General features: G+C 40.6%; 6 protein-coding genes across 14 annotated transcripts; 2 read left to right on the top strand and 4 right to left on the bottom strand.

The window, feature by feature from the left end:
- Positions 1–3,294: 3,294 nt before the first annotated feature.
- On the top strand, positions 3,295–40,556 carry myh11a (myosin, heavy chain 11a, smooth muscle). 3 transcript variants are annotated; one of them, XM_030726263.1, is made up of 42 exons: positions 3,295–3,450; positions 6,351–6,715; positions 6,998–7,154; positions 16,849–16,876; positions 20,740–20,839; positions 20,957–20,983; positions 23,544–23,636; positions 23,742–23,805; positions 24,038–24,136; positions 24,601–24,744; positions 26,128–26,223; positions 26,398–26,516; positions 26,647–26,799; positions 26,877–27,050; positions 27,199–27,372; positions 27,492–27,606; positions 29,367–29,560; positions 30,627–30,748; positions 30,840–30,909; positions 31,024–31,184; positions 31,442–31,550; positions 31,699–31,830; positions 31,958–32,164; positions 32,294–32,431; positions 32,527–32,650; positions 32,770–32,941; positions 33,110–33,322; positions 33,475–33,619; positions 33,722–33,928; positions 34,063–34,167; positions 34,291–34,443; positions 34,638–34,886; positions 35,065–35,277; positions 35,408–35,620; positions 35,729–35,890; positions 36,327–36,455; positions 36,536–36,624; positions 36,718–36,841; positions 36,915–37,123; positions 37,250–37,358; positions 37,490–37,662; positions 39,602–40,556. In XM_030726263.1, the coding sequence occupies exons 2-42, from the start codon at positions 6,374–6,376 to the stop codon at positions 39,729–39,731; spliced, it is 5,937 nt and encodes a 1,978-aa protein (XP_030582123.1). In that variant the 5' UTR covers positions 3,295–3,450; positions 6,351–6,373; the 3' UTR covers positions 39,732–40,556. The 3 variants fall into 3 exon arrangements, with proteins under 3 accessions (XP_030582123.1, XP_030582052.1, XP_030581972.1); XM_030726192.1 differs by lacking the exon at positions 20,957–20,983 and adding an exon at positions 39,096–39,128 and having other exon boundaries at positions 39,602–39,738; XM_030726112.1 differs by lacking the exon at positions 20,957–20,983.
- Positions 40,557–43,306: 2,750 nt separating this feature from the next.
- Positions 43,307–48,578, bottom strand: LOC115789708 (nuclear distribution protein nudE homolog 1-B). Its single transcript, XM_030743230.1, has 9 exons — positions 48,417–48,578; positions 47,963–48,053; positions 47,683–47,836; positions 47,106–47,254; positions 46,871–47,007; positions 45,588–45,755; positions 45,408–45,493; positions 45,151–45,305; positions 43,307–44,211 (listed from the first exon to the last, which is right to left on the bottom strand). The coding sequence occupies exons 2-9, from the start codon at positions 48,046–48,048 to the stop codon at positions 44,118–44,120; spliced, it is 1,029 nt and encodes a 342-aa protein (XP_030599090.1). The 5' UTR covers positions 48,049–48,053; positions 48,417–48,578; the 3' UTR covers positions 43,307–44,117.
- A 3,530-nt stretch (positions 48,579–52,108) lies between these two features.
- Positions 52,109–58,033, bottom strand: LOC115785581 (pannexin-1). The gene is made up of 6 exons (XM_030737325.1): positions 57,628–58,033; positions 55,216–55,337; positions 54,278–54,477; positions 52,915–53,416; positions 52,661–52,820; positions 52,109–52,577 (listed from the first exon to the last, which is right to left on the bottom strand). The coding sequence occupies exons 1-5, from the start codon at positions 57,806–57,808 to the stop codon at positions 52,671–52,673; spliced, it is 1,155 nt and encodes a 384-aa protein (XP_030593185.1). The 5' UTR covers positions 57,809–58,033; the 3' UTR covers positions 52,109–52,577; positions 52,661–52,670.
- Positions 58,034–61,341: 3,308 nt separating this feature from the next.
- Positions 61,342–78,327, top strand: marf1 (meiosis regulator and mRNA stability factor 1). Of its 5 annotated transcripts, none has more exons than XM_030727839.1 (27): positions 61,342–61,444; positions 62,003–62,208; positions 63,879–64,760; positions 64,929–65,091; positions 65,225–65,439; positions 66,960–67,077; positions 67,201–67,373; positions 67,748–68,266; positions 69,641–69,795; positions 70,055–70,216; positions 70,311–70,497; positions 70,664–70,842; positions 70,958–71,038; positions 71,184–71,423; positions 71,523–71,642; positions 71,755–71,933; positions 72,152–72,372; positions 72,461–72,603; positions 72,744–72,877; positions 73,373–73,575; positions 75,111–75,338; positions 75,697–75,936; positions 76,015–76,254; positions 77,021–77,081; positions 77,256–77,357; positions 77,525–77,692; positions 77,842–78,327. In XM_030727839.1, exons 2-27 carry the CDS (start codon positions 62,053–62,055, stop codon positions 78,045–78,047), a joined length of 5,475 nt encoding a protein of 1,824 aa, XP_030583699.1. In that variant the 5' UTR covers positions 61,342–61,444; positions 62,003–62,052; the 3' UTR covers positions 78,048–78,327. The 5 variants fall into 5 exon arrangements, with proteins under 5 accessions (XP_030583699.1, XP_030583716.1, XP_030583725.1 ...); XM_030727856.1 differs by having other exon boundaries at positions 70,058–70,216; XM_030727848.1 differs by having other exon boundaries at positions 61,441–61,545.
- Positions 78,328–82,264: 3,937 nt separating this feature from the next.
- bmerb1 (bMERB domain containing 1) lies at positions 82,265–95,284 on the bottom strand. Of its 2 annotated transcripts, none has more exons than XM_030737259.1 (6): positions 95,031–95,284; positions 91,068–91,188; positions 89,363–89,436; positions 87,060–87,174; positions 82,889–82,999; positions 82,265–82,791 (listed from the first exon to the last, which is right to left on the bottom strand). In XM_030737259.1, the coding sequence occupies exons 1-6, from the start codon at positions 95,116–95,118 to the stop codon at positions 82,710–82,712; spliced, it is 591 nt and encodes a 196-aa protein (XP_030593119.1). In that variant the 5' UTR covers positions 95,119–95,284; the 3' UTR covers positions 82,265–82,709. The 2 variants fall into 2 exon arrangements, with proteins under 2 accessions (XP_030593119.1, XP_030593111.1); XM_030737251.1 differs by having other exon boundaries at positions 82,889–82,971; positions 95,031–95,279.
- Positions 95,285–97,991: 2,707 nt separating this feature from the next.
- On the bottom strand, positions 97,992–105,218 carry LOC115785525 (mpv17-like protein). 2 transcript variants are annotated; one of them, XR_004020368.1, is made up of 5 exons: positions 104,672–105,218; positions 102,402–102,472; positions 102,151–102,180; positions 98,687–101,165; positions 97,992–98,064 (listed from the first exon to the last, which is right to left on the bottom strand). XR_004020368.1 is itself a non-coding variant. In XM_030737234.1 (4 exons), exons 1-4 carry the CDS (start codon positions 104,973–104,975, stop codon positions 100,923–100,925), a joined length of 648 nt encoding a protein of 215 aa, XP_030593094.1. In that variant the 5' UTR covers positions 104,976–105,218; the 3' UTR covers positions 98,201–100,922. The 2 variants fall into 2 exon arrangements, 1 of the variants encoding a protein (XP_030593094.1); XM_030737234.1 differs by lacking the exon at positions 97,992–98,064 and having other exon boundaries at positions 98,201–101,165.
- Positions 105,219–107,950: the final 2,732 nt, after the last annotated feature.

Consider the following 107,950-nt stretch of genomic DNA (forward strand, 5'->3'; position numbering starts at 1 on the left):
AACAACAACAAAACTTCAGTTAATCTGTGTATGCCACCATACTGTTTGTAGCCCAGATCCCACGCTGCATATGTACTGCATCAAACCCACGCTTTTTGCATCTCACATCCACTCTCACCATTTAAGGGAACTTGATGTTTTTATCTCAGACAACATGAAGCCCTAAGTTACTGCAAGTGTTTATCTGCAGAGGCAGCCTTTTATTTCTCATCCTGATTACCGATGCTGGGCGCTGAGCTCCACTGTTGAAACCATTTCTAACCCGCTCCAGGTCTAAATTATTTTTAAGTTATGGAAGATTGTTTATGCTGATCACAGTCACTCAGATGAATCCACTCAAAGAGTGAAGTCATAAAATTTAACAGATGGTGTATTTTCTTGAATTTGCCCACAAACTGATCGACGTCCCTTCTGTGCAGCTTGTACAAGAGCTTAATGTTATACGGTGTCCTAATTTATTGTTTCTCAGCCTCATATAAAACTAGTGCTACATCTTTATTCATCTGAGAGTGTCTGAATTTATATTATTTTGTAGTGCAAACCTGACTTGTCCTTAAAGGCTGTTTCTCTGAGGCGCCCAATTCGCTGGCATCAGATGTAACTGTTTATTTTAAAATGGCTTTATAAGCTGCTCGAGTTGAACAATGACACATGACTGTTCAGTTGGCAGTTTGCCCAATAAGAGGTAGCATTTCTTCTTCACTGTATGAATTAGCTGTGTGTAAAACAGACAGCTGTATAAATAGGATTAAATGCACTGGTCCTTTGACTGCTGCAGACTGAACTGATGTTTGCCTCTGTGCTTAAATTAGAATGCAATTACATTCCTTGAGGGTCAAACATATCCATAAACATATTTTCTCTGCAATAGATGTCCATGTATGGACATGCGGATGAAGAAAAAAAAACATAAAACATGCTGTATGTACAAGATCTTATTTTGACAGCTCATGTTTTTAATTGCGTTGCGGGAATCCTCCACATGTACGTGGTCAACTGCTTGAGCCATCGCAGCTGGCTTAGTTTGAACGGTGCACTGCTTAAATATGTATTTGAGTCACTTGCTGCATATATAACTCATTTGCATTCTATAAATAAAATACAGAATATTAACCTCTAATTTAAATGTAAAAATCCTGCCTGTTGAATTCATTTGGAGTGGGATGTAACCGTCATTCGCTCAGAGTTTTTAATCCATGTTCACTCCCACTGAGAGTTTTTACAGCTTCATTCTTGGGAACAAGTCAGATGTTATTCTCCACTTCAGGTGATTGGCAGTGGGTGAATGTCAGGGCAAAGTTTAGGTCAAACTCTTTTTTTTTTTTTCAGCAGGTGTGCTGCTCTTCTTCCATTTAAAGTTTTTTTTCAATTTGTCTCATTCTTCTACTTGCACGGATTATCATGGATAATCCCTGCAAGTAGAAGAATGATCCTCTTATATACTGATTAGAGGAAATCCAGAGCCTTTATTTACTTATTTCAAAGGCATTAAACTCAAGCTGCAAATTGCTTATTTCATGCATTCTCTCTCTACCAGTAACAAGAAATACACTGCCCTGCAAGTATTTCTCTTATGTACCCTAGACAGATAAGGATAAACCATTTGTCTGTCACAGCTAACTGCATTTAAATGAAGTTAGAATTAGAAACCATAGGAGTAACTTTGTTTGAACAATGCTATTGCTGTTGGACCATATTTAGTCACTGGGGCCTGGAATGGCTGCCTGTGTTAGACTTTGAAAGTAACACAGAAAGCTGCAGAGATTCCATACAGACGCCACTCTCCTTATATGGCACACACTGCAACCTCTCTGTTCAGTGTATCTCTTGCTTTCTTTCCCTCCTCCTCCTCCTCCTCACTCTTCATCCCTCCCACTGCTGCGTCTCTCATTCTGTCAGTCCTCGTTTTCTCAACCCATGGTCCTTCTCCATTGGTGCCACCCCACCTTCTTGATGTTGGCCAGAAGGAGCCTGGAGGACCCTAATGTTGGTCTTTGGTCTGTCATCAGTTTTACACAACAGACACACACACCAACACTGTGCTATGTCTCTGGCGTAGTATCAACCAGCAGCTTGATTTACTGGAGCAAATAGAACAGTGTCCTTATAAAGGAAGTTCCATTGGAAAGAAGATGCAAACAGGAGGGATGCTGCAGGATGGGGGGGTTGGCTGTTTGCTGTGTGTGCGTAGCAACAGAAGGATGAGATGTACATGCACACAAAAAAAACTCACATTCATGTAATTTATGCGTTATGTACTAGAGGGAAACTCTCCGGAGAGGTTACAGTAAAAGGGGTTTCCTGTTAAGTGGACAGCTGGTTTGCCTTATGAGGAGTGGGAACACATTGCGTAATATATGCAGACATAGGGAAAACATATAAACTTCACACAGTAAGTCCCCAGCCAGCCGGGAGGTTCAAATCAGGAACCTTCTGTAAGACTGAAGCAGCGCTCATCATGGCACCACCCTGCCAGCCTATCTTGAAATGCCTCAGGAGAAAAAATAACAGTGGTTGAACCACAAGATCAAAAAATATCCAGATTAGATTAAGATTGTCACTAACTAGAATACTCACCGTGTAATTTGTGTTAATATGACTATAATTCAAGATGCACTGTAAAGACATCAATTTAATTAATGTTGAATTACTATATATTTTTATTGCTAGCCCAACTTTTCATAACCAAATTAGTTGAGACAGCAGGTAATAGCACATTCTTAAAATGTTTGAAGCCGCATAATCGATTGACATAAATTCAAGTTGATCCAACTGCCTACTGTGTTTACTGCTCACCCAACTTTTTATCCTTTGGTTTGCTGAAACAACAAGTTATATCATGTTCTTAAAATCTCATCTCTTAAAAGCTCATTTTATTCATTTGGCCTCAGTGGAGTATAAGGTATTATAAAACATACAATGAAGTACTTCAAACTTGTGTTTCACACCACCTTAATATACAAGCATAATCTGACATCAAAGCCTAAATGTGCACTAGTCTTACACATAAACGTGATGTCTTTCTGCTGGAACGGTAAGCACAGAGATTAAGCAGTTGTGGTGTTTTCCATATTGTCGAGTGTATGACCTTCTAATCATCTTTCTCTCACAGCCGCACCTTCTCCATTCAGCGCCTCTTCATTCATTTCATACCTCCCTGTGACTCAAACCTACTGGGGTCCGCAGTGCGCATGTCAGCTGCTTCCTGCCCCGCTAATAACGGATGCTGCCTGCAGCTGGACGATGATGCAGCTGGAAGAGGAGGAGGAGGAGGGTTCCCTCGTTCAGCTCCACCCTCTCGCTATAGGGCGCAGTTTAAATGATAAGGCTTTGAAATTGACGAGGGTCATTTGGACTGTTCGCTTTTGGAGTACCTCGTCAACGCCGGCTTCTCCAAACTCCAACTTTCCAAATCCAAAGCTCCCCCGAACACGCATTTCTTCACATTATGTAAGTATAACCTTTACTGAAGCGTGCAGCGGCGATAATGAAGTGCACCTGTGCACCCGCATCCCTCATAACTTTAACTGTAGTTTATTTATCTGTAACGCTAATTTTACCCTCTCTGTTACACTTTATTTAATGCACAAATAAATGTTTGCGTACATGAGCTGTATTCATACACTAATTACATAATGAACCGATCCCCGGAGACGTAAACTACGTCATTGTTTCTTAATTATCAGAGGAAGTGATGAATAAAGACGGCCTAAACTGATAAGCCCACATGTAAATAATGTTTTGTTGTAGCTTCTAAGTTAATATTAAAGTTTTGCTAGCGCTATAGTTCATGTTTGTTATCTAAAGACACGCAGTTGTTGCTGTGGAATAGTATTTGGCTAATTATAAGGAATAAAGGAAAGGTCTGACTATCTAAGAACGACATGCCACTGACCACTGAGTTCCTGTTTTCCAAATATGGTTGTGTTAAGCTGCATGTCTATCAAGTATGTTACTGAAGATGCAGAGAGCACTGACGGTTTTCACAGGCAACTAAGCTTATCGGATGGTTTTGGAGTACTTAGTCTTCCTCCTGTTTTATTTCAAGGGCTTATATTTGTACAACTTGTTCCATATTTAAATAGTTATTTGGCCTACTTAGTCTATTTAGTAATTGTGTGCTACTTCAAAGAATCACTAACATTACACTTAATTTTACAGTTTTTCTCTTTCAAGCTGATCGCCTTTGACCTGTCAGTTTTAACATTTCTAAAAGAGAATAAAATTATGTGCTGTAGAGCTTATTAGGCCCCTACTTTGCATTTAAATGAACAGTTGTGCAGGCGCTGGGATATTCCTAGTCAAAGAATAAGAGGAAACACTTCCTGGAGCAAGGCCAGTGTATATTTTAGTAAATACAGTGTAATTATTTTTATGTTGCAATAGCAAACATTAAGCAAAGGCCTGGAAGTCCTGATGCATCGGGGTTTATTAATAAAAGGATAGCAGGAAGAATGTTTGTGAACCATTCAAGGGAGGAAAGTTGTAAAGTTATCAGCTAGCCATGTAGGTCATCATCTTTCAGCCACAAATAGAAAGGTCACTTAGTCTCCTGAGTGATATTTCCACTCATTTATGCTGAAGTACAGTACCAGTCAAAAGTTTGGACACACCCACATTCTTATGAATTGGTTAGTGTGTCCACATTTTTGACTGGTACTGTATGTAGTTTTTAGTCTCATGACAGGTAGAGATCCCTATGGTTACAAAGCCTCGTCATGGCTGAAAGCCAGTCCGTATCAAACATTTTCCCCTCTCAACCACATTTCAGTTTCTGTCTTCAAGATCCACTTACTGAGTGCCAGACTGTGTTGACATAACACAAAGTGAGAGTGGAAGCCAGAAGTATTAATTCAAGTTGGTGAGAAAAGTTAAAGAGAGTGAGGAGGAGCAGCTTGATTGGCTGTACATACTTAAGCATATGGGGAGTGTCAGGAAGAGCGTGTTTACATTTATCTGCAGAAAATCACCAAAGCATCAGAGGGACCTTCCTTGTTTTCCCAGAAGTGCGTTTGATTTACTGGATTTATCCACTGACTTTTAAATTTTTGACATATAGAAAGTGTTTGTTGCTGTCTCAAACTAATATTTATGCAGTGTACTTTACAGTTTCTCTGTGATTTGGTTTGTCTAAGACCGGGCTTTCATTTATTAGCTTTCTTAGGATAGTGTTTTGTTTTTTTAGTTTAGTTTTTATTTTAAAAAATTAGTTACCTCTCAAATTATGTGATCTCTTTATGTATCACACTGTGGTTTTATAGTTATATTACAGTCACTAGACAAATAGCAATGGGTTCAGATTATTTTTTTTACTAACACTTTTCACAGAATTAGGTTCATGTATGTATCCTCCCACCTATTTGTGTTTGCATTTCACATAAGCTCAGAAATGCTCCCTTTCAGACATGGCTGAGTCCCAGGCACTTATTCACGATTTAGCCAGTGCATTTAAAAATGAATGCCACTAGGGCCCGGTGTGAAGCATCGTTGTTAAAGCCCCGGGCCCCCCTCAGGCTCTCTGCCTCACTGTTATCATTTTGGAGTAAACGACAAGGTCGGCAAGAGACATACTATTCCCTATATGGGCTTTGTTTGGGAGTTCACTTGCCTTGCAGTTTAGGTCTGCAGAAATGAGCCCTGCTCCAGAGAAGGGGTCCATATATGGTCATGACAGCACGAGACTGAAGCCTCCTAGCAGGAGACAGAGAGAGAGAGAGAGAGAGAGATGCAGAGCGAAAGACCGGAAAAAATGGATGTTGACAATTAAGCACTGACTTGATTGAGTATGAGTAAATGCCAGCAAGTATTGTTTATAGCAAGTGGTTTGGAGTTATTTCAGTAGAATTGTTGACAAAATGTAGTGGTCTTTGTTTCTGAGTTAATTAAAATCAATTTCCCAGCCTCAATCTTTGTATCTACAGTAGGTAGGGGAATTGTTTGCGCTCTTCCCTTGTGGTGTGTGTGTGCGTGTGTGAGAGAGAGAGTTCAGGGTCGAGAGGGGCTGGAGGTCTGTGAGAATGGCTGCACTCTGGAACTCCCCGATGGATGAAACATATTAACTCTTTGAGTTACAATCACAAGCAGGAGGCACTTTTAATAATGTCTCCCACCATCACTTACTCATTACTCAAGTGTTTAGTTAACTGTGGGTGCAAACTGTTGACTTTTTGCCCCATCACTAAGAAAACAAAACCTCCATTACCTGCAAGTGATCCTTGTCACTTACTGACTTCTGCTACTGACTTGCTCTTGCCTCTTTCCTCCCTTCCTTACCTTCTGACTGTCGTCATCTGTGTTTCATTTACTGCTCACCCTTTCCTAACATTCAGTTCATCTTTTCTAATCAACAGCTGTCCCTCCACCTTAAGCCAAGATGTCTAAGAAGGCCCCAAGCGAGGATGAGAAGTTCCTCTTTGTTGATAAAGACTTCCTCAACAGCCCAATGGCTCAGGCTGACTGGGCGGCCAAGAAGTTGGTATGGGTCCCATCCGAGAAGCATGGCTTTGAGGCAGCTAGTGTCAAGGAGGAGCATGGCGACGAGGTGCTGGTGGAGCTGGCGGATAATGCCAAGAAGATAACAGTCAATAAGGATGACATCCAGAAGATGAACCCACCCAAGTTCAGCAAAGTGGAGGACATGGCTGAGCTCACCTGTCTGAATGAGGCCTCTGTGTTGCACAATCTCCGCGAGAGGTACTTCTCTGGGCTCATTTATGTAAGTATTCACCAAAAACAACCAAATGCTCACAAAACAGTTTAACACCAAAAAACATTAAAAATATAAATGTTCATTCTTATGACAACTTATGTATCCCCTAAACCGAATCACTCATGGTTTGGATACAAGTCCTGAGCCTAAATAAACTATTTTAAGATGATGAATCACCTCAGATTAATGTACTTTTACACTACTAACATGTTCATCATTCATGTCTCAAACGTGTACAAACTATGCAAGTTGTCTTTGTGTGATTTTTCTTGTATTCCCTGCTCGCAGACATACTCTGGGCTATTCTGTGTGGTGGTGAATCCCTACAAAATGCTGCCCATCTACTCAGAGAAGATCATCGAAATGTACAAAGGGAAGAAACGACATGAACTGCCCCCTCATATCTATTCAATCACTGATAACGCCTATAGAAACATGATGCAAGGTAGGATTTTGTGATCTTTTAATTTTTAATTTTCTGATCTTAATTTTGTGATCTTCCTGATTCACTCACTTTCTTTGAGTTTGAGTTACTCTTAAACTGCTACGTATGTTAGCTCTGTGATGGGGCTATTTTTTTTATTTTATCTGTCCAAAGTATACAGTACTATGTAAAAGTCTTGAGCCACCCCTCCTGTCTTTATATTTGGCTTCTAAGAAGCCAGACTCTCTTGTATTTTTTACATGGTCAGCAATAGCTCTCCAGGCTTTCTGCAGGTCTTTCAAAGTTTTTTTTTTTTTCACTCATTTTCAGTCCCAGTTGGAACTGTGATCTTGTACCTGACCATTTTCAGAGAAATTTGGGGCTTTTTGTTTGTTAAGCCACTGATCTATGAATCACTCAAGCATGAAAAAGGCAGCTAACTCAAGGGATAAACCAGTGTTGCATTTACTACTTGCTAGCAAAAACACACAATTTGTTCCCATTTCTTTAGCTGGCAAAAATCTAAAGATAACACAGTCTGACAAGCATAAACTAGTATTTTTGCACCACCAATGTGATTTCCAAAGAGCAATTAGTTGAAAACCTGGCATCTCTGCATGCTGTGCAGTGTGTCCTTAAAAAAAACTGCATAACTGGACAAGTGGAGGACAAAAGACGTGGCAGGCCTGAAGAACTGTCTACAGTAGATTAACAGTATCTGAAAGTTATGTCCTTAAGACATGGGGAAAAAAAATCCAGCAAAGACCTGATGCAGGATCTGCAGATCTGGCCCTTCAGTCGATCCGTCTGCTGTTCACTGAAGCTTCATCAGAAATGTTGTCAATAGAAGGAAAACAAGGAGAAAGGGTTGAGGTATACCAAATTATATAAGAACTCCACTGAAAATTATGTGGAATGATTTATCTAAATTTTTTTTTTTTTTTTGGTTCAAATTGTCATCAATATGTACAGAGGATTGGCAGCAGCATCATTTTTCAGCTTGACAATGAACCCAAACACACTGCCAGTGTAGTAAAAGCATACCTGGATAGACCATTAGTCATGGATTGGCCTTGCCAGAGCTCAGACCTCAACATTATTGAAGCAGTGTGAGATCATCTTGACAGAAAACAGAATAAAAGTCAGCCAACATCCAAAGAGGTGCTTTGAATGTCCACGAAGCCTGGTGAACTTTTCCTGAAGACTATTTTAAAAAGCTGCCTAAGAGAGTTCAAGCTGTGTTGAGTAATAAAGGTGGTCATACCAGATCTATACAAACTCTGTTTTTGCCTTATATACTGTATTTTTATGTATGTCTGCATATGTTTCAATAAATCGTTAAACCTATTTTTCCATTTTCCTAGCAGCATATAAAAAAAGGAGGTGCTGCTCAAAACTTTTGCACAGTCTACTCAGCATGCTGAGATATGCTAGATCCCTCATAAACCAAATTGATCAGATCCAATTAATAAACAACAACAAATTGAGACAAGAAAACAGTAAGCATAAGTAACTTCAACAGGTCTCACACATAACTGAGCAAAATGTGCAGCTGCTAGCTGCTGGTGCGTTCTAGTGAGCTGTCTCAAATTGAACTGTTTGCTTGCAGCTTGTTGTGGGACAGCTGTGGTGTCAGCTGTCAAAAGTATCACTTTCCTCTTGGTGATGACTGCTGGCAGCTTTTTTCACTCTGTCATGCTGACAAAGTGGTTAACAAAACCGCTAACTAATGCATGAGGTGTAAAATGCAGAGCCGTGTTTATAATGTAGTCAGACCAAAAATAATACCAGGGCTCCATGTGTCTGCTGGAAACTCATTAAAATACAAGATGGTTTTAAGATATGAAAAACATTAGCAGCTCTAGAAGAGTATTTTGAGGCCCATTTGAGACTCAGTGTCTCGTAGAGGTGACGATAGTGGCCTTGGCAGAGTCGTGCTTACAGTAAATGGCCCTGCAGTAATTCGCTTTCAGAGTGGCTGGTTTCCCATAGAATCAGTGTTCAGTGTTTCCAGGGGGTATTGCCCACTGGTTTTCATGTTGATGTGAGGATGTCTTCTCTCAGAGGACTTGACATCTGGATTGAGAGATGGTTAAGAGATGGGTGGAGGGCAGTAAAACATTTCCTGTTTCAGAAATCCCTCTTCCTTATTCAAATGGCTAAATTTATTTCTTTTTTCTTTTGGTCAGTGTAAATGCCAAAGATTTTTTTGGGAGAGTTTAATGGTCCTATTAAATGAGCCTGAGATTGTACTTTCGTCCTTTAGTTTGAGGAGTTTCCTTGTTAGCAGGATGTTTGGATAGGACTTAGTGTAATTTAGATAGTCATTGTTTAGAAAGCTCCAAAAAAAGTTATAATATGATGTCTTCCACTACTCTACAGGTCTTACACATACATACGCAGCTGTCAATTCTGATAAGGTAATTGTTACACTGATAAAGTACACACATGAATGAACTATAATTCCCAAATGCTAAAAAGCTTGAAGAGATGCAAACAAATAATAAAGTGCGTTGAAAGTATTTATCTGTATTTATTGTGTAAAAAAAAATACTCTAATATAGAAGAATATGTTATACAAAGCAAAAGAATTGTTCCAGGATGTAAGAGCAAAACTTGAAACTACATTTTTTGACCCTTGATACTTTTGTTTGAGAAAATGTCAGGAGCATTAAGAGCAATAACCTCTGACACCCCCTTAACTTGTTCCAGGCAGCTTCAGGCTTTCCCACATTTATCACTTAATCTGCCTCTGTTGACAATTTCACATCAAGTGTTTCAGCAGATCTGATTGTCCATACAGCCATTTCCTTAATAAGGATGATCTGAACAGAGAAAAATTAATCTCATATCAGCTTTGTGATATATGCTACTCACATAAATGTGCATTACCAGTTATAGGGACTTTTAAAGAAACTTGCATTACTCTATCCACAGTGATTATTGATCTAATATTTATGTTTTATCACTGCCTGCTCATGATGACCAATAAGCAACTTCCAGGGCTGAAAAATGAAGCAAACCTGAAACTGCCAGAACTGCAGTTCCTGTAAGGACTCAGTCACACAGGCCCGAGAGACTGCTGGGCAACCCCCTGGCAGCCTCCAGTAGCTAGTTGAAAAATGTGTCCGGGCTGACCAGTTGGCAAGTTATTGGTGGAAATTGCTGGTTGTCGCTGGGTGAAATTGGTCGTAAAGAGGCTGCTGCATCAAAACCCTTGTTGTGATTCCTTTGGTCATTAGCAGATTAAGAATGTTTGCCTTCGGAGTAAAAGTGAGCGTGTTCAATACAAACTACTCGTGACCACAGCAACCTGCTAGCAATCAAAGTAGTTACAAGGGGGCAGCACTGCGCACCTCAGTGCAACCATTTTCAACTAGCGACAGCAAGCAACCACTTATACATTTTTCCTAGCAACCAGTGGTTACCAGGGGTTGCTGAGCTGTCTCTAGGCCTGTGTGACTGGGGCTTTAGCAGCTGATTTGATGATGATGATGATGATGATACTTTATTGATCCCACAATGGGGAAATTACAGCACAGAAACTGTCAGCAACTACTCACAACCAGAGTTTTTTCTTGCAACCTGATTGCCAGGGAGTCACCAACCAGTCTCTAGGCATGTGTGACTGGGACCTAATGGACACTTGAGGTTGGCTGCAGAAGTGAGCTAATCCCCACAGACTGCAATTTTAAAATGTTCCACTTTACAGCAGAAAAAAAAATCACATTTACCGGATGGTAGAAAAAAAATTTATATTTCATCTCTCCATATATAATTTCCCCTTTATAACAGCTGTGCAGACTGTGAATATTTTTATTTGTCACCCATTATATTGAGGTTTAAAGTTTGCATCATTGGGGGTGTGGCCAGTTAGCTGGATTACAACGAAGTTGACTGCAGTGTGATGTATCCGTGCAATCTATAGATGAATCAAAGTGGAAGTTCAAAATGCAAGTCCACAAACCATCAGGGCGGCAACAGGTGTCTTTTATATATAGTGTAAGATGTTGACATGGCATAAATGTTGCATTAGGCTGTTCAAGGACACAAATTTTTAAGGTCCATACTTTAATTTTCTGGTAGTTACTTGATACATTGATTTTCCTGAAATAAGATTTGAATATTCTGCTGAGCCTAGCGATGATTCATCAAATGCCACTGAAAGAATATGCACCACAAATCTGGGAATAAATATCCTGAACCGTCAGTTTGTGTTCAATTTGCTGTATTTGTTTGGTATTGACAATATAAATAACTTCTTTGGTCCTTCATAAACCAGCTTAATGCTTTCCAAAAATGCAATCTTCCAATGTAACAGTCTGTACATTGGAGGATTTAAAGTTACAGCAAACCAGTATACAGGAAATTACCTCAAAAGCTATAGTTTGTAAACACAGTGTCAAGAGTAAACAAGAAGGAGGGTGGATTGATTGGTGTTTGTGTGGGTGTTTGGATTATGCATCTTTAGCTCATCCCTGCAAAAGAACCCTGGAACCTAGGAGAGCCTATTTAGTTTGCGGGACTCTATGTGAACAAGAAAAATGTGTTTTGATTTGCTGAATTTATTTCAGACTAAACATTTTTCAGACTCATAATATGTAACATGACAGCTGATATTTAAGCTTGGACCACCCATTTAGCTGTCACATTTTAACAAGCAGGACCTCAAGTGCTTGATTAAGGAAATCAAGATAAGTCAGCAGCAAAAGATGAGAACAGCAGAAAATAGGGGAAAAAAACAGCATGAGGATAAATATAAAGAAGGACAAGAGAAAACTATAAAACGGACAACAATTAATAAATAATATCATAAATATTAAAAAAATATATATATTATTTTAAAATGATAAGATGACACTTTTAGACTGTTTAGACTTGTTTCAAATCCGAAAACTCAGTCTTCATACTGCTCTGAACGCTGTTTCAGGCCATTTTTCCTACTCTTAGACCAATATGATGTCAGTGAGAGTGGATATCCCTAATATGATCATCTTAGTCACACAGCACTGCCTGTGAGGACACACCTGATGTGGTGTAAATGGAGGGGATGGCAGCTAAAACAGCTTGTTTTGAAATGTGAATCATATAAAGCTGCTCTAGTAAGGCCCAGGAATAAGGAATATGGAGCCTGAAATAAGTATAATAGGTTCGTTTAATATTTAAAGTTGTAATAAACAATTCCCTTTTTGTGATGGGCAGCCATTCAGAAGAAAGCTGGCTTAAAGGCGACTTTAAGGATGGACTGAGGGACTTGGTTTAGATAAATAAGGATTATTTTGAACTGTGAATTACATAAAGCTACTGTAGTGGAGTCTGAGAATGAATAAAATAGAATTGCAAATTGAGAATAATTGGCCCACATTAGTTTTATACCCCCAAGATATAATTGTTCAACACTTAATCTATATGTTAATTTAAAACATCAATCCAGGGGTCTCAATATACCAAAAGAATCTTAGAAAATCTCTGACTCCTAGAGAGATGTTATTGTTGATATATTGGTGGGATTTCCCATGAAGTTGTAACTAATGAAGCAGGATGTTCTACCCTGAGTCCTGTAGCATGAACAATTCACATGTTAAACTGGAAGTGGTGCGTAACTGAAGCAAATCCAGATAAGTCTTCTAAGCTTTGAAACATTCCTTCTTCAGTCTTGGCTGAGATCCCATTCCTCCAAAATTGTGCTTCAGTCTTTGATGCCCAGGAGATAAAAATGTAAGATTCCCTTGGGCAGTTTTCTGGACCCAGTAGCAGATGATTGACATGCTGTTCTTCTGCACTCCCAGTATATTTACAGGTGCAGAGACTCATCTAAAAGTTTTAATTCTCATGACTTAATTAGGTTCACAGACTCTTTAAGTCTCATTCACTGCTGTGAGTGTATGTTGTTTTTGGATTTGTTACAAGAACTCACAAATCTGGCCACCTTACTCTCTCTCGCCCTCTCTCTCTCTTGCTCTCTTGCACTCTGCCTTAATTAGGAAGTGCAGAGAGGGAACAGGGTGCATTTTGTGTGTATGTTAGGAATGAAACCAGTGGAACAGCAGCCAAACTTTAGTCCACGCAGAGAAAAACCATCCATCCCAGTTTAGAGTTCAACAGAGGCTGCAAACTGTAACGCTGTGTGTGTACTTGTATTTGTGTATCTAGGGGACCACTTTAGGTTTTACACCTTGGGAGTGAGGACAGTTTGGGAAAGTGAGAACTCAACACTTTCAAAGATTTTTATTGGGGTTAAGGTTTTGGGTTAGGGACCATATTAAGACCAGTTTAATCTCAAGTGGGCCAGACAAGTAAATCTGTTATACTAACCTATAAAAATACCACCAAAATGTTACCTTTCATTTAGTACAAAGAAGCACAATAAAGATTAAACATTTGACAATCCAGTTACAAACCAGATGCTAAACATCCTGAGATATCTTAAGAAAAAAATGAATGCAGCTTCAGTGTCTCAGTTTTCCCATATTCTGTCAGTCTGCTGTCGCTAAAAAGAAATGTGATGTCTAAAATATCTTACTTCACTATTGTAAAACAGACTATGGGGGCTGTAAAACTGATAACAGTTAATAGTTTGGACTTTTCTGATGTTATCCATTCTGTCAGTGCAATGCATCCTGGTGCAAAATATGAAAGAAAGCTCACAAATTTTTCACTCCTGTTCTCCAATATTAATTTTCTATCCAGTGGGTCAGATTGGACTGCAGACTGGATATAAAATAAGGACATAGCTTCCAAAGCAGAAGTGCCTTAAACCTGTATTCAGTATTCTGATGGTCAGCAGGGGGCAACTCCTCGGGTTGGAAAAAGAAGTCTACTGTAGTTCTATCGATGTCTATGAGAAAAATGCTTACCCTATGATCTCAGTAAAGACTTTACTGATGACTTTATGACTTATCCATCCATCCATCCATTCTCTCCCGCTTATCCGGGGCCGGGTCGCAGGGGCAGGAGCCTAAGCAAAGAAGCCCAGACTTCCCTCTCCCCAGCCACCTCCTCCAGCTCATCCGGAGGGACCCCAAGGCGTTCCCAGGCCAGCCGAGAGATATAATCCCTCCAGCGTGTCCTGGGTCTACCACGGGGCCTCCTCCCGGTGGGACATGCCCGGAACACCTCACCCAAGAGGCGGCCAGGAGGCATCCTAATCAGATGCCCGAGCCACCTCAACTGGCTCCTTTCGATGTGGAGGAGCAGCAGCTCTACTCTGAGCCCCTCCCGGATGGCCGCACTCCTCACCTTATCTATGGGAGAGGCCAGCCACCCTTCGAAGGAAACTCATTTCTGCCGCTTGTATTCGCGATCTTATTCTTTCGGTCACTACCCAAAGCTCGTGACCATAGGTGAGGGTAGGAACGTAGATCGACCAGTAAATCGAGAGCTCTGCTTTTACACTAAGCTCTCTCTTCACCACGACAGACCGGTGCAGCGTCCGCATCACTGCAGAAGCAGCCCCGATCCGTCTGTTGATCTCCCGCTCCCATCACTCGTGAACAAGACCCCGAGATACTTGAACTCCTCCACCTGGGGCAAGAACTCGTTCCTGAGCCGGAGAGGGCACTCCACCTTTTTCCGGCTGAGGACCATGGCCTCAGACTTAGAGGTGCTGATTCTCATGCCGGCCGCTTCACACTCGGCTGCGAACTGTTCCACTGCGAGCTGGAGGCCACCCCCTGATGAAGCCAACAGAACCGCATCATCCGCAAAAAGCAGAGATGAGACTCTGAGGCCACCAAGGAAGAAGCCTTCCACCACCTGGCTACGCCTAGAAATTCTGTCCATAAAAATTAAGAACAGGATCGGTGACAACGGGCAGCCCTGACGGAGTCCAACACCCACAGGAAACGAATCCGACTTATTACCGGCTATGCGGACCATGACTTATTTTTAATTTCAAGTCTTATGGAGTATATTTTCAATTCAGTTTTATTTATATAGCGCTAAATCACAGCAAACAGTCAGCTCAAGGTAAAGACCCTACAATAATCAGAGAAACCCCAAAAGTCAAAACGACCCACTTTGAGCAAGAACTTGACAGTGGGAAGAAAAAACTCTCTTTTAACAGGAAGAAACCTCCAGCAGAACCAGGCTCAGGGAGGGGCAGCCATCTGTTGCGACTCGTTGGGGCTGAGGGGAGGGAGACAAGACAAAAGACATGCTGTGCAAGAGAGCCAGAGATTAATAATAACTAATAATTAAATGTATAGTGGTGTATACACAATGAAAAGAGGTGAATGAAAAATAAATAGTGCATCATGGGAACCCCCCAGCAGGCTTATTGCAGTATAACTAAGGGATGGTTCAGGGTCACCTGATCCAGCCCTAACTATAAGCTTGATCAAAAAGCAAGATTAGCTTGATTAAGCCTAATCTTAAAAATAGAGAGGGTGTCTGTCTCCCAAATCCAAATTGGGAGCTGGTTTCACAGAAGAGGGGCCTGAAAGCTGAAGACTCTACCTCCCATTCTACTTTTAAGTATCCTAGGAACCACAAGTAAGCCAGCAGACTGAGTGCAAAGTGCTCTATTGGGGTGATACGGTACTATGAGGCCTTTGAGATAAGATGGGGCCTGATTATTCAAGACCTTGTATGTGAGGAAAAGGATTTTAAATTCAATTCTAGATTTAACAGGGAGCCAATGAAGAGAAGGGAGAAATATGTTCTCTCTTTATAGTACCTTACAACATGAGATTCGTCGTCTCCAGCAGTATCCAGAAGGACATTAAAGCTGTGCATTTTTTAGGGTGGACCTACATTGTGACTGACAATTTTCTACCATATAAGTATGTGGAGTCCCTTAGTTTCTCAGTAAGAACCACCCTGCAGTCATGCCATCTGGTTTCAGAAAGTTAAGATGGTGACTGTATTTGGCTCAAGGCTTCAAAAATGGGACCTCAGAAACCAGTGGGTGACGTCATGGTTTCATCAAACATCAGTGTTTTATGTACAGTCTGTGGGTCAGACTCTTTGGGAAACATTTTTACACCCCTGAGTCAGACGTACAATAATTTATGTCTTGTACAAGTGGACGATAAATCAAAATCTGAACATTTCAGTGAATTACATTCTTCACTGTGAGGATGAGGAATTGTCTTGTGTCTTTCACCCTAGCCTGGGTCATTTTCTTAGCACTGCTCTAAGGTGTTATGTATAGAGGTTTCAGAGGCTGCCTAGCATGACATTTGTTCTGTTCCAATCACAAATGCCCAGAAAAGTTATCTCTCCTTCAAAAATGTGCGCCATACTCCCCCAGAGGTAGTTTGTACTGAAGGATATAGTTACAATTTAGCCTTACATGGTCTTGATGTAATCTCCCTGGAGTATTTTTGGACACAGTCTAATGACTCATTGTTTTAGACGTCCAGAGTTGGTTTTCATGGGTAAAAATCAAAGCATTTGTAGGAGTTACATGTTTTCTTAGGCACGAGGGAGCAAAGCACAAAGCCCAGCTGATGTTTTAAGCTCTACAACAGATTGATCTTTATGGAGAAAGACATGTGGTTTCACAGTATTGCATTTAACTACTTTGCTGAACATAAGTAGAAAAAAAAAAAGAAAATAAAAGTCCCTCATGCTTGTCATACATAAAAAAAATCACACATTTATTTTACTGTGACTGAACATTTCTTTGGTTTACCATGAATTTTATGTTTAAAATGATCCAACATAAGTTGTCATAAAAGTTATCTAACACTAAAACTCTTTGATTCTACAGATCGTGAAGACCAGTCCATTCTCTGCACGTAAGTGAAAATCTCGCTCCTCCACACTCACCTGTTTCATCTTTTCTTAATGTTTTTTTAATCTTAAACATCAGATAAAAGCAATAATGAATGCTGCATCTGTATGTGTGGACGAACAGTTACATAATGCTTGTGTAAACATAGAGCCCATGAAATACCTCGTTGGTCTCTTAGCGCCCCGTTTCAACCACCAGTGCCAGTGGGAAATGATTTTGTTTGTCAGATTGTGTTGCTGTGGAGTTGTCTTGTATTCAAAGAGAGCCAAACTGGATGTGTTTTAATGCTTTTGCAGTGCTCCCAGAGGCCTGTGGCCTCTCTCTCCTCTCAGACCCTTGGTCAGGAAGTATGCCCTGGAACCTGATGGGAGAACCAGATTAGCTCTCCAAATGTTTTGGCTCTATTTTGTTTGTTTATTTGCTCTAGACTAATTATTGAGAACTTTGCCTGGGCAATCGGACATCCAGGGACAAACGGCCTCATTTTGTCTCCCAGTGATAGCTCGATCTTTGGACTGGCTTGAGCTGCACTTTTAATTTATAGAAAAGAAAGTGAAATAATTAGTTTTCCTTTGTGTGTTGGAGTGACTATCTAGACTTCATGATTCAAGGATTCCTGTATTTTGTTAGGTATCATTGTCACTTATTTATCAACTAGTTTTTCACTCACTCATCTGTCATGTATAAATGTCATTTTAACACAAGCACAAGGATAAAGAGAACAAGAAAGGGGTCATTTGCACTCTAAACCAAACTACATCACTTAAATTGTTCTTCTGCTATTCAGTCCACTAATCATTTAAATTGTCTACGACTGCATATGGATTACAAAACTTCTTTAATCTTTGAATTAATTATAGCACCTTTGCTGCTCAGTGTGCAGTTGCCTCAGTAAAGGAGGTAAGAGTGACAGGTCTTCATTTTTATACACAAAATTGGCTAAATCCAGGATGCAGCAAATTCTTTGATCACATCAGACCATTTCCTCAGCTGTTACTCTTCTTTATTAGAGGGAAACTGGAAATGTTTGGTTGTATTTACAGTGCCAGTATAAAAGTGGTTTTTAGCATGAAGTCAAGTGCCAATGTGGCAAATTTACATGAGGCCCTATTAAAAACCATTTAAAGTTATAGGCAGAGCTGAAACTGCATCATTTTGGAATATCAAGTCCTTGCATTGGTTAAAATTTTTGAGCCTCAGCAGGCCTCTGGACCCATAAAAGGCAAAAATGTTTCAGCAGTGATACATGGAATCTCATTTATGACATCTCCCCTTGTGGGTGGCTGTACGTGCATTTAATTACTTAGTTTGTTCTTCAGTATTGTTTTTACAACACTCTATTATTGGAGACTTGCATGTTGATGATCTTTAGTGGAAGTGCTTATTAATGCTATGACTGGAGATGTGTGTTTTTAAGCTGTCTGAAATCTGGTGAAAGCAAAAGAGAATTCAAAAGCAAGATTTAGAAGCAAAAATCAAGGTTGAAATCTTTACTTAGCAAGGGTCTATACACAGATGATTGCTCCGTATAACAGTAAGGATTTGCCATGGGAAATAGTCGGGACTTATTATTATTATTGACATTTCTAATTTACAAGGTCACCAGTTAACTTTGTCTGCTAATCAGTGCATATTTATTAAAAAATAGCCTGATGGAATGACCATATTGGCTATAAAGTGGCAAAATATTTCTAACCCCCCCTTAGGACTTAAAGTCACTGCATCTATTCATGAAGAATGCCAGTTATTTAGCCCTCATGACTGTTCTTGTAATTTTGATATGTAACCCTTTAAAACAGGGGTGGGCAATTCATTTTTCCAAGGGGCCACATGAGAAACTGGGACTGCTGTGGAGGGCCGAAGTCTGCTCAATATTAATTTTATCTCATTATAAGCCTATTGGTGTGGCCTTCCATAATAGTCCCAGTCTCTCATGGTGCCCCTTGGGAAAATTGATTACCCACTCCTGCTTTAAAACAAAATATTGCTTCCCTGACATTCAATGACACATGCACACTTCACACACTAGCAGTACAGTTAACCATTATGTAATCATTTATACTCTTTCAAATAATCTTAAAAGTGTAAGTGAAATCTGTACTGCTTACTAACAGAAAGCAGGATTAGACAGTTTGATAAAGTCTCTGGAAGAAAGAATCCCAGCACTGCGCTAACAGCTGCCTGGATGTCGTATGTCCTTAGCAGACCTGAGCAGGACTGAGTAATTAGATTCCTTTTTTCACTGCCAGGCCCTAACACAGAGAGCATCCCATGCCTTTTATGGACCCATGACTGAGAATTTCTGTGCATGCTGGCCAATAGCTGATGACTCTAGGATCATTCAACTCTGTTTGAAGTAGCCAAGTTCATTTTCTGGAAAGAAATAATGTTCTCATGCTTACATTTGAGTAATTAGTTGCCTTTAAAACATACAGCAGCACAAGTTTCCCTCTGGAATCAATAAAGTATTCTGATTCTGATTCTGAAGTTTTTGATTTCTGCCTAGTCTGACAATCGCTATCAGATAAGTTTCATCGAGTTACTGCGTGTATAAACTAATTCTGTCATTTGAAGAACGGAAATGGCTAGCTTAGCTCTAGCCAAATGGTTAGACACTTTTGTTGCATGAAATACGCCCTTCTGTCTCTTCTGTGTCCTGTCTCTCTTAACTATGTCTGAGTTAGTTTGCTTTTTCCCAAAATAACATTTATTCTTAAATTTGTATACCTGAATCTTTTGTTTCTCCACCATCTTCTTTGTGAGAAGAGAGCTGATGTGTTGCTACAGTTCAAAATCTTTGCATTATTTGCCACTGGTTATGTTTCTGTCACTAACCAACACAAGGCAAGACTTCTAAGTCACAACTGCCTCTTTTAAGGATGCATTTTATGTCTGTTAATCTTCACATTTTATTTAATTACTAATGAAGATTAAAAGTAACATTTATTTTTCAATATGAAGTCCGTGAGTTCAAAACAGCAATCTTTTTTCTTTTAAAAGGATCCTTCTGAATAAGTCAAAAATAACAGAACATGAAGATAACTGTTTGGTGCCTATGCAGGAAATTAATGTGAAGCATTATATGAAACTATTAAATTTGATTTACTTGAGTGGATATGACAGAGCAGAGCTGGACTACAAATTCTGACTCTTTTTTTGGAACAAATGGCAAAAAAAAAAAAAACGCTGTTTCCCCCATGTCCAGTCATTATTCCAAGTGCCGGATAAAACTTCCATTTTCAACTAACTCTCAGCAAGAAAGTGTGTGTTTCCCAATATGTTAAATTCCTTAATTCCTAAAATTAGAAGAGTGGTTGAAACTTCAGGATTTAAAGCCTATTGGCCCATTTCAATATTTGTATTCTTAGACTTAAAGTAGCTTTGAATGATTTACATTTGGGAAATCATCCTTCTTTATCTTATACTTGGACTCAGTATATCTTCTGTTTGAAACAAGCCATTTTAGCTCATCCCTCTTTAAGCCACCTTTCTTCTTATTGGCTCCCCCTTAAAAACTACAGGTCTGAATTCATTATTTAAAACTTGCCATGTTTAATGTGAGTACTAACATGATATTGAGACAGAAAATAAGGAAAATAATAATAAATCCCTTTTAAAATAACCTTTCACCTGAATGTGTGTAGAATGTCACAGGATCAGCTGTGTAGTATACAGTCTGAACAATAACATTATGCTTTGTGTCAGGCACAGTTATCTCTGGAGCACATGATTTCCATTCAATTAAAGTGAGTTATTGAAGTGTGAACAGAGAACCAGTCAGTACTGCTTATCTTCATTGTTCTCTCCCCTTGTCTTTTTCTATATTTCTTTTTTTTTTTAATCCCATTCTAACTTGTTCCTCTGTAGTGGAGAGTCTGGAGCTGGGAAGACAGAGAACACCAAGAAGGTAATCCAGTATCTGGCTGTTGTGGCCTCCTCCCACAAAGGCAAGAAGGACAGCAGTGCTGTAAGTACCTGTGTAAAGAGAGCATGATAGCTAGGATCTGTCAGCCAGGTCCCTCACTCTTTAACACATAGGAAGTTGCCCAGTTTAATCTTGTATATTACCATTTCCTCCAAATAGCAACAATCAGGATCACAGTTGGCCTACGTGAGTAAAGGGGAATGCCCGGAGTGTGTTTTTCTGTGTGGTGTTCGTGTGTGTTCCTTCCTTAGGTTAGAAAAATGCATGAAGGTAGTGTCACTGAGTTGCTCCCAAGAAACCTGTTTTTCTGTTGATTTTTTCTTCCACCAAAAGTAAAGATGCCAAATGATAGTGTTCTTCTGTTAGATGGTGTTTACCCTAATATTCATCATCAAACAAAGCTTATTTAGGCTGCATGATGATCATCAGAGTTGTGACTCTTAGTCACATTTCAATATTTTTCAGTGACAGATTTCCAATTTTGCCTTCTCCTGAAGTGGATCATTATGTTTAGTTTTGTGGTATTCATCTTCTTTGGACACCCTTTCACTGCCAGTGGAGATTATATTCAAACCTCGCCGACAGTGAAAGGGTCTCTCACAGATCACAGTGTGAGCATGCCCTGTTCTTACCTATCAAACACCGGCCGCCCCCTTCCTCCCCTCCTCCCCTTCCTCCCTTCCTCATCTGACTGCCAGTTGGCCTGACGTGGGCCATGGGGCTGTCCTGTAACATTTACTGGACTTTGTGGAGTTTGTGAATATGCCCATATCATGAAATTGTGTTGACTTCAAGTCAGTAACAAACTCTAAGCCTTTGTAAGAAAACTCTTTTTGAACAGCAGAACAACACAAGTTGGTGGTGTTGGTCTGGTGCTGGTGCTGGTGCTGGGGTAATAATTGAAAAGAGTCAGTCAAAGCAAAGCTTCCCTTTGCCTCTGACCCCACTCACCCATAAGGTCTCTGTTCCCAGAGGAAAAATTGCCTCTGTACACTGTCCTCTATAGGACTTTGAGGCTCCCATGGACTTTGCCTGCACAGAAATAGCATTGTGTTGATCTCTTTTTTTCTGCTTTCTCTTACTTCCTCTCATTCTCATGCACTTTTTTGGCTCTTGCTGCTTATCTGTACTCTTAGATGTTTGTATTTAAACAGTGTCTCAAGGATCAATTCTTTCCACCAGCTGTAACTTTCTTTTTCATGCTGTCTTGCTGTGCTCCGTTTCTCCTTTTCTTTTCTCTCCTTTTTCCTTCAGAGACTTAAATAAACAGGACCTTCTTCTCTGCTTTGCCACCTATGAACTGCATCTCATCAGCGGGTCTGTATCTTCCTGTTTTTTTTCTTACATATAAAATAAATACTTGGCTTTTATTATGAGGACAAGACCCACCAGGACAGCAAAAACACACAAAGAAATTAACAGAGGCAATGTCCAACATTATTTTATTTGCACTTCCCATGTTCTTTTTTCCTTATGCATTTCTGTTTCGCTAATGTAAGCTTAAAATAACAGTCCGAACTACTTTTGCTCTAATATACATAAAGAAGTTTGAAAAGGCACTAAGGGGAAAAATGAAAATTAGTGAAAATCAATAAATATAAAATAAAATGGAAACAGAGTGTAAATAATAAAAATGTAAATAACTACAGAAGGAACATGAATATGAATTTGTCATATTCAATGAAGTAATTATTTCCTACATTTATTATTATTATTAATCTATTCTATTTTTATTTTATTTTATTTATATTTATTTTGGCTCTTTTTGACTTCCATACTTGCCTGTCAGTTGCAGAAACAGTCCTCTAATATATGTAATACATGTAAGATTTGTAAGAATAGCAATAAGAACCACATATTTTGAAACTGAGCTTAATATATTCGCTCGAGTTGGCAAACATCTGCACATGTCCATCATTTGTCTTCATCAACATTTTCATCTCACCATGAACCATTTTTAATCTTAGTTGTGCTTCTCCCCTCTCCTTCATAGCTTTAGCTCGTTTACAGAGTTGCTAAAGGGGGTGTTTTTAGGCAAGAGAGGCTAGGTAGAGGTCTACAGCACCTGACCTGGATACAGGCTAGGACAGACCACTTTGATCAGGTGGATTAGCTTGATGCGGAATGACGGGGTGTCTGCCTCATTTACTGACTATCACTCAGCTCCACCCGCATCTACGGTCTCTGCAGTCACGCTGGAAGCAAATCACATCTCCAGAAGGATGTTTGTGAATCTGACTCATTTTAATTTGCTGACGCACTGAATGCAAAGACTTTGTTGGAATTATTCAAAGGTTTTGAGCTGATATTTGTAAGCCTTCTGTGACCCAACATAACCCAGCTGTTCCATCTCAGACTCTGTTCCTCATCATTCACAATAACTTCTCTGAATTTTAGCCATTTTACAAAACTGATGGAGGAGTCTTTTGGTCATGTGCCTGTGTTATGCAATCCAGTATATGACAGAGAATCAAAGAAGATTAGTGTGGAATTATTATATTACCCTTTTGCAACTTGATATAAATGCACTTGTCAAAATATTCATTGTTTAGTGAGGACCCATCGCCTTCATCTTTTTTCTGCCTTTTTTCCCTTGTCATTGATGATATTCTGGTAAACCTACCCTAACCTACGAGTGCTGACCCTGAACCACTTCATCCCCACCAAACATCACCTACTCCACTGCATCGCAAGCAGAGAATCCGTGCTTCTTAGTAATGGGTCTCTGTATCACTGTCATCACTAGGGGGAGCTGGAGAAGCAGCTCCTGCAGGCCAATCCTATTCTGGAGGCCTTTGGAAATGCTAAGACCATCAAAAATGACAACTCCTCAAGATTTGTGAGTTGCATTTTGTTAAGTTGAAGAAAGCATTAATTAGTGGCTTTGCAATTTATATTTTTTGCATGTATCATAATCTCACTGCTTCATTTTTTTCTCTCACAGGGAAAGTTCATCCGCATCAACTTTGATGTGACCGGCTACATTGTTGGAGCCAACATTGAGACTTGTATCCTTATTTATTTTATAATTTTAGACACATTGTTTACAGTTTTAAACTAAGAAGACCGCTGCCTGGTCTTTTCTCTGAGATGCTTCACCTGCTCCTGAAGTTAAATACTGTGTATGTCCACATCGCCTGCTTTTTGATTCCTCAAATTAATCTTCATTTGAGGTTTGTAAACTAAATTCCCCCTGAGTGCAAGTCAAATTTTAATTCTTTAACATCTGACTGCTCTCAGACCTGCTGGAGAAGTCTCGCTGTATCAGACAGGCAAAGACAGAAAGAGCTTTTCACGTCTTCTACTACATGATTGCTGGAGCCAAGGACAAACTGCGTGGTAAGAAAATTATAAATCCAAAATATGTATGTGATATATTTTTTTATACTGCTGCTCAGCAGTTAATGCTTCTTCATGTTATACATATCACCACCATGTGGAAGTCTCATATAAGTTCTCTATTTCAAATCAGAACTTAAAGAAGGGAAGGGGAAGTTGCTTCTGGTTTTCATTTGACTGTCACGCATAACTCCGTTTATCCAGTGGGATTATCAAAATGGTTTTTAAGGTCATGAAGTAGAAGAATTTTCTCAAACGCTCAAAGGAGCTTATAGTCTTACAACTGAGGTTTAATCACAGTAAACAAAACAAAGCGGAGTAAAGCACTCCCTATATATTGTTTATGAAGACTCATGTTATTTTCTCACGGGAGTAAAAACTTATTAAAAAGTTAAATTTCCCTTTATTCAAAGAATACTGACCAGAATGATGATAATAATGTCACTTTTTTTCTTTATTTTCAGAGGAGCTACTTTTGGAGCCCTTCACCAGTTACCGCTTCCTCAGCGCAGGCCACGTTCAGATCCCTGGCCAGCAAGATGATGAGATGTATGATGAAACCATGGAGGCCATGAACATCATGGGCTTCACAGACGAGGAGCGAATTGGTATCGGCATAGTTTTAGTGTCTCCCTGATACTGTAGGGTCTTTACCTTGCAATGTAAAGTGTCCTGAGATGACTGTTGCTGTGAATTTGCACTATACAAATAAAACTGAATTGAATAGGCAGTAGTAATTTAAATTAAAATTTAAATAATAGAAAACAGATAGATTTTTGGGCAGTGGTCCATCAAACATTAAGATCTAAAAAGACCATTGTTGAACATCCAATCAATATGTCCCATTACTTCACCTGCTGGAGGTTTGAGCGAGCAGTAAGGCAAATGAGAGTCTGCATGGTATTGTACCCACTATCATAATGTGTGGAGTGCAGGAGTGAGTACCCAAATGCAGGAAATGGGAAACAGACATAGAAAACCAAAGCCAGCTGTTTAATTTAGATTATTACAGAGGCCAAACACAGAGTCCAAAATGCAAGCAAACAGAAATTGATGGGAAGATAAGACAAAGTGGAAACAGCTAAGGTTATGAAACACAGATTTAGACAATCAAGACAGTCACAAGGAAGCAAACCCCAAAACAAACACCAGGGACAACTCTACAACTATCAAAGTTACACAGGAAACAACCCAAGCGACAATTACTCAAGGCCCCAGTCACACAGCCTTAGAGACCAGTCGGCAATGGCAACCACCAGTCGAGATAGGTGTTGGCTGTCGCCAGGTGAAGTCATTGCAAAAAGGCTGCTGCACCAAAAAACTTCTTGTGATTGCTTTGGCTGTTAGCAGATCGCTGTGCCCATAGTTTGCGTGGAAGATGCCAGTGTGTCTGTAAACATTTGTAAACTACAGGCCGGACGCAAACCGGTACATTCGCCTTCAAAGTAAAACTTTCACCTTTTCAAATGCATTGGTTGGCAATAAGGCACAGCTTTTACTTTGAAGGTGAGTGTTCTGTTTCTTGTTTGTATAGTCCGCACACCAGAAGTGACTCCTGAACAACTTTAATGGAGATCACCACACGTGACGTTTCAGGCACAACTGCCCTTCGTCAGACACAAAGAGCATACAAGACACACCCTATATATATATGTATATATATACACACATCTGATCAGAAATACCAATATACAAAAAATTCATATATACATGTGCATGTATTCATAAATAATGTACAAGACAAAATATGTCATCAATGATGTTAATATAAGTTAAAAAAACAAGAAGAAAATCACATGATCATAAAATAATATGACCATTTAAAAGATATAAATTGTTATTACCAGTGAAAGTGCATGTAAGCTTATATGATAGTAGTAATTCATAGAAAAAAGTGAACTATTAAAGATGTTAAAAATGATCACACCAAATATGTCATTGATATTGTTTTTAATGTGTTTGAAGCTAACCATCTGATTTCTTTGTTCCAGATATCTTGAAGGTGTGCTCCACAGTCATGCAGCTGGGAAACATTGAATTCAAGAAAGAGAGGAACCAGGAGCAGGCAACTATGCCAGACAACACTGGTTAGACTTCTTCCTGCCATAAAAAAGCCCAGTAGGGGTTATCAACTTTTAGAAAGTGGACTGATTGTAATTTTAAAATACACTTTCAAAATGTATTATCTAGAGCAGCAGGAACACATATGCATACAGGAAAGAAACGATACTGTGGTAACAACATTTCTCCTTTCTTTGTAGCTGCACAGAAGGTGTGTCACCTGCAGGGCATCAATGTGACAGACTTTACACGAGCCATCCTCACCCCTCGTATCAAAGTGGGCAGAGAGGTGGTGCAGAAGGCACAGACCAAAGAGCAGGTACAAGAAGGAGGGAACTGTATGAAAGCATAAGAGTAACTGTACAAAATCTGAATTTAAAGAATGTTTCTCGCAGCTCCGATTCAGTTTAAGTCTGGTCTGTATTTTTCTGTGCATGTGTATCTGTTAGGCTGACTTTGCTATTGAAGCGTTGGCCAAGGCTATATATGAGCGACTGTTCCGCTGGATCCTGGGCCGGGTTAACAAAGCCCTGGACAAGACCAAACGCCAGGGAGCCTCCTTCCTGGGAATCCTCGACATTGCCGGCTTTGAGATCTTTGAGGTATAGATGATCACAGAGGAGTTGGAAAGATAGTGGATGTGATGTGTGTCTTCAGCTCTCTGTTCTGGCTCTTACAGGACAACTCCTTTGAGCAGCTGTGCATCAACTACACCAATGAAAAGCTACAGCAGCTTTTCAACCACACAATGTTCATCCTGGAGCAAGAGGAGTACCAGAGGGAGGGCATCGAGTGGAACTTCATTGACTTTGGCCTTGACCTCCAGCCCTGCATCGAGCTCATTGAGAGGCCGGTAAGTATTCATAATAAATACAAAAATTTCAGTTACATCCACTGCACATGAAGGTTAAGCCAGTTAAGTTCTATTATCTAGCACAAGATAATCTTTGTTGTGTGATATGTGTTATATTTGGTCAAACATAATCATACATTCTCTGCAGAACAACCCTCCAGGCATCCTTGCCCTGCTGGATGAAGAATGCTGGTTTCCCAAAGCCACAGATATCTCCTTTGTGGAGAAGCTCTTGAACACACAGGGGAACCACATAAAATTCGCCAAACCTAAGCAGCTTAAAGACAAAACAGAGTTCTCTATCCTTCATTATGCTGGGAAGGTGAGTATTAGGGGAGGCGTATAAGATAAAAGTTCTGATACTTATCTTCACTGGAGGACATTAATCATCTTTCATTCTTATGAAAGCTCACATAAGTTTATTGTCTTGCTTTTTTTTAGGTAGACTATAATGCCACGGCCTGGCTAACAAAGAACATGGATCCCCTGAACGACAACGTCACATCACTGCTCTCCAATTCCTCCAGCCAGTTTGTGCAAGAACTCTGGAAAGATGGTGAGATGCATGCAATTTTAAAACCTGCATAAGTGTATTGTAAGCCACATTTTGAAACAAAGATCTAATAAACATGGGTAAATCATCAAGTTTAATGCTTGTAAACTGTACAGTGATATTACCTAATGAATCATGGGTTATAACACCTGGATGTTATTTCTCCACTGTTTGTTTCCATGCTACTCAGTGGCAAGATTCAGTTCAATTCATTTTTATTTATATAGCGTCAAATCACAACAAACAGTTGTAGGGTGAAGACCCTACAATAATTACAGAGAAAATCCAACAGTCAAAATGACCCCCTATGAGCAAGCACTTGGTGACAGTGGGAAGGAAAAACTCCCTTTTAACAGGAAGAAACCTCCAGCAGAACCAGGCTCAGGGAGGGGCAGTCAACTCCTGTGACCGGTTGAAGCTGAGGGAAGAGAGACAGGACAAAAGGCATGCTGTGGAAGAGAGCCAGAGATTAATAATAACTAATGATTAAATCAGAGTGGGGTATAAACAGAGTCTCACCTGATCCAGCCCTAACTATAATCTTTATCATAAAGGAAAGTTCTAAGCCTAGTCTTCAAAACAGAGAGGGTGTCTGTCTCCCGAGTCCAAATTAGCAGCTGGTTCTGCAGAAGAGGGGCCTGAAAGCTGAAGGCTCTGCCTCCCATTCTATGCAGTATCCTGGAACCACACGTAAGCCAGCAGTCTGAGAGCGAAGTGCTCTATTGGGGTGATATCGTACTACGAAAGATCAGCTGTAGGACACATCACATCATATAAGATATTATTTTCTCTGTGTTTTACCTTCATATTTGGAAGGACTTTCTTCAGGCCGGCCCTTCTTCAAAAAGCAGATTCTTTTTCATATGGTTTCATGTCCTGATTAAATAAAGGTGAAAACTAGAAGGGCACTCAGCAGAACACATACCTCCCCCACCCAAACATTTTCTATGGGCTAATACTACACTGCAATAGATACCAGCCAACGGTGTCATATTCCATCATAAATTACTAGATCACAAAGAGTAGAAATGTATTTTATTGGCTTTTAAAAACTGTAAAATATAATTTTACATTTTTATTTAAAAAATTAGATCCACATAAACAGATACTGACACATATATTCTGGATATATTTTATTCAGTTTATGTACTGTAATAGCATCTTCTAAAAAAAACTTCACTTAGGTATGAAATTTTACATTTCACCAATGATGACAGAAGGATTTTTTTTTTTTTTTTTTAAGTTTTTGGTGACCTTGACCTTTGATCTTGGGAATTAAATCATATGTTCTTGGGCACCTAAGGAAAATTTCCACAAAGTTTAATTAATTTTGGTTCAAAACTTTGAGTTATATTGCTAACAGACAGACAGACAAGCAAACAAACAGGGATGAAAACATAACCTCCCTCCACCTGTCAGTGGGCGAGTTAAAAAATAAAACTTTGAACCTCTGTCACTGTCCAGCTATTTTGGAACCACAACCAAAGATATCACCGTGATTTTTTCACATTGATCTTGTTTTAGATGGGACACGTTAGATTTTCAGTTTATGCCCAGCTTTACCTGAAAAACACTGAAAGAGCAGCTGTCACCCTCCTACAAATCTGACCTGTAGACAATGAAATAAATTAACTGAAAGCAACACATATGTTTCACCTGCTTTCATCTACATTTTTCCCACACAAGATGTACATACAGAGTCTTAAAATTCAAATAGACATTATAACACCAGCTGATTGTACGCATTGTTTTGTGTTTTTCAGCGGACAGAGTGGTTGGCCTTGACACATTAGCTAAGATGTCCGATACCTCCATGCCGAGCGCCTCAAAGACCAAGAAGGGAATGTTCCGCACAGTGGGGCAGCTCTACAAGGAGTCTTTGGCAAAGCTCATGACCACGCTGCACAACACCCAGCCCAACTTTGTCAGATGCATCATCCCGAACCACGAGAAGAGGGTAAAGATGCAAAAATTAAATTAGAAAAATAAGGAATTGTAGTTGATGAAGCTATCTGAACAGTAAAATTTAGTAAAATTTCAAAGTACTGCAGTCCTGTGAAGAACCAAGTATGCCCCATGATTCAATAGCTTGTAGAACCTCCTTTAACAGTGATAACTTGAAGTAATCGTTTAATGTATGACACTGTCTCTTGTTGCGGAGCAATTTTGGCCCACTCTTCATTACAATGTTGCTTCAGTTCATTGAGGTTTGTGGACATTTGTTTATGCACGGCTCTCTTAAGATCCCATCACAGCATTTCAGCTGGATTAACATCTGGACTTTGACTGGGCCATTGAAACACCTTGATTCTTTTCTTTTTCAGCCATTCTGTTGTAGATTTGCTGATGTGCTTGGGATCATTGTCCTGTCGCATGGCTCAATTTCAGAAGAGCTTTAGCTGTCAGACAGATGGGCTCACATTTGAATACTTTGCTGTACTGAGGAGTTCATGGATGACAAAATGACTGAAAGGTGCCCAAATCATCACCCCTCCATTACCATGCTGAACAGTTGGTATGAGGCGTTTGTGCTGATATGCTACGTTTGGTTTTACCAAATGTGGTCCTGTGCATTATGGCCAAACACCTCCACTTTAGTTTCATCTGTCCAAAGGGCATTGGTCCAGAAGTGTTGTAGTTTGTTCAGATGCAACTCTGCAAACCTAAGCTGTGCTGCCATATTCTTTTGAGTGAGAAGAGGCTTTTCTCAACTCTTCCAATGAAGCCATACTTGTTCAGTCTTTTTCTGTTGTACTGCCATCAACATTTAATATGCGAACTGAGGCCTGTAGGGCCTGAAATGTAACTCCTGGGGTTTTTTTGCAGTTTCTCTGAGCGTTGCACAGTCTGACCCTGGGATGAATTGGCTGAGACTTCTTTTTTTTTTTTTGGATCTGTATTTCTGAAGTCCTGAAAAAAGTAACACAACATGCATATAATGAATTTGCCACTAACCAGTCACCATTACTGTATGTATTTAGTTTGAAAACTCTAATGTGATAATAAAACCCTTCTCTACACAGGCAGGGAAGCTGGATGCTCACCTGGTCCTGGAGCAGCTGAGGTGTAACGGTGTGCTGGAAGGAATCAGAATCTGTCGACAAGGTTTCCCCAACCGAATCGTCTTCCAGGAGTTCAGACAGCGGTGAGTCTAGCTACCGCTGTGTGCATCCTGTTTCAGCCAAATTTGCAATATGTCTGTCACCATATTAAATATAACATCTGTTTTCTTAAAGTTATGAGATCTTGGCTGCTAATGCTATTCCCAAAGGTTTCATGGATGGCAAACAAGCCTGCTGCCTCATGGTGAGCACGAGTTCAAGATTGTCATCCATATTCATTAAAGGTGACACCCACCAAGGTTGTCTTTGCTGTGTGAGCAGTCAACATGTCATCTTTTTCACTTATCTATCTATGTAGATCAAGCATCTGGACTTGGACCCCAACCTGTACAGGATTGGACAGAGTAAAATCTTCTTCCGCACAGGAGTGCTTGCTCAACTAGAGGAGGAGAGAGATTTGAAGATCACTGTGATCATTATCGCTTTCCAGGCCCAAGCTAGAGGATTCCTGGCCAGAAAGTATGAATCTAAAAGCCTCCTCACATATGTTTCACCCCCTGATAAATTTTGCTGCTTGTATTGCACTGTAACTCCTCACAATTTCAGCACATCCAGACAATTTTGGACAAATGTCACAGTAGGAGGAGGATTTCATAGCTTTAATTTTTTATAGCTCTTTATTTGTTGCTATTTTGTCTCTGTAAATTAGGAAACTATGCACTTTGCTCTATATATCATGCAACGTATCATGGTTTTCTTGCTTTCACTTTTTGAAGGGCATTTGCCAAGAGACAGCAGCAGCTGACAGCTATGAAAGTGATCCAGAGGAACTGTGCTGCCTACCTCAAACTCAGGAACTGGCAGTGGTGGAGACTTTTCACAAAGGTCAGCTAATCAATATACATACACATATTAATGCAACAATATCACAATGCATCCATGGAAATAAACTTCCCAGATACTACAGAACTATTTTAGAGGTTACAAACACCGACCTTTTTCCCATCTTTAAAATGACCCTCCTGAACTGCAGGTTAAGCCTCTCTTGCAAGTGACCCGACAAGAGGAGGAGATGAGTCTCAAGGAAGAAGAGCTGCAGAAAGCCAAAGAAGTTGCTACAAAGTTTGAGTCAGAGCTAAAAGAAATCGCCTTGAAACATACACAGGTAAAAGATGAAATCTGCAGTAGTAAAAACCTTGTTTTGCTTTCTTTTGATTAATCTTTTCAGTGTTGATTTAGAAAAATTTCCAATTACTAAGAGTCTGCTTATAATGTCTGCCTGTGTACTCCAGATTATGGAGGAGAGAAACGCACTGCAGGAGCAGCTTCAGGCAGAGACAGAGCTGTATGCTGAGGCTGAGGAGATGAGGGTCCGCCTGGCAGCTAAGAAGCAGGAGTTGGAGGAAATCCTCCATGAGATGGAGGCGAGGCTCGATGAAGAGGAGGAACGTTCTCAGTCACTGCTAGTGGAAAAGAAGAAGATGCAACAGCAGATGCAGGTTAACGTCTCCATTTCATGCTTTGTTATTTCTAGATTACTTTTTAGTTTCAGTTGTTGCTTAGCTATCTATGCTTTCACAGTGTTATAAAAGTGCTGGAGAAACTGAGGGTTCAGTTTTTATATGTAGGAACTGGAGGAACATTTAGAAGAAGAGGAAGACGCCCGTCAAAAACTACAACTTGAGAAGGTTACCTGTGAGGGAAAGATCAAAAAGCTGGAGGATGATATTCTCGTAATGGAGGACCAGAACAATAAGCTGCTGAAGGTAAGTATTGAAAATCAAGATTTTTCATAGACATTTTAATATCAGTGAGTCACTTGGGAAGCAAAATATATGACCGGCTTTGTGATGTTTTGTAGGAGCGGAAGCTGCTGGAGGAGAGAGTTGCAGATTTCAGTGCTAACCTGGCAGAGGAAGAGGAGAAATCTAAGAATCTCACCAAGCTCAAAAATAAACACGAGTCCATGATATCTGAATTGGAAGGTAATCATCTTGTATATGCTCCTCAAAAAACACATTTGGAACTATACTCATAATTTGAGGGGGAAAAAAAAGCATAGATTTCTGATATAGATTATTGAGTGTTAAATCTCTTGTACTAGTCCGCTTAAAGAAAGAAGAAAAGACCCGGCAGGAGTTGGATAAGGCTAAGCGTAAATTGGAGGCAGAGTCAAATGACCTACAGGAGCAAATAGCTGACCTGCAGGCCCAGATTGCTGACCTCAAAGCTCAGCTTGCAAAGAAGGAGGAGGAGTTACAGAACGCCTTGGCCAGGTAAAGTCAGACTGGTAACTTTGATGTGGTGTTATTGTTAAACTATTCATGTTCATAAGAGTAACTACTAAAGAGCACCAACTACAGATCTGTTTATTATTGTAAAATAGCACAACTTCCTATCAGCATTAATAGTTTTAGTCGTTAATGCACTTTTCACTCTCACAGGTTGGAAGATGAGATTGCCCAGAAAAACAATGCTCTGAAGAAGATCAGAGAGCTGGAGGGGCACATCTCCGACCTTCAGGAGGACCTTGACTCTGAGCGGGCTGCCAGGAACAAGGCAGAGAAGATCAAACGGGACCTCGGGGAGGAGCTGGAGGCCCTCAAGTCTGAGCTAGAGGACACTCTGGACACCACTGCCACACAGCAAGAACTAAGGTTATCCATACAAAGTTTTTACATACTAAGTGTTTACATGATGAGGCTATCTTAATAAAGGTGCAGTTCTTTCACAACAAAAGACAGCTTACAAAATATGGTCAAACATACATATTTTATGTACTTAAAAATGTTCATGTGTCTGTCCACAGAGCCAAACGTGAGCATGAAGTGACCCAGCTGAAGAGAGCCATTGAGGAGGAGAACCGGACCCATGAGGCTCAGATACAGGAGATGAGACAGAAGCACACCCAGGCGGTTGAGGAGCTCAGTGAGCAGCTGGAGCAGGCAAAACGAGTAAGACCATATTAATTTATTAAATGTTCTTAATACCCACCTGTGATTTAGCTTATTTGTTTGAATTGTATGTTGATGACTCCCTTTCTTTCCTCTGCTCAGGTGAAGTCAAACCTGGAGAAAGCTAAACAAGCTCTGGAAAAGGAAACATCAGAGCTAACTATGGAGGTGCGCTCACTGTCCCAGGCCAAGCAAGACGGGGAGCACAAGAGGAAGAAGCTAGAAGGTCAGGTGGCAGATCTGCAGTCCCGTTTCAACGACAGTGAAAAGCAGAAGGCTGAGCTGGCAGAACGCTGCTCCAAGATCACTGTAAATCACTTTTACTAGTTACTTTAGCACTCTACCTGGAAAGAAATTGGAATCATAAAAAGAATGCCTCAAAAATTTACTTTAAAAAAAAAAAAAAAAAAAGGACCAAATACATCATATTTATTTCTGTACAGGTTGAACTGGAGAGTGTGACAAACCTATTGAATGAAGCAGAGGGCAAGAACATCAAACTGAGCAAAGATGTGGCCAGTCTTACTTCCCAACTCCAAGACTCTCAGGTAACCAGACTTTTAGTGTTGAAACATGTTGTAATAATAACACAGTTAGTCTTTGCTGTGATGATGATATTTATTAAATATTAGAATTAAAGCACTGACCACTGAACTGGTGTGCTTTAACAGGAGCTGCTGGCTGAGGAGACACGTCAGAAACTGCAGTTCTCCACAAAGCTGCGGCAAGTGGAAGACGACAAGAACAGCCTACAGGAGCAGCTTGAAGAGGAGATGGAGGCAAAGAGGAACGTGGAGAGACACGTGTCCACTCTCAATGTCCAGGTCAGAGGCCAAACTCTGATGTTAAAGAAGACATTATGAGAAGCTGGAGGGAGAACAATGTAGATATTGGAGGGAGATTTCAGTAAAGTTTTACCTTAAGCAGGGCCTAAGTGGCGGTCATAAAAAGCATCTTGTACCAAGTAAGAGTCCTCTTTTATGATCTGTGACATAACCTAGTTTTGATTTGTGTCCAGCTATCAGATGCAAAGAAGAAGCTGGATGAAATGTCAAGCAACATTGAGCTGCTTGAGGAAGGAAAGAAGCGTCTGCAGAGAGATTTGGAGGCAGCCAACACTCAGTATGAGGAGAAGGCCTCAGCATATGACAAGATGGAGAAGACCAAAAACCGTCTGCAGCAAGAGCTGGAAGACACGCTGATGGACCTGGACAACCAGAGGCAGAACGTTTCAAACCTGGAGAAGAAGCAGAAGAAGTTTGACCAGGTCTGCTAAATCAGAAAAACAGGCTTTTAAATGGCATTCATGGGATTTAGTACCTTTTTAGAACTTCACAGTTAATTGAAGTCAAGTTTGTGACTTTCCAAAGATAGATTCATTATATACATTTTGAAAGTAAAACAAATTAATTAAATTCATAGTTATTTGTCTGTCTGACCTCCAGATGCTGGCTGAAGAAAAGAGTATCTCCAGTAAATATGCAGAGGAGAGAGACCGTGCCGAAGCTGAGGCCAGAGAGAAGGAGACCAAGGCTCTGTCCCTGGCAAAGGCTCTGGATGAGGCCCAGGATGCCAGAGAGGAGCTGGAGAGGGCCAACAAGGCCCTTAGAATGGAAATGGAGGACCTGATCAGCTCCAAGGATGATGTGGGAAAAAATGTTAGTGTTGGAGCATCATTCAGTCATTAAATATCAGTAGATCTTCAGGCTTAAAGTCTAATCTAGTTCAGTAATACAATGTTTACAATGTCTAGAGATTTCCAATTAATGTGAAATATATTGATGGAAGGTCCACGAATTGGAGAAGTCCAAGCGAGGCCTCGAGGCCCAGGTGGAGGAGATGAAGACGCAGCTGGAGGAGCTAGAGGACGAACTGCAGGCGGCTGAGGATGCCAAGTTGCGTCTAGAGGTCAACATGCAGGCTCTGAAGGCCCAGTTCGAGAGAGACCTCCAGGGAAGAGATGAGATGGGAGAGGAGAAGAAGAGGCAGCTGATCAAGCAGGTAAAGTAGAACAAAAAAAACCTTTATTCTCATTATGAATGATTTAATATCAAGGAATGCCATTCCAGCTGCATCAGTAATCGTTGCAATGATCCGCACTGACTGCAGGTCCGTGAGTTGGAGACAGAATTGGAAGATGAACGTAAACAGAGGGCCACAGCCGCAGCAGCCAAGAAGAAGTTGGAGATGGACATGAAAGATCTGGAGGGACAGATTGAGACAGCCAACAAGGGACGGGATGAGGCCATCAAGCAACTCCGCAAGCTCCAGGTGAGAGTGAAGACACTGAATAAATTCAGGACAGAAGAATTTATATAAATACTGTATGGATCTTTTAGTTTTAACTAGAATTTTTTTAGATGCATGCTTTCTCTAAAGCATGTGTTATTTTCAAGGTTTATGTTTAAAAAAAAGTCTTAAAGAGGGGGGGTTACATGGGAACAAACACAAATATACAACTTGCAGTTTGTTTAAATCAAACGTGTAGATGAAAAAATGAAATGCATATTATCATGTATCTTTCTAAGTGAAAATTCCCAAGTTTTGACTGGTAATTATGACTTTAAGGGGGAAATGTCAAAGCACAAAAAAATGAAGATGTTTTGGAGAAGCACTTGTCATCAGATCATTTGCCTCAAGTACTGTAAATATACTTAAATCATTTATGATGCCTTATCTCTGTCTCTGTTCCTCCTCATCTCTCCAGGCCCAGATGAAGGACTACCAGAGGGAGCTGGAAGATGCCCGTGCTGCTCGAGAGGAGGTTCTGGCCACCGCAAAAGAGAGCGAGAAGAAGGCCAAGAGTCTGGAGGCTGAGCTCATGCAGCTACAGGAGGTAAGGCTGTAGATTCCCAACAAAGCAACAACTTCTCTGGAAGCAGAGGTTCGAAATAATGAATGTATCTTTGTTTGTAGGAACTGGCTGCAGCTGAGAGAGCACGCAAGCAGGCAGAAGCTGAAAGAGATGAACTGTCCGATGAGCTGGCAAGCAACGCCTCCGGAAAGTAGGTGGAGAGTTCATGCTGTTGCTTTGCCTATGAAGTGAACAGTAAAGGAATATAAAAGATGACATTCTCTGCCATGGTCTCTGTGCTCAGGTCAGCCTTGACAGATGAAAAGCGTCGCCTGGAAGCTAAGATCGCCCAGCTAGAAGAGGAGCTGGAGGAGGAGCAAAGCAACATGGAGATCCTCAATGACAGGCTGAGGAAAAGCACGCAACAGGTGACAAGACTGTAGCAGCTATGATTCATGAAGTGCACACTGCAGAGGGCTCATCCCTCTCTTTGCCTCACAGGTGGATCAGCTGAACAACGAACTGCAGACGGAGCGCACCACCTCCCAGAAGAACGAGAGCGCTCGGCAGCAGTTGGACCGCCAGAACAAGGAGCTGAAGGCCAAGCTCCAGGAGATGGAAAACCAGGTCAAGTCCAAGTTCAAGTCCTCCATCTCTGCCTTGGAAGCTAAAGTGGCACAGCTGGAGGAACAGTTGGAGCAAGAGAACAGGTCAGGGACACATAATCACGAAGAACATACAGTATGTCTGATATATAAAAAAAGAAAAGAAGTCTTCTGGTGGTTTCAGTTGTACTCGTACTCATTCGCTCTTAACTCTTGTCCATCTTGTCTCAGGGATAAGCAGGCAACTGCCAAGAGTATGCGCCAGAAAGACAAGAAGCTCAAGGACCTGATAATGCAGGTGGAAGACGAAAGAAAACAGGCAGAGCAGTACAAAGACCAGGTAAAGCCACTAATTACTAACATGTTTCTGAGTACAGACAAGAAAATCAATGCAGTTCAATAGCAGGAAAGGTTTGTTAGAGATTCAGAGATCAATACTAAGTTAGCATAAATCCTGTGTTCACTCACCAGGCGGAAAAGTCGAACACTCGCATGAAGCAGCTGAAGCGGCAGCTGGAGGAATCGGAGGAGGAGTCTCAGCGCGCTACAGCAGCCCGCAGGAAGCTGCAGCGGGAGCTGGATGAAGCCACTGAGGCCAATGATGCCATGAGCCGCGAGGTGAACTCTCTCAAGAGCAAACTCAGGTATGACAAAACACCAAAGAGTCGTTCTGTTCCTCTATTTATTATTGGGACAGGTGGAATGTTTTTTGGCACTTTGTACACCTTTAATTTCTATGATGCTGCAGTACAACAGGACACAGACAATGCCGCAGGAGGCTGGGATGCTGTGTAAAATGAATGTAATGGTTTGCAAGTCAGTTTAACTGAAAATACTACAAATACAAAATATCATATGTTTTTGTTTTTTTTTAATATTTCTCTTTTTAAAATTTGATGCCACCAATATGTTTCTAAAAAGTTGGGACAGAGGCAGCAAAGGACCGGAAATGTTTGAGGTGCTAAAACATCAGGTGCAAAAACTATTTAGGTTAAATAACATGACTAAGGATTAATAAAGGATTAACGATGTTAATGTAAATTTAGGGATAATGTAATTAAAAGAGCCAGAAATTTTGTAAACAAGACTTGAAAATCAATACTGAAAAAAAATTGGATGTCAAGCAAGAAACCAGAAAATACTTGTCTTAGAAAAACTGAGCAACTGATCAACTATATGTTGAGCTTAAATTGAGTTTTCACAAAGTGTCTGGATCTCTGTGGTAACTTAAGCTTTAACACATAACCTGGTTGGGAGCAGGTTATGTTTAAAGTTTTGGTTTAAAATCAGCTGGGAGCAGCATGTTTTCACTAATTCTCTTATTTATAGTGTGCTTTAAGTGCAGTATAGATTCTCTGCTAAAGGAATACATTTTCAGACCTTACTAAAACCACTGAATGAAGCCCAGCTGTAAAGTTACAGCATTTTGTGATCACTGGAATTTCCATATGCTGAGTTGATAATGCAGAAAACATGTAAATGTTTTTTTGCTCGGTCACAATGTTGCCAAGTCTCTTTTACACTACAGGAATTGCAGGTAGTAGAGCTCAGATTAGAAAATGTATCAGTTAGATCTATAGGCTATTTATTGCCAGTAATTTTCGATTAATAAAATTAATTTCGCTGTCGTGATGCCCGTTATCTAGGTTTTATATAACCAGTTAACACAAAGAAAGCCTGGAGATGCTGAACTTCCTCCGTAGTATACTCCTTCAATCTCAAACAGTTAAAAGAAGAAACTAAAGAGTGGCAAACATATTTCTGATATGTTTGTGGCATCAAATTCAAAATAATTGTATCTTTAAAAATCCATATGTTGTCTTTGCTGCTATTTTCAAATAGGCTTTAAATTATTTGCAAAGCATCCTTTTTTGTGCATTAACAGTTTACACATTTATCAAACAGGTTAAAGCAAATGTATTCATTTTAACTGCTCTCAGTTAACCTACATTTCAGTTCTACAGAGCATAGTCTCCTCAGTCCTCTTCAGAGGGATGTAAACAAACACTTGAAGTATTCACATTTTTGCTAAATTTGCTGAGCAGAAGCAAAACAATCATGTCCATCTTTGTTCCAGAGGCAATCCTGAACCCAAGGAGTAACACAGCAGGTATCTCTGCGCCTAAGTTACCCCATCACCACTTCTCATTAACATACCATAACTTTTCATTCCCCACGCACACCCTTAATGCTCTCATTTCTTTCACTGAGCCTAACTGAGGGAAATGTGGCTATCAGAGATTGAACTGAAAAATTCTGAGTCCTAAGTCATGTTGCACTATTCGGTTTTCATTATACCCATTTCCTGGGGTCATATTTTTCCTCAGTGCTTGGTTTAACTGCCATAAACCAAACTCATTTTCCCGACCAAGGAGTTAAAATGAGTTACAAAGATAGCCGGCGTGCTTTACCCGTATCCAAAGCACAACCTGTACATTCTGTATTTCATCAATGCTCCTTGCAGTGTGCAACACCCAACTAGTTTGCAAACAAAGCTTAACCAGCACAGAAACTGTTGCATCCCCTCACTGTGGCAATGTTTCTTTGTGTTTGTGTCTTGTGTACATCTCTGTCCTATTCTAGGCGTGGAAATGAGCCCTCCTTTAGCAGCGCGTCTCGGCGCATAGGCGGAGGCCGAAGGGTGGTGGAGGATGCCTCAGAGGAGGACGCCGACTCCCAAAGCGACTTCAATGGGACAAAGTCCGCTGACTAAGGGGATGTTAAATAACCATATATGAGAAATACTGTTCAGGGCAAAAGCCTGCCACTTAAAAAAGAGAATTACTTCAAAAGCCTGTTATGCTATCTAGTTCTTCATATCACTTCAAAATATATTTTTCCTCCCATTTCCAGTAGTGTACTGAGCTCTCGTCTTGTTTCAGAGCACCTTTCCTTGACACAAAAACAATCAGGACATGAGATGAATGTGGTGCGGTCTATTTGGTGGTTATCCTTTTGTGTGATTTGCTGTTCTTTTAAGTTTTGTTTTTTTTTTTTTTTTAATTTTCACTGTTTTTGTACTGCACTGACACAAACATAGGTGCCTCTAATTAACACCCACTTAGTACTTAAAGCAATGACATGTAAATCTACAGATGTGGAACCATTATCAGTTATTGTCGTCCTGTTGCCTGTGACTGCTGTTGTTGTTTTCGGAGCACCACTGTAGGGGTTCAGATTGGATGCATAGATATATCAACACCCAGTCTGCTTTCAGTCAGTGCTGTTGTATACCCACCCCCACCCCAAAAAAAAAAAAAAAAAGATATTTAGCTTCAGTCATTATGTGTGCCTCTCATGTGCCCGAATATATTTAGATACTTTTTTTTTTTTTGAGGTCAGACAAGGTTTTGGGTTACTGTAACCAGAAAATTGAGTCAGATATCAACACTGAGACCTTCATTTCAATATCTTTTTTTAAGAGTCCCTCATTTTATAATTTTTTTTATGTATTCAACAAATGTTTACATGACACCTTTTGTATCTATTACCTGTTGAACCACCTGCACAAGAAATAAAGAGCTTTAAAAAAGAAAAATGTTTTTTTTTTTTTTACTTTCTCCTTTTAATATTTCTGTCTTGGTCAGTAACTCATTCACATCTGCTCAGTTTAGTAGAAAAACAAAGACAAAAAAAACAACTGCAAACCAGCAGGACAAAAGTTGGGCATAGTACCTCAGGCACAAACAGTTTAAAGTCAGCATACAGAAGCAGCTGCAGGCGTCCTACACACAAACAGCCAGTACACAGTGATTATGAGGATTACAAACAGAAGTAGCTCATTTTAGTCCAAGGAAGATTAAAGGGGACCAGTTATGCTTTTCTTCACTTTCTGTCACACTGTTGGAATGATGGATGAAATACGAGGTCAGCATATGTTCTAGTCCCCGAGAGTCAAAAGTTCAGGCTTCAGACTGCCCTAAAGTCTATTTTTTTTTTCTACTCTTGCCTCTGTATGATGTTAATGGGAGAGAATATCACTAATAATATAATCTCAGGCAGGTTCAAACCTTCTGTTTAGGAGGGAGCAGCCATTAGAAGAAAGCTGGCCTAAATGGAGGGGAGCTACAACTTGTTTCAGGCAGTGGATGAACTCAGGGGGTGCAACAAGGTCCGGCATAAGATAAATTATTTTAAACTGTGTGTCCTTCAGTGCTGCTCTGGTAGATTCCAAGAATATAAGGTTATGAAATAAGCATAATAGGTCCCCTTTAAGCTGTCCCGCAAACAGGAGCAGGACCTCCAGTTCTCAGATATTACAAGTTAATTCCCACACACAGGCTACAGTGCAGCATACAGTGATAACTACGGTAGAAAGATAATATTTAGATATGCAACTTTAATATTTGCTTAATGAGCTGCTGGATGGCAGTAGTGACAAGATCAGTTTCACCAGAAACTTTTCAGGGAAAACCATAGCTGTCACATTAAAATCACTCCAATTCCCAATATCACTTCCCTAAAATGCTGGAGAAGAGTCTTCAAGACAGGCTCTTTACACCTACACAAATAAACGTGGCACAAAAAGTAAGGAAATTTGTGTTTGGTTGATTATTTCTTTGCTGTAACAAGGCTTCTTGGCAATACAGGTTATACTGTTGGAAAACCTCCTCACCTTAAATGGTGCCACATTTATAAGGAAAATGCACTTGTGGGTTGCACCCATGAGAAACTTGCCAAATCTTCCCTGCCAGTGCCAAACGGCTTATTCTGCTATTGATTCTTGTTTGGTGTTTATTGGTTTGGATGATTGAAGTCTGAAGAAACAAGTAGAATGTGGGAAAACCACACACAGCAACAGCAGCCTGGCACCTCCTCCTCATGCTGTGGGAAGGCATCCCATTCTTCAACCAGCATGTCGCAGCTCAGCTACCATGGCTGCGTTGGTCACTCTGGCACAACCAGCACGCCCAAGCTGATCCCACAAGAGTTCACTGGGATTTAGGGTCAGGACTGCATCGTCTACACTCCCAAATTCTGGAGGTAGTCTTTCATAAACCCCGCTCTTTTGGGACAAGCGTTGTCATGGCAGAGGATCAAGTCTGGTCTCAGACTATGGAGATTTGGGATTTCCGCTGGTTGCAGAATCTCATGTTGAGATTTTCCTCCAGTGATGACAAGCCTGATTTTCAGCAGCTGGAGTACCACAAGCTCAAAACAAGAGTCAATAGCAACTGATGTTCAACCCAAAAATGCATTGTCCTTATCAATGTGGCACCACAAAGAAAAATAAACAGGCTTTCCAACAGCATAAGATTTATTGCCAAGTAGCATTCTTACAACAAAAAGATAACTGACCAAACACAAATTTTCTTACTTTTTGTGTTAAGTTTATATGAACTGTGCTTACTTTTTCAACCATTTCAAAATCTATTATTGCTTGTTATGTTTACCATATGTCTACCATATAAGCATTAATGGCAGAAAGGGTACTATACATTCAAGTGCACATATGCCTGTCTAAATTATACTGTCAACTAACATCAGTACAAAGTCAAAAAGGTTTTTGATAACATTAGATCATAAATCTGCAGTATGATAAATTTGTATCTCTGAAACAGAAAATCTCTGTCTGCTCTTCACATTTATAAGCCCGGTATAGCAGAAAATAACTGGTCTGTGCAATGGAGGCAACAGGAAGAAGCCGAGTGACAGTGAAATGGAAAAGGAAAAAAAAAAAATTATTATTATTTAAACCACTCAAGTGGCATCCCCTCATTGAAAATCTGACAGAGATGATAACCTACTTCAGTAATGTGACAATTAGGTGCGCTGTGGAAGTGCAGCAAAACCAGAGCCCACACACTGAAGAGGGAACAGCAGTGATGAAGGCAGTGAAGGGTGAAATACTAACAACCAATTAATGGCAGAAAGTACCGTATTTTCCGGACTATAGAGCGCACCATACTATAAGCCGCACCTACAAATTTTTTGGAAAAAACTGGAAACGTACATATATAAGCCGCACCGGGCTATAAGCCGCTGGTATCTCCGCCGCTCTCGGTTTTCCACAATTACTCGGCACTCAGCAGAGGGGGACAGACAACCCCAAATTTGAGTTATAACAAGTCAATTCACCATTGATTCGTTCACGCCGAGCTTACGTGCAGCGGCTCTATTTCCCTCCTGTAGTGCCAGGTCGATAGCCCTCAACTTAAAAGCGGCATCATAGGAAGTTCTTTTTGTGGTTTCCATGATGAGGGAGTTTGAAAAAAATCTCTTTTGTGCCTGCTGCTAGCACTTGTTGGCGCTTTCTTCTTTGATTTCCAACTTTGACGTCCCATGATTCATATCCTGCTAAAGAGCCCCCTGGTGGTTAAAGAAAAATCCACAGAAACGCCGCACCGGGCTATAAGCCGCATGGTTCAAAACGTGGGAAAAAAGTAGCGGCTTATAGTCCGAAAAATACGGTAATTCATTCTCAGCTCATTCATTCACCCAGTCGGAAATATTTTGCCACATATCCATCTATCCTGTTCCATACATGATGGAAAATGATAAACAGAAAAAGCCACCATCAAAGCTCGACAAAATATCAGAGAAAGAAAAGCCTAACCCATTGCTTTTGTTTTGTTTTTTTCAATTTTTAGATTGATCACAGCTTTGGTTTTGACTTGGTCACAAACACGAATATTTGCTCATCTGTTCCATAAACACCACTCCAGTTTTTTGGTCACTTTCCAGGGCCTTTAATTAATATAACTGTCCCTTAATGTGGATAATGATGACTAGGCCAATGCATTAAATTAGTAACATTGGAGCAGAAATGTTCAAAAAGCCCTGCTGTACTTGATCCAACCACAGAAAACACAGAAGGTCCATCATGAGTTTTTTTGTTTGTTTTAGATGCTACCTACCACAGCATCAGACACATGGTGGATATGCTGCGAGTAGTGCTGCCTTCTGTGATACGGTCGCCTGAGGGAGCAGAAGTCTGTGCGCTGATGCATGAAGCCTCTCTCTCTTTGCTCTGTGAGGGCACGATGCAACCACAATCAGCAGCACACACGGCAACAAGGAAGACTGCTCAGATCCAAGTTTAGGGCAGAGGGGGGAGTGGGGAGAGGAAGGTGGGGAGAGAGTTTTTTTCTTCCCCATCTCACAACAGTATCTTGACCCCTCCCTGTGGAGACTGGGCACCCTGGGAGAGCCCTCTTGGAGGAGCCGGTCCAAACTCTAACCGCTTCACCAAACTGAAAAACAAAATCCAACTCATGAGCAAAAGCAACACTTTCCAATTCACAATATAATAACGGAGCATCATTTTCCCATAGACTGCTTTACAATCAGAGTTCATTTTGTAACCACTGGAGACACTCCCTGCTGACCACGACAAAAACCTGGGTTTAAGGCTCTCATTTACTGGCTTTTCAGGTCCAGAGGCTACATCCATTTTTAAACCACAGTCTATGCACAGCTTATAATTGGTGTAGAGACCTACATATCCCAAGATGCACTTTCCTGTTTCCTTGTGCATTATATTGTTCAGATCCAAACACTATTATCAAGCTTATGAAAGTAAAAGTAAAGTATCATGACCATCTGTAGATTTTGAAATATTCAAATAGTTATCAAGTTATATTTAAAAAAAAAAAAAAATATCTGTCTGTTAGTTTGTAATGAAGTACAGCTATCACAAAAGTAGAAGTGATGAATCTACCCACTGGTTGCTAGCTACAACAACATCAACAAAAAAAAATGTAAGAACAAAGCTACTTAACTACCAAGAGGCAACTTCCAATGCTGAAAAATGAAGCTAACAAGGAAGTAACAAAACCTGCAGTTCCTAGGTGCAGTCTGGCTCCATAATCAAGTCAATCAAGTGGACCAAGTTCATATTTTTTGGCATTAGTGTGCTCATAGCTCCAGGTCAAAATTCATCGTAATGCTCTGCAACTTTTGGAAGAGGCTCACAAATAGCATAGCTCAAGGGATTAAAAGCAAGACAACAAGTTCTACCTATAAAAATGTCTGTAATAAATTGAAAGGTTTATAAGGAACTGAACTGTAATGGGTTATGAGCTACAACTTATCAGACAGCGCACAATGAAACACAACCTTGCACATTTTAAGTAAAAAAAAAAAAAAACACTTAAAATTGATCTTGCAGTGGAAATTCTCAATTTCCTCACCTGTCGTACTGAGGGGGAGGGCTCAGGCTGGTAGCCTGGAGCTCTGGGCCTGCATCTAAACCCGAAGGACTCCCAGGACCAGCTGTAAGCGCCGGCCTGTTGACAGACGTGTCATACACAAAGTCTCGACAGGATGCCAGCTTGGACTCCAAATTCTGGCAGGATTAAAATTAATAAACAGATGAATACATAAACAGTTAACTAATACATACACACCTCAAACACAGCACTTGCAGTATGATTAGTAACTTTCTTACTCCAACTTTTCTCAGTAGCTCCCCGACGATGTTGAGTGCAGATATTCTAGCAGATGTAGTGAGGGGGGTCCCTGTTAGATTATCACCTAAAACAAAAAAATGATATAAGCAGGTAGGCGCATGGTGTGTTAATACAGAGCTGATAGATCAGTGTAGTTACTAACAGAGTTTTTTTATTACCTCGCCGGATGTTGGAAGCTGGGGTTGTGACATATGAGCTGATAGGTTTGGAGGGTGTAACAGGGTTACCCGCTGAGGAACACACCATATCGGGACGATCTGTGTCTTTGCCCAGGCTGCTGGATGGCCGTCTCTCCTTCTGTCGTACAGCCAGCTCCTGGCGAAGGTCTGCCACAAACAGAAGAAACTTCTAACCAACAACCCATCAGTTTCCCAGAGGATTCGTTTATATTTGTAGATGCAGCTGGCGTATGGGGCAGGCACATGCGTACAACAATTATTAGCTGGTTAGCAGTGAATAAACTCAATAAGATGGAGGTGATTGTCCATAAATCCATTCTTTCATTCTCTGGGACAGATGAAGTTTAAAAAAAAAAAAAAAAAAATGCTAAAATGCTAAAATGCTAAAATGAGCTTGAAAATATATTTGAGCCTAAGTAAAGTCTGTGTGTGGGAAACACTGTGGGAATATATCGTCTGTGGCATAAACAGACAATCTAATGGTGTTAAGATTGACTGGAGTACAGTGAGATTAAAGTAACTGCCGTCAGAGATGCACCTTCCGGATTTCCAATCTAACAAATATCAAAAGACTGTCTCTGGAATTGCCTCCAGCAAAAATTGCCACCAGCAATTTAAGATTTACATTTGGTTTTTTTTTGGTTTTTTTCTTTTCATCAGTCTAATTGTTTTTGCTTATGGAGAGAGAAATGAAATGCACTGGGGGAAAAAAAAAAAGAGAGAGAAAGAGACAACCTACATGACTGCCTGCTACCATTTCAACATCCTCAGCCACTGATCAAACAAAACTACAGGTGAAGGTCAGCTGGGTGCCCGATGAAACCCGATGACCACCTGCTGGCTTTAGTTTCTCACAACACATTAAAAGCAAATGTGACATATTAATTGTAATAGATTTCCACACTTCAGAAAGATTCTCCAAGTGGATTTCCACACCATGTTACACTGAAATATATGCCTATAGCTGTCCATAAAGACGGGTTAAACCCATTTAAAAATTGTCAAACACAGATTTGTAAAAACATTTGTAAAACCCATTAAATCATTTTAGTTAGGTTAGTAGCTAAAACATATCCTATAACAACTATAAATTAATAGTGATCAAATATAAAACTAAAAAAAAAACACAAGGACAGATAGGACATAAACACAGGATTTGCTGAATTAATCCAGCTATCAAAATTCACTGAGTCAACAGTAAGAGAAATCAGCAGTTCTCGTGAACCTGAGAAGCTGCTTTGAGTGGATAAGTGTGTGTATACCTCTAGCTTCGTCCTTGAGCCTCTGAACAGACTCAAGCAGGTTCTCTTTCTCATCCAGCTCACTTTCAAGAAAGGCATTTCTCTCAATGACCTGGTTCATCCGCTGCTCAAAGTCCTCCAGAGACATGATAGTAGCCCTGAGACAAGCAGAGAGAACATATTTTTTGTATATTGGTAAGTCTCAATACGTCCCTGTGTGGGGATGGATCAAGTTTCTTTGCCATTAGGCACTGACCTTTTAGTTCTCTCCAGGTCATCATTGGCTTGCTCTAACTCTCTGATATACTTCTGCAGGTGATCTCTAACTGCTTTGGTCTGTCCCAGCTCTTCCTCTAGTGTTGATATGTGCCTGAAAGCATCAGACTGCTGGACTTCGAATTTCTCCTGAAAAGAGCACAAAGTCAAATTAAGTGACACTGACAGTGCCAGCTTTGCCAGGGTCATGGCAGACTAATCAACGTAGCTCTTATTTTTAATAAGAGCCATTTCTTAGACTCTGAGACAACAAACCCTTTAGAAAGTTCCCTCTCCCCACATTTGAGCATTTTTGGAACACAACCCTGCATTTACTTTCTCCATTATGTTCCTTTCCCCATGGACCACTGACTAAAATAGCAGTCAGCTGCTTAACACCCAGGCAGCAATTTTCCTAGTGGCAGTAGCAATGACATGCTGAATGTGGGTAGGCTAAAAGCTGCCTGTGTGTGAGGTGTGTCTGTACCGAATCCTCAATGTCACTAAGTGGAGCATCAGTGCTCGTCTATCTCCATAAGGGCCACGGCCTACTTACAGAGGCAGTCAAGGTTTTCTACCTTTATGCTTTCCAGTTCCACTCGAAGCCGGTTATTATCCAGCAGCAGCTCTTTGTTTCGACCCTCACACTGCTTCAGCTCCGTCTCCAGCTCCGCCTCATAGTCTCGACTCATCTGCTGGAATTCCTGCAGCTCCTCCTGAGCCTCCTCAGCCCTGGTGACAGAGAAATGTTAAAAACCTCAAAAAAAAAAAAAAAACAACTCGGTTAACGTGTATATAACAATAACTACAGAAAGTTGCTAAAGGTTAAGACGCAGTCTATGTCCTTTTTATTGGTACCTTTGCTCGTATTTCTCTGCCTGCTCCTTCCAGAAGCCCAGCTCCTCTTCTAGGGATGCAAACTTGCCTGTTGCCGGCTCAACCATGTCTGCTGCTCCGAGTAAGGACGGAAAGGAATTAAATCAAATTAGAGATTCGTGATTATGTGGTTGTCTCATTTGAGAGAACATCCTTACCAAACCGTTAGCGAATGCTAACTACATTAGCGAACACAAATTACTTCCGCCGTTCATTTTTCGTTCACACTGATGCCAATGAAAAGAATAACCACAGAAATAGGTTTGAAGTTTATTTGTAGAAGTGTAAAGGCGAAAACAGCTACTTTTTAAATCTAAACGCAATTTCAGAGAATGTATATACCCTGGCTAAGTTTTTCGCTAACTTAAGCTAATGTAGGCGATTTAGTTGAATACGTGTTTCCAAATCTGTTCTAACCAGAACCGAACACACTCACCTGCATATGAGGGAACGATCAAAGCATGCTACAGTAAACGTGATGTGAGGCTATTTTTTACGGATTTACTGGACTCGCGTATTGAGAATTGCACAAACTAATCCCTCGTTACGTTAGCACGGCGATCGACTCGCCAACCAAATAAATACGAACCGTCAATTCTTGGAGCTCATTGGACAATACGGATGACGTTTGCAAAGGATTGCCCAATCGTATGATTCAGCAGACCTGTAGCCCGGAAAGGCGGAGCTTCAAACACCGTTTCTGCTGTTGTGCGTTCATAAAATTTTTCTAGTCTTTCATGCACTTTATTCGTAATAAAAGAAAATAATTTGATTATAATGGAAACACTTTACGATGCAAACAAAGTCTGTCAAAACGTGAGAACCTCAGGAGAAAAGACAGAGTTTCAGCTAAAATTAAAATTTGTGCACATGGTATTTGCTTTAGTTATCTTTTTTTTATTGTATTGTTTAGGCTTTGTTTTAGATTTTGATTTATTCGTTTTTGTTTCAGTATTTCTGGACCGAGTGTCAGACACGGAAAGTAAAATGGGATTGAATCACTTGATGTATCGTGTAATACATTTAAAAACATTTTTAAAATGTTCTTGAGTTTTCATCCAATCATCCTTTGAATTGAGACGTGATCCCACAAGCAACTACAAGAAAAAAGTTGTTTGCTGCCTGCAACAACTTGAAAAGGAAAAAGCCATTGACCGCCCCACTTACTACCGCCTGTACCCTGGAGAAGCCACTCCATGCATTTATGGACTCCCAAAGATCCACAAAGAAGGAGTCCCACTTCGACCCATTATCAGCAGTATAAACTCGGTCACCTACAACATTTCCAAACACCTCGCCACCATCTTATCACCGCTTGTTGGCATCACACCCCACCACATTGAAAACTCTACAGATTTTACTAACAAGGTCCAGAATCTTGTACTGGATCCAGATGAAACCATGGTGTCCTTTGATGTGGTTTCACTTTTCACTTGCATACCTACAACTGAGGCAGTGGAGACCGTCAGAAGACGACTACAGGAAGACGATTCCTTACTGAACAGAACCAGCTTCACCCCAGATCAGATTTGTGCACTTTTAGATCTCTGCCTTACCACAACATATTTTAAATACAATGATGGATTCTACAGACAGAAGCATGGATGTGCCATGGGCTCCCCAGTGTCTCCCATTGTAGCCAACCTTTACATGGAGGAAGTGGAAAGTAAAGCCCTTGGTTCTTTCAAAGGGAAGGCACCTAGCCACTGGTACAGATATGTAGATGACACCTGGGTCAAAATCAAAACCCAAGAAGTAGAAGCCTTCACTCGTCACATTAACTCAGTGGATAAATACGTACGTTTTACCAGGGAGGACACCAGAGATAACAAGTTACCATTCCTGGACTGTGCGGTGCTTATCGAGGAAGATGGAAGCCTCAACATTGAAGTTTATCGGAAGCCCACACACACAGACCAGTATCTCCTCTTTGACTCCCACCACCCTCTGGAACACAAACTTGGGGTGATCAGGACCCTACAACACCGTGCGGAAAGTGTTCCCTCTAAGGCAGAAGGGAAGCATAAGGAACACACACACATTAAGAAAGCCCTCAAAACATGCGGTTACCCCAACTGGGCCTTCATCAAATCAGCTAAGATGCACAGGAATGAAGGCCAAACACAAACTACAGAGAATAGGAAGGACAAGAGGAACAACATTGTCATCCCATATGTGTCAGGCTTGTCAGAGAAACTCAGAAGAATTTTCTCCAAGCATGACATCTCAGTATACTTCAAACCAAGTCACACCCTAAGACAAAAACTGGTTCATCCCAAGGACAAACCCGCCAAACACAAGATCAGCGATGTAGTGTATGCTGTTCAGTGCAGTGAAGAATGCTCGGACCTCTACATTGGTGAAACCAAACAGCCTCTTCACAAACGAATGGCACAACATAGAAGAGCCACCTCGACAGGACAAGATTCAGCAGTACATCTGCATCTGAAGGAAAAAGGGCACTCTTTTGAGGATGCCAATGTCCACATTTTGGACAGGGAAAACAGATGGTTTGAAAGAGGAGTGAAAGAAGCCATCTATGTCCACTGTGAACAACCATCATTGAACAGAGGAGGTGGATTACGTCACCAACTTTCCCCCGCTTACAGTGCTGTCCTGAGCTCCCTTCCCAGACGTCTCAACCCCCATTCACACCTTTGTTCCAGTGACCTCAATAGGCCACAGGAAACAATGGAGCGGAGTCCTAAATTGGTTTCAACTGAAACCACTGATTAAATATGACCCACGCCCCCTTCACACCTGGGCACATGTGTTCAAGCACATGATCAATAGAGGGTCATAACCACCTCCAGGGGACTACGCCCACAGGGGTTTAAATACCTGGGTCTCTCCACCATTTGGTTGAGAACTGAAGAAGCCTTTCGGATGAGAGGTGAAACGTCTTCAAGAAACAAAAAGAAGTCCAGTCGCCTTTTTCAAGCTCCAGAGACTACTATGACCTGGATAACTGAGAATCTACACAGACACATCCTTTGAACTGTTTATGTAGGGAAAACATATACAATAACACTAGTGGGTTCCATGATGCTTTTATGTAAAAGTTTGTACTGTTATTATTATGAATACTCAGCAGTTTATTAGGTACTCCTGTTCATCAGCTTAATGTAAATATCAAATCAGCCAATCACATGGCACCCACTCAATACATTTAGGCACACAGACATGACCAAGATGACCACCCGAATCTCAAAGTGGGCATAAGAATGAGAAAGAAAGGTCATTTAGTGACTTTGAATGTGGCATGGTTGTTGTTCCCAGATGGGCTGCTCGAAGTATTTCAGCAACTGCTGATCCACTGAGATTTTTCCCCACAATCATTTCTAGAGTTTACAGAGAAAATATCCAGCGAGTGGCAGTTCTCTGGGTGAAAATGCCTTGTTGAAGCCAAAGGTCAGAGGAGAATGACCACACTGCTTTGAGCTGATAGGAAGGCAACAGTAACTCAAATAACCACTCATTGCAACCGAGGGATGCAGAAGAGCATCTCTGAATGCACAGCACATCCGGCTTTGAAGCAGATGAGATACAGCAGCAGAAGACCACACCAGATGCCACTCCTGTCAGATAAGAACAGGAAACTGAGGCTACAGTTTGCATGGACACATTATATTGGACAACAAAAGACTGTAAATAAAGTTCTAATGTCTGATGAGTCTCGATTTCTGATGAGCCATTGAGACAGTAGGGTCAGAATTTGTCGTAAGCAACACAAAAACATGGATCCATCCTATCTTGTATCAACTGTTCACTACAGAAGGTGTAATGGTGTGTGTGTGTGTGTGTGTGTGTGTGTGTGTGTGTGTGTGTGTGTGTCTAAGAAATGTTTCCAGTACCATGTTGAATCTATGCCATGAAAAATTAAGGCAGTTCTGCAGACAAAAGGGGTCCAACCTGGTACTAACAAGGTGCACCTAATAAAGTGCATATTAGTAATTTTAAAAAAAGACTCTATAATGGTCATTCTTTAATTGTATCATACATGAAAGTCTTTGGCAATGATATCATTAGCATTTTATCACTTAAATAAATATCAATTCAGCTTTCATGTAAAATGAGATGCCTTTAGTGCATTAATTTGGACAATTTAGATCATGTTTTAATTTCCGCAAGCACAAACCAAAGTACATCGCATACAGTTTGCCAGTGCTGATAACTACACATTTACAGACAAAAATGTTTTACACCACAGTCTGCATTTATTTTCAATAATTACACGTTAATTAATATAAGCAAAGTGGTACGAATCTTCTCTCATTCTATAATGAAGAGCAGGAAGTAGGCTGTTGCATCTGAAAAATTTGTTCGAAGAACATGGCTTGCTTTAACTGGAAGGCAGTTTGGATCCTGAGCAAATTAATATGTACAGCAATAAAGAGGAAATACTGGGAAAGTCCATTTAGAAAAATGCCTGTGGTCAGCAACTGTGAATTGGTCATACTACAGGTTTGTAGGTCAATATGCTACAGCAACTTAGATAAAAAAAAAAAATAAGCCCAAAGGAGTTGGTCCAGGTTCTTCTTTTCCATCAAAGCAGGATTTATCCTCATCAGGCCATTTCATCGGCGGTAACAAGGCACTGGAAGAAGACAAAATAAGTCTGAGTTTAAATCCAGTCCATTTATTTTAGCTGCCATTAAAAGACCAGGAGTTCTTCCTTACCTGAGAGTAATTATTCTTCAGCCTTATCTGTCTCTCTGTTGCCCTTGTAAGAGCACATCTTCTTACTGTCTAAAACATCAGTCTTCACCTGTCCCAGAGATCGCAGTAGGCACATGGTGTCAAACCCCTCATCATTAGCCTCTTGCAACAACTCAAGCACCTGTAGATGAGACGTTTATTTTATTTTCCTAAGGAAAAGTAACAGCAAAAACAAGTGCCCATGCTTCACGCACATTTTTAGTTTTGAGACACACCTGCAGACACTTAAAGGACTTGAGGGCACTCAGGTTCTCATGCAGGTACAGCAGATAGATACTGAGATCGTTGTAGACGGGGGTGACCAGACCCAGAGCACCAAATCCTGGCAGCATCTCGTAAGGCCGAAGGAAGCTAGAGCTTTGACGTGCTGGTCCAAGAGCGGCATACACCACTAACGGAGCAAGAACCACATATACTCCCAGGTTGATGTAGCTGAGAAGCCTGAAGACGCCCACTGCAACGAGCTTACACTGAACAGGAGACTGCACCATGCTGTCGTTCTTCAGCACTCCTGTCCGCAGGTCACATGGAAACTCATCTGTGAGAGAAGCTAGTTGGATGTAGTAGCCAAGGTAGATACATGCCAACAGGAGGATCAGCAGAGTCAGTCCCCGACATGCCAGGTACTTGATCACAAGTCTGTGAGAAAAGCGCTTGGTCTTCAAATACTGCTCCACTAAAGGGTATTTAAAGCAGCCCTCAGTCAGGTCCAAAGCACTGCAGCAGCAAAAAGGTAAATGGGCATTCAGTATGAGATAAAATGAGTTTAAGTTTTTAAAATACATTCTTTTCAATGTTTATGAAAAGCAAGAAACATAACTGCATGAAGAAAATGCAGAAACAGACTCTCACTGATCTTTGTGTGTTCAACAGGAGAGGAAGTGCACCACTCCCTGCCATCGTTGCTTCCTTACCGCTACCACAAGGTGGCACTAAAGATGCAAAAAGTCCAAAACTAAAACTAAACCAAAACAAAAATGGTTTCAGATCGTTGCACTACCTGCTTACCAGCAAATAACAGGAAGACCCAACTAGCAGCTATATAACAAATAACAAATGAAGCATTTTACAGCTATAAATGCAGGACTTTCTCTTGGGAGATGGTGGCTGAAAAACAGAGTGTAGGGCAGGGCTCTTCAACTCCAGGCCTCGAGGGGCCGGTGTCCTGCAGGTTTTAGATGTGTCCCTGATCCAGCACACCTGAATCACCTCCTCAGTATGCAGTCAAGTTCTCCAGAGTCCTGCTAATGACTTCTATATTTCACTCAGGTGTGTTGAAGCAGAGACGCATCTAAAACCTGCAGGACAGGGGCTCTCGAGGCCTAGAGTTGAAGAGCCCTGCTCTACATGAATACAAATCTCTATAAACTGCATGTTCAAACTGATGGCCTCATATGTGCAGTTTCTAATCAAAGTTCAAGATAGTGCGTACTATAATAAAAAATAGTTAGACCAACATTTTAAGCAACACACTGTCAGAAAATACTGAAAAAAGGGTCTCCCAGTCGAATCACCTGCCAAAAACTACAGGAGAAAGTTAGTGAGTACACTGATTGTAGGTGATAACAAGGTGTTTACCTCTGTGTGCCTTCTGGTGCATCCTTGCTATCTAAAGATGCCAAATTCTTGGCTAGTTTGATGGCACGATTATAAAAGCGGTCCAGCTCCTCCATGATGAAGCTGAGGTCAGAGGAGAGGTGCGGAGCTGCTGTGAAACGCCAGAACAAGGCAGGGATGTACATGAGGATGGCCAGTAAGAGCAGGATGTATGGAAAGAACTGTGGAAGTCACAGAAAGGAGGAGAAATATTCAAGTAGCTTTACTTTGGCTAATATTAATTTATAATGTCTATACTTAAACTGTTTAATGATCCTAGAATTATTGTGATGTGGGTCTATACAATGTTGTGTAGTGTTGCAGCAACTACAAAGTAATCTTTTTTTAAAAAATGTGTAATGTACATAACTTCTGTCGAGATTTTGACATTTTTATTTCATTACAGTTAATGTAATAGCTAATAAGACAACTATTTGAAGAAATTTGGCTATGAAAATTATTTTGACTATTTTAGAAATGAACAGCTAATTTATTAACAGAGGTATTAATCTGTAGATACATCATTAATACAGAATTAGAAAAAAAATGGATTAGATTTAATTTAATGTCTTTGCCAGTATACCACAAAATTTTAAAAAATTAAAATATAATCAACAGTGCATTAGTTATAAACATGAATTACATTAAGGTATGTATACTTAGGTTACAAAGTAGTATTATGTTTCAGAACATTGCACAAGTATAAATGAACATATGTTACACATATGTGTAACAATATATTGCTACACATATGTGAACATATGTGTAACTATATATTGCACAAATATGAAAGTACTGTTTTTAAAGACTATGTACTGTGTTACATATTCCTATATTTTAGCATAATCTTGCACCTTTGTTACAAATCTCTCCAGTGTAGTTACTAGACTGCGTTCGGCCATAACTTCACCAGCCTGTACCTTGTGTAGCCACAGTGGTGAGCTGTCTTCTTGTTGCTGCACCGCTGCCCAACAAAAGGAGTCCACGTATCCAGCCTGTCTCCAGGAAAAGTTAGTGGGAGGAAAGCAGCTGATCTGGGTGCCTGATGAGGAAAATGAAGAATCTCAGTGTTGATGGGTTCTTTGTTTATGCAGAAAAATAAATGACTAACAATTGCCAACCTTCTCTTTTCTGCATTCATGGTCAAGTTGGTTTGAATTGCATTCAGCATACTTTGTGCTGATAGCTATGCCATCCCCTGTTGTGACTGGGACACAACATGAATTTAATCAGGCATGCACACACAAAAAAAAATGACCCTGATACTCAACAGACAGGAACATTTTGTCATATTATAAAATCTGTTACAAACACTGACTCAGGGAGCACAGCTTTGAAACAAAAAATGTTCATGAAATACAACCACACCAACTATCAGCTATAGCATCAGATGCAATAACCCCTTAATCTTTAGCAAAAGTGCAAATGTCATATGCAAATATCATTGTTTTCTGGTGTCCTGTCTTCTTTTATATATACAGTCTGTGGTCCTGTTGTCATGCACTAACTCTTTGTTCTTCATTCTCAGACTGCTTGGTTTACTTGTGGTTCCTAAAATATTTAAAAGTAGAATGCGAGGCATAAAATTGAATTGTTTGAGATTTACCTCTCCCATCTTTCCTGCCAGTGCCTGATCTACTCCTCCTCCTGACTCACATACATCCACTTTCCCGATTATATAATATATATATATATATATATATATATACCAACAATGCACTGTTCATTCTTTGTGAGATTACCTTTGAGCTTTGGCCGGTTTTTGATTACCTGTTACTTTGTTTTCCTGCCTGGTTTTTAACTTGTAATGACTTTTACTCACTAAACTTGTAGTTTACTTAATGGTCAAGGAGCTGCTACTAAAGGATGAATTATTATTATTTTATTTTTTAAGAAGATAGTAAAACCAATATGCCACCAACACTGAAATCTGTTACTTCATAGCACTACATTGTTTTATGTTTCATTGTTGGTGAATCATCGGCAAATGTGTATGTGGGTGTATATGACTGGCTGTTCTGTATTTTTTCTTATACTGTATAGCCGTCTTTTATGATGACTGCATGTCACGAAATGGCCCGCATGGAGATTCACACAAATGCCAATTAAAAGGTCGTTTAAACAGAAGCAGAACTTAAACTAACCATGATGTGTGTAGTCAGTACAATCAGTAGTAGCAGTGACTGCAGGAGTGAAGAAATAATATATGCAACACTGTCAAATGCAAGAAGTCAAACCAAAAGCCAAAGAAGTGTCTCAAGGAGGAAAGCCCTACATGAACTGCTCTGTGAGAACTTATACAGAGCACTGGGCCCAGGTGTTGCCAGTGTCACTGATTGGAAAACGAGCCACTCCAGCCCTCTAATGCTTGCAGGAGACCTGCTACACAAACAAGCCAAAATGAAGGCAGGGCAGAGTGGGTCTTCACACTGCAAGTCAAAACATGTTGCGTTAACAATAAAGTTGTTCTTTATACTCTAATATCATTGGAGCTTTAACTTCTTCAGACCTTATCTTCTTCGCTGTGCACCTTGGAAGCATGTTGTTTCAGAGCCCTTGATTCTGTTTAGGCATCATACCAACAACATCCCTGAGAAGGAGAGACTTCAGTGGATAGGAGTATATACATTCAAAAGAAACATTGGTATTGCAGTCATGTTATGTTATGCCATGTTATGGCATCCCATTTCTGCTTTAAAATTAGCCAGAAGCTCAGTAGTTCTCTAATTAAGAACACTTTCCTCCCTGCACCTCGTTTTTTTTGACTTCCACACTGTATTTAATTGGGAGCATTAATATTGGATTTTTAACCACTTTGCGTTTCAATCTCAGAAGCACAACAGTAGTTCTCACAAGGCTGGCAGAGTAATGATCCATCCAGTCTTGGCTCTCTTACAGGACTGGATGGGTGCTGGAGAGACTAAATATACAAAGAGACTACGAGCATCGTGACCTAAGGGGATTATGTGGATTTGTGAAACTGCTGATGGAGCAAGATTTCTGTTTACACTCAAAGGGGAGGTATGCAGATAAAGCTTGTGTGTTTGTGTCTTTTCTCACACCACAGTTTTACCCTGCAGCAGCTGCCGCAGCAGCAGGATGCCTGCCTCACTGTCTGGGAGCGAAAGGGGCGGAAGGGTGGATACTCAAAACCACACCTTCTCCTGTATCCACACCTCTTTCTTTCTGCATAGTAAAACACAGAGCTTCACCCCTACACTCTATGTCAGTTTGGTTTTATTTGCGGTGGAATACGTTTTCCTGACGGGACTGCATTTTTCCACATCCTAAAACTGTCCCCTCTGAGGATGTTCACACATTTAACAACTCACCTACTGACACCTCTTGGGCAAAAGCGAGCGAGATGAGAAACAATGGCAGTCCCACCGCCAGAAACGTGACTATTTTGTCCACCGCCAACTCCAGACGGATGCCTTTGTACTTCGTCTCTGTAGGGTCCTTTAACAAAAAGTCCGAAAAGACGTACTCCGTGGCTACGTGGGCTATCGCCATATCAGACGGGAACAAAAAGCCGGTGCTGTCTAATTGATGGGAGAGTCCGTTTCTTTTTAATTAAGCGAACACCTTCTGGTGTTTCAATGCCTGTGAGTCCTCTCACGGTGGGCAATTTATATATATATATATATAAAAGGACAAACAATAACAGACCCACCTCTGTTCACTGGGGCTGATGGTTGAACCGCCTTCCCTGAATCTCTACCCCAGACATCAGCGAAGTGGGGGTGTCTGGCGACCTGCCAGCCACTAGAGGGGGCTATTGTTCTGTTATGTGCACCTACACAAAGCTTCTTTTTAAATCGTTTATCTGCGATATTGTGTACTGATAGAAAACAGTCCAACCACCCATTTTCTTAACCATCCATCCATCCATGCAATTTCTTGTGTTTATCCAGTTTGGGGTGGAGTGGGTGCTGTAGCCTATCCCAGCTGATAGATAGATAGATAGATAGATAGATAGATAGATAGATAGATAGATAGATAGATAGATAGATAGATAGATAGATAGATAGATAGATAGATAGATAGATAGATAGATAGATAGATAGATAGATAGATAGATAGATTGACAGGTTTGTTTGTGAAGGAAGACACCTGAAGCACTTTAATTTAAAAATGATAACATTTAATCTATTAAAGAATCAGAAGGAATCACATGTACATGTGGGCAAATCTTGTTGAGGGAGAGACAGACCTTCTCAGCAGCTGCCTGTGGCTCCCTCCCCAGAAGAGTACTGCTCTAAGCTAAACGTAACAATTTTATACTGCCACTATCTACACATAAACAGAGTCTGGGTGCTGTGAGTCGGCCTTCGTCATTTGGTCTTGTCCAAGCTGGTTTTTCATGACCCAGATTCCTCTCATCAGCGATAAAGCCATAAAGCATATCTTCTCCCCTGATGTTTTAATTTGTCTTACAGAGCAATCTTGTCCAGATTAATAACAGAACATGGTGACATTGGCGATGTTTTAATTGTATGTACTGTGGCCAGACCTCCAAGATAAGATGTACGGAGACTGAGAAGTTAGTCAGGCACTTTCTATCTGTTGCTCTCTGTCCAATGTATTATTTAATTGTTTATTATTTGGTTGATCCACTGTTTATTAATTAACTTATTGGAGTTTGCTTTTAAACGTTTATCCTTTTATTCATTGAGTAAAAAATAATCCCTAACAATAGATAGATAGATAGATAGATAGATAGATAGATAGATAGATAGATAGATAGATAGATAGATAGATAGATAGATAGATAGATAGATAGATAGATAGATAGATAGATAGATAGATAGATAGATAGATAGATAGATAGATAGATAGATAAACATCAAATAAACAGGGCCAATGATGAGTGCAAAACTTTACATATAGAAACAAAAATAGATAAAATCTAAAAATGTAGCTAAAGAGGAGTTATATTAAAGCTGACATTGCACAAGAGAGTAGTGCAAATTGCATTAATAAATAATATGTAATATATACAGAATGAATTAGAATATGTACACAAAGAATCTGGAAGACAGCAGCAAGAGGGTATGATACACAAATTTGTGTGGGATCTTACGTTCTGACAGGTGTGTTCACCTGTCACAGAAGGAAGAGTTATTATACAGTTTTATAGAGAACGACAGGAATGATTTCCTGAAGCATTCTTTATGGCAGCAAGATTGAATCAGTGTGAGGGAGAAGGAGCTGCTGCCTCATTAGTGTGGAGTGGAGTGGGTGAGATGGGTTGTCCATAATGGAGAGCATAATGAACATGTGGAGAGGCGGGGCTTTTATGAGGACAATCACTCTACATTACACCTATGCCAATTTAGAATCACTAATTAAAGTAACATGCGTGTCTCTGGAAACTGGAAAATACTCTGGCAGGCACACAGAGAACATGCAAACTCCACAGAAAGGCCCCAGCCTGCCATTATGAGAATATTCATACATTTTCATAATAAATAAAGCTATCAATATAAATAATATGATACTCAAATAATCTGCATAAAATAAAATAACCCTACGACAGAATGCTTCTTTTAGAGTACAGTGCCACTATATAATGCACTGTATTGTTGGGTAAGCATTAACATATTAGCAGTATTTTTTGTAGGTGGAGCATCAGTATTGTTGCATGTTTATTCTATAATAAAGCATAATTACCAAAACCATTTTCATTTGATTTTTATTCCTAAACATTTAAACGAATTTTAGTAAACAATGAAATGAATACTACATGTGTACTCACACACACACGCCACATTTTATATAATTATGATTAGATGTAATTATTTACAGACTCTCTCTCTCTCTCTCTCTCTCTCTCTCTGTCTTTCTGTGTGTGTGTCTGTCCGTGTGTGTGTGTGTGTGTGTGTGTGTGTGTGTGTGTGTGTGTGTGTGTGTGTGTGTGTGTGTAAACATGTGCACAGAATGAAACAGTAAAATAATGCACTTTACATGAGTTATTTACAAACTATAAAATGTGTCTCACAAGATGATATAAATATGTGTATATATTCAGAAATCAGGAAGTTGAGGGGTCTGAACATGTGAAACTCAGCAGAACAATATTGCACATCAGATTTTGTATGCGAGGAGGATTTGTGTTCGCTTTGTTTCCCTCTACTTAAACAGCAGTGCCTGTGACTGCAGCAAGGCCAAGGAACATTTATCTCCCATAATTGTTGATTGCTTGTCTCTGTCTTTGGATGGGTGTTCTGAAACGCCCGTTATGTGTTTGACATGTAACAACAATAAATTGGTCCTAAATTGATTCTAAATTCTAAATTTATGTACAGCACTTTGGTCAACTGTTGTTGTGTTAAATGTGCTATATAAATAAACGTGACTTGACTTGACTTAAAATCTGGATTTAACAGGAAGCCAATGAAGAACAGAGAGAAGAGTTCATCAGCAAGTTGTGGTGTCTGACATGCCTGTGTTGAAACTGCATGTATGTGGTTTGCTAAAGGTGTAGTAAATTCCAGCTCAGGGGTCTTCTCAGTTTGGAGCTTATCTTTCCCTGTGCACCTTTACCAAATATGGAAAGGTATTTACTGGGGGTCTCTGAGCCCCTCCAAAAACTGGTAGAAACCAGACTATGTGTGGCAATGTGTATTCCAGATGTTAAAGCCTATGTAAGGCTGTAGGTTTCATTGTTCGAGGAGGAAAAAGAGAAATAGAGAGCATTTTCGTCCCAAACGGCCGGACGTTTGAAAGATACTGTCTTAGATGCAATAAAGTTTATATTGACATAAGAGACTGTGTCGGCGGAAGATTTCTTCAATACACAGAACAGAAAAGATACAAATACATAACTATGAGAAACGTACTGTACATAATCCTTTTTCTTATTAATTTATATCATCGAACTTTCCACTTCTATATTTTGTAGCCTAAAATACCGTAAACTTAATATATTACAATATCCTGCAGCTAAAGCTGAATATAAAATGCTGTTTGTCTTGTTAGAAATGGTTATGCCAGTTCCATCCATCCTCAACTCAAACGTAAAAAAAGGTTTTGCGACAGCCGCGCCTGCTTTCCGGCAGAAGTCGGTTACAAAAAGGTGCGCGTTTCTAGGGAGATAAATAGGGAATGGTCTTTTTGAGGAAGATGTGAGAGACGAAAGCTTCTCAGGTAAATAATCAGTTGTTTTGGAATGAGCTCGCTGTTACCAAACAGAATCGAGCTTTCCGTAAAGATACTGAAGGATAGCTTGAGAGCACAGCTTTGTGCAGGTGCGCTAAAACCAGCTAAATATTAGTACCCAGTTGTTAGCTTAAATAGCTAAAGGCAAGCTGTTAAGTTTCTCCTTTAATGGATAGATCTAGGTATTTAGGTTAGCTTAACAGGCCAATTCTGACTTAACCAACGAGTAAATTAAACGATGATAATAACGTTAGCTAGCTTGTAGCTAAGTAAACATTATCTCAGCTAGTTTACATGCTTCGCTTCGGACTTTAGCTTCAGAGGAACGGTTAAAAGCACCGCATTTATAAACGTTTTGGACAGGAGAGTCCCCCTTTATTGATTTAAAATGTTACAAAACAGTCCTGCGTCAGACGCATAATAATCAGCTACGACCTGTGCTATCATAAATGAGTCAGTACGAACTTTAACCGTGGTCCCGTATGTGAAGCACTAGGTATGACGATAGCAAACTTTTTAAACTTTCGTTTCCTGTCTTTGGGAAAGCATGAGAGAGAAGAGAGATGCAAGTATGGTGAAAGACCTCTGTGGCTTGTATGATGGAAGGACTGGGAAAGGAGAGATCGACATGCGGCGCTAGACCTTTCCCATGGCTTGGTCACCCCAAAACAGAGGCTTCAACCCTGCTATGGAAGCTCAAGGACTGCTTCTCCACAGATGAGACAAGCTCCCCTCATCAAACGGACAAAGAAGTAGGTGTTTATCTGTAAACAGACACATGGAGTATAGTGGAGAAAGTTTAAGTGAACTGTTTTCTAAATGAGAAATTAAAATGAAAATACTAATTATGTTATCAGGCCATTAATATAAACATTTTAGTTGTACAGTGCTGTGAAAAAAATCTTTGCCATTTTTACTGATTTTAGTTTTCTGCATATTTGTCACACATGTTTCAGAAATCATTTTTAATATTGGGCAAAAATAACTAAGTGCAAAATGCAGTTTTTAAATTATTTCATTTATTTAGGGGGGGGGGGGGGGGGGTAAACCTAGCTAGACCATTGTGGAAAAAAGTAATTGTTCCTAAACCTAATAACTGGTTGTGCCACCCTGGGCAGCAAGACCTGCAATCAAGCATTTGGGATAACTGATAATGAGTCATCACTGTGGAGGAATTTTGGCCCATTCTTCTTTGCAGAATTGTTTTAATTCAATAACATTGAATACTCCAAAACCTTCATTCTATTCTTCTGAGACATTCAGAGGTGGACTTGCTGCTGTGTTCTGGATCATCGTCCTGCTACATAGCGCAAGTATGCTTGAGCTTCAGGGCGTGAACTGATGTCTGAACATTCTCCTTTAGGATTTTCTGATAGAGCAGAATTCATGGTTCCATCAATTATGGCAAGTTTTCCAGGTCCTAGATCAGCAAAGCAGCCCCCAGACAATCACACTACCACTAGCATGTTTGACTTTTGGTATGACGATCTTCCCATGAAATGTTTTTTTTATGTGAGATGTAACGGGACTCGAGCCATGCAAAAGTTAAACTTTTTGTCTCAACAGTCCACAGAACATTTTCCCAAAAGTCTTGGGGATCATCAAGATGTTTTTTCTCATATGTGAGGTCTTTATGGTCAACAGTGTTTTTTTTTTTTTTGCCTTTGAACTCTCCCATGGATGCCATTTTTGCCCAGTCTTTGAATTGAATCAGGAACTCTGACCTTACCTGAGACAAGTGAGGCCTGCAGTTCTTTAGATGTTCTTGGTTTTTTTTTTTTTGGTTTTTTTTTTTGTGAACTCCTGGATGAGTCGTTGACGCACTTGTGGAGTAATTTTGGTAGGCATGCCACTCCTAGGAAGGTGCACCATTGTTCCAAGTTTTCTACATTTGTGCATAATTGCTTTTACCATCCTTTCCTGGAGTCCCAAGGCCTTAGAAATGGCTTTGTAACCCTTTCCAGACTGATAGATGTCAGTTATTTTATTTCTCACCTGTTCTTGGGTTTCTTTAGATTGTAGCATAATGTGTTTCTTTTTGAGAGCTTTTGGCCTACTTCACTTTGTCAGACAGGTTCTGTTTAAGTGATTTCTTGATCCAGCAGGTCTGGCAGTTATCAGGCCTCAGTGTGGCTAATGAAATTCAACTTAGCTTTCTGAAATTAATCTGTTAATTTATAATTTAACAGAAGGGGGACTTTTTTTTTTTTTTCATGTATTTCATTTCTTTTATCAAAAATACGATTTCATAGCACTGTAAGGATTAATGTTGATCTCTTTAGATGCTTTTTAGAAATAAAATAATGCTCTTTGTATTTATAATTTTAAATGTATATTTATATGTATGTATATGTATTTGCAAATTAAAGATTCACAGAGCTAATGTGAAATTATATTTGCTTTTTTAAAATATATATTCCAGAACAATCACATGGACAACAGAAAGCCTGTACTGGATTTGAAAGATGTCCCTCCTCCACCACTACACCATACTTCCTCCTCCCAGTTATCCCAGCCCTTCTCTTTGTCCTCTCTCCCTTTGCCCCCTCCCTGCTTGCCACCTCCTCCTCAGCTTGCACAAGACTCCCTCCAACAGCCACCACCTCAACAGCAACAAGAGGGGACTAGCCCCAAAGTAAGCATTTGCACCCACTGTGACTATTGCAACACAGATGGCTATGGATTGTTGGGTGGCAGAGGTGTTGTTGGTAGCAGCAGCAATGTTACAGGAGTTGTCTCACTTTATATGGCCCCAGGGTCTCTGGGAACAACCATCAGTAGCAGCTGTACTAGTAGGTCTGGGCCTTATTCTGTAGCTTCATCTGTTCATCAGTATAAACATAAAGTTAGCTGTGGCACTGGAGGTGAAGTTTTTGATCCTTTGTTCAGTCTTGGTTGCAAACCTCAGCTGTCCTCTTCTGTTGCTACCTCTCAGCCTCTTTCATCACATCCCTACCTCCCCTGCTGCTCAGGGCTTCTCCACACCCACCCAGCTGTACCTCTTTCATTCAGTCAAGCCAGCCTATTTCCCTCTTCAGCACCCCTGGCTTCCTCTCTCCCCTCTGTTTCCTCTCTACCTGCTACCATGCATGGCTCTTGCCTGACCTCTTCTGGCTTTTACACCTGCGGTGTGGACTGCAGCACATCAGCCAGAAGATCCCAGGGAAGTATATTCGGTGGTCACCCAGGTACCATCACTACTACAGCTACTTCAGCACACTTCTGCTCTAATCCTATGCACCCAAATGTTGAACGCACGGTTTGTGTGAAGGGGGCACACTACTGCCAGGAGTGCTTATTGAAGGTTGGTTGATCTCTCTTCATTCAGTTTGGCTTTCTTTGTGTACCTTAAAGGTGATAGGATTTTGTACACGGAGTTGAATTTTGACCTGAATGATGTATATTTAAGCTTTTCTTGCAGTGGCTGTCAGTTTTATTTCTGTGTCCTGTTTGAATTTGTACCATTTTGCAGCCCATGAATGGTCTGATGCCAGAGTCAGACAAGGTGCATCCAAGTGTTCCTATTCCTCAGACTGCTCCTATCACAATCCCTATTTGTAATGGCTGTGGCACCTCCTCTGATGGCAAAATGCTCATGCCATCAACAAGCTTTGGAAAGGCTGGCCAGAAATATGGTTAGTGGAGTCTGAAATGCAGCTTTGAGTTTGTGCATGTATGCTGTGCGAAACAACAGCAACACTGAATTAATTTTACTAATTGGAAGGTTCCAAAAAACTTGAGTGTGCTTTAAAATGTTCATTTTTCTAGGCTCTCCAGAGAGTGGTGGTCCTGAGAACATCCCTCCGGTCGGGGTCTTCTGGGACATTGAGAACTGCAGCGTGCCCAGCGGACGCTCTGCTGGAGCTGTGGTCCAGCGTATTCGCAACCGCTTTTTCCAGGGTCATCGCGAGGCGGAATTCATTTGCGTTTGTGATATTAGCAAGGAGAGTAAAGCTGTCATCCAAGAGCTCAACAACTGCCAGGTATCAATCAAAAATCAATAAATACTATGTCGAATTACCTTGATTCTGTCATTACAAATAATTATTTTCATTCTGCACATAGTTTTCTAACATGAAGTAGAGCTTGTCCTGGGAAGGTTTAAAATATAGTGCATTCAGTGTTATGATGGAGATCATTTACCTTAAATGATAGCTTAGGTGACTTGAGGCATGCTTGCAGCATTTTCATGTAGGCTGTTAAACTGCCTACCTTACATTTAAAAGTGTGGGGAAAAGACAGCGGTGTTGCCACTTTGCGAAAAGGTTTTAACCAAAGTACTTGAGTCTACTGGATATCTTGCAATGCATGTGAAACTGTTGTGAAGTATTGTTGCATTGGTGCGACAACACATTGTTTGTTTTCAGAATCAGAATCAGAATCAGAAGGTTTTTATTGCCATATGGGTGAACAGGTTCACAGCATTAGGAAATTGCTGCGGTACTTCGTGCTTACAGAAAAAAACAAATAAGTATAAAAACTATAAGACAATATACAAGTATACAAATTGCAAATATACAGAGATATTAGAGCTATAACTATAGCACAATATTACAAAATTACAAAATATACAGTGCAGAGACTAATTAAAAGATAAAAGAATGTAGACTATATTCCACTAATATGTACATCAGTGCAGTCAGACAGGTGCATAGACATAGGGTCATCAGCGTTTGTGGAGGGTGGTGGTAACAGTCTTAGGGTAATTGTTCATGAGTCCAACAGCAGAGGGGAAGAAACTGTTCTTATGGCGGGAGGTTCTGGTCCATATGGACCGTAGCCTCCTGCCTGAGGGGAGAGGGTCAAAAAGTCTGTGCCCAGGGTGAGAGTGGTCGGCTGTGATCTGACCTGCATGCCCCAGTGTCCTGGAGGTGTACAGGTCCTGGAGAGATGGGAGGTTACAGCCAATCACCTTCTCAGCAGAGTGCACAACGCGCTGTAGTCTGTTTGTCCCTAGTGGTGGCTCCAGCGTACCACACAGTGATGGAGGAGGTGAGGATGGACTCAATGATGGCAGTATAGAACTGCACCACGGTCCTTGCTGGCAAGTTGAATTTCTTCAACTGCCGCAGGAAGTACATCCTCTGCTGGGCCTTTTTGATGACAGAGGTGATGGTGGGCTCCCACTTGAGGTCCTGGGTGATGGTAGTTCCCAGGAAGCGAAAAGAGTCCACTGTGGTGATGGGGGTGTCAGTCAGGATGATGGAGGGTAGAGGGGCTGTGTGCTTCCTAAAGTCCACTATAATTTCCACTGTCTTCTGGGCGTTCAGTACCAGGTTATTGTGGACTGTTGATTGGCTTTTTGTGGATGGGAGAACCAACACTTTTGTTACAGAATTTTCCTATAGATTTTTATTCAATATACTTTGATAAATCTCTATCATAATATCTGTTTTTAACACATCAGGCACTGCTAATATAGCCATGAAATGGCTCAAGTGTGTAGTGATTCACTGCTCAAAAGGAGGAATAATTTAGATGCTTCATAATTATACTCTTATAGGTTACCGTTGCACATATCAATGCCACAGCCAAGAATGCTGCAGATGACAAACTTCGCCAGAGCCTGCGGCGCTTTGCCGAGACACACACAGCACCTGCAACTGTTGTACTGGTATCCTGTAAGTTCACCTCTGGTTACCTGTAATGAAGTACAGCTATGTTACCAAATATATATATTTGTGACTAACAAGAGTCACTTTTTTTTTTTTTTTTTTTTTTTTTTTTTTTTTTTTTTTAAACAGCTGATGTGAATTTTGCAAGTGAGTTGAGTGACCTGCGTCATCGCCATGGTTTCCATGTAATCCTGGTTCATGGCAACCATACATCTTCAGCTCTACTGCAGCATGCCCATAGACACGTGCCCTTTCAGGAGATCACAGCAGATCTGCCACCGCGTATGCTTGTCAAAGCACAGGTAGGCCTCATAAATGCTTTATTAAGGCTTAGAAAATACTTTTTAAACTGGCCTGTATTACATGAGGTAAGTATACACTGAGAAAAGTAACCACGGACAATCTCACTTTTGTGTGGACTTACGAAATGGGAAGAGTGATGCATTTTGGAATGTGAATTTCATATACAACTAACAGTTACACAGTTAATAGTGAAAATTGGAAATCATGCAATGTTAATACAGATCTTCAATACAGTTTTTAATACAGTTTACTTGGAAAAACGAGTGGGAAAATCTACTGGTTTTTCCAAGTAAAAGAAAAATCTTCAGTTTTATTTTTGAGTGTAAATAATACAAACCAGACAGCCGCGGTGTCTTTTCCTCCCCTCCCTCAGCCCAGTTTCAACCACCTCTATGTGTACAACCTCCCTCTCAACTGTGACAAGAACATGCGGAACGCTGTGAAGCTCAGGCTCCGCCGCCTATCAGACAACTGCGGTGGCAGAGTACTGGGTGTGTCCCAGGGCTCAGCAGTCCTCCGCTTTGGCAGCCCTGAGGCAGCTGCACGTGCCCGCAAGCGAATGGAAAATGAGGATGTGTTTGGCCACAGAATCAGCCTGTCCTTCTCCCCACGGCCCAGAGACGATGCAAGTCCTGAGGCTGAGCTTCGTTCTCAGCCCCATCACTTGCCTCAGACTCTGTCCCAGACCTCTCAAACCCAGGATTCAGTGTTCGGCCCTCCCCCATCTATTTCCTCCTTCTCTTTTCTGCCCCTGGAGAGACCCAGGTCACCCAGAAGGCCACGGCGAGCAACCCGCCCCTGCCACACCCCTGGCCCGGTGGCTGAAAGGCCCTACAGTCCCAGGAGGGGTTGCAGTGGGCCTCCCGGTGGTGCTCCAGCCAAGCCCCATCAGGTCAGAAGACTCATCTGTGCCTGCTTCCCCTCAACCTCCATTGCCCTCTCTCTCTTTGTATGGGCTGCTTTGTAAATCACTGTAGCTTCTCCTCCCCCCCATGACCTAATTGCTGCTTTGACTAACAGCTTGTAACTGCTTGCTTATCTTGAGCTGTCTGCCTCTGATAGCATGTAGCATATATTATGTCTTGCTAGTCCTTCATGAATCCCTGCTGTCCTGCATGTCACTAATCATATCAATGCATGATTTGCCATGTAGCTGTTTGTCTGATTTTTGCCCAGTGTGTCAGTCTTTGAGTTATCAGCTTGTGTGTTTTCCCCAGGTTCTGCTTTATGCAATGCCATAAGTTATTTTGTGGTGAAATTTGGCCAGTGCCGGTTTCCACTATGAGAAAGCTGACCTCTAGTGGCTGACTTGGTTTCTTTTTCTTGTTTGGTTGTAACCGGAGACCAGTGTGGCAAACTGGAGAAAACTTACCCATAAGCTAATAAACTAGGGATGGGCATTTAAAAGTCTCTGTAGTTGGGCAGTGAAGAGAAATTCCAATTTAAAGTTTCTCTTTAAGCACCAAAATGGAAATAAAACATTAAAACTCTTTTGTTATATAAAAAAAAAAATTAAAGTCTTAGATGTTTTTGTAGATATGAGATTAACAATAACACAAAGTCTTATGGGACTACCACAGTATTCTTTCATCATAGTTGTTTGTGGTCATTAAAGATTTATAGGAACAGTGCACTTTTCTCATTGTTATGCAGGCAAGTAGCAAATGTTTCTTGACTGTCTCAATATTCCCTTTATATGAGAGCAATTTACAGTATTATCCTGTGTTCAGTACAGTCAAGTTAATAAAAATATATAAGGGTTTTTGTTGGGGGTGAGATCATAAGCAAGCACAGTCTGTCTGCATATAGTTGAGGCATAGTTTGTGTTCCCCTACTTTATCGCAGTCTATGTGAGCTGTAATTTTTGGCTATTTGATAAACAAAAATATTTTTAAACCTGGAGGAAAATGAAAACAAAAAAAATGCTAAAAACATTCTCATAATCTGGTGATTTTTCCTTTGGTGCAAGTCTAAAACTTTTTTGGTGGATGCCAAAAATCCCCCCCCCCCCCCCCCCCCCCCCAGAAAATGAACTCTGCAGTTAAGCAGTTTTTCCTTCCTCAGGCATTTTGAATGTGCATCCCTAGTTAAACATCGGTTCGGGCTCTTATCCGAGTTGGTCTGTTCTGCTTGTGTTCATATTTTCTAACAGTTCTAACTAATCGCTTGACTGTCCTACTCCATACATGGATGCACACAAAGGTATGACCAGTATACAGCAGGTCGGTATCTACAGCTTAACATATTCCTTCCCTGCTTGATCCAGGAGCTGGGCAGTTTGGAGGGAAAATCCAGAATAAGCTTTCAGCATTTCGAAAAGGGACGCACCGCCTCCTCTTCACCCCAGAATAATGGCGAGGCTGGAGCGCTGGAGCAGCTGACCAAGCCTGGGCTCACTGTAGAATCCATGTACAGGAAGAGGTACACACAGAGAAAGCAGACAGAATGTCATTTGATAACCAGATAAGCATTATGTTAATAATTGGCTTTAACTTAAATATATAACAGTAGGGCAGTAAATCTTTTGTCTTTTCTAGCCAGTTTGTTTTCAAGTATGTTATTTTTTGATCTTGGAATGAAATAATCAAGTGTTAAAACCATATTTCCTATCAAATATTTTTGTTTTGGTTTTATAAATAATGCATGTTGTCTCTCTGTCCCTGTTCATCTTTCTGTATAGCAGAGAGGACTCCAACCCTCAAAGTGCATCTGAATCCCCTGTTGATCAAGTGGACAGGAGCTCAGGGGAGTTCCAGATTAGCACACCCTCCGCCTTCAGCAAGTTGAACCTGCACAGGAGCTTCAGCCCCCTCGTCTTATCTCAGGGCTCCTGGTCCTCCAGGTAACTACTGCTGCATACAAACTGTGCTGCATGTAAACTATATTCTTATGTTAATTTTTTTTTTTTTTTTATGTTCCCCCTTTGCTAACAAAAGGAGTGCATCACCCTGTCTGTCCAGCCGTTCCTCACCTCTGATTGCTGCCCCTCGTAGCCCTTGTCCTGAAGCTTCTCCCGATCCTTTCTCAGAGGGAGCAGAGGTCCAGGTTGCCAACCTGGACTACAGAATGTCCCGCAAGGATCTGCAGCAAACATTAAATGATACGTTCTCCAGATATGGACAGGTAAAGCTTAATCAAATTATGCTGATAATTCATAGAATAAATATGTCTGAGTTTTGCTTGCATTTAAGTAGCTTAAAAAAAATCTACGTGTTTGCACCCATTTTACTTTGAATAAAGATGAACCCTTTCCTCTCAAAATCTTTGTATTATGGCTTATTTTGTTTAGGTAAAAGCTGTGGAACTTAGCCCCCACACTGACTATCAGCTAAAGGCCACAATTCAGATGATGTCCTTGCAACAGGCCATTAGTGCAGTCAGCGGCCTTCACCGTTACAAGATCGGCGGCAAACGCATTCAGGTGTCTCTAATCACCGGTGGCAGCAACAAATCTCTTGCCTTGCTCAGGTACGGTTTATATTTTGCAGGTTTATTTAATGTGTTGGACACACTGGGAAATTTTAAAATGCACAAATACTTTTCTTGTTTGGTCTGTGGTAGTGATATTTGTTTCATTTTACAGCACAGAGATAATCTGCATTCTTCAAGATGCTCCTGCCAATTGCCTTCCTCTGTTCAAGTTCACTGAAATTTATGAGAAAAAGTTTGTAGCTTTCTCAACTCACTGTTTTCAAACTTAAATTTTTACATACATGCTTTGTAGTTTGAGTCTAGCTTTCACAAAATGAGAGATGCATTGTGAAGTAGTTTTTGCTAAGCATATACACCTTTTGCTCTGCGCTCTCCAGATATTCCCGTAAGCTTGTGGTTGGCGATCTGTATCGGCTGCCAGAACTGGTCGCCGTGCGGGAGCAGGGAGGCTCAAGGTTTGTGTGCCTTCTGTCCAACAGCCAAATACGTCAGAGTCCACTGGGATCTTCCCAATCCCAGGAGGGTTCCTCCTCAACGAGTGGGAGTCCAGTTGTGTTTGAGGAGCTGGAGTACCATGAGCCTGTCTGCAGACAGCACTATGCACAGCAGGACTTCAGGTATACAACAGTTAAAAACCTTCATAAAAATAAATTATAGATTAAGCTGACTAGAAGTCCCTTTTCCATCATTGACTGTTTTTTTTTTTTTTTTTGCAGTGAGGCTGACTTTGACCCTGATTCCTATAAAATCCCATTTGTTGTGATGTCTCTGAGCACCCTAGCCTCTGAGGTCCACAGTTTATTGCAGTCACATGAGGGCACACTTCCACTACTCAGGTAAAAACCAGTTAAAAAAAACCAGTTTATTACATGTTACTTGTATAAGCCTTTTAATGTCAGATTATTTTCCCTTGTTATGAAGTCATTAAAATGTTTAATTTCCATTTAGTTTTCCAGACTGTTATGCAGCAAAATTCAGTCCACTTCAGCTTGGCAATGAGTCACTGGAGGGTGGTGTTCCTCTAGAGCACCTCATTACCTGTGTTCCCAGCATCACAATAGTCACAGCTCAGAATGGCTTCAAAGTCATCAAGTGGGTCAATAACAAACCACCTGCACCAAACTCTGGTAGGAACATTAACAAATCTCTGAATTTTATTGGAGATTTTTCTTTTTTTCTTTTTTTTTTTAATATAGTGCTATTAAGACATATCATCTTGGATCTCGGTGTTAAACTCTGTAACTCTAAACTGATATTCAGTTAAAACTTATAAAAGCATCAGTCACTTGAATTTAGCTCAGTCAGTTGTGCCCGCATTATTTTATTTACTTACTTTGTCATACAGAGCCATGGATTCATCGCTGCAAGAGTCCGGTTGGCAATCCACAGCTCATCCAGTTTAGCCGAGAGATTATTGACCTGTTAAAGAGCCAGCCGTCATGCATCACGCCAATCAGCAAGTTCATTCCCTCATATCACCATCACTTTGCCAAGCAGTGCCGTGTCTCTGACTACGGCTTCTCTAAGCTGCTGGAGCTCCTGGAGGCCGTGCCGCATGTTCTGCAGGTACTTTTAATGAGGACCACCCGTGATAATCTTCTGAGTTGTTCATTCACTGTTTATTTTGCGTGTTTTTAATTTTCATAACCGGCAGATCTTGGGGATGGGTACAAAGCATTTACTGACCCTAACCCACCGAGCTCAAGTTAAGCGCTTCACCCAAGACCTGCTCAAACTGCTTAAGTTTCAAGCCAGCAAACAAGTTGCGATCAAGGACTTCATGCAGGCATACCATTGGTAAGAATACTTGGAACTGTAGGTGGTGTCTTCATATTGTTACCTTTCCTGTGGATTTGTTTGCTAGGGAGGGAAAAACAAACTATATGGATCATTAGTGTTGTAGGTGCTGTAAAATATTCTTATGCGTTGTGTATCAGGTGCTTCTCCAGAGACTGGAGAGTAACGGACTATGGAATATGTGACTTGATGGATCTGTTAACGGAGATCCCTGACACCACCATCACCATCACACAACAGCCCACCGACACAGTCATCTCAGTTCCTAAGAAGGGTGAGTTAAAGTATATACAAACCAGCCCGAGTTTAATAAGGAATTACTTTACCTGCAGAAACTGTTAACAAGCAAATTATTTTAAAATAAGTGTTTTACTTGATGGTAGTAATTTCCTTTTTAGCCAGTCAAGATGTGGATAGATGTTTAACAAAGTAAATTCGGAAGATGCTCATTTCAAACCCAGAGAAGCCTAATTTATTTATTTATAATGTAATGGCAAGTTTAATTTTATTTGGCTGTCACTGAAGTTGTATCCTCCTCACTCAAGCCAGCTGCAAAGTCGGTGTGTTCCACAACGTTCAACATGCCAATTTAATGACTATTAATACTGGAGCTGCTCCCTCCCACAATTAAAGCTGGCCATGGACCACTTTCATTGTTTTGACTGGGAAACTCATAGCAGCAGAAATGACATACTTTGTGTTTAAGCAATGATTATGAACTGCTAATTTCAGGTTTTACGTGTTCAATGAATTACCTCTCGTTTACCAGAGCGTACTATGGAGGAAGTGGAACGTACTAAGCAGTTTGGGAAGGAGGTGGTGGACCTGCTTCGTCACCAACCTCACTGTCGAATGCCCTTCAGCAAGTTCATACCAACTTACCACCACCACTTCGGTCGCCAGTGCAAGCTCAGCCACTACGGGTTCACCAAGCTCATGGAGCTCTTTGAGGCAATCCCTGACGTCCTGATAGTGAGTGTGGCATCCAGTGGGTTTTTGTTTGTGTGCTTCTCATTGCTCACCTACAAGGAAGGTTAAACAGATTTTTACTGGCCCATGAGATGAGAGGAAAGTAAAGCTAAAAGTATATTAAGGTTGAGGTTTGTAATGCTTATCCTGCTGTGTTGTATTAGTATTTGTGTGTGTGTGTGTGTGTGTGTGTGTGTGTGTGTGTGTGTGTGTGTGTGTGTGTGTGTGTGTGTGTGTGTGTGTGTGTGTGCGCGCACATCTTACACCTAGTTTTTGCTCCCTGTTGTCTCCTTTGCAAACAGCAGTGCACGCCAAAAGTGACATAACTGCACACCAGGTTGGAGACTGAGGTGTATGATCACGTTGGTCTTTGCAGTCATTTCAGCTGCATATCAGTTGATCCCTGACAGCATCTTCACTGTCACACGTTCCACCCACACAGTCACCTCAGTTCCTAAGAGGGATGAGTCAAAAACTGTTGACTTAGAAGTGGAATGTTAAAGCATGTTACACCCTGTGGAGCTCAGGGTGTGATATACAGGAGCTCAGTGACTCTCAGATTATACAGAGGGAGATGGTGCAACATTTAGGAGTCCAGGGCATCTAGTTTCAGTATGGTAATAAGGCCGTGGTGACGTCAAAGTTGGCACACCCAACAATTAATGTGGTGATCATAAACTAAGCTTTAGTTTCATTCAAGGGGGCTCTAGTTATTTCAGATGCAATTGGAAAAACAAAAGTTTTAATCCCAGTATCACATCGTCATCAGCTGAATACTCTGGCTGTAATTTTACAGCTTTTACTTTTTGTTATGTGATGCCCTTTGTTCACAATATGAAATGTAGTAACACAACATATGAATTGTCCCTAAAGTGGCATACCTGTGGCATACAGGTTTTGTTTCATTCATACCAAAACTGTCATTTGCCAGCAATGCAAAATATGATCTAGCAGTGTGAGAGGGTGCTTACTTGGACTGTGGACAGTTTTGAGTCAGAGCACAAAGGCTCATGGGACTGTGACTGTTTTACATTAGCAGTATTGTTGTTGTTGTTTATGCTGACATAGTTATGTGTGTGTGTGTGTGGTTGGTTGTTTTGCAAGTATGGTGAGTTTTTATAGCTAAGAACAGACTAAAGTTTAGCCACCTTTCTGATGTGTGTGAAGCACAGGCTGAGATGTGTGCCTGTCAGTATTAAACAGTATTAAAGAAAGAACCTTATGGATTTTTTTTTTTTCCCCCAAGTTGTCTCAATGTAAATATTCTTTATATATTTGCCTGCTTTATTAGATGTAATGTCACTAAGTGGAAATGAATGGCACAGGGATATTTTTCATTTAAAAGGATTTGCAGTGTCTTTGTTTTATTAATAGTCAGTGGATCAGGTCAGGCTCTTTCATGCTTCTCCCTTGAGTGATTGGTTAGAACTGTCTTGGTAAATATAATTGACGTCTGGGGCTCTGCAAGTAACTCAAACACTTGAGTGCAAGCTTCCTGAAAAGCAATTCTACTATTTAACGCCCTCCACCTTCATCAGGTGCTGGAGTGTGGCGAGGAGAAAGTGCTGACTCTGACAGAGGTTGAGCATATCAAGGCTCTGGCAGCTCAGCTGGTCAAGCTGCTACGGGCTCAGAAAAACTCCAGCCTGCCTGTCAGCCAGCTGCTCACAGAGTACAGCAAAACCTTTGGTTACGGACTGCGCCTGCAGGACTATGACGCAAGCTCCCTGCCTGCTCTGCTGGCCAAACTCTGCCATGTTGTCAAGGTAAAAAAAACACAAAAGCAAAAACGCCCCAAAGAAGTTGTGGAAATGTATCCACTGAGAAGCTCACTGTTGGTTAGTTTCATAAAATAACAAAGTAATAGACTTGTTGTCTCAGTGTTTTTTTTTTTTTTTTTTTTTTTGTTATGAGTCTGTTAATTCAGCACACCTAGCTAAACAAAAATGAAGAGCCCTGTCACTGATCCTGGCGGTTATAACGTTTTTAAAATCACAGCAAACATTTAAACTTTAATTCTGAGTTTCTTGTAACTTAAAAATGTATCTTCAAGTCTGTTGCACATCTACTGCCACTGCGATGTGCGTTTAAGGCTAAGCATCTGATTTCTTCGCGTTTTGAAAGGTGGTGGACGGCGCAGATGGCCGGGAAGTGCAGTTGATCAACAGGAAGTCTCTGCGCTCTCTGACCTCCCAGCTACTGGCTCTGCTCATGTCACAAGAAGATGAGCAAGTCACCATAGGCCTGAAGGTGGAGGAGCTGAGCCAGTATTACCTGAGTGTTCATGGTGCAACGCTAAACCCATGTGAATATGGGTTCCTCTCTCTCAGCGAGTTACTCAAGAGCCTTCCATACCTGGTAGAGGTGAGAACTAGAGTTTTCTTTGATATTTCTTTTTTATTTCTTTACTGTGCCTGATCTTTCAACATCCTCCTTTCATAGCTGTACCATGAGGAAACTGATAACACTCAAGCTGCCATCAGTCATGGGGAGGAATGGGTGAAGCTGACCGGGCTTTACCAGTTTGCTCGTAATGTTCGCGCGCTGCTCCACACCTACCATTACAACCAGATCTTCCTGACTGAGTTCCAGGGAGCATACACCAAATTCACAGGCTGCAGCCTCGATCCACGTTCCTATGGCTACACCAGCACCGATGAGCTGCTCAGTGCGATTCCACAGGTAAAAACTTACTACAGTTTATGGAGTTGCTGTGTGAGGAGTAATTCTGAAACATCTGCAGTTTCTCCTACAGATTTGCACTCCTTTTTGTGACATGGGGGGGTAGGCGTGCATGTGCGTGTGGGCTGTCAAATGAGCTTTTCTACTTTTACGTGTTTCTCCTCTGCAAAAACTCAGCTGCCTTTCAGGGGAATCTCTCATCATGTGGATGAATTTGGTTCCACCAACTTGTAGTCCTTGTTTTGTTCTGCAGCCCCTGAACGAGACTTAGTGGCACATAAACGAAGCAGTTCGCCCCCTGCTGTAGGTTGTGGTTAGATTTGCCCTTCAGCTTGTAGCAGATCTCCAAAGCAGAAGGACTAATGTCACCAGCACAGCCTAAGACGATAGAATTTGAGTATGTCCAAGATTTATTTTGGGAAAGTTGCTGAATATTATCAGAGATCACCATAATGGCAACTTGGCAAGAGGAATAGTTGATGTGTAAAATGCAAGACAGGAAGAGCAGGGGCTGGTTCTTTCAAAGTAAGTGCAAAGGGATTGTGCATTAGAAAATGGATGGCAGATGGTGTTCTCTCACACAAATAAAAATATTTTGCTTAAATGAGGTGCCATATATACTTAAGTGGTTGATAATAGACCTGGGCAACCTGCCAAAGTAATGCCTGTGTGGGCAACACTGATATAAAAGTATAAGTTTTGCCATTTAAAGCTCTTCTCTACTTGTCACTCTAATTGTTGTTTATTTCCCACCATTTCATTTCAGGTGATCTGGATCAAAGGGCACGGTCACAAGAGGATTATCGTTTTGAAGAACGATATGAAAGGTAAGGGTGTTGGGAATATCTTACTTTTTTTTTTTTTTTTTTTTTTTAACTGGATTCATCAACTGAAGTGATAAAACTAAAGAGTGGCCTTGCCCTCTTGGGTTGTGATTTTTATGAGATGGTGGCTGTGCAGTGTAAGAAAATCATAAAGTGGCTTTGTCTGTGTGTTTCTAGCAAAGCCAAGCTGTTCAGTTCCTAACAGCCCCCATCCAGAGAGCACAGAGAGCCCGAGGGACAGTCCAGTTAGCAGTGCAACATCTGGAGCTCAGAGTCCAGGTAACGCAAGTCATACAAGACAAGATCTGCTTTAGTTGTATGTTGGGGTGTGTGTGTGTGTGTGTGTGTTGCCTCATCCTCTCCTCCTCTTGTTTGGTTGCTGTTGCGACCTCGACCAGAAAAATGTTGGTCAGCCTTTTTAAGTGATTTTATGATTTACTATCCAGGTGCTGATGCGGCTGCAGAGTCAGAGCTGCTGTGTCTGTCGTCTCCAGTGGACCTCTTGTGTGGCCCTGTGCCATCCTGCCTCCCGTCACCTCAGCTTCACCCTGACCCTGTCATCGTCCAGCAGGCGGACCTGATTCACTTTGAGAGAACTCCTCCACCATCAACAGGTAGTCACTTTGATTTATATATTTTTGGGAGGTATACATTTAAAGAGCTGACTTTTATTTGCAAATTTCCATCTTTAGTTAAGCATAACTTGGTCTTCACGTGTGTGTGTGTGTGTGTGTGTGTGTGTGTGTGTGTGTTTTGATTTCAGAAAGCGATGAGTCTGTGGTGGCAGCTCCAGATGACACTGCTGATGCACCTGAGAAGCCTGGTGGCAGCACAGGTGACTATGGAGACCGCAGAGAACCACCACCACCTGACACTAAGACCCTCCTGTCCACGGACAGTCCCAGCAGAAGAGCTTCACGTAGTAGAATCAGATTAGCTGCCAACTTCTCATACACGGCAGGCCTCTGATCCTCTCATACATGCACACGTCCAGGCTCACATACAGCAATACTAGTTTACACCATAGTGTAACTCTAAATAAGAGTTGACCGGCTACACTAAACACATTACACAGAAGAGCATTGGTGTTGTCCCTCTGTCCCAACGGGCTGTTGCACTTTGCTTTCTTCTTCATCCCATTTCTGTTATATTTTTAAGTTCACAATCTTCAGTGTTCACCAAACTGTGATTTGCTTCTTGCAGATTTTCTGCAATTCTTTAATTTGCCAAATGTCATCTGCTCTAACTTGTGTTTAGTTTCATCCCAAGGGCAGTTCATTTCCATGAATGTGCATCTTCAGTTTAGAGCCATATTGTGTTGAACAGTTGCGCTTTCAGTGCATGAACTGAGTTAGTTGTCACTGTGAACAAAGCGGTAGATGACAGCAGGAGAAATGCTAGGGATGAGTAACTAGATTTTCTGTATTACATCAAAGAAGTGTAGTTATTCACAAACAATGACAAATGACAGAAGGTTTTTAAAGAGATTTTGTTAATGAACCACATTTAATGATGAACAACCTTCATAGATACTTCCTTGCTTTATCATGCAGATATAGAATTTAATTTAGAACTTTCTTTGTAGGTAACCCCAGACATGTCAACCCAAACTAGCTCCCTGTTTGTTTCCTTCTAAAGAAATGGCTACTCTTTCAGGTATTTTCCTGTATTTTGTCTGTGTTGTTAAGTAGCCTTAAGATAGCATTTTCTGTTCATTTTGTACTGGGTAGAGTATTTAGTCACCTAGAGTTTGGCTTTAATGTGTAGTAGATTGAGTGGCAGTTAAATGATGGGACTGGAGAGAAACCAAGTCTTAACTGTTCAAATTGTGTTGATGGAAACTGTCGGTCTTTGAGCAGTTAAAAGTTTTTGATATTGCAACGCTTGCTGCTCTCAGGAACTTTTATTGTTGGTTTTTTTCACTTAATTTATAGCAAAGACTTTGGCTTGTCTCTCCAGGGCCACTAATGAAGGTCTGAAAAGTATAAAGGCACTTTAATACTCGAGTCATGTGCGTGCTTAGGCAGCAGAAACTGACTTACACTTTGTCTTAAGTCAGCAGCCAGTGTGTTTGTGTTTTAGTATTTTTGTCTGTGTGGTTTACACTGGTGGTGTGAAATGTGCGTGTTGTGCATAACTGAACTTATGCATGGTGTAATTTCAGGAGGAGCAGACGTAAATAGAAGATGGGATGACATTCTTTAAGACTAGTCTTTATTTCCACCATGATTTTTGGATTTCACAGTTGACATCGCCCTATGCAGCTGCCATATATTATAAGTGCTCAAGGTTTGTTGAGTTAACCTTGTAGCTGGTCACTGCTGTATTAATGGTGATCCACGCAATCTGAGATTTTGAGGGGAGAGGGAAGCACTCCTGAGCTTATGATTTTTAATGAGACTGAAGAGTTGAGTTTTTAGGGAAAGAGATGGGGAAGACGGTGATGGGTGATGGGTTTGAAGAACAGCATAGGGGCTCTTGGAAGCCTCCTGAACAGATTGATGTGCACACAGAGGACCCTCTGCGGCTCTCTGGAATCTGCCGGGCTTTTACAATGGCTTGTATCTGCCGCGGTTCTGAAAGAAATCGCCATCTTTATCTTCCCACCCTCTCTCATAGCAGTTTTAACTTACTGATGCGTGTTGGTTACTCAGATTTCCTTTGTCTTGAGTGTTTACCAGGCTGCTGGCTACTGATCTGCCACCAGACATTGTTGACTGCCTATGACGCATGACCGAGGTGCCACTGAAGTCAGAGGGTTGAAGCTGTTTTTGTTCAGAGAAGGGCTTTAGAGAATGGGTAGCAGCCCATTTAATCAGTTTGTTTGCATCCTCTGCCTCTTTCGTTGGCGTTAGAAGCACGAGTTTTCTGTCAGACCTGACTTACACATGGTGTGAAAAGATTCCCCCTAACAATTCACCAAAACATCTGATGTACAAATCAAAATGATTTTAAATAGGGCTGTTATGGTTTATCTCTCCTGCAGGGTTTTACTGATTGTCTGGAAACCACTTTGATTAGCAGACTTATTGGTTCAGAATCATTATTTAGAAGTGGTAATGATAGAAATGAGCTTAATATGCTTAGAAGAAATGAAGATATTACTTTTTTGTGAATTTGAGTAAACCCTAGCAGCTCCTCAGTGCACTGCAGTGACAGCTAACTCTGATTTTTTTTTTTTTTTTTTTTTTTTATTTAGTTCTCACTTGGTTTCAGTAACATCAATGAGAAGCTATTAAACCAGTCAACTTATGCACTTCTGCATAGTTTTGGTTCATGAACGTGAAGGATTCACAAAGTGGTTTAAAATTATTTTTTCTTCTTTGTGTACCTCACCTTGTCTTATTTTAAACTTTCATGTTGCACAGCATTTGTTGTACTTGAGAATTTAAGGAAGCTGATTTATTCAGCCGTGTCCTCAAACCTTTTGCCTTGCAATTTCTTTTGTTTTGTTTTTTTCCTTTAACTGCCTCGCTGATGTCTGTGTTCACCTGCGCCCCTCAGTTACACTGTTTTGCCACTGTGCTGCAGCTGAAGTCACTGTAACAGTCACATTGTTGAAGGGACCAAAAAAAAATTTGTTAATAAATTTCACAAGCATAATTTCTGCCTCATTATTTTTTGTTTGTTTGAAACACTTTTATTACTTGGGAGAAGAAGGGGGGAAAAAAAAACGTGAGTTCCTGAAAGATGCTCTTTATTTAAACATGTATGTACAGGTAGTTTCAACTTATTTTCTGCATATTTGTTCAATAATTTAACAGGACCTTCATAAATTCACTACAACTACAGAATGCTAAGTTATCAGAACGAAGGTAAAGTGACGAAGAGCAACACTTTGTTTGACATGAGTCACACTGAAGTCCTAAATACACTCAAACACACATCATCTATTAGAGGCATTTACAGCAGAGTTGCATTCATTTCCTGGAGTTTATCATTAAAAATACAAGACTAAGTTCAGAGGATGCAAGGTGTTTCTCTGTAATATCCAGAATAACTATGAATGATGTCACATTACCACAGTGAACACTTCCTGGTAGCTGATGATGAAAATCTTAATATGGCCACTGGTGTGCTGACTTTGAGGAATGGGTAAATATGATTATGGAAGATCCAAGTGCTGGCTTATACAGGCATTAGTCATGAAAGCGGTTACTGAAAACCACAAAGGTGAGTCATACGAGGCTGAATGCCAGTTGCTGTTCTCTACACATTGCGTTGAAAAAGTTTGGACACATTTTTGTGTTTTCTTAAATTAGCAGTTGAATTATCCTGCTATTTGAAACATTTGATTTAGAGGACTCTCGCTAAAAGGTTTAAGTGGATTTGCTTTTTCTATCTCAAAATGTATCGGTAACTTTACTCCCAGGAGAAAACCAGGCATCCACATCTCATCCATATGTCTATTTCTTTTTCTTTAATATAGCACTATATCCTGTTTATGCCCATCATATTCCCATATAAATAATATTCTGATCTATGTTTTCTCTCAAGTCTCGGTGATCTGTTGTGACAGATGCTTGGAGAAGACTCTGCTTGTGAGGAGTTTTAGAAACTTAATCAGACCCCTCCTACAGGACACACATTGCTAAATGGCATTGAGCCTAATTTGACCCCATTTTTAATCTGCTTTCGACTGATGCTAGACCGTGCAGAGCCTTTGAGAACCAAATGTTTATGTGGCAAAGGCTGGGGTAATTTCATGGGGGGAAATAATACTGAACATAATCTGCAGGTTATGATCCTGGCACTGGCATTAGCCTTTTTTTTGGGGGGGGGGGGGGGGGGGGGTTGTACAGAACCAGTTCTACATGGGGCTCTGGCTGCATGTTGGTGAAAAGAGGTGAGTTGGTTTGGTCAGCATTAAGTCTCTGTCTACTTTTAATTTGTAAATGCCTTGAGAATTAAACTGCTGTTTAAGAATATTGCTCAGCACTAGTACAAAAAAAATCATCCACTGGCTCCCTCTCCTTGCTAGCATATATAAATCTGTTTGCATAAGTCACTTAATGGGCAGCCATATTGTTTTTTATAGAACCACCTGTGTTTATCCCACCTGTGAAAAAATGAAAATGCAGAGTAGAAAGTGACTGACTGACTTGTTGGTGTTTAAGAACTGCAATGAAGAATGAATACCCGTCATCAGACATGTCAGAATGACAGATGAAGCCCCCCCCCCCCCCCCCCCCGAGCTCACTTTGTGGACATTGTGCTTGTAGTTCTGCAGATGAGACGCATCATCACGGATCGTTTAGCCATCTTAAAGAAATGTCATGATGGAATGAACTGATCTGAAAATGAACCGAATAAATAAATCAACACATTTATCGTAGTTTTTATTTACAGTCCTCTTCACAGCTTCCTTTCTCTATTTCATTCGCTCACTTGGTTAAAAGCTCCTTACTATAAAAGTTTCCCTTAAATACTGACCAGGGATCAGCTCCGAAACTCTTGCAACTAAGCTATGAATCTGATTCCTGAACAGTTTCGTGGTTGACTGTGGTTCTCTGAGTAACAGGAAGTGATGTATGTTATGTCATAGAAGTGTGTTGTCTGACACAGGGTTGGGGCCATAAACAGGTTTGTGTCAGTTACATTACAGCACACTGGGTGGCTCCGCAGCAGTCCTTAATGATGGCCGCTCCTGACTTGGTGATGGATGGTTTGTTGGGAGGTGGCTCGGGGATTTGTCTCTTGGGCTTTGGAGGATCTTGTCATAAAGAGAGAGGAAAAAGTGATCATCACACACACAATCCTCTTGTCTCTTTAAGATGGTGTGCACGAGTTATTTTTAACATCTCACTCACTCTGTGTGACTTTGAGCTTCTGTTCCAGAGGCATCAGCTTCAGCCTGAGGAACTCCGCCATCTCTTTGTCCTCCTCTTGCTCCCTGAGGTACAGAACAGCCACATCTTAGTCTGAAGGCAATTCAGAAAATGTCTGTTTTTATCTGACTGAAGCAGTGCTACTGTCAGTAAATGAACAGCATGGCCCTGTCACAGTTTTTTTTTACCCAATGTGTTAATCTTACATCATCAAATCATTGACTTTAAAGTTAAACTTTAGTTTGTTGGGTTTTTTGAAGGTCTGGTCATTATCGTTTCCAGTTCACTAAAAGACTCCATCTTAAAGGGTCCTGTTCTGCTCATTTCCAGCTCCATATTTTTATTCTTGAACTTGTGAATGTATATGGTTCACAGTTCAAAATAATCCTTCTCTCTTTTATACTGGGACTTGGTAAAACCTACTGTCTGAAACAAGCATTTTTTTTTCATAACTTTGCATTTTTCAAGAACTATTAAAGATTTATCTTAAAAAAAAAAGACAGGTTGTAGCTGTTACCTTTCCCCTCCCTTTGCTTTGACTTTGATCTAACTGGCTGCCCCTTACAAACAGAAGGTTTTAACAACAGGTGGGTGGAGCTTCTGTCCTCCCAGTCTGAACTGTGTGCCTGACATGACTGTATTCAGGATATCTGCTCTCACTGACTTCATAAAAAGGCAAGAGTTGGGAAAGTTGGGAGCATGAAATTGTCCAAAATGTCTTGGTATGCTGAACCATTAAGAGTTCCTTTCACTGGAACCAAGGGGCCGAGCCAAAAATTTCCCACACCGTAATCCCCCCTCCACCAAACTTTACACTTGGCACAATGCAGTCAAACAAGTACTGTTCTCATGGCAACCACCAAACCCAGACTCATCCCTTGGATTGCTAGATGGAGAAGCGTGATTCATAACTCCAAAGAACACATCTCCACTGCTCTAGAACCCAGCGGCAGTGTGCTTTACACCACTGCATCAGACCCTTTGCATTGCGCTTGGTGATGTAAGGCTTGGATACAGCTGCTCAGCCATGGAAACCCATTCCATGAAGCTCTCTACACACTGTTCTACAGTTAATCTGAAGGCCACATGAAGTTTGGAGGTCTGTAGCCACTGACTCTGCAGAAAGTTGGTGACCCCTGCGCACTATTCGCGTCAGCATCCGCTGACCCCGCTCTGTCATTTTATGTGGCTGAGTTGCTGTTGTTCCCAATCGCCACTTTGTTATAATACCACTAACAGCTGACTGTGGAATATTTAGTAGTGAGGAAATTTCACAACTGGACTTGTTGCACAGGTGGCATCCTATCACAGTACCACACTGGAATTCACTGAGCTCCTGAGAGCGACCCATTCTTTCTTAGATGTTTGTAGAAACAGTCTGCATGTGTAGGTGCTTGGCCATGGGAGTGACTGGAACACCTGAATTCAATGATTTACATGTGTGAGTGAATACTTTTGGCAATATAGTGTATTTACTTGTGTTTTAAAGCTTTAGTGTCAGTGCAACATAGAAGATCTGTTCCTTTCTGTCTTCATCCTAGTATGTGTATCTGCCATTCCTGCTGCTCTATTTGTCACATCTGCCTCTTTTCCCACTATCAAAATCACTTCAATCACACTTCTGACGTCACTGTACTTGTCCTATTATGTTCCTGTTCATGCTCCTTGTTCTTTAAATATGATTCTGTCATGCTTCCTTTTCAGACCTATCAATATACTGTGAACTGAATCTGCAGGTGAATATTTAACCCTCTGACTCTCAATCACCACCTCATCCTCTTAGATGTCAAGAAAATTTGTCCATGACCTTACTACACCAACTCCATCAGTATCTGTACTGGATCTTCTCAAATAGCACTAGTCAGAAGAAAAAAAAAAAAGCATTCATGCATAATTCCTTAAAGTAAAGTTCAGACAAACCACGAAATCAAGCTCCCAGTTACAATCCCAGTAGATCAGCTGATCTCACATCAGCTTGATGGCTCAGATGAGAGCCATCAGAGCCATTCTGCTAAATATGAATTACTGTACATGAATATAACAATCTTTTGACTACAGTGGTTCTGATTAAACTATAGTTAGTTCAGTATTAAAATGTAAGTTCCATTAAGCACATTTTATAAATTCAATATTTCTGTTTTCAATATATTCATGTGCTCTTTTAACCTGTGAACTGCAGTAAAATGTCGTCAAACAATTAATTTGTTCCATTAATTTCACTGTAAGGAGGAAGCCAGTTTTAGATATATTTAAAGACAAAAGGAGGAAAAAAAAATGGAAAATTGATTCATGCAGCTAAAATAGCACACTGAAAATGTTTCATGTAAAACTGTATTTCACTAAATTATGTTCAGTTCTTTCAAATCGTCTCTCCTTACTGAAATTTAGCAAGACACTTACTCTACTTCCTTGTTGGCTGCCATTTTATTCTGGTATGGAAAATAGAGTTGCTTTGTGGTAAATGTATTAAAAAGGCTCAGGGCAGTCTGAGAAAAAGATGTGTCTTCACACTGTATTTCTCTGTGGTGCTAAACTAAAGTAATATTGTTCCACTGTTAAATACGCAAAGGTAAAGAGGCAGCATTTACATTTACACAGAACTTAAGGGGAATAGTTGAAAAATCTCACTTTTACCAATATATTCTGGTCATATCAACAAACATGCTAACATTTTTAAATCATCAGAGCATGAGAGAAAATAGAGGTCATGTCATTTATATACGACAAATGGCATGAGCTGCAGTCACACAGAGCGAGATGTACAAGAAATCACAGTCAGCAACAATACTCAGGTGAACTTGTGCTTAAACCACTAGTAGTAAGAGGCCCGGAGTGTACCAGAAATCGAGACGCACCAGACCAGGCAATGTTTTTCCAATCTTCTATTGTCCATTTTTGGTGATCCTGTGCAAAGTGTTCCTGTTCTTAGCTGACAGTAGTGGCACCTGGTGTGTCTGATGCTGCAGCACATCTGCTTCAAGGCTGAATGTGTTGTGCATTCAGAAATTCTCTTCTGCATACCTTCATTGCAGCAAGTGGTTATTTGGATTACTTTTGCCAGCTCAAAGCAGCGTGGCCATTCTCCTCTAGCTTCAACAAGGCATTTTCTCTCTTTTTTTGGACCATTCTCTGTAAACCCTAGAGATGCTTATGTGGAATATCCCAGTAGATCAGCAGATTCTGACCAGCCAGTCTTGCACCAACAACCGTGCTATGTTCAAAGTCACTTAAATCACCTTTCGTCTCCTCTCTGAACTTCAGTGGGTCGTCTTGATTATGTCTACATGTCTAAATAAATTAAATTGCTGGCATGTGATTAGTTGGTTGGATTTTTGCATTAACAAGCAGTTGAACAGGTGTACCTAAAGAAATGACTGATGTGTGCAGAATCTAAACTTGTAATCTCAGTCAGAATCATACTACTTTTAATAATTGTCATATTGTGAACTGATGGATGTGAGTTAGAAATTATATAACCTCCATTTTCTGTCATGCTCTGATGAAGGATACAGGAATGATTGGTTGGGGGGAAAAAAAATGTTTTTCAAGTAAAATTAAAGGTTTGTCTGTCATAAAAGACAGTTTGTAACTCTGTTACCTGAGTGTGAAAACAAGACACAAGAAGCACAATCTAGCGCTACATGTGGCATTGATTTCGACGAGTTTTAAGGTTCATTTCGGTTGTGACTCAGAACTGTCCCAAAAAATAATTATGATGATAGCAAAATAACCCGTAACAATCTGAAAGCACAGATTCCAAATGACTCTTTTGAGTCACACAGAGATTTGTTCGTGCTGTGATTTAAACCCATTATCTCGCCTATCTCAGTGTTATCTGTGTCACACTCTGTGGGTTATCTGGGGGAGCAGACAATGCAGAGCCACGGTCATCAGTCAGCCACCCTCCCACACACACACACACACACACAGCAGGCACTGCTGTGGTGATGAAGTGACCCCCCGTTCCCCGCCTTCAGCCATCTTCACATTCGCGCTACACATTTACTCTAATGAGCCTCTTTCCTGCTGTTTCTCAACTGTCCTGTGAGGATCAAATGAAGAAATAAACAGCCAGCGGTATCTAAGTAAACAGTCGACTCACGGAAACATCATCCCAGATATCAGCTGTGTTCAGTGCTTAGGAGGGCCGTACCTTAATCTCTCCACCTCTGCATCGTCGACCAAGAAATCCCTCTTCTGCACCAGTTTATGGATCTTCAGGATCAGTTCCTCTTCTCGCTGCCTGTGCTTCTTGTTTTTTTCTTTCTCTGAGGGGAAAAGATGGAAGAAAATAAGACAAGCAGCAGCAACTTAACCGATGTCTACAGACTGACCTTACAGGAATGTCGGCTTCTCTTTAACACTGAGTCACATCACAAATATATCCTTAATTCTGCCTCATATATAATTTATAACAAATAAGGCACACACTTAATTATGCAAATGCTCGAGAGCCCTTTTTCTTTTTGGTTTTGTTGGGTGAGGGATTAAGCTTCTGCAACATCAGTTTTGTCCTGACTCAGAGCGCTAACCTTCATACTCCAGAGCACCGAAAAATATACACTAACAGACCAAATGAGATGTACATATACACACACAGTAAAAGGACACGTCCACAGACAGCTGCAGAGGTAGGCTGTCTGGCACTGCTGGTATCTAGGCTATTTGGAAAAAGTGGATGAAAAATGACTGTGAACATCAGCTTTTTTCTAACATGGGACAGTGCAGCCTCAAGGCGAAGCTCTTTAGGGGGCAGGACGGCCTGAAGGGTGCATGGCTAAGACACATAATTCAAAGACAGATGAGCAGGTGCAGGAGAGGTAGCTGGGTCTGTCACATGACTCCCTTTGTCCTGGAGTGATGTAACAGGATACCAGAAACCCCTCAAGTCACTTTTGGCACATGGGAATGTCAGTGAGAGGCAGGTTATACGGGACAGATCGTGTAACCAATGAGCCCAAGTGGGTAGCAAATGGACCAAATAAAAGGAACACTACAGTATAATGCAATCCTATTAAAGCTGAAGACTTTTATAGGGAAAAATAATCATTTAAATGGTAAGAAAGTAACATTTTCTCTCCTATGAAGCAATAAAGCAATAAAACATACATCAACTCAGTACACTCCAAGGTTTTGCTTCTGCAGCCTCTTTTGATGTGTTATTGTTGATTAATGTTGGCAAAACTTAGTTGCTTGCTCTTTATCTGATTACTGGGTGAGATGCTGTTCTACTTATGCAACTACAGGTTAGTCGTAAATCAGTCAGCACCAACAACTTTACAAACTAGGGCATCAGAAATTACCACAGAGGTAAATCAGTGTTTTTCTAGATACAAGTATTTTTTGCAGCACATCAATTACCGCTTTCAAAGGAGGCTGTGTGACTGGTTTGGTTTTTCTTGGGTTTTTTTGGTTTGTTAACAGTATTACTAAAAAAGCAATTCTGTCAGAAGTGAGTCCTAGCCCACAATAGAAGGGATTACTTTTTTGCAGTCTGTCTGGATTCCAGAATGTTGGAAAGGCAAAATTGGAGATTTTGCATCACTTTTCCAGAAATACACACCAAATTTAAAAGAGAAAAATTGTGAGACACCCTGTTCTTAAAAAAACATCATACTAGTCTGGAGTCAGAGACCCTTCTGGATTCAGGGATTCAATTAATGCAAGCTGTGACGCATAATTTGAGTCTTGAACTGCTCTTGTGCTGGAGTATTATCAAGGTGTTTCTTTTATTTTGTCCATGCTGCTTGGTTGTTCAAAAAAAAAAAAAAAGCCTGTGTTTGACAGGTCAATGCTGTGCCCTGATGCTTATGTGTGCATCCTTGAACACAACACCAGCCCCTCCTGCACACACGTACTGACACACACTGACACATGATGTACATGCTCTTGGAAGAGGCGTGTTTTCCTCCTGTTGCCAGGTTCTCTCTATGCATAGCCTCATGTACGCATTTGTGTTGCTATGTGTGATGCAGCTGACGTCAGTGAACCACTTCAGCGCATTCTCGCTGCATTTCTGATACAGGCAACGCTGGAAGTGACTATAGGCTAATACTTGATTCTGTTTTTGCACAGTGAAAACATGCAGGGAGTAAATGAGAGTTTACTGAAATTCATTTTGGCCTCTTTGCCTCCCTCAGGTTGTATTTCCTTCATAGTGGTGATGCATGGATGTTTGTGTGCATGTGCATGCTTATCTCTCCCTCATAACTCCACCATGTCCCTGGGACTTAGAATCAATCTTGCATCATTTAGTGTAACGACACATCCTATAAATCAGTATGATGCTCGCAGATGTGATAGGCCTCCTGTGAGCCGCAAACAGAAGCATTTTCTCTCAAAAGATCTATTTTTGGTCAAGTCCAAACAGGGAGCGTGGACAGTTCTGCATGCAGACAGTCAGTTCTTATCTTCTGGTTGAGATGCAAAATATTCATGACTGAGCGTTAATTGTACCTGGTACTGCGACAATCTGCCTTAGCTCCTGCTTTAAACTCATGATGTCTTTGCAGAGCTGAATGTCATCCATCCTGAAAAGAAAAAGGGAGAAATGAAATTAAAGCACTGGCTTCCTTCAGATTAAACAACAAGTGATATTATTAGCTGCTTCCAGTTCCATTTTGGACATATTTATCTGATCGACATGACGTTAAGCAGACATACATTGTATAATAAGGAATCCTGAAAAAAAAAAAAGCTGACTTGGAGTAGCTGGATAATTAGTTTGAAGGCTTTTCTAATCAAAAAAGCAGCATTTCTTTTAATATTAAGTCTTTATTAGGTGAAGAATTTAGCTTTCTGCAGCTAATTTTCTGACTTTATCTCTAAAAACTGCCAATTTCCGAACCTGCCATTTTATCACTTCTGCTACATAAAAGCAGTTGCCACAATTTCCCTGAGTACACGGCAGTATCTTCAAATCGCTTCTCTTGATATAAAAACCATTCAAAACACAGTTAACATTTAAAAGAAAGCCCAACAAAGCACTCTGCATGGTTTTTATTATTCAGAATAAATTAGACTTCCACAGTTTAATTAATTTCCGTCACTGAACTTATTAATTCATTAGCAAATTGTTTCTGTGTTAATCTCTAAATAATCATCATCAGTTGGTTGTTGTTGAATAAACTACACTCTTGTTCTTGTCATTAAGATTTCATAGCCTCAAGCTCACACATCAGGAGTGAGTGTGTTTATGTGAAAACACGCAACAACAAAAATCAATCCCGCATGCTCTCTGGGCTTCCTGCAACCCTGATGTTTCACCCTTGGGGCCTCAGCATTTTCCCTGTTACACCCTGAATCCCTGCCTCCGTGTATGTGTGTGTGTAGCAGTGACAGCGACCACAGATTTAATTCTCCTTGTGATAGATCAGGACGATGACTCATCCATAGCCTCCTTCCTCCTCCTCCCTCTGCATGTATCCCTGTTGCTGTGTTTGACACCTCCCTCCCTTTTTTCTTTCTCCCCTCCTAGATCCCTCCCCTTTCTCTCTCTCTCTCTGTTTTTCTCCCTTCTCTGCCTTGTGTTTTTCTCTCACACTGGTATTTGTATACTCCAGCAACCTTTTACACTCCATCTGCTACTTGGTGTGACTGTGCTTGCGTGTGAGGTCAGACAGCAGAGAGATAGCAATAAGCAGCATGGTGGCCTAATTAAGCCCTGCAAGTGGGCTTGTGAACTAATATTATTACAGTGCAACAGAGTGGGATTTTTAAAATCTTAATCAGCTTCATCTGACACCTCAACCATCACAGTGTGGATGTTAGACATGCAATAACTCCCAAAATACAGAGTTCAGTGGTGAGAAATATTGATATAGGTTTGCATTAAAATAAACTGGGGCTTGTATTTCCATTTTCATTTTTTTTAAATAATACTGAATGGTTATATAATGCTGTTCAAACTTATTTTTTCAGCAGTGATCTTTAGTCGTTTAAGCTAAGAGGCCGGTGAGTTCATCAATGATGACTCATTCAGCTGCTACAGGCATGTCCAGCCCTCTGAATAATCAATGGACAAATCGACAGTTTCCCTAAATATTGATCAGCTTTCAAACTGCCAGCTTAATGTAAATGTGAAGGAAGAAACACGAATTCCTTTGTGTTGCAGCACAAGAGTGTTAAAAAACTAAACTAAAAAAAAAAGATAAACACTCACATGAAGCGCAGCTCTGACTCTCTGCGCACCAGGACTTCCCGCAGGCGCTGGATACGAGCCATCTCCACCTCGATCTCCTCTGGAGACATCGTGCTCTCTGCCATGGACACATCCGAGTGACCTGAGAGGAAGAGGGAGGGAAGATAAACAGTGGAAAAACAATGCAATAAAGAAGACAGACCTACAAGGACTGCTCTGCCATGAACATGTCTCATACATATTTTTATTCACTTTGGACACATTCACAGTTCAACGATGCTTGCTTGGTTTAAATTACAGAGAACACTCACTACACATGGCCCACTTACACATTCCAGTGGCTCAATGCCCACATCTAATTAAAGATCTAAATAGTAAATTCTTCATTCCTTTGATTTCATGTAACATATGCATGTGAAAGTTCATCATTTCTGTCATTTCATCCTTGAAAACTTTCTCATAGTGTCAGCACCTTGGCAAACTCCCTTGTGACGTTTCATATCACAGCACCCAAGAGCATGATATTTGGAGAGAAAGCTGTGTGCGTTATTGAGTGAGGTGATCTGAAGTGTAAAATCACAGCACTGCTTCAGGCATAAATTACTGCTTTCACTGATAAGAAAGGAATTAACCATAAAAATATTACAGGTACCTTCCAGAGGGCTGTCAGTGCTGGACAGAAAAACAAAATACTTTCAGCACAAATCGATGACCAACTGTGGCTTCTTCCTGATTCCTTCCCAAGCTGGAACTGACCTCACACTCCATCTCTGCCAGTAACATGCAGAAACACTGCAGCCACTACACAGACCAGCCACTTATTCTACATGTCAATGCACTGACCACACAAATGCTGCAATACCTGATGAAGCAGCTCAGCATACAGACAACAGTATAAATCCAGCCAGTAAGAAAAAGCTATGTTCCATGTGTGTGGAAATCAAGTGTTTAGCACAGCGGTGTGTTGATTTCCCCCTCAGAACAGAAAGCCTGGATCACCAACTGTGGAAATTGGACCAATAAAGAACTTTATAAATTGCATTATGAAAAGTTTTGTACCCTGGGTTTCACAGAGCCAGCAAATGCAGCGTGGTAAGGCATAAACGCCCAGCTCACATTGATCACTACTGTTAGTGTCCTGTAAAACTCTTTTTATCAGTATTGATTGATATGCACAATTGAGTGAGGTATTTATTAGTCCCTGTGAGTCTCTACTCTCAGTTCTGTATGTCAGTGAGAAATGATGTCGTTAATATGGCCAATCTTTGGCACCCAGCTCTGGCTATGAGCGCAGAACCCCCGCCCAAAGGCTGTTCAAACCTTCTGTTTGTGAGGGACAGCCAATCAAAGGACTTAAAGGGGAGCCCAGTGTAAAGTAAATTAGGATTATTTTTTTGTACTGTTAATTATGCAAAGCTACTCTAGTGAAGCCAAAGAATAAAAATATTGAGCTGGAAATTACATAAAAGGTTCCCTTCTAGGAGGCTATGACCCTTGATTTTTGCTTAAAAGTGTCTTAAAAGAGACATCGGCTCATATAACTACTCACTTGTCTATATGGAAATTACAAGCATTGTAAGCATCTGTGATCATTCCTCCCTTCCGTTCAGGCTGTGAACTACAGGACATAATGTCCAGTCTACAACTGCCACATCATAATACACCTGATAAAACAATTCTTTACATCTGTGTCAACTATGGCGCATGATTTATTCAGAATGTGTACTGTAACGTTAGAGGACCGGGATCAGCCCTCCGTCCTCCTGCAGCAACACAAACTGCAGTCTGCGTTTGTAGTACTTTTCACGGATGCTTGCTGAGGATGAAGCTGACTCACCACAGCAGACAGAAGTCTGCACAGGAGGGCGCAGTTTGTTTGTGCCTTGCTGATGTTGAATCACCATCCAACACGTCTGCTGACAAAAGACGCAAATGTGAAATCAAAGTTTGTGTCAGTGAGATACGAGCTAAAGTTTTACACGCTTTTCCCTCTGCGTCCTTTCTTTCTGTTTCTTGTTCTTCCTCACACGTTCCTCTGTCTCACTTGCAGCCACGTGTTCATCATCAGTAACACCAAGCTGCATTAAGCCCTGACCAGACCATTAAAAGTGGCGAAGTTCCAACTCAATAATGTCTTAACAGCTCTCTCTGATCCCAACAAGCTGCTAATACATAGTGAGCATTAAAAATGTTACTAATGGCTAGTACGATTAAAAGTGGTGTTTTCCTCAGAGACAGGTAAAGTTAACAACACGCCTCCTCACATTGCCAGCTGTTGTAAACCACACCTGAATCACCCCAGTTTCATTAAAACAAACTGGCTCATTGGTGTACTACAGGATTATGACTTAATGAGGCCAAAACAGCCCTCAGAGTCAGGATGGTGCGTACTGCAGCAGCCACATGGGGTTTAACAACAGGAAAATGTCAGCGCCTGTATGACATCCAATGCAGAGAGCCCCTGACACATCCTGCAGTCACACTGTATACACTGCTGCTGGACCACACCCCCCTCCAATGGGGGGACGGACGACAAAACAAAAAACAAACAAAAAGAAAAAACCCAGATGCTTGGCACAAAATAGAAAGTGCAAGGCAAACACCTGTAGTCTTTGCCTAATAAATGGACATAACCCTGCAGGGAGCTGCCTGTTTTACCTCTGTGTTGTTTTCTGCCTGTATGTTTGTCTTTGTAGCAGAAAGAGGGAGTGAGAGAGAGGGGGAGAGAGAGCAATGACTGGCTCTGTTTCTAAAAATATCCTCTGCATTTTCTTCTCAGACTTAATCTGGAAGTTTCTTCACACCCTACTCCCCTGTGATGATGATCACTGGAATCAGGAGGGACACTTTTGAAGTCGCATCTGTTATATTTTTGTTGCTTCGTCATTTGTCTACGTCACTCAAACACTTTTTATCACATAAACGGGACATCAGTGTAAACAAAGCGTGTCTTTGAAGCTTTATGGTCATCATGAGGCTGGAATTTGTGTTTGATTGATTTGATTTGATCATGACTGTGCATTAATAATGCAAAAAAAGCGCAAATACTATAAGCATTAAAATGTCTTTTTATCGTCTAACATCTGTGATATTGACTACACATGAAACCTATTAGGGACGTGACATAAAGTTGGATTCATCACTCATGATCATCATCTATGAACCATAAATGCCAAGCAAATATTTCATTGATTCAAGTTTTCTAGTGGGAGGATTTTTCCTCTTTTTTATATCACTTTTCATTTGAAAGTAATTTGAATCCACCAGTTGTTTTTTTTTGTTTGTTTTTTTAAGCTATTTGAAGAGGAGACAGGAGCTCTGAGATGTTTCACTCAGAGAACATACATATTACTTCAATGTAATGTTTTTTGGGTTTTTTTTTTTTTTTTTTTTTTTGCAGCTTATGGTTGAAACTGTGTTATTGTTCAGCTCTATTATCACATGTGAGCCTTTAATTTGTGGAGCTCTGATATTTTATTCTTGCTACTTGTGAGCCATCCCAATACAGCTATGCAAAATGAATCCCATAAATAATTACTGAAAGTGGGTAATATACTTAGTAACAAAATGTAAAAGCTGCTTCTTGAGCTTCTTTCCATAAATATATGTACACTGACTAGAGCAGAGGACCAGGGTGATCACTCAAAGCTCATGGTTCTGCTGCATGCTTATCAGCTAACAATCAAATGACCATAAGTTTGCAAATGCGCTGCGCCTGAAACCTTTCGTGGTTAAAATTCATTAACAAAGGGCGCAATATGCTACCCATGGTTTGCACGTAAGGGAAGTAATACGCCTTTTAGTACCAAGGCAGCGCTATTGATCCCATCCCAAACCTTTTATGAATCACGCTTTAACCATTTAAAGTGCTGACGGGGCATCCTGAGAGCGAAACATACGCAGAAGAAAGCTGAGCGCACAGCTGCCCTTTCCCACCACACACCTTGTCTTTCTTTATTTATTTTTTTCGTGCACGACGCTCACCTTTGTCCGTTGTCCATGCCGTTTCCGACACGGCTCCGTAGCTCCTGAGCGCGCGCTCGGTGTCCGATATAGATTTCTTCAGTTCCATGTCGGTGGAGTGCACGCGCGCCGAAACCGAGAAACAATGCGGTCCCTTCTGCGTCTCTTCTGTGTGTGTGTGTGTGACCCTCCAGATAACTCAGTTTCACCCGGTGACAAGGTTCCGGCGACCAGAGACGTTGAGCATCTTTATCCGAGCTTTCAAGTCCTTTGACGTAGGGATGGAGAGGATGTAGAGAGCATGCGCAGTGCGACCAGGGATGAAAGGGCTTGGGAGCCACCCACTAGGACCGAGAACGTATTAAAAATAAAACACACAACCTAATTTAAAAATTTACACAGCGCCCACATTTTAATGTATGTTTTTATATTGTAATGTTTATATTTTATAAATATTTTGTCCTCATATTTTTTGCCCTGTCTTTTTTTTCAGAATAAAATGTTTAACAATAACAACAATAATATATTGTTATAATTTTTAATAATGCATAATAATCATTCCCTCAGGCTGTTATCTGACATGCTGATAAAACTGCCAAGCAGGTGTTTTCACCCAGTGGGCCTGGTTGCATTAAACATTAATTAAACATCTAATTGAGCAGTCTGTTACAAATTTAGAAACCACTTTAATGGAAGAAGAAGCTTAATTTTATAAGTTTACTAACTTGTCTGACTAAAACAGAGGCAACAGTGAGTGAAAACAGGAGCTGTGGAGTTAACTAGAAACCCTTTAAGTCCAAGTTGTGATTTACAGTGGTGTGAAAAAGTGTTTGCCCCCTGCCTCATTTCCTGTTTTTTTGCATGTTTGTCACACTTAAGTGTTTCGAAACATCAAACCAATTTAAACAATAGTCAAGGACAACACAAGTAAACACAAAATGCAAGTTGTAAATGAAGGTGTTTATTAGTAAAGGTGAAAAAAAATCCAAACCATCATGGCCCTGTGTGAAAAAGTGATTGCCCCCTAAACCTAATAACTGGTTGGGCCACCCTTGGCAGCAACAACTGCAACCAAGCGTTTGCGATAACTTGTAATGAGGCTTTTACAGCCTTCTGGAGGAATTTCGGCCCACTCATCTTTGCAGAATTGTCCTAATTCAGTTACATTAGAGGGTTTTCGAGCATGAACGGCCTTTTTAAGGTCATACCACAACATCTCAATAGGATTCAGGTCAGGACTTTGGCTAGGCCACTCCAAAGTCTTCATTTTGTTTTTCTTCAGCCATTCAGTGGTGGACTTGCTGGTGTGTTTAGGATCATTGTCCTGCTGCAGAACCCAAGTACGTTTAAGCTTGAGTACACGAACAGATGGTCTGACATTCTCCCTCAGGATCTCTTGGTAGACAGCTGAATTCATAGTTCCATTTATCACAGCAAGTCTTCCAGGTCCTGACGCAGCAAAACAGCCCCAGACCATCACACTACCACCACCATATTTTACTGTTGGTATAATGTTCTTTTTCTGAAATGCAGTGTTCCTTTTACGCCAGATGTAATGGGACACACACCTTCCAAAGAGTTCCACTTTTGTCTCATCGGTCCACAGAATGTTGTCCCAAAAGTCTTGGGGATCATCAAGATGCGTTTTGGAAAAATTGAGACGAGCTTTAATGTTCTTTTTGCTCAGCAGTGGTTTTCTTCTTGGAACTCTGCCATGCAGGCCATTTTTGCTCAGTCTTTTTCTGATGGTGGAGGCATGAACGCTGACCTTAACTGAGGCAAGTGAGGCCTGCAGTTCTTTGGACGTTGTTGTGGGGTCTTTTGTGACCTCTTGGATGAGTCGTCGCTGTGCCCTTGGGGTAATTTTGGGCGGCCGGCCACTCCTGGGAAGGTTCACCACTGTTCCATGTCTTCGCCATTTGTGGATAATGGCTCTCACTGTGGTTCGCTGGATTCCCAAAGCTTTGGAAATGGCTTTATAACCCTTTCCAGACTGATAGATCTCAATTACTTTCTTTCTCAATTGCTCCTGAATTTCTTTGGATCTCAGCATGATGTGTAGCTTTCAAGGATCTTCTGGTGGACCTTACTGTGTCAGGCAGCTCCTATTTAAGTGATGTCTTGATTGGGAACAGGTGTGGCAATAATCAGGCCTAGGTGTGGCTAGGGAAATTGAACTCAGGTGTGAAAAACCACAGTTATAGTATGTTTTAACAAGGGGGGCAATCACTTTTTCACACAGGGCCATGATGGTTTGGATTTTTTTTCACCTTTACTAATAAACACCTTCATTTACAACTTGCATTTTGTGTTTACTTGTGTTGTCCTTGACTATTGTTTAAATTGGTTTGATGTTCCGAAACACTTAAGTGTGACAAACATGCAAAAAAACAGGAAATGAGGCAGGGGGCAAACACTTTTTCACACCACTGTACGTATTCTCAAAATATATATACTGCTAAAATAAAAGGAACACTTTAATCAGAGTACAGCATCAAGTCAATTAAACTTCTGGGATATTAATCTGGTCAGTTTAGTAGCAGAGGGGGCTGTTAATCAGTCTCAGCTGCTTTGATGTTAATGAAATTAAAAACAGGTGCACTAGAGGGGCAATGAGCCAACCCCCAAAATGGTTTTACATGTGGAAGCCACTGACATTTTTTCCCTCCTCATCTTTTCTGACTGTCTTTTCCACTAGTTTTTTCGCTGCCTGGCACAGTGCTGCCCAAATGTGACAGACGTGAAAGGGTCTGGGGAAGCTGTGGAGAATGTTATGCTGCCTGTAACACTGTTCAGCATGAGCAGTTTGTTGACGGGTCAGTGATGGTCTGGGGAGGGATAGCCACGGAGGGACGCACAGACCTCTACAGACTAGGCAACGGCACCCTGACTGCCATCAGGTATCAGATTGAAATCCTTGGACCCACTGTCAGACCCTATGCTGGTCCATCGGGTCCTGAGTTCCTGCTGTTGCACAACAATGCCCGGCCTCCTCTGGCAGTTCTTGGAGGATGAAGGAAATTATACCACTCACTGGCCTCTGCGTTTACCTGACCTAAATCCAACAGATGGGACATTATGTTTTGCTGCTCAACATTACACTGTTCTACGTATAAGAATGAGTATGTTAATGTGCATTTCTTTTGCGTAGCTACAACAGTGTACCTATAAAGAAAAAATTGCGCAATAAATCAATGGGATGTTTTCCATTTATTCAACAAATATTATTTATATGTTCAGTGATTAGTGCAAGTAATGCAAATGAGATTAGATGCATTTTCAGTCAACAACAGCCATTTGTTCTCTGTGATAATAAAACCAGTCAAAAATACCCAAAGTTTCCGACTGTGGAAAAGTAGTACACAGATAGAAAAAAAACAAATATTCATCACTTTCACATTTCAGCTCCAGGGTAGCACATCAGTACACATAATCAGGAAAAGTAAGTTATTAATAAGAAGCGTACACAAGGATTTTTGATAAAAGGGACAGCTGTAGTGATTAAAATGTTTCTCTGCACCTCAGTTCCCACAATGTTTTATATATTAACAGCAATAATTTAGTCTTGTGAGACACATCAAATATTATAATCACGTAGCCTGTGCATGCAAGCATATAACTCTGATTAATTCAAAATGAATAAATAATTACAAACTATATCTTACGCTTAAACATACCAGAAAAGCAGAACTAGATCTCCATGAATTCCAGTAGTACATGGAAAGAGAAAGAAAAAGTTAATTATCTGCATGAAACAGAAGAGAGAAGTATGTCCTTAAAGTCTATATATAGCATAACAAACTGCTCCTGTACCGAGCTGCACTCTATTTATAAAAACCTCTGCTTGACGGAGGCGTCTAATTTTACATTTTCAATGCAGGCAAGTTCATCTATAACATTTACAGAGATGGCTGAGACCGTGCAGCGATATAATATTAACAAAGGTTACAAAAACAGGCAGGCAGCATTTCATCATTTCAAGTAAATGGATGTTTGAGACAAACGGCATCTGTCATTATTAGACACAAAATGCAGCCTAACCTTTAACAGCATCTCAGTATTGCAATATGTAAATGTAAAGATGGTTGAAAACGTGCAAATCAAAACTGTATTTCCAGTTTTAGTATTGATGACATTTTTCTTGTGCTTGGATGGTACAGTATTATGAACAGTATGGATTCATAGGGTTCTTATGTAAAAATGACCTACCTATAAATTGATAACACAAAGGCATATTATAATATTGCTAGTACTAAAAGTGTCATGATAACCATGTCTTGGCAATAGTGTGCCACAGATGATCATTTTGTAGTTGTTTTTAAATTTCCTTTTTGTACAGCTATGGTTACAGACTTTCTTATAGTTTGAATTTAATTATTAATTTATTAATAAACATTTTCTATAGATGCTACAATAATATCTGTGAATTATTTTTATGATCATCAGGTACAAATCTCATATTGTGACAAGCCTAACTGGTACCTGCGTATCTCTGTGTGTATTTGGCACATCTTGTACCAAAATGTAAACTGGAAGCATTGCAGGTACTTCTTAGAGATCAGGCAATGATAAAAGCTTAACCTGAGATTTAAATGTCCATCGTCTTCCGTTTATTTGTGGCGAGGTATCGGGGGCCAGCAGCCTAAGCAGAGAAACCCAGACTTCCCTCTCCCCAGCCACCTCCTCCAGTTTATCTGGGGAACACTGAGGTTTTCTGAGGCCAGCCAAGAGATATAATCTCTCCAGTGTGTTTGGGGTCTACCCCAGGGCCTCCTCCCGATAGGACATACCCGGAACATCTCACCCAAGAGGTGCTGCCCATAAGGTGTCCTAGTCAGCTCAACTGGCTCCTTTCAATGTGGAGGAGCAGCGGCTCTTCTCTGAGCCCCTCTCGAATGACTGCACTCTTCACCCTATCTCTCAGGGAGAGGCCATCCACCCTTCGGAGGAAACTCATTTCCACCACTTGTATCTTGATCTTGTTCTTTCGGTCACTACCCAAAGCTTGTGACCATAAGTGAGGGTAGGTATGGAGATTGTCCAGTAAATTGACAGCTTCGCTTTTACGCTCAGCTCTCTTCACCATGACCGACCAGTACAGCGTCTGCATCACTGCAGCCGCAGCCCCAATCCGTCAGTCAATCTTCTGCTCCCGTCTCCTCTCACTTATGAACAAGACCTCGAGATACTTAAGCTCATCCACCTGGTCCAGCAACTCGTCTCTGACCCAGAGTCGGTACTCCACTCTTTTCCAGCTGAGAACCATGGCCTCAGATTTGGAGATGCTCATTCTCATACCTGCCTGTTCACATTCAGGCCACCACCTGATGAAGCCAACAGGACCACATCATCCACACAAAGCAGAGATGAGATTCTGAGGTCACCAATTCAGAAGCCTTCCATCACTTTACTATTAATAAAAAGTCTAAGCTAATAAATTAGCTGCCACTCCACATGGTGGAAATTCTTTTTTTTTTTTTACACTATTCAGTTTTTCACTTTGATGTAAATCACCTCATCATCTCAACTTCTGACACCATCATATGACAGAAGACCTCATAAATCATGTTCAAGCTTTAAAAAGAAAGGGACCTCACCTGTAAATAAAAAAACATGGCTGTGTTTATAAAAAATTAACAAAAGAGCCAATGGTCATAATTCACTGTGGTATGGATAAGTAGGACTGACAGAGCCGCCATGCTGCATAAATAATAAAAATATACTGCATTTACATTCAATGTGCTGGAGGCTTTTTGCACTGTGCAGCATCATGAGGATACACATTTTCAGTCTGACCTCAGTGAGTCTTTGACCTATGACCTTGGCAGTGTTAGTAAAACATCAGCTGAACTAGGCCGCAGTCCATTGGCTTAGCTGATGTTTTGTCGCCTTCCATAAAAATGACTGATTCTGCTACTGCATGGGTTTAAATGATGTTGTTCCCTTGTTGGGAGCATCCACCTTGTCGTTAGATTCTACTTTCTCTTTTGCAGATTCTCCTTCATTGTCTTCAGGGGGAAAAATCCAGGCCAGAGCAGCACCAGCTGTGCCGTCACCGGTCTGACGTGAGAAGCACAGGAAGGTGGCCCAGACAAAGGCACAGCAGCCAGTGAAGGTGGTCCGCACGTACAGAGGCACCAAGGCAAAGTTCAGAAACTGAGAGAAACAGAGATTAGAGAATATCTATGTTACTGTTATGTCATACCTGTCTAAGTAATGCTGATAAAGGGGCAATTGCTATTTGACAAAGTGATCTGCATAGCAACTGGAAGGAAGGTAGTGGGAGAGAAACACAGGACATCACTAGACAGGTAGTTGGTAGTTGTCAACATCATCTGTCACGGTTCGTAGGTTTTGTGTTTCTGAGTGTAGGATTTCTTTGTGAATGTTTTTGAGTTTGGCTTCTATTATTCTAATCTTTTTTTTTCTGTTTTGATTTCTTTATTCTAAAGGCGAGTTTGATTGTTGTGTCATTGTAGGGTCTTTTACTTCTGCTTTAACTTTGAGGGTTTCCTAGGAATAAGCTGTCATATTCTGATCTTGTGTTTGGTTCATGTTTCCACTGATGTTGCAGTATGATGAACTTCAGTTTTATTGTATTTTTTTTGTCTAGTTTTTATGGAGTTTTGGATGCCTGTTTAGATGAGTTTCTGTTTTTGTGTTCTTGGTTAGTATTCACTTTCACTTCCTACTTTGAGTTTGTTGTTGGTTAATTTCTCCCTTGTTTACCCTCAGTTCCCTCCTCTGTCTCAGCTTCCTGTGCTTATGGATTTGCATTGTTCTTAGTTTAGCTTTCTGAATTCATTACATTGTAAGTAAATTAATTGGGGGTCATTTTGTTTAGGTCCTGAAATTGTTTTTATACATGCACTTCACCCCTGAACTTTTACAGACATTAGCCAACTTACCTGCATGTGAGAACACAAATGCTTGACAGATAGGATCTGACACTAAACAGTTTAGCACCAAGTCTGTGTAATGTCTGACTGTGCCCATATGAGAAATGGGCTGATGATTCAGGCTGAAAGCTCTAAATATGTTCTGAATTAATTTGGGGAATTTCTTTACTACAGTTCCTGAAAGTTATGGTAAACATGAATGCACATAAGATGATTGATGATGATTTGATGGTGATATTTACCTGCATGAATGGCCAGAACATTAGCCCTGTCTGAGATGAGATAAAAACAAAGCACAAAGTCAGAGCTAGACAACTTCATCAGGAGAAGTCAAATTATACATGATAATCCAGTGGCATCAATAAAGATTTGGATGTAGAGAATACATTGAGCATCAGTTTGGAATATGACCACAGCACACATTGGACTCTTCTGTTTTGATGCAGGCACTGTCATGGCTTCAGAAGAACAGCCTTTGCCTGCTCAGACTCACCTTATAAGTATTCAGAAACTTTTCTCTCCAGTCTTCCATGATGTCCTCTTTGCCTTCCAAGAAACTGACAGCTGGAGACACATGAGATTTGACTGATTTACGGACAGCACAAGAAGACCAACACAGTTTGTACAGTATAAAATAAATATTAAATAATTGTTTTTCCATGTTTTTTTTAAGTTCTTAATACACATTTTGACATATTTTCTCTTGAAATAATTATCAGTACAATAACCCCATGTACACTGTTTTGCATTATCATTACAGCGTTTATTTAGTTGCTTCAGACTGCACTGCACCGACTAGTGCATCACTTTTTTTAAAAACAGAGACCATATAGTTAACATTAACCTCTTCATTGATAAATTCTTGGTAGGCATAAATTAACACGCATTTTACAAATTATTAAGGTTTAAAGCTGAATAGGTTTAAGGCTTCCACGTGGTATAAATATACAGTATTTTACACAGTTTAAATACAGAAATAATGTATTATAGAGTCAAAGTGCTCTACCTACAGGCACATTAAGGAATGGATACCAGAGATTTTAAGTCAGATAGGCCCATTTTATGTAAATGCATTGGTTCTTATATTGCCCAAAGCCCTTTATACATCATTCACACCCATTCATATAAGCACTTTTTTGCCTAAGTGCTTTCTACCTAAAGCACACGAGGGGTTCAGTATCTTGCCCAAACATGCAGACTGGAGCAGCAGGGGGGGGGGGGGGGGGGGGGGGGGCAGGGTGGACATGTCACTGATGACACAGTGTGCTGCTGCACTTTAATAATTGGCCAAACAGGTGGAGCACATAAAAGGTGCACACTGGCCTAGGCAAAAGAGACAAAATATTTTTTCCGCCAATCATTTGCAGCCACAAACTGCTTGCAAGTTGACTTCTTGTCCAGTAAGTCAAGTTTATCCTGTATATGAAAATAAACTGACAAGACATTATAAACAAACAACATTCATGGCAACATTCCCGACAGACAGTTTTACCTCATTCAAAAGAAATTCTGACTCCTGCCGTCTCCCGCCTCCCAAACAGTCCCTTCAGGGGGGGCAGTGACATGACGCTATGTTGCGCCTTCAAAATAAAAGCATGCGAATTCAAAATCAAGTATTTTTGTCCTCCGCGGTGTTATTTTTGGGTCGGACAAATGCACCTGTCCCCAATATTGGGGGGGCGGGGGGGTTCCTAGTTAGTTTTCAATTAGTAGTCTACATCCAAAAACAGGCATGGGGTTAGATTAATTGGTGACTGTAAATTAGCTCTAGGTGTGAATTTGAGTCTGAATGGTTGTCTGTCTCTGTGTTAGTTCTGTGACAGACTGACAACCAGTCCAGGGTGTACCCTGCCTCTCGCCCTGTGCTAGCTGGGATAGGCTCCAGTCCACACCACCTGCCGCTCAGCAGGGATAGTAAACAACTGAACTGCTCTGCCCAACAAAGTATCTAATAAAACCATTTCTAAGTTACCCCGCCAAACATCTTTTTTTTTTTTCCTGCATTACGTTTTGATATCAGCACATACTGGGCAACATAAACACAAAAATCTGGGTTTTCCTGGCTCTGAATGCACCTCTTTTGGGGAGTGACTACATATAAGAACTGAGTGCATGCAGTGTCCTGTTATTTTTACCCATTTGATGAACAAAAATGCATCTGGTCAAGTAAATGAAAAACCACTTCAATTTTGATTTCTACATCCCATTGATTGTCTTTCTGGCTCTGGATGAATTAAAACAATCCAAATAAATGTAGCAAATACCATATAAAATATGGGCAACAATTAATTTATAAAATGTGATATAATTGACATTTATGATTTCATTTTTTTAATGATTTTCAGTATCTTTTCCATTTAATTTGGCTTGTCTTTCTTCGTCTGCTGGCTTCCTAATTTCTTGTTTATCCAGTTATTTTAATTAAAAGCTATTAAAAGCTTTGACTCTACTTTCAAAGCTGTAATCATCAAAGCCCTTTGTAATCCAGATTATATCACTTTCCATCTAAAGTAAACAAATGTAATAGACCAGCATCTGCTTGCAGTATCAGTCACAGTGTGTACAGTTAGCTGTAAATCTACTCCGTCGTGTCTTTCACATGACCTCTGCTAGTTTGTGTCACAAGACAATGAACTGCTGATCTTTACGCAACATGAGAGGAACACAGGGCTTAGGTCTGGTTATAAACTGACAGATAGGGGATCTGCTGTGAGACACTGCCGTCAGGAGGCCTCCAGCGTGTGCCTCCAACAGCCCACCGACCTGTGTAGAAGACGCTGGTGGCCAGGGGCGCCGCCGTCGTCTGGTCCAGGAACAGCTTCCTCATCACCATCCCGGCGGAGTTCCCGGGAAATCTCCTCTCCAGGAAACGCATCCAGAAAAAATTGAAGTTGCCATGGAAACCAAACGCAACCACAGCGACGTTGCGTGTTTGTCTCCACTCGATTTTCTCCCTTCCAGAGAACCACTGATGGACGAAGTCCCCCCCGGCGAACAGGGACCCGTACAGTGTCACGTTGGTAACCCACGGAAAGCGACGGGCATGTCTTAAAAACAGCTTTAGCATTCTTTTACCTGCCGTCACCCCCGTCGAATGAAATATTTTACCACAAAGAGGCTGACTTTGTTGTGCTAGCTAAATGCTGATACTCTTAAGGTCACGGGAGTGTCTTCTCTCTCGGAGGCTCCTCCGCCCAAATTTCGACACGTAATAATCATCTACGACACAGTGTCTAAGTTTCTCGTGTAATTTGCGTTATGCCAAACAGCATCCAGCAGCACCCGGTTTGAGACAGACCGCTACCACGGGAGCCAGAGTCGTTTCCTATTACGCCCCTTTATTACGTAAAACAAATACATAAATAAGTAGCGTTGAAGGGGCGGGGCTGAGACGCCTCACACGGCCACAGGAATGTGTCAGAATTATTAGTATCTTTAAAATGTGCAAAAACAAAATTTAGACATCCGGGTTACGTTAATAAAGGTGTGTTATACGTGACTAATAGATTCAGCCTCTGAGGAGCAAAACCTACATGAATCCACTTTAAACTTAAATGTTCTGTTAGGCTATGTTGCGGTTGCAAATTAAAAATCACACTTTTCACTCTGATGACTTTAAGAATAATAACAAGACAGGGGCGAGTCTGTGTTTTTAAACCGGTGTCAAATAGGGGAGACAAAAACAATAAGGGGGTAATCATGGGAAATCAGAATATTTGATCAGTGCAGAAAGCTGGTATACAAAACAATTTTAAATATATGACTGGGTAGTGAAGAAACCTGCTATCAGCTTATTCCTCCCAGGTTTCGGCGTGTTCGTTTATCGAACAGGAATTTTTACACAACACGATGGAATAAGGAGTCAATTATTAAATTTAATTAGCCATTTTCACACAGTTTACAGATTAATCCGGGTCAGAACTGCATACCATGCCCAGTGTGGTACTGGACATGAAATGAAGTACTGACTCTCTCTTCTTAAGCTCAGGTTTTCATATAAAAAGCTTATCAATCTGTTATTGATAATCTGTTAGTGATAGAGACATACCCAGAACGAACACTGTTCTTAGCTGACACCAAACATGTGCTTCTGTGTCATTAATCATTTATGTTTATTTTCCAGTCTAAGACAGATTTCTAAGGCAAATAAATGTAAAGATGGTAAGAGCAAACATATACCATGAGTATATTTGAAACTTCCTTCAGTAACTCGGTCTATTATAACAATAATGCAGAATTATTAGCATCTTTAAAATTTGCAAAAAAGAGTAAGTAACGAAATGTTTAAAATAAATAGCTTGGAGAACAAAGTACAATATTTGCACCCAAAATATACGACCAATATGACCAAGATGAGTCAAACATTTGACACATTTGACAGCAGCATTGTGGAGTTCCTTTATAATTTCTTGTTCTTTAATTATTTAATACTGATTTATTTGCCTTAAATTAATATCTGGTGTATGTCAGCCCCCAGTTCATCAGTTCTTAAAGCAGTGATAATAACTTTATCTGTATAGCACTTTTTAAGGCACTGTAACAAAATGCTTTGCAATTTGGATTTACAAAAATCTAATAACTGTATATAATCCAGAATACAGTACATACAAAACATTCAAACATGCATACATACACAGGCAAAGAACCTACTGTGTAAGCCAAAGTAAAGGGTGAATGTTTCAGGAAAAGCTAAAGTGAAATTAAAACGAAGCACTGATTTAACTGACCTGATGGAAAGAGGAAGGCTGTTCCAAAATTTAGGTGCTACAACCTCCAAAGCGTGGTCACCTCTGGATTTAAAATGAGAGCATGGAAAAGGTCAATGATCAGAACACAGGGGTGGACTGCTGGAATAAAGTCTCAGCACATCTGCAGGAGCCTCATCATGTAGGGATAGAATGTCCTGTAATGGCGCAGCACAGTAGTCAGCACTGTTTTCTCACAGTAAGAAGGTCCTGTGTCCAAATCCACCATCTGGCCTGGGCCTTTCTGTGTGGAGTTTGCATGTTCTCCCCGTGTCTGCGTGGGTTCTCGGGCTTCCCCCCACAGTCCAAAGACATGCAGTTAGTAGGGTTAGGGTAACTGGTGATTCTAAATTGATTACAGGGGTGAATGGGATGTGTGAATAGTTTTAAGCCTCTCTGAAACAGACTGAAGACTTGTCACACCCACAATATAGACCAATTATGCATTTTCAAATGGACCAAGCCCATGAAAATCATGAACCAAAAATATAAATTTTCACTTTGAACATTGAGAATAACAAGTATTTCAAAGGAGATTTCACCATTTACATTTATTTAGCATCAAATACAGTATTTGCAGAAGTCGCAACAAGTTACACTGAATTCTTTAAGCACCTTAAAACCAAATAACATAACTGATGAAAAGGCCATGAATTATATTTTAATCTGGAAAAACTAGGAAAACCACATTTTGTTTCATTCAACAACAATCCACAATGCAGAAGACTACCATACACATGTGCACATGCAGTTTGTAAAGCAAACACATTCTTAGCCAAATGTACAAAAAAACAATATAGTTCATGATAAAATATATCTCATCAGGAAGGTGCACTTTTAGAAGAAAAATAAACTTTAACTATTAAACCGAAAAACTTAATCATTCATCAAAATAAACATTTGCCTTCTGTAATTGTTCTTTACCAGCAGAGCAACAAATACATTTAACCTGCAACCAAAGATTGTATCCAGGTTTCCAAAGTATGTTTCTATTAGGGTTTAATATTTTTCCCGAAAATGACATGAATTAAATCCCGGGAAATGACGAGCCATTTCCCGGGAATCCCGGGAAAAAGTTTATTTATTTTTTTATTTTAATTAGGCCTTCTGTAGCCTGTGTCGGCCTTAACCTATTGTGATATTGTAGAGGTAGCTTTCCAGCTATGTCCTGTTATGCCCAGTAGGGGGCAACGTCGTCTTGATTAATGCAATAAAACCTACATCTCGACATTGGAGTGCTCGAGCTATGCGGTGTTGTATCGTTCCTCAACACTCCCTTAACAAATATAATTCGAAT

The sequence above is a fragment of the Archocentrus centrarchus genome, chromosome 1 (genome assembly GCF_007364275.1).
Source record: "Archocentrus centrarchus isolate MPI-CPG fArcCen1 chromosome 1, fArcCen1, whole genome shotgun sequence".
Taxonomy (NCBI): Eukaryota; Metazoa; Chordata; class Actinopteri; order Cichliformes; family Cichlidae; genus Archocentrus; species Archocentrus centrarchus.

Bases quoted from the DNA above. Each gene is read 5' to 3' on its own strand.
- marf1 (XM_030727839.1), top strand. From the start codon at position 62,053: ATGATGGAAGGACTGGGAAAGGAGAGATCGACATGCGGCGCTAGACCT. The intron at 71,934-72,151 runs GTAGGAACATTA...TTTGTCATACAG, and splicing joins ACCACCTGCACCAAACTCTG to AGCCATGGATTCATCGCTGC. The intron at 72,373-72,460 runs GTACTTTTAATG...CATAACCGGCAG, and splicing joins CCGTGCCGCATGTTCTGCAG to ATCTTGGGGATGGGTACAAA.
- LOC115785581 (XM_030737325.1), bottom strand. From the start codon at position 57,808: ATGGCGATAGCCCACGTAGCCACGGAGTACGTCTTTTCGGACTTTTTG. The intron at 55,338-57,627 runs GTGAGTTGTTAA...TTTCCTCATCAG, and splicing joins TGCCCAAGAGGTGTCAGTAG to GCACCCAGATCAGCTGCTTT. The intron at 54,478-55,215 runs GTACAGGCTGGT...TGACTTCCACAG, and splicing joins CACCACTGTGGCTACACAAG to TTCTTTCCATACATCCTGCT.
- LOC115785525 (XM_030737234.1), bottom strand. From the start codon at position 104,975: ATGCTAAAGCTGTTTTTAAGACATGCCCGTCGCTTTCCGTGGGTTACC. The intron at 102,473-104,671 runs GTCGGTGGGCTG...ATGTGTCTCCAG, and splicing joins CACCAGCGTCTTCTACACAG to CTGTCAGTTTCTTGGAAGGC. The intron at 101,166-102,150 runs GTAAATATCACC...TGTTTCTCTCAG, and splicing joins TGTTCTGGCCATTCATGCAG to TTTCTGAACTTTGCCTTGGT.
- LOC115789708 (XM_030743230.1), bottom strand. From the start codon at position 48,048: ATGGTTGAGCCGGCAACAGGCAAGTTTGCATCCCTAGAAGAGGAGCTG. The intron at 45,756-46,870 runs GTATACACACAC...TGTTTGTGGCAG, and splicing joins GCTCAAGGACGAAGCTAGAG to ACCTTCGCCAGGAGCTGGCT. The intron at 44,212-45,150 runs GTGAGGAAATTG...TTTGTTTTTCAG, and splicing joins CCTCCCCCTCAGTACGACAG to TTTGGTGAAGCGGTTAGAGT.
- bmerb1 (XM_030737251.1), bottom strand. From the start codon at position 95,118: ATGGAACTGAAGAAATCTATATCGGACACCGAGCGCGCGCTCAGGAGC. The intron at 87,175-89,362 runs GTACAATTAACG...TTTTCCCCTCAG, and splicing joins GCAGATTGTCGCAGTACCAG to AGAAAGAAAAAAACAAGAAG. The intron at 82,972-87,059 runs GTACGGCCCTCC...TCTGTACCTCAG, and splicing joins GCAGAGGTGGAGAGATTAAG to GGAGCAAGAGGAGGACAAAG.
- myh11a (XM_030726263.1), top strand. From the start codon at position 6,374: ATGTCTAAGAAGGCCCCAAGCGAGGATGAGAAGTTCCTCTTTGTTGAT. The intron at 32,942-33,109 runs GTAAAGTCAGAC...TCACTCTCACAG, and splicing joins TTACAGAACGCCTTGGCCAG to GTTGGAAGATGAGATTGCCC. The intron at 35,891-36,326 runs GTGAGAGTGAAG...TCATCTCTCCAG, and splicing joins AGCAACTCCGCAAGCTCCAG to GCCCAGATGAAGGACTACCA.